General features: G+C 38.5%; 2 protein-coding genes and 3 pseudogenes across 5 annotated transcripts; 3 read left to right on the top strand and 2 right to left on the bottom strand.

Annotated features, from left to right (window-relative positions):
- Nucleotides 1–48,287: 48,287 nt before the first annotated feature.
- Nucleotides 48,288–91,206, bottom strand: LOC149235265 (ubiquitin-like domain-containing CTD phosphatase pseudogene; annotated as a pseudogene).
- A 40-nt stretch (nucleotides 91,207–91,246) lies between these two features.
- LOC149235264 (uncharacterized) lies at nucleotides 91,247–116,152 on the top strand. Its single transcript, XM_089368502.1, has 3 exons — nucleotides 91,247–91,273; nucleotides 115,143–115,409; nucleotides 115,687–116,152. The coding sequence occupies exons 1-3, from the start codon at nucleotides 91,247–91,249 to the stop codon at nucleotides 116,014–116,016; spliced, it is 624 nt and encodes a 207-aa protein (XP_089224628.1). The 3' UTR covers nucleotides 116,017–116,152.
- A 123-nt stretch (nucleotides 116,153–116,275) lies between these two features.
- On the bottom strand, nucleotides 116,276–119,416 carry LOC149235263 (uncharacterized; annotated as a pseudogene). The gene is made up of 2 exons (XR_016246157.1): nucleotides 117,796–119,416; nucleotides 116,276–117,189 (listed from the first exon to the last, which is right to left on the bottom strand). The product of XR_016246157.1 is annotated as an uncharacterized LOC149235263 (transcript).
- Nucleotides 119,417–119,568: 152 nt separating this feature from the next.
- Nucleotides 119,569–120,529, top strand: LOC149235262 (uncharacterized; annotated as a pseudogene).
- Nucleotides 120,530–122,648: 2,119 nt separating this feature from the next.
- Nucleotides 122,649–126,070, top strand: LOC149235261 (uncharacterized). Of its 3 annotated transcripts, none has more exons than XR_016246156.1 (2): nucleotides 122,649–124,051; nucleotides 126,056–126,070. XR_016246156.1 is itself a non-coding variant. In XM_089372057.1 (1 exon), exon 1 carries the CDS (start codon nucleotides 122,815–122,817, stop codon nucleotides 123,982–123,984), a length of 1,170 nt encoding a protein of 389 aa, XP_089228183.1. In that variant the 5' UTR covers nucleotides 122,649–122,814; the 3' UTR covers nucleotides 123,985–124,409. The 3 variants fall into 3 exon arrangements, 1 of the variants encoding a protein (XP_089228183.1); XR_016246155.1 differs by lacking the exon at nucleotides 126,056–126,070 and adding an exon at nucleotides 124,557–125,073; XM_089372057.1 differs by lacking the exon at nucleotides 126,056–126,070 and having other exon boundaries at nucleotides 122,649–124,409.
- Nucleotides 126,071–144,179: the final 18,109 nt, after the last annotated feature.

The following is a 144,179-nucleotide window of genomic DNA, read 5'->3' as shown; positions in this document are numbered from 1 at the left end:
TCCATCTATGGTGTTCATCAAACACCCTGAATGATGATTTGATAAGACTTCGCCTCTTCCAGAGGACATTGACAGGTCCAGCGGCTAAATGGTACATTGAATTGCGAAGAGCCTCTTTCGACAATTTCAGCTCCTTAGCCACAACTTTCTTAACCCATTTTCAATTACCGATAAGGTATGAAACGGGAACAGAACTCCTTACCAACTTCAAACAGACAACGGCCACTCACATATCTGATCATATACATGAGTGGCGACGTCGTCGTAGGATGGTGAAAACTTACGTTCCCGATCAGCTGTTAGCTGAATGGTTTATAAAGTCGTTACTTCCGGCTATAACGGAAGATGTGGCCAAGGGAGGAGTCATAACAGAGGAGCAAGTCATTGCTCGCGCTCAATATTTAGACTTAGTATATACTCAGTCTGGCATGCTCTACGACAAAATACCTGACGCCCCCAGACCTGAATTTTCAATTCCTCCCCCTCCTAAATCGAATACTGACTCTCACGCCAGTAATGGCGTCACTGGCAAACGCAAAATTTCTAGTCAAAATGCAAATGAGGAACTTCTTGCCTCAGAAGTAAATGCCATGTCGACCAACAAGGGCAAACAACTGAAGCAACCAGGGGGCAAGAAGAAAAAGAAAAGGAAAGGGAAACCCCCGACAGGGTGTCATATATGCGATGAGGATCATTGGACGAAAGATTGTCCACATATAGCTGAAGTTAAGAAACTCTTCAAGAGTTCAAAAACCCCAGCAGTATTGACTGATCCGTTTCCTAATCCAAGACAAAATCTGGTTGCTAATCAAAATGCTTCCCGATCCCAAGTGCTTATGTTGTCCACCTCGAAACAGCAAAATAATGCTTTGACAAGGAATAAAGATTACAGGAATCCAAAGCAGTTGAACAACAAGGCAAATAAACAACCTAGTAGTTCAACAACAACTTTGACCAAAGTTGTGCCACCCGTCGTTCCTAAACCAATGATAAAGTCGCCAAAGGGAGTAGTACACAAATCGACATTTAATCCTCGTGAAAGAATAACACAGGATTATAATATAATAGAGGACCTGGCCCAATCGTCGTCCGCTATGTCGACACTTGAGGTAGCGCAAAATTGCACCTCCCAAGAGCAAGCTTTATTATCAGCCATAGGTGGGATTGGCCCAATGGATTCCAATCTTCTGGCCTTTGATCATAAAGGATATGACCCTCAGATACCAGCTCAACTAGCTTTCCTTATTCAAGTGAAAGCCCTCAACAAAACTGTTCATCGAACAATTATTGATGAGGGGGCATCTACATGTCTTATGTCGATGAGTTGCTGGAAAAATTTAGGCTCACCACCCTTGTCGAAATCGTCAACGACATTAAAAGCATTTGATGGACGATCATACACTCCATACGGGATTCTAAGTAACTTGCAAGTTGAACTGGGGGGCAAAGCAGTAGAAGTTGATGTTGAAGTAATCGATGGAAACCTCGATTACAACATCCTACTGGGAAGGCCCTGGATATATGCCATGGCCGCAGTAGTGTCGACCTATTTCAGGAAGATTGCATTTCCCTTTCAAGGAAGAATTACAATCGTCGACCAACAAACATTTCTCCCCAACAGTTCACAAGTTACGGGAAGCAACCCAATGATCCATGAAAGCGATCATTCGCTTCAAAATATTGGAGTAGGTCTCCTAAAAGACCCTGCCTTAATGGGTACTTTTGCCCTACCACCTGCAAGTAATCTAGCAGAAGTGGCCACAGTGGAAACCTACAATATGAAATCTTCTATATCTAATGGATTCGGAAGATTCCTAAACATTTTATCAGCATGGATCATCGCCCTAATGGAAATACTGTAAATACAGTGGGCCCCGAGGACGGTTCTTATCTCGTGTCAACCTCGTTAAAAAATGAAACAAGGAGTCATGAGGATAGTTCTTTTACTGTGTCAACCTCATTAAAAAATGAAACAAATCCCCTTTTCAAAATTCAAAGGTAAACCTTCATTCCAACCACCAAGTTGAATGCAATGAAGCTTGGGGGGCACCCTCCTTTGACATGCGTTATTATGATGCTGGGGGCATGCAAAATAAACGAGCAGTTTTGGCAAAGTTCATGCTCGTTAAAAAATAAACGCAAAACCGAGCAGTTTTAACGCGGAATTCATGCTTGTTAAAAAAATAAACATAAGCATGTCAGCAAGCTTCCTCCAGAGTTCAAGCTCATCCAGAAAAAATGAACCGGTAAATAACCATTTGAGACCGTAAATTCATCAGCCATAAAAAGCCTTGGTCGTGTTTGCACCGTCACCTCCACTTTTCATTTGGCCGATCATTCACATCCCCTTGATTGTTTACCTATTTTGAGGAACAGTTGCGAAGAGTGATTTCACCTAGCCATCCTTGTGACACTGCCGTGATTGGAAAATTCCAACCTGTACCTGGAATCTGCTGCTATCCCTGTTTATCACTCGTTCCTCAAAATACGAGTCTTCTTTGAGCTCTTTTCACTGACTCGTGAAAAATGAAAAGTTTGCTGAGTTTTGGCCTTCCAGCTCGTTAAAGGGACCGGAAGAGCTATCCCTCCTCTAGATTTTAATCTTTTTGGACCTGAGGGATTATTGCACAAAAAGATCGAGCGCTTGCCTAGTTCAGCTCGATAAAGCTATCGAACATTCATCCCTTCTGTATTGTTTTATACTTTTTCGGACTTAAGGGATTAGATGACGAAAAAGGACCTTTGGAGTTAACTTTATGTACCCTTTTTAGACTCTCTAAAAATGAAAAGGACCGAGTTGTCTTTGTCGCTAGGCTCGTTAAAAATACTGAATAGCGACAAACTTGTCTTTAGACGAGAACGAGTTTCCCTATCGCTAGGCTCGTTAAAATATAGCGATGGGCTTGCCCGAAGGGCAGGTTATAGAACAAGCATATGTTATCCTCCTCAAGCTTGACAAAAATAAAGAGGTACTGGTCAGAAATGACTGGGGAAAAATTGGGAGAACCTCAAAGCTTAATGGTAGCAAGTCGCTCTTGAACATGACACTTTTGCCTCCGTAAAAACATCGGGTTGGGTTGTTTTCATTCACCGGTCCCTTCACCATGGTCTCGCCATACCATCCACATATGGGGTAATGCTACCGATCCATCACATCAGTGTCGTTATATGTTCAAGAGATGTCATTCAGAAAGTGTCAACCGGGTCCCATCCACTACCATACATCATCTTTCATCCTTCCATGACCGCCACCCTGAATCATATTTCACAGATCGTTTTCACCATCATCACTAGCTCCATTCCGTGTCACTGATGTGGGATTCATTAAGGCCCTCCTTTGACGGATCACTTCTTGTCGACATCAGCTCATTATCCAAGAGGTTGATCTAGGAACACCCCTGTTGTGGGGGAAAGTATCCAACTCGGAATGACCCTAACCCACTCTAAGGGTGACAGTTCCTTAGCAACAGCTGAAAGCAAAGCTATCTAAAGTTTCTTCTTTATGACATGCAAGAGATAAAAGGAAGAGATCCACTTACCGATGTCTTGCGCAAATGGTCGATCCAATCTCCTTTGATTGCCGCTTGCTCCCAGCTCCAAGTCTTTTCACGGGCCCAGCTACACGAGATCCTGCAAACAAGACAAAGAAAGGAGACTACAAGAAGCATGCATGCATAACTGATTCAAGGATTAGCATAAATCAAATACGCAAGTAAGACAATACATCATTGAAACACATGCGAATAGAAGAACCTCAAAAGCTTTATTAATATATGGAAGTAAGGTTCAGGCGGTGATACAACCATGAGAGGTCCAATCCAGCATCACCTTCCCGACGGAGAGAAATCTCTTCTTCACCTCCCTCAAGCAATCACCCAATGCTCACAACTGTAAACCAACAGCAATTCTTTGCACTAAATTCTGACCTCCAGATCCCATGGGATGAGATCCTTATATAGAGTTTTGGAGTGAAGATAAGTCAGCTTGATGTGTGACTTGTTGTCCTCTTCAACTCCAGTTGTTCTTCAGTTCTTCACTCAGAGTTTCTGTCTTCCACTTGGAGTTTTAGAAGCTCTTAACTCATCATTAGGCGAATCTTATCATCAAGTGTCTTTTTAGAAGCTTCCTGGGCACTGGCACTTTGAGAAAAAGATTCCTCCACATGTCCAAGTACGCCCAACGCAGGTAGCCTTTGTTCTACTTGCTATGCAACGCAGGTAGCCTTTGTTGTACCTGCTATGCAGCGCAGATGCCTAGTGGAGCAGCTGCAATGATCCAAAACTGACCTGTTTTTGAGTGTTTTTCAGTGGAGAACTGATTTGCAGTGCTGTGGTTTGCTGACCTTGTTCCTCTAAGGGTAAGAACAACTTGTTTAGGGACTTTGGATCCCTTAGATTATTGACATTTCATGCTCTATGTTGTAAGGCACAAAAATGTCTATAACAGTTGCCCCCTAAAGTATGAGGTCGTTTATCGGGTGAAATGCTTTATTAGGAGGATCTGAAGTTCATTCAATCGCCGGGAGGTGACCTGTAACAAAATACAATACAATACATTATCTTTTCATACTTTCTTTTCATGATCTAGCTGATGCGGGCATTTCCCATGATCAGCTTTATAAATACATTTGTCGTACATAAACAGACGATCGTCTAATAAGAGACGGATAATTCTCTGCTTTTAATTATCATCCTTTTAGTAGGATGCTCATCTGCTGCACATGTCTATGTTTTTATCTCCTGAATATATATCGCAGCCCGGATGGATGAGACTAGATCCGAGGTCTTCAAACTTGTCCGATCTTCACTCTAGTACAAGTCGATCCATGTGAGAATTTCTCGAAGTCGAACATGGAAAGACATCGCTTGATTACCAGTCAATAATGTAAACTGTTAACAAGCGCGAGAGGAATCACCGATAATGATGATGACCCTCAAGGTACTGCAGCACAATTCACGTGGCGTGAATATAGGATCTGACGTCGAACACCACGCAAAGTCTCCCGGTCGAAGGTCATTAATGTATACCTATCGCCGGAAGTGAGAAACTTGCCATTGAGGCATGCAAGCTTCAAAGTACTGAGGGGGTGTTCCTAGATCAACTTCTTGGATAATGAGCTGATGTCGACAAGAAGTGATCTGTCAAAGGAGGGCCTTAATGAATCCCACATCAGTGACACGGAACGGAGCTAGTGATGATGGTGAAAACGATCTGTGAAATATGATTCAGGGTGGCGGTCATGGAAGGATGAAAGATGATGTATGGTAGTGGATGGGACCCGGTTGACACTTTCTGAATGACATCTCTTGAACATATAACGACACTGATGTGATGGATCGGTAGCATTACCCCATGTATGGATGGTATGGTGAGACCATGGTGAAGGGACCGGTGAATGATAATAACCCAACCCGATATTTATGGAGGCAAAAGTGTCATGTTCAAGAGCGACTTGCTACCATTAAGCTTTGAGGTTCTTCCCAATTTTTCCCCAGTCATTTCTGACCAGTACCTCTTTATTTTTGTCAAGCTTGAGGAGGATAACATATGCTTGATCTATAACCTGCCCTTCGGGCAAGCCCATCGCTATGTTTTAACGAGCCTAGCGATAGGGAAACTCGTTCTTGTCTAAAGACAAGTTTGTCGCTATCTAATATTTTTAACGAGCCCAGCGACAACGACAACTCGGTCCTTTTCATTTTTAGAGAGTCTGAAAAGGGTACATAAAGTGGACTCCAGGGGTCCTTTTTCGTCATCTAATCCCTTAAGTCCGAAAAAGTATAAAATAATACAGAAGGGATGAATGTTCGATATCTTTATCGAGCCGAACTAGACAAGCGCTCGATCTTTTTGTGCAATAATCCCTCAGGTCCAAAAAGATTAAAATCTAGAGGAGGGATAGCTCTTCCGGTCCTTTTAACGAGCTGGAAGGCCAAAACTCGGCAAACTTTTCATATTTTACGAGTCATTTGAAAAGAGCTCAAAGAAGACTCGTGTTCTGAGGAACGAGTGATAAATAGGGATAGCAGCAGATTCCAGGTACAGGTTGGAATTTTCCAATCACGGCAGTGTTACAAGGATGGCTAAGTGGGATCACTCTTCGCAGCTGCTCCTCAAAACAGGTAAACAATCAAGTGGATGTGAATGATCGGCCAAATGAATAGTGGAGGTGATGGTGCACAAACACGACCAAGGCTTTTATGGCTGATGATTTTACGGTCTCAAATGGTTATTTACCGGTTCATTTTTTTTTTTTTTTAATGAGCTTGAACTCTGGGGGAAGCTTGCTCACATGCTTTCGTTTATTTTTTAACGAGCATGAATTTCCGCATTAAAACTGCTCGGATCTTGCGTTTATTTTTTAACGAGCATGAACTTTGCCAAAACTGCTCGTTTTTTACCAGTCATAAAGTAGGAAGGTCTCGTGTGAGATAGCTATTTTTTATGGAGCTTTATCTCACGAAGCTATGCTCCATATCCTCTCTTTGTGCAAGCTGGGTCCTGACTTATCTACGGGTTAGCGGGGTTAGTCCTACCTAAAACTAAAAAGCCGCCCGTGCTTGCATTCCAAGAGGTTTGCATGCCCCCAGGTGTAAGTCTAATTTCAAGGTTGCCCCTACTTTTCCGTCAAAACATTTGTTTTTAACGGGTGAGGCTTACCTCTTTCAGGTTATCCAAAGATTGTTCCGTTAACTTTTTAACAGGACTTTCCTTGGCGGCGTCTACCGAAGTAGACGAAGGTGAGTGGCGCTGCCTTAAACACATAACTTTGACAAAAGAATCTTTTTCCAGAACAACCCCACTTCCATCAACACCTTCTTCTTCACGGGGCCTTGGCACTTTGCCGGCTCTTCCTTTCGAAGAAGAAGAAGAAGGAGGGGACGGGGGTACGGACTAGTCATATTCTCCCGCGGAAATTCTACTTTACACCCAAGGTTTTTTCTGCCTCCAGAGCAGACCAGGATGCATGCCCCCTGGGCTCCTGCGTTCCTTTCCCGAATCACTCGCATTCATCAGGAAGAAGAACCGGGGGAAGAGACCTTTCTTGATCGAAAAGACCATTGAGGATAGGTATGTGACCATTTGTGATGCGTGATCCCAGAAATGAAAGTTGGTCTACGAGCTTGACCATTCTTCCTTCGTGTGGAAAACACATTATTCGAAAGAGTGAGGAGACTATTGCTTCCATGCAATATATGTAGTCTCGTCCAAGGAGTAGGTTATAATCCAAGGGTCCTTGGACGACCATCAAATTCATCTTGACGGCCTTCCCTTTCAAGGTAATAGGCACATTAGGTAGAATCCCTAATGGTCGACTAGTTCCTTTGTCAAAACCCGAGAGATGCCTTGTCTCGGGCAAAAGCGCCGGGCAACCCAGTGCTTTCCAAGCAATAGAGGACAGGATACTCACAGATGCCCCTTCATCAATGATAGTTCCAGCCATCACCATTTTGTATATTTGGACTATAATTCTAAATGGTATCCTGGCTGGTAACCGGGGTCTGCCTAGTTGGTTCCAATCAAAGGACACAACTAGGTTGCTTGGTGGTGGGACCGAATATACGGCCGGATATGATCCTGACGATGCTCCTTCCTGTGATAAAGGAGTGGGCGCTTTGCCCAGATGCTCATCAGAATCGGAGTTGACGAAAAGAATATGGACGGTGTCATCCTTATTCTCCTCGGCGGGGGTGTCAACTGAAGATGAATCCTCAGTGACTGTGGTGTTTGAAGATGAAACTTCTGAAGGGAGAACCGGGTCAACTGCTGTTTCGACCTTTGGACTTTCGTCCGGTCCAGATTCAGTAGGTTCACTTTCAGTGACTGACACTTCAGCTGGCCCTCTGAGAAAGACAGCTGTATTTTCGACCAACGAAGGACCTGGCGCGAGTTTTTGATATCCAGGAGGAAGTAGTACCGGTGCCACCGGTTGATTTTCCAAAACTCTCTTTGCCTCGTCTAAAAAGGGACAACGGTGAAGGGTGTGATCGCCTTCACACAGTTCGCAGGGGAATCTCATCCCTCTTCGTCGTCTGCGACCTTCACTTTCGTTGGTCGACGGTAAGCATTCAACCTGGTCGTCAGAGGTTGACGCTTCCGAATCGTGCAAACGAGGGGACCAGTCCCTTAGTATCCGAGGAATACTGGGACAATCACGGTGGAGGTGGTCTCCTCTACATATGACACATGGCAATTTGGGCCCGGTCCGTGCTGTGTGTGGGTTTTCGTTAGATGCCTTTTGCTTGCCCCTAGGCGCCTTTGGCTCCTTCTGCTTCTTTTCTTTCTTCTTCTTTTCCTTCTTCTTTTCCATGGGAGCTCCGCTTTTGGCGGCTTGACCTTTCGAAGAAGAAGGATCGAAGGAAGGCTCATAAGAAGTGGAAGGCTGGAGAGTAGCTCTAGACTGGTCTAACTGTTGACTCAACTGTTCAGGAACCGTGGTGGTCTGAACTACAGCGGTTGAGAATAGCCAAATTGGCAGGCCAATTGTCAATCCTGGAAGCGACAATGTGGCCATGTGGGGCGCACCAACTTCTCCCCAAGAGGAGAAAGGGCTAGGGGTCCTATGCTGTGGAATCCCTTGGTTGGTGTGTTCCATGTTCTCAACCTTAAGATCAACGTAGGAATAAGGGGTGATTATGTTCCGTTTAGAATGAATTTTATATGACGACGCTTTTTAAGACACAACTTGCTTTTTCACTTTTTAAGAGTCAAGAAAAAGCTAAAGATGACTCTAGTCTCCTTCGATGTATTAACGAGCCCGAAATGACAAATGCTTGGATGGACTTTTTCAGTTATAGAGTTTGAAAAAGGCCAAAAGAAACTACTCTGGAGTTCTAGGCAAGGGTGTGCCAAACCTTTCGCGAAACCACAGAATACGTTTTACGGTACGAGTGGTCGATCTTCGTGAATGCTGTGTTCACTGCATCGCGATCAGTAGGGCGGTCGACACGGCTTCCTATGGATAAAGGCTTTGTTCCTATAGGGGTCCCCCAATATACGCGACGGTACGCGGGGGCACAAGTCCGTATTAGTGCTATCGTCCCTCAGGAGGAATCACCCACCTTCGTAGAGATCAACAGTCACTATGTTTAACGACGCCGGTTCACGTCTCTACCTAGACCTCTACTGTGTTTCGTTATGTTTCAAAGCGTTGTTAGATAAATTCAGTTCTTTTTAGGTTGATCTTGCTTAGCAGTTTGCCTTTATGGATCACCACGTGATGTATGATACAACTCCTAAATGCAGTCTAAGAATGATAAGCAAGCTTTTTCAATTCTTTCAACTTATGAAAACCTTAACTACTGAAGGAAAAGAAAGACATCATCTTTTCAAACAGATCATAGAGCACACACTGATGCACTTTTCCTAAATCGACATGCAAACTGTCAACATGCACATGCACAATGCAAGTATTTCTTTTCTTCTTCCTTAATGTTGATGTATTACAAAAAGAAAGCTGTTGTATAATTTCGAATTCAATTTCAAGTGAAAGAAAACAAGTTTTTGTCCAATAATCAAAAGAACACCTTAAGATTCACTCGTTCCAACACAAGAAATACTGAAATTCAAACCATATAACGAAAGCAAATGCTCAAGTAGCTATGAACAGCAATAAACTAACTCTTAGAATCACAACGACACTTTCTCACAGGTCTAGATTCAAGAGGTCATAGCAAGACTAGTTCACTTTCGCTATGGGAAACTGTGAATGACAGCAAGAAATACAATAAGAACAATCACGGTTTCTTCATACAACTGAGGCGGAATGAAGGCAAAGAGAAGTGGTTTCAGCTGGGTATACAGGTTGACAACTGGCTACAAAAACAATACTGAAAACTGGGCAACAGACAGTGGAGAATCCAAGTTGCACAAGGCAAAACTGGATCAGCGCAGGTGCTGCACTGTGGATCTGAGATGCAGCGCAGGTAGCCCCTTCGGGACCTGCGTTGCAGTGTAGGTAGCCTTTGTGGCAGCTGCACTGATGAGACAAGTCACGTCTCTCTCAGATTCCGGGTCACAGTTTGCTAAAAAATGAGCGGTTTTTGGCCAAATCATAGGCTGTCAGTCAAGTATACACTAGAGGATGATTAAAGGAAGATGAACACTATCACAAAGAGCTAAAAAGAGTCCTTGTGGATCTGCTCTTCAAATCATAAACAGGCCCAGCACTGGGCTAGAGTAGCTTCCCTCTACTTTGCATTCGAAGGACTCGCATGCAGTTCGATTCGGTACTCTTTCGTTTAAGAAATGAATATCAAGAAACACAAGCTACCAACAAGACACGATCCCCAGTGGAGTCGCCAGTCTGTTGTGGGGGAAAGTATCCAACTCGGAATGACCCTAACCCACTCTAAGGGTGACAGTTCCTTAGCAACAGCTGAAAGCGAAGCTATCTAAAGTTTCTTCTTTATGACATGCAAGAGATAAAAGGAAGAGATCCACTTACCGATGTCTTGCGCAAATGGTCGATCCAATCTCCTTTGATTGCCGCTTGCTCCCAGCTCCAAGTCTTTTCACGGGCCCAGCTACACGAGATCCTGCAAACAAGACAAAGAAAGGAGACTACAAGAAGCATGCATGCATAACTGATTCAAGGATTAGCATAAATCAAATACGCAAGTAAGACAATACATCATTGAAACACATGCGAATAGAAGAACCTCAAAAGCTTTATTAATATATGGAAGTAAGGTTCAGGCGGTGATACAACCATGAGAGGTCCAATCCAGCATCACCCTCCCGACGGAGAGAAATCTCTTCTTCACCTCCCTCAAGCAATCACCCAATGCTCACAACTGTAAACCAACAGCAATTCTTTGCACTAAATTCCGGCCTCCAGATCCCATGGGATGAGATCCTTATATAGAGTTTTGGAGTGAAGATAAGTCAGCTTGATGTGTGACTTGTTGTCCTCTTCAACTCCAGTTGTTCTTCAGTTCTTCACTCGGAGTTTCTGTCTTCCACTTGGAGTTTTAGAAGCTCTTAACTCATCATTAGGCGAATCTTATCATCAAGTGTCTTTTTAGAAGCTTCCTGGGCACTGGCACTTTGAGAAAAAGATTCCTCCACATGTCCAAGTACGCCCGACGCAAGTAGCCTTTGTTCTACTTGCTATGCAACGCAGGTAGCCTTTGTTGTACCTGCTATGCAGCGCAGATGCCTAGTGGAGCAGCTGCAATGATCCAAAACTGACCTGTTTTTTAGTGTTTTTCAGTGGAGAACTTATTTGCAGTGCTGTGGTTTGCTGACCTTGTTCCTCTAAGGGTAAGAACAACTTGTTTAGGGACTTTGGATCCCTTAGATTATTGACATTTCATGCTCTATGCTGTAAGGCACAAAAATGTCTATAACAACCCCCTCAGTACTTTGAAGCTTGCATGCCTCAATGGCAAGTTTCTCACTTCCGGCGATAGGTATACATTAATGACCTTCGACCGGGAGACTTTGCGTGGTGTTCGACGTCAGATCCTACATTCACGCCACGTGAATTGTGCTGCAGTACCTTGAGGGTCATCATCATTATCGGTGATTCCTCTCGCGCTTGTTAACAGTTTATATTATTGACTGGTAATCAAGCGATGTCTTTCCATGTTCGACTTCAAGAAATCCTCACATGGATCGACTTGTACTAGAGTGAAGATCGGACAAGTTTGAAGACCCCGGATCTAGTTCCATCCATCCGGGCTGCGATATATATTCAGGAGATAAAAACATAGACATGTGCAGCAGATGATCCTCCTACTAAAAGGATGATAATTAAAAGCAGAAAATTATCAGTCTATTATCAGACGATCGTCTGTTTATGTACAGCAAATGTATTTATAAAGCTAAGCATGGGAAATGCCCGCATCAGCTAGATCATGAAAAGAAAGTATGAAAAGATAATGTATTGTATTGTATTTTGTTACATGTCACCTCCCGACGACTGAATGAACTTCGGATCCTCCTAATAAAGCATTTCACCCGATAAACGACCTCATACTTTAGGGGGCAACTGTTATAGACATTTTTGTGCCTTACAGCATGGAGCATGAAATGTCAATAATCTGAGGGATCCAAAGTCCCTAAACATGTTGTTCTTACCCTTAGAGGAACAAGGTCAGCAAACCACAGCACTGCAAATCAGTTCTCCACTGAAAAACACTCAAAAACAGGTCAATTTTGGATCAAAGCAGCTGCTCCACTAAGCATCTGCGCTGAATGTCAAAAGCTCTATGGTGTACCTGCACTGCATAGCAAGTGCAACAAAGGCTACCTGCGCTGGGCGTACTTTGACATGTGGAGGAATCTTTTCTCAATGTGCCAGTGCCCAGGAAGCTTCCAAAATGACACTTGGATCAGAAGATTCGCCTAATAATGAGTAAAGAGGTTCTAAAACTCCAAGTGGAAGGTAGAAACTCCGAGTGGACTCAAGGACTGAAGAACAACTGGAGATGAAGAGGACAACAAGTCACACATCAAGCTGACTTATCTTCACTCCAAAACTCTATATAAGGATCTCGTCCCATGGGATCTGAAGGCCGGAATTTTGTGCAAAGAATTGCTGTTGGTTTACAGTTGTGAGTATTGGGTGATTGCTTGAGGGAGGTGAAGAGGAGATTTCTTTCCGTCGGGAAGGTGATGCTGGATTGGACCTCTCACGGTTGTATCACCGCCTGAACCTTACTTCCTTATATTAATAAAGCATTTGAGGTTCTTCTATTCGCATGTGTTTCAATGATGTGTTGTCTTACTTGCGTATTTGATTTATGCTAATCCTTGAATCAATTATGAATGCATGCTTCTTGTAGTTTCCTTTTCTTGTCTTGTTCGCAGGATCTCGTGTAGCTGGGTCCGTGAGAAGACTTGGAGCTGGGAGCGAGCGGCAAATAGAGGAGATTGGATCGACCATTTGCGCAAGACATCGGTAAGTGGATCTCTTCCTTTCATCTCTTGCATGTCATAAAGAAGTAACTTTAGATAGCTTTGCTTCAGCTGTTGCTAAGGAACTATCACCCTTAGAGTGGGATAGGGTCATTCCGTGTTGGATGCTTTTCCCCACAACAGCAAGATCGATTGATGAATTTTTTATCGAAGATTGTTTTGCAGGATTCATTAAGCATTTGCAAATAATATTTATTTATCTTTATGAAATGCTATGATTCAAACATAAATTTAGGAAATTGTTTTCTTTTAGAAATTGGATTTATTATCATGATTGTGAAATTGGACTAACCATTTGAAACAAAAACACATCATGAACCTGTCAATTATGCAAATTTTTCATATGTACCTAGAGAAATTGATCACTTCTCTTTGAACACACTTACGTTTGTTGCAATGTTAGTGCCATGTTTATTTTTAGGTTCTAGGATAATCGAAGAATTGGAGGCCAATTTGCGCACGATTGGTTTTCTACGACCAATTTCAAGAAACATGAACCAATTGAATTCATTTCTATCATCCATAAATGCCATCATTTTTCCTCTCCAAACTCACAAGCAGTTCAAGCATTTTTGCTAAGCATCGTTGTCACCATTTTCCTTGCAAGTGTCACTTGTTTTCCACTTACATTTTCCATTCACATTTTCCATAATTTCCATTCATAGAGACATTCAACTCGCTTACATGCTAATTTGTCCTTTTGCTTTCTGTTCACTTGTTTACCCTCTTGTCATTTTCCTTTCCATTAAATAAATCTTACTTGATGCAAATTTTCATCTATAATCCTTCCAAAATCATCATTTCATACTCGCGTTAGATGATGGGGGATTCATAATGCCTCCCTTCTAACAAGTCTTGGCCTATCGACATCATCACATTATCTAGGTTCAGGGCTAGAGTCCTTATTAGTACCTTGAGGCTTGTATGCATTAATGACAAGTTCTCTCGCCGACAATCATGGGAATACATCAATGTCCCTTGATAATTGGATCTTGCAAGTGGCTCGACATCATCTCATCTATTCGCACTTTGCAAGATGTACTTAGGTACCTTGGTACTCATTGACATTAATGGTGAGTTTGCCTCGCATTGGTTAATGACATTCATCAATGGCTGGTAATCCAATGACTTCTCTTCATGCTTGACAACAACACATTTATTCGCATGACTAGAATTGTACCATCGGGTTTTGTAGCAGGTGAAGACTATATCATTTCAGCATTTTACAACAAATTTAGTAGCAAAAATAAAGAATCCACTTTCACCGCCTCATCCACCATTTATGTAACCAAGAAGCAGATGAAATTCTACCTTATATTCCATGATCCAACATTAGCTACAACTTCTCTACATATGCACAGTTTGTCCACTTCCTAGGTAAGTAAACGTATGTTCTTTTCTAGATTTTAATCATAGAATTCCTTAAATACTGAAATTATAATTTTTGGAAAATACTTCACCATATTTCCTTTTTCATTTTAAAAAAAAACCGTAAACACCTTTAGTTGGGGGGGAAGGGACATCCATTTATGATCAATCTTCATATCACTTCATTCCATTTCACTTCATTTCATCCTAACATACTTGTCCTAATCATTATGATTGCATTATGGTTCAAAAGTTATGTGATTTGAAATTAAAGACTAAATGATAAGCATATTATATGGTAATGCTTGCACTGGGAGCCTCTCAACTTGCCATCTCTCATACTTTTGGATTGGCCACCTACGATGTGTGAGATTTATTGTTTTTCATAGATTAATATTTATTTCTTTCATAGATTAAGATTTATTTCTTTCATATCATTTCCTGTGTGAGAGGTTAAGAGTGATTATTTTTATTTCTTTCATATCTTTTCCTGTGTGAGAGGTTAAGAGTGATTTCTTTCATATCTTTTCCTATGTGAGAGGTTAAGAGTGATTGTTTTTATTTGCTTTCCTATCTAGATGTTAAGAGCGATTTTTTTCTTTGTTTTCCTATCTAAAGGTTAAAAACGATTGTTTTTATTTACTTTCATATATTTTCCTTTGTGAGAGGTTAAGAATGATTGTTGTTACTTTCATTTCATGTCATGTGATTTTGATTATTCGTTTCATAGGATCCTGATTTGATAATGCACACATAATCCCTTAGAGTAGATTTCATTTCATGCAATTTCAATTCTTGCAAGTGTGGTAGATTAAGATTTCAATTCCTGCAAGTGTGAAAGATTAAGATTTCAATACTACGCGTTGTACTATAAATTCTTTTGATTTGATTGTTGAATTAGAATAGGTAAATTTGGTTTGTCGTTATTTGGTTTCGTAGTTAGATTGATCTAAATTGGAAGTTAATTTCTAGCATATATAGTGCACGCACACCTCGCAAGTTTTATGAAACCCCCAGGTTGAAAATTAAATGATACGTAATTAATTTGCCTCAACAATCCTCAGTGCACATCATTGCTTGCTTGTCCTTTATGCTCTCCGGCATTGATTTCCCCTAACTGTGGTGCTCCATTCCCTCACCCTTGAACTTTCAATGACTCATGGATCCCTGCCCTCAAATAGGATTTGATCAATCTATTTATCCCAAGCCATTAGCTCAGTTTCACTATCCGATAACAATTATATTCACTTGCTGCAAGAGCACATGCCTTTGTGGCTTGATGAACACTGAAATAATAATCTAAGTGGAAGTAGTGTGTAATTTGTAAAAAAAATTGCGTTGGAATTCCACGAACCAAAATGTTGTAAACCATGAATGTGATAATGGATATACATGGAATGCATAAGTCATAAGAATGAATGGTTCTTTCACCCATCACTTTAATGCCAAAGGTTTATACCTTCAATATACAATGATTTTATTTCAAGATGGCTTACAGTTTCTCTATTGTAGGACTCAGGAGCATTGCTCAGATCAAAATCATGTCTTCACCAATAACCAGCGGGCAAGAGCATGTAAGATATGGTTCGAATGGGTTTGAAATAAATTGCATTGGTCAATCCTAAAGTATTCGGTGTGAAAAATTCACTTCAACGCCTATGTCATTCCTCGTCATTCAAGGCTTGGGTTAAGAGGTTGATTAACAACTACATTAAGAAGTGCATTTTGTAGTAGTTAAGCACAATCTCAAAACTAAACACAGGTCACAAGCTGACTCCTAGCGAACACACAATTTAAGACATGAAACCAAGTTTGGTCTCCATAGGACATTGAATTATGATCGATCTTGGGTCACAAATCACATTCTAATCTCCATCTAGGAATATGACTCGCATTATAACTACAAAATGAAATTAACCTAAGGTCACATCAAGGCTGCTTTATGGAAATGTGACTCACTTTATCTTTCCAATTTCAGAATTTTAGAGAGACTCCACCCCATAAATATAATTACCTTAACCTTGTTCCCTCCTATCATGTGCATTTGGCAGCTAATGTTCTAAGAAACATGGGCAATGGGACTTGCTTCATCTGAGGCAGCATAGATCCATTAGTTCTTTCGTCTGCAGCTGTGTTCTTCCATCTGTGACTGGATTCTTCCATCTCTATTGCGGTTGGGTTCTTTCGTCTTTTCATGAGCATATCTGCGGCTCCAGATCTTCTTCTATGTGGTGCTCTTCATAAGCATTATTCTTTCGGCATTCTCCATAACGATCACCGATCTCAGATCTGTGAAAATAGATCTGTGAGCAAGTCCTCCTTTACGTGGGCATCTCCGGATAGAGTGGTTCATGAAGTGAAAGTCGGTGATTTATTTTTATCTGGAGCAGGATTTGATTCTCGGTACTAAAAGTAGGATTTTTCCTACTAGGGTTTCTTGCATATTAAATTACTTACTGAGACTCTACTGCTGGGTTCTAGATCTAATCTTCTGTGGCTAGATCTAGATCTAGATCTAATCTTCTGCCTTATTTCTTTGCTATCTTCTGCCTTATTTCTCTGCGGCTGGGTCTTGGCTTTCTACGGGAAAATATGGCTCCCAGCTTCACGAAAATAGTTGTTGGCTCAGTTCCATCCGCTTCTGGAGGGAAATCTCCTTCCCATATCATCAGTGAAGCCCCATATCCCACTGTCCAGGTGGTCTAGGCCTCACTCGATGAGGCTTTGAAGTTTTTCGAAAGTGCCCTAATCTCCTAGTTCAATGGTTTTTGGCCGCGGTTGACAGCTCTCCACAATTGGATCTCAGAGGTATGGAAGCCTGTCATTTCTGATGAAATTAATATCTACCCCTATGCTAGGGGTTTCTTTATAGTAGATTTTGAAAATCCTGAAAGTAGACAATGTATTCTAGATTCTAGCCCTTGGTTTTGGGAAAACTCGGGCCTATTCATGAAGCCATGGAACCCATCATTCGATCCCTCAATAGCATTCATAACCTCAACACCAGTTTGGGTGAGATTGCTAAGCCTACCCTTGCATCTCTAGAATCTCTCATCGCTAAAAGCCATTGGAAATGCAATTGGGAAATTTTACTGCAGGTGCCCAAAAATAGAGGAATATGCCAGAACCACCTATGCATGCATCTATGTGGAAATGGACTTCGACGCTAGATTCCCAGCTGAAATAAACCTAACAAGTAAAGAATATGTGTGGAACCAGAAACTCGATTATGAAAGTGTCCTCTTGAGATGTCGATCCTGCTTTGAGACAGGCCATCTAGCCAAAAATTTCCCAAAAGCCTCCCAGAAAAATTTTGCTAGAAAAAACCACCACAGATCTACATTGTGGGAAGGAGCACAAAAATAACACTACACTGTCATCAAAGAAGAATACTCTAGAGAAAACTCTGAATCACAAGAAAGAAACAACTCTCAAGACAACCAGGGAGAAATCCCCGCCAAGCAACAAAAAAGTGAACTCGACAATCCCTCAAGCATCAACAGTTATGAGGATTCGAATACCGTACAAAATAAATCTTCATTTAACAGCAACGCAGATCTCCTAAACCAAACTTCTTCTCCATCTGTCTTCAAGAGGACGAACACAATAGATCGCAAAGCTAAGACATCAATGTCCCAAGAACCAGAAGAGAAGAAGGAGATGCAAGATATAGGAAGTTGGAAGACCGTAGAGAAAAAAATAAAGCTACAACAACAATCTTCCCAAGAAAGATGAGGAACCAGACAATTAAAAACTAAGAAAATTATAGGTCCGATAAACCAATTTGGTCTCAGTGGACATTAACCACTATCATCATCATCAACAACAACAAAAGCAAAAGCAAAACAAACAACAATAGATATATATGTCAATCTAATGAAGGTATGCTTGTAATGGTGGCAATCTTATTTCCAATAATGCGACAAAGAATCCACTGTGTTATCAGTTCATAGGTTTACATGATCAGGATACCAAATGAAATGGAAAACCAAATAGTTTGTCATTGGGGAAATTGCTTCTTGGGCTTATCAAGTGTGCTCTTGGAGATCCTTTAGATATTTATTTGACACATTATACAAATGGTTTTAGTTCTTGACAAGTAGTGAAAAGATAATGGTTTTCCTCATTTGTTCTAGTGATTGTTCCAACTCTGTCGGTTTCAACTATGGTAACATATGCATTCTTCATTACAATGGATATGGTGGTAAAGGTTGATTGAGGATGCTAGTAAGCATCCACAAGAGGAAAAGTGATACATGAGGGGCCTTTACCTAAAACAATGCTTGGTATTTTCAACAACATTTTATCGTCACACCATCTTATAGTTGATAACCACTATCCAAAGTGTTCCCTAGCTTGATAGTTTTCAGCTAAACATGAATTGAGATGAACTTGGTGGAAGATGATGGTTAGAAGGGGAACTTTCTCATAATACTTTTGACTTAAACACGAGTAATTTAGCAAGTATGTTGATTCATGAGAAAAGGGTTTCAGCCTAAGATTATTAGATTGTTAGTATTACAAGCAGCAAGGTGCACCCTTTACAACTCATGTTTGATGGTCAAAGCCCTTATTTATCCACTATAAGATGCCTTTGGTACAAAAGGACAAGAGGAATTTAGAGGCATGACCAAGAACAAATAATGATGGTAGTGCTTTTGGGGTCTGTTGTGAACATTTTGAATCCTAAAGAGACCATGTAAAGGCCACATTTGTTGAAAATGCCGTGGCATAGAAAGGGACTATACAAGGGTCCAAATTGATACCTTGCTTTTGGTTAATTTTTCATGTTTCTAACATTATTCTTTGGATGATAATGTGTGTAGCCATAGTGATTTTCTTACAGGTATAAGAGAGGGAACAAGAATGTTGACCTACGTAAAGGTAGCTACAGTTTCTCACAGAATTTGTGAGACTAGGTTTTCGACAAGTCGGAAAACCAACTCCATACAAGTTTCTAGAACCATTTAACAATACCAAAGGCATAACAACAAAATTTGGTTGGATGACCACTTCCATGAAATTAGGTACAAAATCAACTGATGTATGTCATGCAATGAAAAAAATTGATTATCACAGAGTGGTGGCATATAACTTCCCAAAGTGTTGTGTCAACCATGTTGTGGGTATTAATGTCATTCCTAAAGATCAATCTACTTGGTGATGGGTATAGTAACATGAAAACGTACATTCAATACAACATCACAACTCTATTCATTGGCTCATGTAAGACTCCATAGTTATGCAACAACATTGGAAACAAGAACTTTTGGATTTTAAGCAATTATCTCTACTTCTTCATAATTTCCCTTCTCTCCTAGTGTAAACACTTCTTATCGTAATGTTGATAGCTCTACATAGATTAATTAAGCATGTAATAGTAAGCAGGACCAAGAGAATCATGAGAAATCTCATGAGTCATGAGGGTTATCCAAAGGTCACGATAGGTGAACAGTCCCCTCAGTTCTATAAATATGCCCTCATGCTTCATTTGTAAGGGGGGACTTTTTAGCACTTGAGCTAGGACTTGCATTAGATAGTTGATCTGTACTTGAAGAGCTAGAGGCACTCAAATGTTGACAGTTAGTAGGGGGAGTTGTTTTGGGGTTCGTGTTTTGCATTAGATAATGGCATGAGCATCCCATGTTCCATTGTTGGGATTTAATGGATTGCAGGACATGTACTTGTATTTTCAGTAGCATTAATAAGAAATTATTTGTTTTTAGTATGGATTCTCGTTCATCATTATGATGGTTATACTAGATTTATTGTATTTCCATCATGTTTGTATTTGTGCTTTCATGTGGGCATATGTTACTGATATCATTCTTAACTTATAGATTTCATGTCCACTTTGAATTTGTTCTTACTTATTCTACACCATGTTGATAACCTATTTTGAATTGCTTTGCAATTAACTTCTGGCATGTTCCCGGTCAAGTGTGTCTGAGACTGTTTTAGCTCACTAATCCTTCTCGTGGAATGCTTGTTGTTATTGTTGTTGTTGTTGTTACTTTCCTGTATCTCGTTTTGTGATTTTTTAATATTGAGTTGATCTCATACCTATTCTATGTGAATTTCATTATTTTCCTTGTCCTAACATCTCCTCATTTGGAAACTAAGAGTGAATCCAACATTATGGAAACCAGGCCTACATATCGGATGGGACTCCTATCCCAAATGGTGTGACGTCTAATTGGGACTTTACACTAGGGAAACCCCCTAGCTATTGGCAGTACATTCCACCCTGTCAACATTTTCATACGTTAGAATGATTTTATATGTGGTATTTACATTTAAACCTCTCATATGTAGATATTGCACCAGTGTGTCCAACAGTTCATGCAGCATGGGTGACAACACATGGGGCATATGACTGTGGAGCATCATCATCTCAGGGGAGACGAGAGACTAATGAGTTTTTGAACGACCAATACATGGATGCAAGTGTGAGTCTACCCTTCAAGTGGTGAGCCATTGTGAGGCAAGAAACGATAATTGGTCATGCTATCAAGTGTTGTGTGTGTGTTATATTCATTCTAACACTACCCTATATTAGGTGGGCAGACCTACCTATGGTTTTGTGCATGGTTTTCGCACATGATTTTGGGCATGATGGTTTTCTGTCCATGGAATTTTGTAGATCTGACCAAGGGAACTACGGTTATGTTATAATCCAGGGTTAATGGATTGGGGTTTTTTTGACGGTACTAGACCCACCAACATGTCAAGGGGATCTCCCTGGGAAGAAGTCCCAATTAGACCTCAGACCATTTGGTGTAGGAGTCCCAGCAGTGGGTCATAAGGTAATGCCTTGACCGCAGTGTTGCATAGAGGCAAGTAGAATAACTCTGTCAGCAGCAAGGGTGTGATTGATGCAGTGAGTCAAGGAAGGTGTATGAGAGGTTCCAACACTTCGAAAGGGGAAGGAGGTGAAGGTGAGTTCCAAGTTGAAAGGGATCAGTCCCAACTTGGCTAGGAACACACAACACAAAGGACATGCACAGCTTCTGACAGAGCAATCCACTTGGATGCAGCAGTCACATCATACAAGGTAAGATAACACATACAACACTCACGGATCAGTCCGAGACAAGTGTGATGATTGTTATCGCAAGGTTCAAGTGAAAGGTCTATCTGACGTCTAGCAGAGAAATCAACACAGACGGTGACAGCATTAACAACATATGCAACACATTAACAACAAGATTCATATAATTTCATGTGAATCAGTTCATACACAAGTACGTAAGTTAAACAACACACATCATTAAAGCAACCGGAGTAGTCCAAGTACAATAACAACATATGCATGAAAATGTGTTGGCTCTTATTATATAAAGAAGTGTAAGTCACAATCATATAATACATCCATGTAAACCTGCTAACCCCAATAGTGGAATGTTACAGCCACATCCGCCTACTCCTCCAAAGAGATCTACTAGCTTCGTGTAGTGGAGAAGCCAAGGCACATTACAATACTATCCAAGCCTTCTTCAAAATAGTCTTAGTAGAAGCTTGGCTTACCAAAAGCCCTTACAATGATTTATGAGGGACTATTTATAGAAAAGGGTTGGGTGACCCTTGACATTCCCCTTTGTGATAGTTCAAATACTCTCATGACTCTTCACTTACTCTATGACTGTTACATCCAACCATTGACACTTGAGTTACACTTGACATGACTCAATATTACAATGCACATGTACGCATGTGAGACAACATGGCTTGAGCAAGCCTTGCAAGACATCACTGACACCCAGTTCATTGTGATGAGACCAACTCTTTGACATGCTTGTGATGGTGAAGTTGGTGAGATGATGCCAAGCTTGGTCGTCCTTGATGGTGTGCATGCACCTCATGGTGAAACCTTGCTGAAGCGAACTCTTGCCTCTGTTACAACCGGTGCATTGGTTCGACCCCTTCATCCAACTCATCTTCTAACACGCGCATGGTCTTCTTGGGTATGATTGAACCGGAAACACATTGATTCATAGTGTCCATGCTGATCTTCAAGTGTGTGTTTGTGGTCATGCACATCAACTTGCCGAAGTACATGTTGAGCCCCAGTTGGACTTGCTTCATGTCTTCGCCTTGGTGAGTGTGTTGAATGGGTTGGACTGCATGTGATTGCTCAACGACATGCATGCTACTGAATCCCTTGCATGCGATAAACAACATTTCTCACTGTTTCTGCTTTGTATTAGCTGTTGGGATGAATACTTAACTTGTATGGGTGCAGTTTCATCCGTGAGTGCATGTTGCGCCCACTGTTGTTCCTGTTCCTGTTGCAACCCATTCGTCTATCTATGTAGCTTCATGTCCTTCCTGAGTTGCTGCTTCAGCACATGAAACTCCTTCTTTGTTCCACCTTCTTCCTTTGCACGATCTTCATGTCACGTTGTGGCTTCATAGCCTGAGTCTCCAAAGTTACTTTCATTATCAGTCGTTCTACTTGATCTTGCAACTTTGTTCCACCTTCATGTTGCTAACAACCTTCCTCTTTCATTTGTTGCATTTGATGTGTTTGGTATGCTACCTTTAGTTGTTGTTCATGATGTTGATCACTATGATGTTGTTGCTTGATGTCCTTGTCTATGAACAACTTGATGTCTTCATGGGTAGGCAAGTCCATGCAAGTGTGCTCTGAATGGTGTCTTCGTCTCTACTCTCCTAGAAACCATTGTACCTATACTACTGAGAGGCAGATGAACACCTGGTATACCTGAAGACATGGCAACACTCACGGCAAACAATATGTCAATCGAAAACCAAAATGAACATGAGAACTAACTTGCAACATACCTAGGTGCATGATCATGAAGGTTCTGCAATTTCGGCCAAGAGGTCGGGAGACTGACTTCCAAGGCTACATAAGGCGCAGTCTGGGCTGCTGGGAGACCGACTGACTGCTAGAATTGCACAATGCGCAATTCTAGCTGGGAAGGACTGCTGGCCTAGGGAAAAATTTGTGCAATTTATTAGGCCAAGCAGCAACTGTCCTCCATAAATGTGCAAAACAGTCTTGGAGGCCAGTGGTGGGCATGAATGTGCAAATTTGGAGAGGAGGGTGAGCCTTCCTTTCCCAGATTGTGCAATGCAGCCTTGGTGAAGGCAGAGCCTGAGCCAAGGTTGGCCCGACTCGCCGACGGTAATTGAAAGCAAGTAAGTCAGTGAATGCATGGAGACACTAAGTGATAGAAGAAGTGATTAACAGTGCATGCAAAACATGAATGAAAGATTTAGCAAACAGATCAACATGCATGTGGGTGAGGTAGTTCACCGATTAGGCGAACATCCATGCAAAACAGTGTCATGCATGCGACAACAGTGAGATAGCAACGAAAACTGAAACAAAGCTAGGACAAGTTAGTATACATGTAAATAATATCAAGCATTCAAATAAATCAAGCAAACAGTACTCCCACAAGAAAAAACACAAAAATTAATAGAAATGCAGCACAGGGCATGGGAAGCGGGCTTACCCCAAAACAGCTAAGTTGAATGTGTCAGCTGCTCCTAGATGTGATGTGGGATGTCAGAGCTACAAGGTTGCTGTGAGGAATGAGCTTTGTAGCGTCCAATCAATGAGTTTTGATAACATCGAGGTTGTGATGCACATGCCATGAATCTAGGGGAAGTGACACTTGGTGGGAGGTTTCGGAATAGCTCCTTGCATGTAACCTCCAACTACTAAACATAGATCCCTAAAGCAAGGGATTCCTTTGCATGTTACCTTGGGAGAAGAAACCCATGCATGCAAGTCTGTTTTGCTTAGTCCCGGAGGGAACCAGTCAACTCAGCTGCACATGCAAGAGACTACTCGACTGCTGGAGAAAAATGTGAATTTTTGGCTAAGAGTTGGGCTGGCTGCCCAGGAGATTTGTGCAATTTCTGAGCAAAGAAACTGACTGCTGCCCAGATTTGTGCAAATCCTAGGCTGAATAGCATGTTGCTGGGAAAACTTGTGCTAGGAGGGTTGGCTGGCAGGATTGCACAATCCTGGAGCCCAACAAGCTATCAGATAGGATTGCGCAATTCCTGGAGGGAAGGCTAGTTGCCCTCCAGAAATGTGCAGTTTTCAAGGGGAAATTTCTCAGCCTGCAACTGGACCAAGTTTGGGTGATCAGCCTGTGAGAGGAATGGATCAACTATGACCAATAGGCTACCTTTGTGCAAGAAATACACTGAAGCTTATGAACTTGACAAAGCAACGCAAGCTGTTATGAAGGTTGGAAGGGAGGCTCCAAAACGAGGCTAACGAAAAATCTTGGAGGGTGGTTGTAGCTGCTACAATAGGTTTATGGATGCTTCGACATGTATATTTATGTATTGTAACATTGAAAGGAATATAATGAAAAATCAATCTGGTAGTCCCGGTTTTTGGATCCATGGGAAAATATTTGTGTATATATGTTTTATGTTTTATGCTCTCGCCATTGTTTATTTTTTGTTTTAGAATTCACATGCAGGTAATTTCTGTACAAGGTTAAAACCTACATCAAGGACCTATGTGTTGGTGATGTTACGCCTTTGGTAGAAGACCCTTCAGTGGGGGGTGATGAGGAATAAGGTACAAGGGTGCCCCCAAGTTTTGTACTTATGATTGTAACATGTTATGTACATGCTAGATGTATTTAGAGTAGTGGACTCCAAACACTTGTATGGATGATTATGATGCATAATATGATTATGCGTGTTTTTAATATTCTTCATTTGTGAGGGATTAGTTATCTTCTGATAGAAGCATATGATAAATTCCAATCTAGAATGTTATGAGCAATGGTACATACATAGTTAATTTGTGCTCTAGGAACATGATTGAATGAAATGGATTGAAATGATCATGTGAAAAGTTTAACTTGCAGTTATTTTATAAAAAGGATTGGGTTACGCATATGATAAACACCTTTCAATTGCATGATGAGAAGTTGGGAACCAAGACAAACATGAAGGTGTAGGATGCAATTATTAAGGGAATCAACTGATGGACCTATCATAGCATCATATTCAACTCAATTGTTGGTGGCGTATCTGATGCAAATGCCACTGGAGTGGACTATGGAATGCAAAGGAGTAAATATGGCCCAAGTTGTTGAGGCTATATTCCTTGAGTAATAACTCACACCATGGGCATAAATGATATATGGTGTGGATGATGGATCCATATGAAAGGTGCAAAAACAAAACCAATGAGATGATGAAGAATGCAAGTCTACCTACAGAGTGTAAAAGGAAACAAAAATACTCATTCTAAGGAAACTCTTAAGGGTATAATTTCTTGAGGTAGAGTGAATTACAAGGGTTCAAGAGAATCTCTCCTTCAGGACCCTCAAGGATTAATCCCCTTTACCCAAATACCTTTTCACAATGTAAGGGCCTTACCATAAAGGTTCAAAGTTTCCATGTCATAGTATATTGTGGGATTGATCATAGATGAGGACTAGATCACCTTCATGGTAGACACAAGGGTGGACCTTGTGATCATATTGGCCTTTCATGTAGCTTCAATGGCTTTTAAAGCAACTCATTTTTATTCATTAGCATACTCCAACATAATGAGCCTTTGTTCTAAGGGAAAAGTGTTTGGGAGGAGTTATATCAAAGTGGAGGGAGGGAATTTGGCGCTCGATTGGTATCACTACTTCCTCTCCATGGATGAGATGGAAAGGAGTGAATTTGGTGGAAGTTTTAATAGAATTTATATAGGCTCATAACATAGGGAAGATCATTAAATGTCAATTAGTCTTGTGCTTATTCACCTTCCACTAAAGCACAGTCTTGAGGATCTTATTGACAACTTCAATTTTTCCATTCCCTTGTGGGTAATAAGATGATGAATATTGGTGCTCAAATCCTAATACTTAACCTAGCTACCACCAAAATTCATCTTCAAAGTGTTGCCCATGTTCGAAGACCAATTGTTTCAAAACCCCAAATTGAGTGATGACACGGTCAAGGAAGAAACGGGTCGCGGTTACCGTAGTTTTATTAAATGTGGGAATGGCTCCAACCCATTTGGTGAAGTAGTCAATAGCCACAATAATGTACTTATGGTCATTGGATGAGGTGGGTTTATACTCCATAAAGTCTATGGCCCATTTGCAGATTAGACTAGTGGAAATAACAAGGCATGAAAGGGAAAGTGGATCCCTTACATTAGGGGCCAATATTTGGTATTTGGGGTAGTGTTTGAATACCTCAATGCAATCACTAAGAAAGAAGACTAAAAGTAGTCAGTGTGCATAATTTTTTGAGTAGTGGTCATTCTAGAGAGGTGACCACCACAGGCACCACCATGTAAATCGTTAAGCACTTGCTCAGCTTTAGCATGAGTGATAGAATGACATGATATGATATCGACACCATGATGATAGAGGTCATCGCCGAGAAGAAGGTAGTGGGGGGCTTGGTGATGAATACACCATTAAAATCATGGGTTAGATGAGGCACAAAATAGGTACACAAATTTGTGAGGATGTTTCCATACTTTGGGTTAGTAGATGATATGGTGAACAGGTGTTGTCTCGAAGGCCATCATTCAAGGGTGGATATTACACATTGGTGGGAAATTAAGAAATGAAATTGGTAAGGGCCAAACCTTTCTTACTTTTGGGTATTAAAACTTCCAAGTCAAATTCTTGGAGGATAATGATTCAGTAGGCGTACTTCTTGTTGATGACCCATCGACTCAAGAAAGGAGGACATGGGGTTGGAATTAGTAATGAACCTGGTTGTGCACGTTAAGATATAATGATGTATTTATTGAACAGAGAATTCAAAAACCAAGGCCATTTTTTTCTCATGGGAATAGGACATTAGGGGCCCATTTAGATACTTTTTCACATAATATATTATGTGTTTAGTCTCGTTGCCATCTTCTTGGACTAGGACCTAAACTATCACATAGGTGGAAGTTGAGATGTACAAGATGAAGTCCTTTTCAAAGTGAGTTGGGCTAATCAAAGGAGTGGAGGTGAGGGCTCATTTAAGTGCATCGAAGGATTGTTCGACCTAGTCATCCAATACAAATGGAATATCAAAGTAAAGGAAACGAAGAAACCCATGAGTAGTGGTGGTGTAGTCAGGAACAAATCTATGCAAGAAGTTTTCTTTCCCTTGAAAGCTTTGCCACTGACATAGGTTATGAGGGGGAGGGATTTCAATAAGGGATTGAAATTTTAGAGGAATAATAATAATGTTGATTTTGGACATGAGGAAGCCTAAGATATATCATGTGGGAACACAGAAGACACGCTTAAGATGGTTAAGGCATATATTATACTTCTGAAATTGAAGGAAGATGGTACACAAATATTCTAAGTATTGTGACCATTGTTTTGAACGAGATGTGAGATCATCAAGGTAGGATAGAATAATGTGAGCCAAGTCATGGAAGCAGTATAACATAACACGCTAAAAAATGGCTCCATTGTCCTTTAAATCGAAACTCATCACTCTATATGCAGAGGTTCCCCAAGGACTAGAAAAAGAAATTTTATGTTGATTTGCAAAGTGGATACTAATATTGTTATATCATGAGAATCCATCCATAAAAGACATAACCGCATGACCCGCACACTCGTCGATGATTTAGTCAATAATGGGTGTGGGGAAATTATCTTTGGGACATTCTTTATTCAAATCTCAAAAGTCCATGCACACATAAATGATGCCTTATTTCTTCCAAACGGGAACTACGTTGGAGACCCACTGAGGTATAAGTGACGGGATAAATGAATCATGTTTTTCTAAGCTTATCGATTTCAACCTTGATGGCATCATGTCTAGCAAGGTGAATAGGCATCTACTTTTGGTGGATTGGGGTGGCATCCTACCAAGTGTCGATTTAGTGCTCAACAATGGCTAGATCAATTCTAGGCATATTACAATAGGATCAAACAAATATATCTCAAAATTGTATAACTCAGTGTAAGTGGAAATTTCTTCGAGTTTGTATTTTTCCCCTAGCAAGACATTTTCCTCAACTCGAAGTTTGTTAGACATATTCACCTTGATGGTAGGAAAATATTGGTCATATTCCCCTCTTCGAAAGCATCTATGGCATGGATGGGGTTCTTGAACCAATCTACTTGATAGTGAATAAAGTTTTTTGATTCCATTGCATATTGGTCAGATGGACTTGGTTATTATAGGAGAAAATAGGAACGATGATGCATATCATCCCACGAATAATTAGGTGTGGTCACTGACTCCATAATGTCTCCATCATAGTGGAAGAATGGAATGTGAGATGGTAAAGGACCACATGATGGAATAGTGAAGGGCTATTTAAATCATCATGATGAGAGACATGGTTTACATGCATGATGTCTAATGAAGTAGACTGGTAATGTTGAGACCAAAGCGACCTCAAAGATAGAAGGTATTTCCAAAGGTACATAGTCAAATGATCCTAAGGGGTTTAAAGGTGTCAATCCCATAGATGGTTGCAAGTAAAGGATATGTATGGTATTTTCTACCATCTCCACATCATGGGTACCAATCATGATCATGGATTAATTGGCTTCCTATCCCGACAAAGAAGAGGTGTTAGGGGCTATAAGTAGAGAGGTGGAAGTTCTACTATGAGTATCATCCATTTCATGAAGGATGATGAGTGTATCATGAAACTGCGAGAGATGAAGGTAGTGGCATGAATAATGTCTGTACATTTTGAAAAAATCACATCGTTAGTTTGTGCATAATGCTTTGTTATTCTTAATGACAAGGAGAGTGACTTGCACCTCGAGGACCATTAGATCTAGTTGAAGTTCATCCAAGGTAATGAAACCCTTTAAATAGGGGAGACTGTTACAGTTATTGGTGGTGTGGCATTGAATATCGTGCAAAGAAAATGGTGGTGTAGGTTCAGGTGCAGAAGATTGAGTGGTTGTGGTCGGAATTGTCTTATCAATTCCCCCCTTCTTCTTAGTTTTTCCCCCTTACTAGACGCTTACATAGTAAGAGTATACTCATGTTGAGGTTGTAGTGGAACTAAAGCAATAGAGGGGGTCTTTAGAACAAGCTGGATGGGTTTCAAAGCTAAATAGAGTTTAAGGTTGTTGGGAGGGGTATTGAAAAGAGGATCTAGGTACCAAACTGTAATCCCTAATGTGAGTTTAGGAAAATTCAACATAGCCATCACTGGGGTGCTAACTAATCCTGGCAGTAGGAATAAGATCTGGAATTGGCCGAATGGATAATGATCAATGGGAATACTCCCAAAAACATAAGTTTAATTTGCAGTAACCTATGGTTAAGGAGTTGGTTACTGGAAAGAGGGACCAGACCGTTGAGTAGCTTGATACCCAACCACCATGCATACATAAGAGGTGTTAGGTGTTGTCTGAATGGGCAGTGGGCCATAAGATACCCCAACCAAAGAGGAATATTTGTAGACTCCATGATTTTTCTCAATGAAATAAGGCAATGTATCATTTCCAACCATCGAGGAAATGACATTTTCGGGATGAACCTGAAGCTTTGGATCATAGTATGTTAACTGGTTGATAGTGACAATATTCTCATTATGGGGGAATTTCATGGTACAATAGAAAAATGAACAATTTCCTTCATGGTGTACATGAAGCTATGACCTAGCAGGAAATTATATTCTAAATTTGCATTAATAACTTCAACATCAATCAAGACTTGCTTGTTGGCTAACTCGATAGGGAAATTTTGGTACAAGCCTACTAGTTGCGAGGAATGATCATTATATGCTATAAGTGTGATCGTAGATGATTGGAGTTATGGGGATCTAAGTTGTCTCCAAACTGGAGCTGACATCAAGAATATAGATGCCCCTTCATCAATGATACACCATTGGATAATAGCATTCTTGATGGATATAGGGATCTGGAAATAAATGGATGGGGGAAGACAAGGAGAGTCTATTTTATCAAAATCATAGACAATCATTTGATTATTAGATGGATCCATAATGTACAAAGTGGAGAGTAGATCCTTGCATTGTAAAGGGCATCTCTAGAGGACTTCCAACATTAACATGACAATAAGAGACTACGCCAAGTCATCCACAATGTTATAATTATCGGTGACCTATGAAAGGGAAATGGTATCATTTCGATGTAATGGTCCCTTGGAAACCTTAGGAGGAACCTAAATTGTTGGTTGAGAGATCTATATAGTACCATTTATTGATGAAAAAGGCTTTATGTTCAATGTCAGTTATATCTTAGGGGAGGCTTGTATTGACATGACCGAGTGGAGATGTTGATGTTTTCATAATCTATCGTTATCATATGATATGTTTTATTCCCATGTTGATTGGGAGGTGGAGTAGGAGGACCATTCTAGTCATCATGAGTGTCCACATACCCTTGGTTAGGGAATGGGTTCTAAAGCATAGCTAGTTTCCCAGGGGGTTGAGCGGAGGTAGAAGGAGGTTGATTAACCCTTTTTAGTAGTCCCTTTATTTTCCCATAGCATGTGCACTTCAAGGAGGAGGGGACACTAATGAGTGTAATAACCATAATTACCACAACAGGCACAAGACATTTTCATTTGAATAGCCTTGTTTTTCTTGGGTTTATTTCCCTGTTACTAAGTCATGGTATTCAAGTTTTCACCCTAGTTGGAATTAGGATTTTGGCCTTGATTACCCTAATTTTTGGAATTTTTATTTCCCTTCCCCTTGTTCATTTTCTTTGGATTCGGGAGATTTTCTAGATTCTATTGGGCATACACCTAACCTTACTAAGGAGGTGCATAATAAAGCATGGGAGGTTGAGGTGTTGTGTTGAAGTGGATGGAGCACTCAGTTGTGGGTACACATATAATAAAGGTTCACCACTACATTCTGGTAGGTAGGGGTAGTACATTCTTTCCCAAGCATAGGCTAATGTGGATGGACATATGCATAAGATGTACTTGTGCCTCCTTGTGATGCAACATAAGAGGGATCTGGGGGAGAATGATTTTAAGAGGTATCCCCCCCTATGGTTACCTATATCCTGTCAAATATACGGAAGGTTGATGATATGCTACAAAATCAATCACACTTTCAACGACATGAATTCCACTCGTGTGGAATGATCACCTGGGCGAGACAGAGGAGCATCAGGAATGAAAATGTATAAATAGATCGATTTGGTAGAGGTCAAGTCATATTGCATGGCCTTCTAAATGGTCTCTTCCTTAGTTCGAGGGAATGTTGAAGAAACATCTTGAGTAATGGGAGGAAGGAGTGATTTCAAAAACCAATCCATAAGAAAGCTATCATTGAGTTCTAGAGCTTTGCATAAGTTTCACCATCTATGCCACTCCTAAATATGATCAGTGATGTGAGTGGTAATGGTTTAGCGATAGGTACTTATTTTCTCTATGTTGATATCATGGAAGAAAAGTAATTGAAATAAAGGGGGAAAGCATTCATGATGGTGGTGAACACCTAGTGAGTTCCATGGGACTGGTTAACATACCATTTAATCACATCCCCAATCAGTGTGTGTTGAAATAGATTAAGAGGTACTAAGTTTTTCCTTATGGAGTTATATGAACACCATATGTGGAAAGACCAAATATTTTTAGAAGGATCCTCTCCGAAATTCCCCTCAAACTTTGGGATATCCGAGGAATGTTTGATTGGAATCAAGGACCATGTTGAATCGAGGAGAGTTTCATTGATGAGCCAACTTAAATCTGGTAGGTTCAAGATAGCCATAAGGGAGAGAAAAATTGAGTAAAGTTGGTACCAACATGTGCTCCTATATTGGTTCTAGGATTAGGAGTTGCATTATTACCTATATTAGTGATGAGCCTCATCATTGGGTAATTATATGGGCCTTAATTCACCTCCTAGCTTAGTCAAACCAACTATTCTCACAACTTATTGCATAATTTTGATTATATTTTGTTTATGAGATGATTTAGAGTTGGATATTTTGCTTTCTGGTCTAATGTGCATTTAATGCAGGATTAGAGGGTAAAAACAAGGCATTTTTGTAAAGTTCTTGGTCAAAACTTGAATGGGACAAGGGAGAGGAATTATAGGAGGGAAATCCTCCTCATTTACTACCCCTCCATTCGAATATTCCTCCATCAGCTCGGAGTGCAACCAGCCAAATCATGAGGACTAGAAGGCAGTCGAGCAAGTGGAAGTCAAAGCACCAGTTTATCTCTAGTTTGGGAGCTGAGCCTCCCTAATTTTAAGGAATTCATTGGAGACTTTAGAAGTATAAGTAGAGAGGCCTAGGACCTCAGTAGGATTCGGAATTTTGATTGTAAAACTCTACTTTATTTTCAAGTTGCAAGACTTGTGACAATTGTTTATGTAATCCATTGTTTTGATAATAAGAATGAGTTTTGTTTTGAGCCAGCACTGAGTTAACTTAGAGGGCTAAAGCTCTTGGATTAGGGCCCAACCCTAGCAACTAAGGCTCCTCTTTATTGTACATGTATGCTAGCATAGATTCATAGTTTAATTGTTCGTTTTCTTAAGTAGCTGCATTTCCATTACAGCAGTGTAGAGTAGATTGGTTGTGTTTCAGATTTCTAGTTATCGCATGAGCTTTGGAGTTTGTTGTCTTGATTCAGTACTTGGTTCATTTCATCGTTATCGTCTTCAATCACTCTCTTTCTGTAATATATCTCACTCATATTATCATTTCCTTCAACACAAAATGCTTAAGCGAAAGGCAATAAATCATGTCTTAGTCAAATTATACCCGTATATCTCCTTACCGTCCGATCCACAATAAACCTGACCAATCATCGTCTAATTCATTTCAACGCTTGACTTTATGCGCTCCATATCTCCACCATCGATCTGTCTAGCTTGATCCAACGGCTATCGCTTCATCTCAATACTTTATGCGCTCCAAACCTCCACCGTCAATCTGTCTAGCTTGATCCAACGGCTATCATGTCATCTCAATACCTTATGTGCTCCAAACCTCCACCATCGATCCATCTAGCTTGATCCAATGGCGACTGTGTCGTCTCAATACTTTATGCGCTCCCAATCTCCACTATTGATCAAACCTGCATGATCTAACGACTATCGCGCAATCTCACGTGGATTCTTGCACGGCTGATATCCGCCCAAGAGCACGTGAGAAAAGTGGTTTTCCTGTGTTACGTGTCATTCGCTTAGGCTAATCGTGAAAAATTTAGAAATACAGCTTACAGCTTTGAGGGCGCACGAGAAATTGCTTACCGCCTACGGAAACTCGCGCAATCATTCCACATGTTTTTTTACCTTTCATCGCCACGTGACTTGATGTGATCCATCCATCTATTCACTTCATCTTCACGATTAGATCTTCGCCACTCATCTTCCAATTAGTCTTGTTCGTCCATCTCTTGACTTAACCTCCCGCTATAAGATCTTTGCCATTCATATTCCGATTAGTCTTGTTCGTCCATCTCTTGACTTAACCTCCCGCGATAAGATCTCTGCCATTCATTTTCTAATTAGTCCTATTAGTCCATCTCTTGACTTAACCTCCCGCGATAAGATCTCTGCCATTCATCTTCTGATTAGTCTTGTTCGTCCATCTCTTGACGTAATCTCTTGCGATAAGATCTGTGTCACTCATCTTCCATTTTTACTATTTTCTTATCGATCCAATGGTTCATATGCACTTTTGTTTCGTTACATCCTCCTTTCACTGATTTCGATCTTCGCTTGCTCTTCTGCTTGACTCCTTGCATGCTTGATTTTACCAAAACACCAAAAACGCAAAAACGGACTTAGTTTAGTTTCCTTGCTTACACATTAGTTTGGTTTGATTCTCTTTAATTTTGTAACTTAGATAGCATCATTAGGTTAGTGTTGATTTAGCAATTCTGCTTGGTTTAGTTGTTTAAATGGTTAATTAGGATATGGTGTGATTTAGCATTATATGTTGTTTTCTTCATTATTGTAGTATAGTAAGCTCTCTTAGAATAGATTTGCTCTTCTTCCATCAAAGAATCAAGCTTCCTCTGACTCTATAGAAGTCTAGCTTGGAACCCCTGGGGTCTCTTGCCAGATGAACAAGTGACAACAGGCAGGACCTTCACTTCTACTTGTGCATATAGCACTGTCACCTCCAAGTTTGTACAAACCGCGGGTTGATAAGTATAGTTGGTAGCCCAGAAGTTGCAGCATCCTTGCTGCAATACTGGCGCTCATCAATTAGCACCAACATTACCACTATTGTTGTCTCCCACAATGGGACCGACATTACCACTGAAGTTGACACCAACCATGGTAACTTGTTGGGGTTGGGTGGATTCAAAAGTAGAGGAATTGCTATAAGACTCAGATGAGTTAGAATATGAAGGTGGATTAGGGTGAGGGACCCTAGCTTGTCTAGTAGGTGTAAGAGGGTACCCTAAAGGAAACTAAGGATGAAAACCTCTTAGTCTCCATGGTTGGTGCTTAATGAGTGTTATGGTGTCAGGATAGGTATGAATATAAAAGGATAAAGGTACGAAAAATTAAATCAAATCAACAATAAATAATAAGAAAATTATGTGCAATGGTGCAATGTGGTTTTCTAACTAAGAGTTAATGCTAATCTAATTCAAGAAATATAATCTTATCAAAGAAAAAGACACTAACTTTGAAGATGGAATACACCTCAAATAAGTCCTAAGCTCCATTTTAAGATGACCTTCCAAATAACCAAGCTCCTAGATGACCAGTGCCACGAACAAGGTTGAGTGAAGGTATGAAGAGGTGTGGTTTCTTCCCACAACTACCACCTCTAGGGTGGTTTTACCTACAAAAATGGTCAATATGGTCACCTTCTTCAGGCGGGGGTGAGAGAATCTTAGCTTATGGGTGTCAACTTTGGGCCTAGATTCCTGACCAAGAGCTTGGAACCTCAAAAGGGAACCGCAAATATCTATAGTATAAGCCTTACTACCTTCACAAGTTTCTTCCATACACCTGTTTTTTCCATTGGATGGTGAAGGATTTTAAGCTCCCTATTATAAAATCAACTATATCTCAATGTATAGTGATCAATCGGTGTTATTTGGATGCCTATACAAATGATCCTAACCTAACTAATAGCTTATTTTTATGCCCAAGTGGTCTTAATTAATGTGTGTCAAGTTAGGGTTGATATTAGAGGCTTGGCTTGGGGTATTGAACCAAGCATTTTGTACTTAGTGGTGTGTAGGTGTGTGGAAGTGTATATGTGATACAAATTGAAAGTAAAATATTTTTCACTGAAATAATAAGTAACAAATTGCATATAAGAGTAAATAGATTGTTTCAATAAAACAAACACCACTAATTCACTAAAAACAATTTGCTACCCACTTGTTTGGAGGCTTTAGTGTAAAGAGAGAGAGGCTCAAAAGTGGGAAAAAGTGAGGTCTTAAATGGTGAAAAACAAATCAAGGATAAAAATGAAATATGATATGTCATCTTATAGCCAACCTTATGCAGAGGTTACAATAGTGAAACAAGGGTCTTAGGGCTACAAATAGGTCATAAACATATCTACCAAAGATGGATGTCTAAGAGAGATAAACAATGGGAGATCAATACTAGGAAACAATGGGCTTTCTTGAACTCAAGCTATAATAAGGAAAAGAGTTCTTAGATCTGTAATAACAATGGTGGCCAAAGGGTTTTCCAACCTATGACAATAAACTCCTAATTCAACCTCCAAACCCAATTTGGTGGAGAAGTACTAGAATCCCTCAAGGGTTTTCTTTCTTTCCCCTAGGGTTAAAAAGGTGAATAGATAATTTTTTATCGAGAAACCCAGAACCTCACAACCAAAAAAAAACCTGTAAATTTTGATTTTTTTCACCAATGCAGAAAAAGTACCTAGAAGTGTGTTGTCAAGTGCATATCTTAGGGAAGATAGTACATTACCCAAGGTTGTTACTAGAGCAAATGGTGTGTTGACGAACTCAAGTTTGGGCTTGAAACTTAACTTGACTTCCTAGGGTTTCTATTTTCGGGGTATGCTCAAATTTTTTTGTTTATTGCACTCCTAAGACTTGTGACCTTAAAAACAGAAATAGAGGTGAAGAACACTAATTACTTATAAAAAAAATCACCACAAATAGAATTTTTCTAAAATTAGAATAGGGCATAAATAACTTACAAAAAACCACTAGAAATTGGAGTGTTCAACTCCCCACTGGAATCACCATTTGTTAGAGGTCTTCCTGCACAAGGGTTACCAAAGAAAACCTTTCCTATGGTGGATAATAATCTAACAACAATTATGAGGGCTTGAAACCCTAAAAGTGGTAAGCATTAATCTGTTGTAATCAAATCTGCATAAAAAAATAAAGATAATGGAAAGTAGGTAGTAAACAATAGATCTAAAACAAATAATGACTACAAGACTTCCATACCCAAAGAAAAAAAAAATTGTTAAACACTATCACAAGATTAATGATTTGAGTCTTTTGCTATATGTGTTCTATGTAGTGTTATCGTTCGGAGTCATCGCATTCATGTTTGTTGGAATCGACGTTTCGAACCAACCTCTATAGTTCATCTTTAGGAATAGATCCAAGAGTGAATAAGTCAGAACTCAATAGGGTTAATAAATAAGGCTAGGGTTGGTTTGGGAATGAATACTAGTCGACAAGTTTAATTCAGTTTTGTTTATTTTTAATTTGTTGTTAATTATATAATTATTTTTATTTAATTTTTTGTTTTATTTATAATTCCTAATTAAATGTCTATTTATTTTTTTAAGATTAAAATTAGGATTAGAATTAGAATTTTTTAGTGATCATAAACTAATTAATATTTATGTGTATTATTAATTGATTTTTATAATTATATGATTATTTTAATTTTAAGTTATGTTTGAATGATTAAAAATAATAATTAATTAATAATTAATACCTAGTGACTAATAGTGATTAACACCCATAATCAATATTAATTAGTGATTATAAACTAATTAATAATTGTGTGTATTATTGTTTAATTTTTATTGATTATATGATTATTTTAATTTTAAGTTATGTTTGAATGATTAAAAATAACTAATAATTAATACCTAGTGACTAATAATGATTAACACCCAATTCATTATTATGTCTTAATAAATTAATTTATGTTATTAATTCCAAGAATGAATTTAATCTTGTTAAATTAAATTAAATAAAAACTTTTTTGTTCTTTTTTATGTTTTGTGAATGATGTTACAAAGGTTAAGTGTGTTGTAAATTTAATTATATTTATATGCACTTATTGATAATTACTTTATAAAGAACTAAATTTTTGAATTGAATATGATTAAATTAAAGTTGTTTGATTAAATTTTTTTTTTTTTTGCTGATTATGATTTTTATTTATTCTTGATGATTTGAGGAAGGGTTAAGAGGATATAGGGCTAGTGCAAATAAGAGGGCAATTAACATCTAGTATGTGGTGGTGAAGTCGGAGTCATTGTTGTATAATTGTGGCCACTGAAAAGCTTCATTTCCATAAGAGTTAAGAACTATGGTTAGTGCCACAACTCGAGGCTATCTAAGGAAGTATTCAACATGATTAGTGACACAATTTTTTTATTTGATGTTAAAATGGAATTGTGTAGGTTTGTGGACCATTTTTTGTGGTAGTCATTCTGTAAATTTCTTTATGTTTGACAAATTGATACCCTTCACATGAAGTTGGGTATCAAGGATTATGAGCGGCTTCTAGTACTCAAGTACCGTGACTGTCTACACAAATACATCTATGACAAGGTGGAATTCCTAAACATCTCTTTTCTTGGCCTCGCATATCAATACACTGTCAAGATCGAGCAGAAATTTAAACAGAAGAAGCGATACTTTGGATATATGAATCCAAAGCAACGAAAAGGCACCCCCAAACCACAGAACAAAGGACAAATCCAAGGTGGGGTGACCCAGTACAACCCATCGAAGCCGCAAGCAAAGAACAACATCACGAAGACAAAGAAGGACACAGGAAAGTGGTGTGAGCTCCACGAGATCCCCACTCACAACGCAAATGAATGTTGTGCCAAGCAATCACTGGTGGTCGAGTTGAAGGCTTCAGAGTCAGATGGATGTTCCAATTATGAGTCAGAACCTGACAAGGGGAATGAAAAGGGGAAATAGATTATCGATGCAAAGCCTAGTGCCACCATTCATTTCCACCACTAAAGTCCAGAAAATAAATCCTGAAGATCCATAGGAAGGGGAGAATCTCTTCCACTCACAGATGTGGGTGATGGGGTCTCCATTGAAGTTCACTATCAATAACGGGAGCCAAAAGAACCTCATCTTTGTAGAGGTCATTAAGCGATTATGCCTACCGACCACGCCACACCCACAACCATACACCATCGAGTGGCTCCACCAAGGATGAGATCTCTGCATCAATCAACAATGTCACTTGACCTATACCATCAAACCCTTCATGGATGAGGTACTATGTGATGTTGCTTCTCTTGAAGTTTGTGATGTATTATTAGGACAACCATAGTTTTGGAAGCATCATGTTGTGTATGAGTTTAGGTCTCGCACAATTATTACCACCTTGGGCAGTAAGTTATACAAGGTATCAAAGATATCCCTGCCTACTGCCATTTCTTTGATCTCTGTTAAGTAATGCAACAAGATCATCTCCTAGATTGGGAAATTTGTTTTATTTTTTATTTGCTCTCAAAATAAGGGGAAGAACATGGCCACATCTATGGCCCATGGGAAATGTTCCTCCACACAATAGAAACAGGTGGATAAGGTCGTGGAAGAATACAAGGACATCTTCTCCTCGCCCACAGGGGTACCTTCACATTGTCAGGTCAAGAATCTGATCGATCCGACTCCCAGAGCACCCCTACCCTATGGGTCAATATACCTCCAGTATTTGTTGGAAAACATGGAAATCAAATGATAGATCCCATAATTTCTATAGAAAGGGCACATTTGACCAAGTTCCTCACCTTGTAGGAGCCCAATTCTACTTGTGTAGAAAAAGGATAGGACCTGGATACTTTGCATTGACTATCGAGCACTAAATAAAATCATTATCAGGAACAGGTATCCCATCCCACGAATTGATGACCTTCTTGACCAACTCAAGGGGGCCAAATATTTCAGCAAGATTTATTTGAAGTATGGCTATCACCAGGTTCCAATAGAACCCATAGATGTATGGAAAATCACCATCAAATCCAAGGAGGGCCTCTTTGAGTCATTGTTCATGCCTTTTAAATTGAAAAATGCCCCTGCAACTTTTATGAGGTCGATGGATGACATCTTGTGGCCCTTACCAACTCGTTCATGGTTTTATATCTGGACGACATCCTCATCTTTAGTAAGAACTGGGAATAGCACTTGCAACACATTCTGCGGGTCCTTCAAACCCTTCTGCAGCACAAGCTATGTTCCAACTTGAAAAAATGAATTTTTGGCATGAACCAAGTCAAATATCTAGGTTACATCATTGATGAGAAATGTGTGCATGTGGATCCAGCTAAGATCTAATTCATCAGGATTATCTAACCCCAACCACTATAACAGAGCTTTGTAGCTTTTTGGGCCTTGTAAATTTTCATCAGAGGTTCATTTTGGGATTATTTCATATCACTTGGCCTTTGATTCAAGTTACCAAGGGTAGAGCAAAAGCAAAGATTTTTTGGTCCGAGTCCCAACAGAAGGCATTCATTGAGCTTAAGCACTGTCTTTGCTCTACTCCAATACTCACATTCCGAGACATGCAACAACCACTTGAAATTGAGACAGATGCCTCTGACTATGCTATTAGTGTAGTTCTCACCTAGCAAGGGCATCTGGTGGCCTATGACAGTGAGATACTTTCTGATACAGTTCTAAAATACCCTACCTACGATAAATATATGTATTCCATCATGCAAGCTTGTCAGCAATGAAAAAATTACATTCTAGGGAAGGATATGGTCATCCACATAGATCACCAACCTCTTCAATTTATCCATACACAAGGGAAGTTGCAGAATGAACGCCATCAGAAGTGGTCCACATATTTGAAACATTTCCATTTGAACATTAAATACAAGATGGACAACAACAATCATGTTTCTATTTGCCTCAGTTGGTCCCCGGTTGTAGCACTAGCCAATGTTCTTAACTCTTGTGGCCACGAGACCTCTAGATGGAATCAACTATATAAAAATGATCCAAAGTTTGTCACCACATACTAGATGCTAGAAGATGGAAAACAAGTTGCATACTTTCACCTCAAGAATGCATTATTATGCTACCTAGGCCACCTTTGTGTTCCTTCAAGTGAGTGTGCCATGCTAATTTGTGAGGCGCACTACAGTTGGGTCATAGGACACTTTGTGTAGAGAAGATAGTGGTAGTAATACAAAAGTATTTTTATTGGCCAAATCTCTGACAGGATGTTGGAAAATACATTAGATCCTACACTGCTTATGCATCACCAAGCCAACCATTAAGAATCAACTTGTATACTCATTTGCCTACTCCTAGCCAGCCCTGGGAATCCATCTCCATGGACTATATGTTTGTACTTCCTTCTACCAACCATGGCAATGATTGTGTATTTGTGGCTTTCGATAAAATTTCTAAGATGGCCATATTCGTTGCATGTAATAAGAGTATCACAACATAATCCACTGCCAAACTCTTCTTTGAACGAGTGTGGGTAAATTTTGGGATCCTATATACCATTATATTAAATTGGGGTAGAAGGTTTCTAAGCACATTCTAGTCAAGCCTCTGGTCATTATTGGACAAAAAGATCACCAAGTCGACTGCATTCCATCCCCAGAGTGATGGCCAGACAGAGGTTGTCAACACCATGATCATGCACATAATACGCTTGTACAACTCCAAGAATCTACGAACATGGGATGAGAGTCTTCCCTATGGGAAATGTAGTTATAACAGAGCTCTCCATAGCTCGATTGACTACAAACCATTTCAAGTGGGCATGAGATTTCAACTATTATGTCCCCTTGATGTTGCACTACCTTCTGCAACTACACATGAATAATTTTCCCATGTTAAGTCCAAAGTTGATAAATCCACCAAGTTTATTGAACATGTCTAACACATCTTCCATCACATTCACAACCTCTTGGATAAATCCAATTCCAAGAACAAACAACGACATGATCAGCGTTGAGTTCCTCATAAGTTTTAGGTGGGTGACAAAGTTTGGTTACATATGCAGAAAGAACACCTTCTTGGGGCCCGTCAAAAACTTCAACCACTCTGATATAGGCCTTACACCATCACCAAAGTTGTGGGAGATAACATTTTTGAACTTAGTATCACCTCGTTCCTTGGCTTGCACCCTGTATTCAATGTGGACCAACTTCGGCCATACTTTATGGCATTGTTGGAAACATCAGACATTATTGAGAATTGACACCAACAGAACCCAACCCATACTACATTGAAAAGGCCACAACTAATCGGATCATGGACACATAGACCAAGAACACTCATAAACAGAGGATCCAACTGTATTGAGTTGGCAAAGCTAGTCAACTCCTGCACTAGGGCAAATGGCTCACCAGGGACCAAGTTTAGTAGAAGTTTCCCCATCTCATGGAAGCACTCAATGCAATGGGGTCCATTGCTTCCTAAGGGGGGAGGACAGATCCAGGTGGATATTGGTGGCCACCTACCTATTCCACTTAGACTCCCAACATTGTTTCTTTCAGTTTCCTTAATTGTAGCACAATTTACTATTTTTCGTAGTTTTTTGGGTCCTAAACTTCCAGAGCCATTTTGAGGCCCTAAAAGACATTTTTTTGGAAATGTAGACCATAATAAGGGTTTGTAGTTGAAAATTTTATTCCTCAAATAGATATTTCTAATGAGGTATCGTACACGTCAAACAAATATCATATGCCAAAGTTACGACCCTAGGAAGTTGGTGTACCAACTAACCCCAATGGGGCCCACAAACTTTTAACGCTTCATCTCCTAGGGTTAGGTTTTTGGATGTTTAGGGTTTTCCCTTGTTTCTCAATAATATAAAGGCCTTTGAGCCTCATTGTAACATAGTTCAAAACACATGTATCTGTCACATCTCTTTTAAGAGTTAAGCTACCATCGCTCAAGTTAGTTTATTTCCATTTTGCATGTAAACAAATTTCAGTATTTGTTATTAATGAATTGAAATTTAGTTTTTGTTGTAGTTATATGTTTATATTTAAATTTATATTTCATTTTGTTCCTGCATAAATCTGGATCAATCCACATGCACCCCATGTTCATTCACAGTGTATCCCAAGTATTGAATTCTTTGCATGCCAAATGAGCATTTATCCATATTGGCCTGCAAATTATGTTGTCACAAGCTGCTTAAGGCCTATTGAATGTGGTGTAGATGTTACACCTAGGTTTTATTGAAGATGAGGATGTCATCCAAATGTACAACCGCAAAAGAGTTTATAAACAACCACAGAATATCATCCATCATCCTCATGAATGTTACTAGAGCATTAGTCAAGCCAAAGGGCATGACCAACCACTCAAAAAGGCCTTCTTTAGATTTGAATGTTGTCTTCCATACATCATTTTTTTCAATTGGAACTTGGTGGTAGCCTAAATTCAGATCAATCTTACTAAAGAACTTGACACCCTTAAGCCAGTCAAGAAGATCAACGATCTTAGAAATTGGGTATTTGTTCTTGACATTGATTTTGTTCAAGGCTCTATAATCAATACAAAGGTTGCATGTCCCATCCTTCTTCTACACCAGCACAATTGGACTGCTCCAAGGTGAGGAGCTTGGTCAAATGTGGCCCTTTTAAATGAGCTCGTGAATCTGATATTTTATTTCATCATTCTCTAAGAGATAACATCTACATATTAGGCCTTTACGTAAAGTAGCACTAGGAATCAAGTCAATGGATTGTTTGACCTGGCAATGTAGAGGCACCTTGACATGTGGAGCAAAGATGTTTCTATATATCTCTACAATCTTGTCCACTTGCCTCTATTGTGTAGAGAGGCCTCACTTAGAAGTTGTGGTGGTTATGGTTTCCTTCCTTTCACCTTCTAAACAAACCATAAAGAGAAAAAACTTTGCATCCTAAGAGATTATCATTTTGCACCATTTAGTTGAGATCAATTAAGTTGCAGTAGTTTGGACTACATATTGTATTCTATAGAAATAACCTCTAAGAGTAAAAATTGTTGGGATCTCACTTTGACTCATTTTTCAACACCCTATTTAACCTTTTTACCACTTATAACTTACACTCATAACTCTAGATACGCTTGGGGAGTGGGCATTAATACCAGTATTCAAGCTGAAGCACTAGCTCTCCTCCAGGGACTCAAGGTGCTCAAGACCTTGGGAATCAAAGATGCAGTTGTTTTTGGGGACTCTCAGACTATTATAAAGGCCATTGTGGACAACTCCTCTCCCTCAGATTTAAGACTATCTAGATTGCTGAGCAGAATTAACTCCCTGACATATTCCTTCCAGAATTTGGAATTTCTTCACATAAAGAGGGATAACAACAAAGAAGCAGATGCCGAAGCCAATAAAGCGGTTCTCCTTCCTCTCGGAAATTATATAAGAGACGGAGAAGAAGGCTGGGATCCCATCCCCTAGCTGTCCGATAAAAATGTTTTACTGTCTTCTATTAAAGCAGTTTGTTTGCATCTATAAATTAGGAAAGATAGAGAAATCTGCAAGAAATATAGAATGCAAAATTTGCAGGATCATTAGGAGGATAGTTATATGGTTCCTGGATGAGGCGAAATCTGAGCCCTTCCTTCCTTTTTGTAACCTGAATTGAGGCATTTCAGCCAAGAAGTAATATATCAGTCTAACCGTTCCTGTTAAAAAAAAAACTTACACTCATAACCATATATTGATTATTTCATTATACATTTTCGCGCCCTATAAACCGAACCCTTTGACACACAATTTGAGGTAAAAAGTTGTTTATTTTCATTAATTCCTATGTATCTAATAGATTAATTGAATTTTACTTTATTTTTTCTAATGATAAATTATTTAGTCGGGTTTTCATTTCAGCAGTTTAGTTCTGGTACCCGATCATGGTTGACACATTTGTGCCCTTTAGAATAAATTTTTCCACATGGTTTTGAAGGAAAAGGTATTAAAATAATCCTAGGCTAGTCAAATTGCACCTAGGTTGCACATGTGAAGCTCTAGCTCCAAATGAATGTTACATGTCAAAGCTTCTAAACATTCAACTTTGGGAACAATTCTCGAGGCAATGAAATTGGATCTAAAAATTCCATAACATAGGTTTTGTTCTCAATATGGAAAATTAGTTAATTCTCGAACCATTTTCCAAAATTCAATATCGTTTGAAATATATGCTTGGTTCTTTAACACCAATCTACGCAAAATGTATAATTTCACCCAAAATTAAAATTGGTGCCCAGATGTGAGGAAATTACAAAGTATGTGATCAACATAGCAAAGGAGGAACAAATATAAGGCATGATGAATTATGAAAATGATTTGTTGTATCTCATTTGTATTTTGGGGAACAAATCACCCTATCTTACTATGGATGATTCATTTTGCTAATTTTCATATATCTCATATTTAGAAAAATATGAGATTGGGGGATTGGCTTTGATCCACCCCAATGCTCTATTTGTACAAATATTCAGATTTAAAATAGAGTTGGAGATGTTAGTCATTCATTTTGTGATAGATTTGGGATCGGTAGTTGATAGGAGGTTCATTATGGACATAAGCTAGTGTGTGTTACCCTTATTGTAAAACATAATTGATTATTCATCAATGAAACCTGTATGTTCGTAATTTATAGTGCACATCATCTCAACCTAATTTGATTAGCCTTGGTAGCATCACTCAGTATGAGAAGGATCCCTCAATGTTGGGTGATTCCCTACCTCTTCATTTTTTTTATTTTATCTTAGGTTAATTAAATTATTTTCCATGCCTTTACCATAGTTTAGTTTAGATTAGTTTAATGATTTTCCTCTTTATCTTGATTAGTTCCATGGATTTACATTATGATCTAATGTTTTTCCTTAAAAATTGGTCTTTTATTTTGAGAAATTAACTAGTAGAACTACAATCATTTTCTTCTTCAAGTCCAACCTACTATTGAATGCATGAGCATTGTCTTATGAAGTGAAATATTGCATTCTAGGGTTGTGTCAGGGGATTGGAGACAAGGACTGGTCGATGGTATTTAGTTTCAGTTTGTGTTGATTCACATTAATTAATTCATGTTATTAACGTGTTATTTGATTGTTAATTTTCAACAGTGGTCATCGACATTAGATTAGATAGATTATAGCTTGATCCCGAATATATTTTGCTAGCATCTCCAATTATTACAATCTCAATTCAATGATAAAATGTTGGTAATATAATAAATATATTTTGACCAACATTTTTGGCGTCATTCTCCGGAAGGTGTTAAAAGGGATTAGAGCATTGGTAGTTTAGTTTTTACTCATTTTTTCCAACACTTGTGACTTGGGGGAGGAGAAAAGGTAAGATTCAAATACACTCTTGTATCTAAAAAGGGTTCTAGCCTGACGTATACACTTTAGTGGGTTTATCCAAAGCCTCATCATGTTGGTTTAGTGTGTTTATTTTTATGCAAGTTTGGTGTGCTTTAATTCTACAATTAGTTTTAATTCATTGTTTTTTAATCAATTTTAGGTGTTGTAAGAACACCCCATATACTAATCCATGTGTTGGACAGGAATTAGCAACCAACAAAGCAATGTACAAGAATGATCAAGAACCTATTGGAGAATTCCACTAGAGAACTTTTTCAAATCCTAGTAGCAACTGGTGTATATGCCTATCAGTAGGAGCAAACCTTGGAAGCAATCAAGAACATATCTATGTTTCCATAAGTGATAGAAGAGAAAAAGACCCATGAGCCATCTCTACAAGAAGATATAGTATCCTTCTCCAATCATCTTTGTTGATTTGAAGAGTAGACTAACTAGTTGCGAACCAAGTTCGATGGAGAGCACTCATCAGAACTTGAGATATAGGAGTTCTCAATGTACCTACCATCAGATCCCTCATGCACTCAAGAGAACAACTATCCAAGAGAAATAGATCTACATGGCATGGAAGAGGAAGACATACAGAGTGCACTGAATGAGAAAGGGATCCAAGGATATCTTGAATATATTGAATGTTGGTTCTAGATGACCATTAGATCAAAGTACCAATCTCTTCTCCAACAATTCTTGACACCACATCATTCGAAGCAACTAGTCTCTCATGCTCTATTATACCTTTAAGCATTCTTTCCAAACTCGAGTATGAGTATAACTGTTGTCTTGTTATGCACATGGCTTCACTAGAAGTACTCCTATACTTGAAGAAGAATGATATTTTTCAAGTAGAATAGGATAGTATAGTGAATAAATGAATAAAACAGTGAAATGAGTCTAGTTGTGAAAATCTGGAAACTGATGCAATTAGACATGAATCTTCCTTGAAAACTAGGTCTCCTAGTGGGAAAGATCCACAATAAACTCTATAAGCTCATATTGGGTCCATTGGTTCTTCGAAATATTTTTGGTTCTATGCTTGAGTTGGCCAATGTGGGATTCCTTAAGGACCACCTTCTAACAAATCTTGTCCCATCAACTTTAGCACATTTTTTAGGACTAAGATTACAGATATTTTGAGCGCCTTGGGGTTTGCATACATCAATTATAGACTTCCTCAATGACAATAAGGGAATACCTAAATGTTTCTTGATTTCCAAATCTTGTAGGTGACTCAACTTTAGCACATCCGTTCGTACTTGTCAGAATGCACTTTGACACGCATTGACATTAATGGTGATTTTTCTTGCACTAGTTAACGACATTCATTAATGTGGTAATCCAATGATTTCCTTTTATGTTTGACTTCAGCAAAATTCATTCACATAGATAGAATTGTGCTAGGTATCAGTTTATGGTTCATGATTTTGACATTAAATTGCAGCAATGTACCAAAAAATGGGGGATCAAATCTCCAACATTAGCTTACAATCCTCTAGTTTTAGTTTGGTTTCAACACTTTTTACTCCAAGTATGTGTATAGACTTAGTTTCAATTTAGGATAACAACAAAAAATGTCTATCAAAATTATTATTTATTCCATTAGCTCCAATCTTCTCTAGTTACATCCTAAGTTCCAAAGGTTTTTGCCTTTTATAGTTCAATTTTGATCCCTAACAAGCTCAAATTCAATAGTGATCTCAGTAAGTCCTAGGAACTCAATAATTTTGAGGTAAAATCAATTTTAGTTCTTTTAATTTATTAGCGATAAAGGAGAATTATTATGCAACTTCTCATATCCTTGTCAATTCACCTTCCTTCCTATCTATTTTTTCCACTATTACATTTTTTTTTGGACTTAGTCTCAGAGTATCCACAGTAGAAACCATATTACATTTTGTCTATTACTCTAATTATTTTCTATTCATCTTGCAACCCTAATCATTCTATTATTTTGTCCTAAGCCCCTTATCTTTAAAATTCCATAAAGAAGTTATGGGTAGAGAGTTGTAGGTATTTCAGGTTTGGATGGAATAACACTAATGACAATGACAATGATTTTAATAGTGCAAAAGGAAATGCCAAGGGATATAGTGGTCATGTTGTTCTCAGATTGACAAGTTTGGTTTGATCATAGTGGTAAAATAAATTTTGACATCTAGTGGATAAACCCTTTTTTCTGACTCTTGAATATTAAGTGATAAGGGACATCAAAATTGCAGGCAGTGGACAGAGTAAGTTTCCTTCTGAAGCTAATGTTAATAGGTTCAAAGCTCAAGAAAGAGAAAATATCCCCTTCTGTCAGCAATATATGCAATTAATGTAGCATCTTCAGTCTGATTACAGTGTTCTAGTCAGATTAGATTTGCAATGCTTGACAAATGTAGTGGCAATATGATACAATTTTGCTTCATATAATATGGTGGTTTTTACTTGTTGCTTTAATCATTTTTTATCACTATTCATAGATAGTGAGTTGCGACTGCATGTAAGTGTTGTCATATTTGATGTGTTTCACTTTGTTACCTCTTGATTTGTTATTAATGGTGAAACGTTTGTATTTTAAGAATCCTCGGTCTTTGCACTTGTTCGGTGTATCCCTCCTACTTCTTGTGATCGAGGTGGCTAAGATCATTCAATTCTGCTATTGCAAGAAAATATTGTGTAAGCCCGACAAGCTCTTAAACAACATTGTGATTCAAATGAGCTTTATGAAAAGGTCATACCACAAGCCCATTCTATGGTTTCTTGAAAAAATTCCTTCTAAGGTCATCAAACATAATTGTATTATTAAGAATGTGGTACTTGGGAAACAAGCCCCATATTAGCCCAAGTGGCTTGCAATCAAAGACACCATGCAAATAAGATTTCATAGTGATCATTGTTAGATGATCAAGAAGGGCCATAACATTGTAATTCAAATTATTGAGAACTCCAAGCTACTCCATATTCACCTCATCCCACTTCATTCTAGTTGCAAACCATATGATTATATCATATTTCTCATAAGAAACTGTCAAAATTTCATGGAGATATGGACAGATAAAATACACAGGATTTTCAGTTGTAGATTGATGGTCAAATAATGTGTATTCAATGTGCAACACAACTCAAAATCATCAATTATTTCCAGGGCATCCAATGGATCCACAATAATATAATCTTCCATAATATTGATCATAGTCATATTGAGGGAAGGTTTGAGGGATAGATCGAAGAGCAGAGTGGCACCATTTACTAATAACAAGGGTGCCTCTACCCACTTTGGCAGCACATGCAGACATAACTTCGTAACTATATTTTTAGACTTCTTGTGTATTTTGTATCCGAAGGCTTTTGGTCCTTTTATATTTATTAATGGAAGCCCTGATGTCTACATACCTGTAGATAGTACGCCTTCAAATGAACCAATATTCTTCCAAATAATGGTGACTATGGAACCATACCATTGTATTATCCTCTTCCTATGTTGATTGAGAATGGTTGGACAAAGTGTTTTGCCTGTATAAATGAAGATTAACTTTCAATCTTTTACCATGGGTAGTAAAACTTTTGGGAAAGGTGGCATTAGTAGTTATGTTTCATGTGCACCATTAGGCCTCTGTAAGCACTTTACCTATTGTAGAGATCAATGGAGGTGTTGTCACTCACTGCAAATCATGTTTTCAGTCCCCTAAAGTGAAGAAGAGTAGTAAAATTTACAGTCACCTTCCAAGCCATAGAATCACTCAAAGTTAAATCAACCCCCCCATTGCATAGCACTCGGAACAAGATTTCTAACAGTATATGGAACTCCTCAAATGGACCCCGGAATCAGAAGATATGACCTGTTAAAGATGAGGGTTTTGTCACCTTTGAAAGAAGGAAAGAATCGCAAATCGGAGGTCTGGGAACATATCGCAAATCGTAAGTCAACAGTTCAGGCATCGATCAGGCTTATCAATGGGGTGAATTGGAGATTGACAATCACAACAACATAGATATATCACAAATCACAAATTAAGGATCTGTGGCAATCGACGATCACGCTTAGAACATCATGGCTTATCGGCACGTCAGCAGGGTGACAACTCTAAAATATTGCGATATGAGGAGTTGTGAAATGTTAGTGTTGAAGCACTGGGAAGGCTAAAAATCGATATACAAAGGAAATCAGTGAAAAACCAAGGGCGGATGGGCCTTTTGTCTCTCTTATAGAGGGCCAAGTGGCGGAATACCATTGGTCCCAATAAGTCCATGGTGGCACTGATGTCAGCATGACGTGGAAGTACGTCGGACATGTGGCATGCAGATTCAACGTGTCGAGGGGTCATAAGGGGCCAAAATAGGGTGACACATGTCACCACTCATAAGGTTACACGTGGTAGAGGATGAAATCACATCAGAGATCGCAAATCGGTGTTCGCAGGTTGAGGCATGTTATTACATCAAGGTTAAAACCCCAATTGCGATTCACTGAGAAAGGGGCTCTTATAGGGTCTAGCCCATAGTCACATAAAAATCTAAAAGAACCAGGGGCTAAGCACGAAGGGTGATTTGAAATTGGAGATCGACGGTTATGGTGTGCATCAAAAAGGAATCGTCTACTATGAACCTTCGATTAGGGAGCTCTCATAAGGGGGCTGGCCCACGGTCAAATAAAGAGCCGAGGAACCGAGGGGTAAGTGTTGAAGGGCTATTGAAATCAGAGATCGCAAACATGTTGCAGCTTCAATATAGAAACCCCAACTGGAAACCTCTGATTTAGAGGGGCTCTAATACACGGGCTAGTCCGTAGTCACTTGAATAGCCAAAGGAACCGAGGGCTAAGCGTGGAACATGGTTGGTGATCGGCAATTGGCAAAACCTGATATCGCCTCACTCTAAGTTGAATCCCCGATTTTAAAATGCCAACTGGGGAGCTTTGATATAAAGGCTAAGCCCCAAGTCACAACCCCTAGTCATGTGAGAAGAAAGGAAGAAAGGGGGCTAAATCAAAGGGGGCTAAAGGAAATTAGGACCCGTTGTTCTCTAACGCCTCTTAGCATGAAAGTCTTGATAAGTATATGCCTCGATAGTATGGTACAAGGCTTTGAAGGCGGATGGGTCGACAACTGAGATATTGAATGAAGGCATGGTGCAATGGTAAATTAGTATGGGGACTCAAGAAGATTAATGGGTCACGAAGAGGCTCCACTCAGATACATAACAAAGGAATGCCAAGACAATCTCCACTTCTACTCTATGACAAGCAAACACAGTCGATTGCTACCAACTACAGAGAGTGGAGAAGTTGGGCAGTTCAAGCGAAAGTGACAGGAACCGACCAAACAACAAGAAATGCATCATGGTAGAGATGTGGCCTAATCAAGGGCCTCCACAAGAACAATAGAAGGACATCTTCCTCCATCATCTTTCCATTTTCCTTTTCTTTTCATTATTCTATAATTTCTGTCTATTTTCAAGAAAGGAATCAAATCATTGGAAATCATTTTGGGTAGCAGAGCTATTGCAGTCGAGGCAGCTAAAAAATCGGACAGTTGGCCCTTGGCTAAGATATTTTGTAAATGTTGATCCAAAGCCCCCCCCCCCTTCTTTATATAAATAGGGGGGAGAAACACTTAATATAGGTTCCATAATTCTACACCCACAATGGTCCAAATTCTTTGGTTCCATTTTGGTTCTAATCGCTTGTTCATGAGGAACTTGATTTGCAGATTTCTTAATGTAAATGGACTGGTGAATGGGACTCTTTTTTAATATTAATGAAACTCTTTGGTGATTCCAATCATGGCAATGTGTAGTATGTTTTCCCCTATGTAAATCCCATTTCATATATGTTTTTTCTTTCGTTGAAATTTTGTGATGAAGGCGCAGGTTTCGCCCTCATTCATGATTGTCTAGTTGTTACTAAGTAGTGACAATACTTGTTAGCTACAGATTTTATGTACCTATAATCTGCACAAATTTGCTTATGCTTTTGGTGATAAATGTACCCATGAGCTATATAGGATGAAACCTTAATTCACACTCCACTCTTTCCGCTCTTTCATCTCCTCTGTCTTCCATATTTCTGTCGGGACATCATTGCTTAGGATTCTGTATTGCAATCATCCCTATGCACCAAATCCCCTCCTCCCTTTCTTCCTCTTCACTTTACTACAGTGTCAATATTAAGCTACCTATTGTTGTGTTTCGACCACTAGAACCAGACATTTCTCTTTGAGGTTGGCTCGATTTACCCCCTGAACATTTGGATCCGTGTATTGGCTTGAGTCTACCTTGATGAAAGGCTATTGAACCAAGCCCCCCTTTTATTCTCTTTTTCAAACTTCGTGACAATTGGAGTGAAACTAATCTCTTAGATAATCTCAAATGCACTCCTATCTTTAAGAATTAGAATTTCTTCCCCTGGGTACAACAAATTTTTACATTCCCTTTGTTAGGTGAGCAAGGGAAGTGTGGGTTGAAGATATCTCACCTTGGCGACTCCACTATTTCAATCTTATGGAAAACATCCTGGTGACTCCACGATTTGAATTTCTACCTCATCTGATTTATGATTCATATGATTTAGAGGAGGATGAGGTGGTTACAAATTGTCAATGGGATCTACTTACAAACTAGTGGGGAGAAGGCTCCCAATAACAAATTTTTCAAGAAGAGTGTTATCGAGAAAACTAGTGTCCATTCCGAGTTGCTAGTCCCACTGAGACGGGTATCTATCTTAGAAACAAACAAACTAAAGTTACTTGTGTTTTCCTTTATGAGAGATAGATGAGAGAGAAGCAGAGAGTACCAACCTCAGTCTTTTGCTAGTCTCCTTGCTTGTTTCCTCTCTCCCTTGATAGAGCTTTCGCCACTCCTTCCTCACTTGTCCCGCTTCAAAGAACACCTGTAGAGTCAAAGTAGCAAAATGCCATCAACGCATAGAGGTCTATAACCATAAACAATGTAGGATCAGATGTACATTAACCATATAAATGCATATACAAATACAAGATTCAGAGATATACAAGCATAAGGAGGAAAACTCAAATAGCTTTATTGATCAAAGTAGTAGAAGAGAGGATTACAACCAAGCTGTCTGATCTAGTATCTTCATCCCAGAATGAAAGCCCTCTTCACCTCATACAAAGCAAGATCACCCAACAATGTCTTCAAATAGAAACCAATAGCACTTCCTTGCAAATTATAAAATTCCAGCCCTCGGATCTCTAGGATGAGGGATCCATATATAGATGTTTGTAGGAGAGTGAGTTAGCTTCTAGGATTTTTATTAGTGTCATTTCGCTGATAGTTCTTGGTTCCAATTAGAGATTTCATGATCTCTTACTCATCCCTAGGCAAATTCAGAGAGGCAAGTGTCATATGAGCAGTCTCTATAAGATTCTTTGAGTTTCCACCTAGTAAACTGCTTCTGCCATTTGTCTGCTCTCACTCATCGCACCCTACAGAAGGGCTTTTCAGTATGCATCGCACCCCCCGTGTGTAATAGGTGAGATGCATCACACCCTTAGCATGGAGCAGCCTATATGGTCCAGTTTTGACCAGTTATGAGCAGTTTTTCAGGGAGAACTTCTGGGAAATGATGTAATCAGCTGACCTTGTTCCTTTAGGGTATGAAACAACACTTTTAGGGGTTTAGAAGTCCTTGGTTTATGGACATATGTGATTGGGGTTGTAGTGCCCAAATATTTCTATAACAGTTGCCCCCTAAAGCGTGAGGTCATAAATCTTCTGATGTCGGGTGAAATGCTTTATAATGAGGATCCGAGGTTTTTCGAACTGGAAGGTGACCTTTAATAAAATACAATACAATACATTATCTTCATAATATTTTCATGATCTAGCTAAGGCGAGCATTCCCATGCTTAGCTTTATAAATTCATTTTCATGTACATAAGACGGACAATCTTCTGTGTGGCAGACTGATGATTCAGGTGGAGCCATCATCCCTTAGTTTGGGTGATTATCTGTGCAGCTGTGATGGACATTTGATGTCTTTATTTTCCTGAATATATCGCAGCCCGGATGGATGAAACTAGATCTAGGGTCTTCAAACTCGTTCAATCTTCACCCGAAGTATAAGTCGATCCATGTGAAAAGATGTTCTAATGTCGAACATGGAAAGACATTGCCTGATTACCAGCCAATGATGTAAGTTGTTAATAGGCGCGAGAGGAATCACTGATAATGATAATGACCCTCAAGGTACTGCAGTACAATTCACGTGGTGTGAATACATGAGTTGATGTCGAACACCATGCAAAATCTTTCAGTCGAAGGCCATTGATGTAAACCTGTCGCCGGAAGTGAGAAACTTGCCATTGAGGCATGCAAGCTTCAAAGTACTGAAGGGGTTGTTCCTAAGTCAACTTCTTGGATAATGAGCTGATCTCGACAAGAAGTGACCCATCGTAGGAGGGCCTTAATGAATCCCACATCTACAACACAAAACAGAGCAAATGATTTTGTGGAGGTGAAAACGATCTAATGATACAAGGTTCAGGGTGGCGGTCATGAAAAATGGAGAGTGAAGCTTTTGCAGTGGATGAGGATTTAGCTAGGTTGGTGAATTCTCTGAGCGACTTCTCTTGAACATATCAGCGACACTGAAATGGATTGGTAGCATTAACCCCAAAATGGATGGTACGACGGACCAATGGTGATATGACTGGTGAACGGAATAACCCAACCCGACTCAATCATGGTGATGGAGTGAAAGTGTCATGTTCAAGAGTGACTTGCTACCAATGAAGTTATTCAAGTTTTCTTCCCTTTTTCCCCAGTCATTGCTGACCAGTACCTCTTTATTTTTGTCAAGCTTGAGGAGGATAACATATGCTTGTTCTATAATTTTCCCTTTAGGAAAACCTGTCGCTATGTTTTAACAAGCCTAGCGACAGTGAAACTCACTCTTGTCTGCATGGACAAGTTTGTTGCTATTGTTTTAACGAGTTTAACAACAAATATAACTCAGTCCTTTTCAATTTTAGAGAGTCTAAAAAGAGACGTAAAGGCAACTCTAGCAGTCCTTTTTCATAATATAATCCCTTAAGTCCGAAAAAGTATAAAATAATACGAAAGGGATGACTTTTCAATAGTTTTAACGAGCCGAACAAGACAAGCACTCATTCTTTTTGTGTAATGATCCCTCAGGTCCAAAAAGATTAAAATCTAGAGGAGGGATGGCACTTCCAATCACTTTAATGAGCTGGAGAGGCCAATTGCTCAGCAATATTTTCATATTTTATTCAGATGAAAAGAGCTTAAAGGAGACTCGTTTTTTGAGGAACAAGTGATGTTTTTGGATAGCAACTGGTTTCAGGTAAGGGAACTTTTTCAATCACGGCAGTGTAAAGAAAGTGGCTAATAGAATCACTCGTCGCAGTTGTTCCTCAAAAGGGTAAACAATCAAATGGAGGCGTACGATCGGCTAAAAAAGAGTGGAGGTGATGGTAAGAACACGACCAAGGCTCAAATCTGATAATTATGCGATCGCAAAGGTTATTTACCGAAGGTGGGTTCATTTTTTAATGAGCTTAAACTCTGGGGGAACATTTTCTCATTGCTAGGTTTATTTTTTAACAAGCTTGAACTTTGCGTAAAACTACTCGTGGCTAGGTTTATTTTTTAACGAGCTTGAACTTTGCGTAAAACTACTCGTGGCTAGGTTTACTTTTTAACGAGCTTGAACTTCGCGTAAAACTGCTCGTGATAATAGTCAAAGATGTTGATTTCACCATTAACACTATTTTCTTTTGACGGTCATACTACTTGTTCAATTACTCCATCAAATTGATTAGAAATGTAAATACATGCTTGAAAAATGAGCCAAACACTAATATTTTACTTGAATTACATGAATAGTAACATAAAAGTAGTTTTTACTTCTCATTTTTACTGCTTCATTCAAATCTGGGATTTTTGGAGCTCTGGAGGTGTTTTACCTCTCAATTTTCATTAGCTGATTCCGGGAGATTCTGTGGACTATTTTCGGCACCGTCTGGACCAGGTAGGAGCTAACCCTGAGCTCTTCAATTGCATTCTTTCCTTTTCTGATTCTAAGCATGTTTTCCTGTTCTTCTGGGCCTCTGGGGTTTGAACAATTCGTTCTCTCCCCATCGCACCTAGTATACATCGAAAGGTGCGATGCATACTGAGTTGGCCATTGGCCAGTCAGGATGCATCCCACCTAGTACATAGCTGGGGTGCAATGGGCGCAAAAAGGAAAGTTTATGCACTGTTTTTTCATGGAAATTTTGCCTATTTTTGCCTGAATCACGATCTTAATTCTTCTCTTATTTCTTTTTCAAAGATTCATCGGATCAAGATGGTCATTACATGACATGAATGCGAGCATGAAGAAGAGGACATGGTTGCTTTACATGATCCGGGTACGGTGACTGCATTGCGGAACTGTGGCTTGCTCAAATTCTTTTGCATATCCAGCATGAGGGAACAAATCAATTTGTAGCAATATTTTCTCGATGCATAGGATCCTACCAACCAAGTGTTCCAGATTCGAGGTAAATCCATCCCTTTGACAGTTGAGGATATCTACTTCTTGACTGGTTTATCGAGGCGTGGTGCCCCTCTCTCATTATCAAGATCCGCCCGTGGGGGTGAATCCGTGAGGGATTATATTAGTTGATTCTGTAGAGATGGATCTCAGCCGAGAAGGGATGGAAAGATCAATATTCGAGATGTCACTGACCAATCCTTGAGGACTATTTTATTCACCTTTGTTAGATTGGCTAGTAGCGTGGCTCTCCATTTGGCTAACAGGTCCTATATGGAGTATGCTTTGGAATGCCTTGAACCAAAGGTATTCAACTGGTGTGATGCAGTACTTCCAATTGTAAAAGAACAGCTTACCAAGGTGAAGAATGGAAGATCCAAGAACTTTGGTTATGGTTCTATTCTAACCGCTTTCGCCTTGGAGAAGATCCCACTGATGCAACCACAGTACATTTCACTCGGAGTGCCAGCACCGACAGAACCACGAATGCAGAGATGGATTAATTTTATGGCCAGACATGCTGGTCAATCACAAATTTCATTCCCTGATGCCTTCTTTGAGTGGTTCAACCATCAGCAGATGGTCTTTGCCGAGTATCCGTATGTTGGGATGGTTTTACGGGGTGACTCGGATTTGATGCTGTCAGCTGGCGAGCAGTGGAGTGTTATAGGTAAAAGATCTGACCATATCTCTGTTTATCATCTTTATAATGTTCTTGTGTCTTTTAAATGTTATCAAGACTAATCAAACCCATATATTTGTGCAGATATTGAACCAGTGCGACCAGCAGTGCACCCGAGGGTAGCAGCTGTCGTTCCAGCAGGAGAGGCTGTAGGGAGGGCTATCCTTGGCGATCTGGACGTAGTAGAGACCCTTACAGTATTGCAGGATCAGATCAAGGGTCTCATCCTTCGTATTTAGGATGTGAGGACCGACGAGTTACCTCTGAGATTATAGCGCCATACTACTGACGTGCCGAGTCGATGGACTAGGCTCTTACATTTGATCACATAGGCAATGACTTGTTATCACCAGCACCATTAGTCTAGGATGCTTACCTGCATTTTTTGAGTTTTTGGGTCATGTGACCGATTTTGTCTTGGACACAGAACATTTTGGCAAACTATAAACAGTTATATATATTTTTGATTTTCAGAGCTTTATTTTGGTTAAGTTATATGATCCTGAAGCAAATGTTGATTAAAATGCTTTCTTTTATAAATGCTGCAAATGTCTATCTAACACATAGTTTGCTAATGAATCAGTTACTGTGTTTAAGTTTCTGGAAATGTGTTGATATTGAATAGAATCAATTTGCCTTTCCAAAATCCTAACCCTTATGAACATACGATAGATAGTTGGATTCCGAACAGAATAGATGCCAGTAAGCTGTAGGATGACAAGTTGTGAGTCTATCTTGACAATAAGTCAGCATATGCCACATGTGATGGCATCAGAGAGAATTTCTATCAACGCGCTATACTTAGCGATGTTGTTCGTTGACCGACCAATACATACTCCTCTAAAACTCACTAACTCGCCGCTCGGATCAAAAATGGCCCAGGCCACAGAAGATAGGTTCCGTGTACTACGACTAGCTCCGTCGGCATATCCAACAAATGATTCCAATAGTTTCAACATCTGCAACAAATGAAAAAGTGGATTACCTAACCAAAATGATCACTCTTAACGAAAACAAAAATGTAACAAAAGCATATAAAGAGGTTACTACATTTAATCAAGCATAGTAACGCTTAAGGTACAACCTGTTTCGGGGTTGTGCTAGTGGAATCCCATCGTAATCTACTAGCTCGTAGGCTCCTTTTGCTAACACTCGTTTAACAATGTAGGGACCCATCCATAAAGATTGGAACTTACCTACTCCCAATTTATCGGATCACTGATCGTAAAGCAAGACCAAGTCACCTTCTGAGAACACACGGGGTTTGACATTTTTGTCAAATTGTGCCTTAACTCATTTCTTATGAGCTTCGTTAGCCAAGGTGATGTCACAACAGGTTTCATCCAATTGGATTAGTTCCAAGAAACGAGCCTCTTCCTCTGAAGTTCCGGGGAGAAGGTCGACTGCGAGCTTGAGAGATGAAATCTCACAGTGAATTGGTAACACAGCTTCCAGGCCATACACCAGCTGAAAGGATGTAAACCCGATCGCATTCCTTACCGAGGTTCTGTATGCCCACAAGGCTAAGTACAGAATTAGGTGCCAACTCCGTTTGTGGACTCCAATCATCCTTTGCAGCATGCGCTTTAAGACTTTTTTGATGGCCTCAACTTGTCCGTTAGCTTGCGGATAATACAGAGTAGAATTTTCATGGGACAATCCTAATTTGGCAGCCAATTTGACCATCATGTGATTGTGGAGATGTGATCCATGATCTATGACTATAGCTTGTGGAACACTGAACCTAGAGACTACATGATTGAAAAAGAAAAGAGCAGCTGTTTTGCCATTGTTATTTAATGTAGGCATCGCCTCGGCCCATTTCGTAAAATAGTCAACTGCGACTATGATATACCCATGCCCCCCGGCCGAGGTGGGGTTACATGTCATGAAATCTATGCCCCATTTGGCGAATGGCCCAACAGCAACTACTGGATGTAGAGGTGCGAGTGGTATTCTGGTTTTGCGGTCAAAGATTTGACAAGCATGGCAACTTCTGACTACAGTTATGCAATCTTTGAACATTTTTGGCCAGAAGTAACCTGCTCGTAAAATCTTTTGTGCCATAGCGTAACTAGATTGATGTCCCCCACACGTGCCTAAATGACAATCATTCAAGACTTTTTCGGCCTCCTCATGGGTGAGGCAACTTCGTATAACTGTATCGATACCGCGACGGTAAAGCGTATCACTGACGATCATGTAGTCTTTTGCTTGGTATCGAGTACGTCGTTGTTCAGAGTGAGAGGTATTAGGCTTGTATGTTTGGGTTTGGATATAGATGATTATATCTCTGTACCACGGATCACTTGATGAAATTAGAAACAAAGATTCATCCACGATTGTTGCTTTGGATGTTGAATCGTTGGATGACGATGGGAAGTCGCATAATAACTCCGCGAAAACTAGAGATTTATTTGATTTGAATTTTACGAATTCCAGATCAAAATCTTGCAAAATAGCTATCCATTTCGAATATTTTCCCCCAAGTAACTGACGCGATAGAATGTAAGTCATAGGGTTGCAATCTGACAAAATGGTAGTTTTGCGAAAGAGGATATAGTGTCGAAATCTCTGTACTGCTTGAACAGCTACAAGAGCCAGCTTTTCAACATAGGAGTATTTTCTTTCTGTGTCATTTAAGTTTCGGCTTAAATAATAGATAGGATGTTCAATTCCATTTTCTTCTTGAACTAAAACCATTGCGATGGTTGTATTTATTGCAGCTAGATACAGGTTAAAGTCTTTTTGATAATTAGGAGCGTACATTAATGATGCTTTTATTAGGGATTCCTTTAGAGCATCAAAGGAAGCTTGCACAACCTGATCCCAGTTGAAGGGTACTTCTTTTTTCAAAAAGACGCATATAACCTCTAGCAAGTTCGGTGTAATTTGGAATGAACCTCCTCAGACAGTTTGCTTTCCCTTAGAGTTTCTGAATCTGAAGCAAATTTGAAGGTGGAGGCATATCGATGATTGCCTGAACCTTACATGGGTCGAGTCGAATTTCGTCCTTAGAAACCACGAATCCAAGTAAATGACCGAACTGACACAAAACACACATTTGTATGGATTGAGTCTTATTTTGTAGTGTCGGCAACATAGAAATATAGCTCTCAAATGCAGATGATCAGCCCGCTTTCGCGAATGAGCTGGAAGATCATCGAGATATGGTTGAATGATGTTCTTAATGTCATGGAAGGCATAATTCATAGCCCTCTAAAACGTTGCCCCTGCGTTCTTTAAAACGAAAGGTAATTTGCGGTACACAAATGTGCCCCACGGACATATAAATGCAGTCTTCGACTAGTCCTGTGGGCAGATATTTATTTGATTATACCTAGAAAATCCATCCATAAATGAAAAGATTTCGCATTCGGCGCATTCATCAATTATCTGGTCGATGAAGGGTGTAGGGTACTTGTCCTTTGGACAAGCTTGATTTATGTCCCTGTAATCAACACACACTCTAATCGTTCCTTGATTTTTTATCACAGGAATGATATTTGATACCCAATCAGTTAGAGGAACCGGGTAAATGAAACCAGCATGTAAAAGTTTTTCAACTTCTGCCTTGATGGCAGCGGCTTTCTTTGGGTGCACCTGCCGAAGTCGTTGTCGTACCGGTTTGACATCTGGATACATCTTGATTTCGTGTTCAACTATGCTCAAGTCAATGCCTGGAATTTCTTCATATGACCATGCAAATACATCTCTGAATTCGCAAAAGAGAGCGCAATATATTTCCAGTTCTAAAGAAGAACAAGATTTGCCGACATGAATATTCTCTACAACATTTGGTTTGATCGATATATTTATGCCGATAGTTCTTCAATATTGGACAGATTTTGCTTGGAATCCACCGTATTTACAGTATTTGATAGAAAATAAAAAACTGAAGGATGATCAAGGTCGCTGGAATAATATTTGTTGTAATCCGGAAGGTGGGAAAGATGGTGGTAACTTCCCATGGTGCCTCTCCTATCATCATTGACCAAATAATTCCTTCGTCTGTAGAATGTACATGTGACCAGGGATCTGAAGAGGTGCCATATTCCTTTGACCTATCTATCCAAACACTCAATGAGCGTTGATTTGGGTTTGCCGCCCAGGCCGATAAAATTGATTGCTACAAAATCTCTATTGGGCTTGGAGGCAATACCTATTGATGATCCATGCTAACAAAATGTTTGAAAATATTCTGAATGGAAGATATCATATTGCAGGTTTCTACAGTTGCCACTTCCGCCAGATTACTTGGAGGCGGTAGGGCAAAAGTACCCATCAAGGAAGGGTCTTTCAGTAGTCCTACTCCAACATTTTGAAGGGAATGAGAGCTTCCATGGATCATTGGAATGCTCCCTGTAACTTATGAACTATTGGGGAGAAAGGTTTGTTGATCAACGATTGTAATTCCTCCTTGAAAATAAAATGCAATCTTTCTAAAGTAAGTTGATACAACAGCAGCCATAGCATAAATCCAGGGCCTTCCTAGTAGGATATTATAATCGAGGTTTCCATTGATAACTTCGACGTCAATTTCTATTGTTTTTCCCCCCAGTTCAACTTGCAAGTTACTTAAAATCCCGTACGGGGTGTATGTTCGTCCATCGAATGCTTTTAATGTCATTGATGATCTTGACAAGGGTGGTGATTCTAAAGTTTTCCAGCAACTCATTAACATAATGCAGGTAGATTCCCCCTCATCAATAATTGTTCGATGAACAGTTTTGTTGAGGACTTTCACTTGGATGAGGAAAGCAAGTTGTGCTGGTAACTGAGGTTCATGTGCTTTATGATTAAAGGCCACGAGATTGGGATCCTCTGGGTCAATCCCACCTATTGCTGATAATAGAGCCTGCTTTTGGGAGGGGCAATTTTGCAGTACCTCAAGTGTCGACATAGCGGACGGCGTTTCGGCCAGATCCTGTACTATATTATAATTTTGTGCTACTCGAGCATGAGGACTAAATGTCGATTTGTGTACTACTCCCTTTGGTGGCTTTATTGTTAGCTCAGGAATGATGGGTGGCACAACTTCAGTTGAAGTTGTTGTCGAACTACTAGGTTGATCTGCAGCCTTGTTGTTTGACAGCTGTGGATTCCCGTAATATTTATTCCTTGTCGATATCAAAGCATCATTTTGTTGCTTCGAAATGGACAACATAAGCACTTGGGAAGGGGAAGAATTATTGCTAGCAACCAGATTGGTTTCTGGGTTTGGAAACAGATCAGTCATTGCCACTGAGGTTTTTGAACTTTTAAAGAGCTTCTTAATCTCAGCTTTATATGGACAATCTCTCGTCCAATGGTCCTCATCGCATATGAGACATGGCCGATTAGGTTTCTTTTGCCTAGAAGGGTTTGTAGAAGATTTTTCAAGAGACGAATCATCCTGTTTCTTCTTGCCTCCTGGTTGCTTCGGTTCTTTGCCTTTGTCAGTTGACACGGCATTAACCTCCGAGGCAAGAAGTTCTTCATTTGCATTTTGACCAGAAACCATACAGGCTTTCTTAGATGTAGCCTTTGTAGTTTTCGTGGTGGTTGTGCCTATCCCGCCATCGCCGGCATGAGAGTCTTTGTTTGACTTAGGAGGAGGAGGAATAGAAAACTCTGGTCTAGGAGCATCAGGGATTTTGTCGTAGAGCATGCCAGACTGAGTATAAATCAAGTCTAGATATTGCGCACGAGCAATGACTTGCTCTTCAGTGACAACCCCCCCCTTAGCCACATATTATGTAATAGAAGGTAATAATGACTTAATAAACCATTCAGCTAGCAGCTGATCAGGAACATATGTTTTTACGATTCGACGACGATGCCGCCACTCATGAATATGATCAGATATGTGAGTGGCTGTCATCTACTTGAAATTGGTAAGAAGCTCCATTCATGTTTCGTACCTTATGGGTAACTGAAAATGGGTTAAAAAGGTTGTGGCAAGGGCGTTGAAGTTATCTAATGAAGCTATAGGCAATTCGATGTACAATTTTGCTGCCGGACCAGTTAACATTCACTTAAAAAGGTGAAGCCTAATCGAATCATCATTAAGAGTGTTGGACGAACACCACAGATGAAAGGTCATCACATGATTCGACGCATCTTCACTCGGATTCCCATTGAACATAGGAATATCTGACGAAAGTTTATGAGGAATCGTCGGCCACCAAGGGGCGTAAGCAATTGGATAATTTGTTAGCCGATTCATATCTGGTAATTCTAAAGTTGCAACGAAAGGCAACTATTGATTCAGGTTTGGTGAAGCATACCCAGGATAAGATGGGACCGCCTGAGCAGTGGGTCTTTGCATACCATCATAATGTATTTGATCCTGATAACTCTGATAAGGTTGGTGGGCATAACCATAATGATATGATTGATGGTGACCATTTTGAATATACGCCTGCCCATTACTCGCAAAGCTTTGTTGCTCAGGTCCTCGGTAAGCTTGCTAGAATTGCGATTATTGATATTGCACCAACCATGTTTGTGAAGCCATTTGTTGTTGTACAATACTGGATGTTTGACCAAGATGAGGGGTGATAGTACCCGTTTGACCCTGAGTCGCTTCAGTTAAGGAGCCACTAATCGGCGATTATGGTTGTGTCATGGAGACAAGAGGTTGTTGTATTACGACCTGAGAGACTTGAGGTTGACATACAACAGGCAGCATTTGTACTTGCGACACCATCACAATAGCCAGTGTAGTGGGAATATTCGACACAGGTAGATTTGGTTGCATTGAATATACAACTCTTGGTTGTTGAGGCAGTATTGGCAGCCAACCACTGGATGTAATTCCAGCTTGACCTGAATTTTGTTGTGAACTCTCATATGGTTGTTCTCTTGAAGGGAACAATGAAAAGGAATACTGCCCCCCATATGGCGGCAATCCAGTGTTCAAAAGGAAAATTGGTCTTTGTAGACTGGACTACCCAAATTGATACTCTTGTGAAGGATCAATTTGCTCAGACTCAACATAAGAAATTCCAGATATTATTCCATATGAACAAACAGGAATAGACCATACTGTCAAAATAGTCCCTGGGCCGACTTCATCTAGCGATTGAGAGCTAGTCGGGACAGATGGTATACCAGCGAACATTATTGGAGTAGTGGCAGGAGGTTCTGCTACTACTGTATCAGATGACACAATCCTAGATGTCGATGGTTGTTTAGACATATTGAGTATATCCAAAAGACTTCCTAGTAATTCTACAGGAACTTGCAATGATGGGTGATTAACTTCTAAATTAGAAGCATATAGGTGGATCCCAGTCCCAAAATGTAATGGGGTACTGGATGGAAGATCCTCCACAATCTCTTCTATCACAATCAGTCCAGGTGGAAGAGGTAGACCGTCAGGTCCGTAAAATATTTCTAGTACCAAAGAAGGTGCACACTCTACAGGGATAGATGTTGGAGGGGTGACACCTTCCGAATCAGTCCTAGATGGAGCTGGTTCAGGAATAGATGTGTTTACCATTACACTAGGATTAGTTCTAGTGTCCTCTTGTAACTGTGGAACTTCTTCTGTAGAGGCAGGGATACCAGAAATAGTTGGAGTAACTGGAGTCTCTAAGGATGTTGAAACACAAGTTTCAAACAAACCAGGGGACTTTGACCCAGTTAAACGAGATCGCTTGGCCCGGAATGGTTTCGTTTCTAGAGTCAAAGACGATTGACTCGTTAGTCTCCGCGAACGACGAGGTTTTGATTGACTTTCTTCCACGATTGTAGATTACTTGATCAACTCAAAATAAAAAGGGGAAAATGTTATTCCGAATTAAATGAATTTTATGACGCTTTGACACAACTTGCTTTTTCAATTTTTAAGAGTCAAGAAAAAGCTAAAGATGACTCTAGTCGCCTTTGATTTTTAATGAGCCTGAAGTGACAAGTGCTCAGATGGGCCTTTTCTTTTAAGGAGTCTGAAAAGGAACGAAAGTGACTACTCTAGAAATATAGACAGGGGGATTACCAAACCAATCGCAAAACTACAGAATACTTTTTACAGTATGGCAGTCAATCTTCCCGAATGCTATGTTCAGTGCATTGCGATCGATAGGGCGGCAGACACGGCTTCCTAAGGATAAAGGATGTAGCCTATTGTGGTCTCCCAATATATACTCAACAGTACGTGGGAGCAAAAGTCTGTACTGGCACTTGTCGTATCAAAGAGGAGGAATCACCCAACCTACGATGAAGACGATAGTTTCCAAGCTTTACGACGCCGGAATACATCTCTAGCCTAGACTTCTAGACGTTGTGCGTTAGGTTCCAAAGCGTTTTTATGTTCATTGAGGTTTATTTTACAGTTGATCTTTCTTAAGAATTTTTCCTTTAAGGTTCACCATGTGATGTAGATATACAATTCCTAAATATGCAATCTAAGATGATAAACAGTCGTTTACTTTCTTTTTGAAATGAAAATCCTATCTACTAAGGAAAGAGAATGAAATTCTTTCAACATAGAGCAGAGAGCATACACTAGATGCACTTTTCCTAAATCAATTTCAGCGTGCAGTCTAAATGCAAATGCACATGCATGTATTATTTTTCAATTTCCTTAATGTGAGAATGACAAAAAGAAAACTAAGTACAAATCTGAATTATTTTCTTTCAAAGCGACAGTACTAACAAGTTTCTCTTCAAAAAAATGAAAGGAAGACTAAGACGACACTTTGCGATTTCGAATTTAAAATTGATTTCGACACTTGAAATACTATTAATTCAAATCAAATACAATGGAAAAAGTGTAATCGACTATCTGAAAGAGGAATGCTTTATGACACTCTTTTTCTTGACTGAAAACAACACTTGCGACACTTTCAAATCAAAATACGACAATTCGATTAAGCTACTATTTACAAAGGAGAACTGTAAATGATGAAAAATACATAAAAAAACATTCACAATTCCTTCTGATGGAGGCTAAAATAATGCAAAGGAAGATGGTTTCAATAGTGATGTACTGATCATAGACATCAAAACTACTGAATAAAGCTAAAGACAATGAAGAAAAAACCAAAATCTGGAGGCAGAAACAGTTTTAGTCAATCATCGCACTTGTAACACAGGGAAACAGGGATGCATCTCACCTGCAACACAAAGGAGATGTGATGCATCCAGATTGCCAAGAAGAGATAGTGAGATGGTCCAGGGATGAGACTGAGCTTGGTTTTCACTCACAATTTGTAGCTAAGTTCAGGGATTTAGGCTGAGTAATGATTGTTAGTAAAGACAAAGAATAGGGGATGATATAATGAGGTTATTTGAGCTACCACCAGGGCACTTAGGATGTTTGCAAGCTAGATGTTCAGTTCATAAACCAACCCAGAGATTGACTGAAGCAACGTTGATCTACTTTGCAATTGCATAGCAAAAGCAGTTCGAAGGTTGGTTGGCTTAACTTCAGGCTCCGTCTGTGGTTTATAAAGCAAACAACAGTAACAAAACAAACAAACTATTCGCTCCCCAGTGGAGTCGCCATTTTGTTATCGGGAAAACTAGTGTCCATTCAGAGCTGCTAGTCCCACTAAGACAAGTAGCTATCTTAGAAACAAACAAACTAAAGTTACTCTTGTTTTCTTTTATGAGAGATAGATGAGAGAGGAGCAGAGAGTACCAACCTCAGTCTTTCGCTAGTCTCCTTGCTTGTTTCCTCTCTCCCTTGATAGAGCTTTTGCCACTCCTTTCTCACTTGTCCTGCTACAAAGAACACCTGTAGACTCAAAGCAGCAAAATACCATCAAAGCATAGAGATCTATAACCATAAACGATGTAGGATCAGATGTACATTAACCATATAAATTCATATACAAATACAAGATTCAGAGATATACAAGCATATGGAGGAAAACTCAAATAGCTTTATTGATAAAAGTAGTAGAAGAGAGGATTACAACCAAGTTGTATGATCTAGCATCATCCTCCCAGCATGAAAGCCCTCTTCACCTCATACAAAGCAAGATCACCCAACAATGTCTTCAAAGAGAAACCAATAGCACTTCCTTGAAAATTACAAAATTCCAGCCCTCGGATCTCTAGAATGAGGGATCCATATATAGATGTTCATAGGAGAGTGAGTCAGCTTCTGGGATTTTGATTAGTGTCATTTCACTGATAGTTCTTGGTTCCACTTGGAGATTTCATGATCTCTTACTCATCCCTGGGCGAATTCAGAGAGGCAAGTGTCATATGAGCAATTTCTAGAAGATTCTTTAAGTTTCCACCTAGAAAACTGCTTCTGCCATTTGTCTGCTCTCACTCATCACACCCTACAAAAGGGCTTTTCAACATGCATTGCACCCCCCATGTGTAATAGGTGAGATGCATCACACTCTTAGCATGGAGCAGCTTGTATGGTCCAGTTTTGACCAGTTCTGAGCAGTTTTTCAAGGAGAACTTCTGGGAAATGATGTAATCAGCTGACCTTGTTCCTTTAGGGTATGAAACAACACTTTTAGGGGTTTAGAAGCCCTTGGTTTATGGACATATGTGATTGGGGTTGCATTGCCCAAATATGTCTATAACAAAGAGCCCAAAGTTAAAGGACCAAGCAGAGTCTATGACTGTCGGTTGTAGAAAGATTCCTGCCAAGAATTCTCAATAGATTCTCCAATCTATGACTTACAATTTAGACAATGAAGAATCTATTGCAGATTTACAAGAGGGTTGGCCCATTGACAAATGGGTAGCAAATGATCAACAACAATATTTTCTAGAAAAATCTAAAGCTGAGGAGTTGAACAATATTTGTCGCTGCCCTGACCAAGAAGATATTGGTCTGTAGAATTTTCATGAAAATAAGGCAGCTGCAAATTTTTCTTGTTAGCCTTATGACCCTGAAGCTAACTACATGACGACATTCTTAAGTCAGCAACAAAGGTTGTTTCTAGAGTATGTATCAGATTTTTTGTTTGAAGATTTTTCATAGTGCATGCTTGTTTTGATCTTTAAATTTCAGTAGCATGGAGGCATAGGGTCTGGTACTCTAATGTTGGCATGGCTCCATTGTAGCATTGAACTCACTTAGGTGAATTGAGCCCTATACATAGGTAAAAGTTTTATATAAATAATCTCACTAGCTGAGCATTTACTTTCCAATTGGTGGGATATATTTTTCTGCATTTCAGTTTGATGAGGAAAGGACTCCTTGCAAGCAAAGTTTCATGGAGATTTTATGGTTCTACAAGTTCATTATATTTTTAACTACATGCACAATGGTGAAGGCTACTATTCCTGCAGGTTCTCAACACCTTTCCAGCAAGGAACTATCCCCAATTGGAGCCAATGTTGTCACTCACTGAAAATTGTATTTTCAGTCACCCAAAGTGCAAAAGAGCAGTAAAGTTTGCAATCATCCTCCAAGCCATAGAATCACTCAAGGCTAAATCGGCCCCCCTCCATTACATATTTCTTAGACCAAGCTTTCTACTGGTATATGGAACTCCTCAAATGGACCACGGAATTAGAAGATAATGCTTGTTAAAGATGAGGGCTTTGTCACCTTTGAAAGAAGGAAAGAATTGAAAATCGGAGATCCCCGAACATATCGCAAATCACAAATCGGTGGATCAGGCAGTGATCAGGCTTATCGGTGGGGTGAATCGGAGATTGGAAATCGCAATAGCACAGATATATCGCAAATCGCAAATTGGGGGTCCATGGTAATCGACGATCTCACTCAGAAAATCTTGGCTTATCAGCGCACCAGCAGGGTGACAACTCTAAAATATTGTGATATTGCAAGCTGCGATATGGAAGTGTTGAAGCACCGGGAAGGCTGAAAAGAAATTTACAAAGGAAATAAGCAAAAAACCAAGGGCAGATGGGCCTTTTCTCTCTCCTCTAGAGGGACACGTGGCGAAATACCATTGGTCCCGATAAATCCATGGTGGCGCTGACATCAGCATGACATGGCAGTATGATGGACATGTGGCATGTAGATTCAACATGTCGAGGGGTCATAAGGGGCCAAAACAGGGTGACACATGTCACCACTCACAAGGTGACACATGGCAAAGGATGACGTCACATCGGAGATCGCAAATTGGCATTTGCAGGTTGAGGCATGTTATTACATCAAGGTTAAAACCCTAATTGTGATCCACTGAGAAAGGGGCTCTGATAGGGGCTGGCCCACAGTCACATAAAAAGCTAAAAGAACCAGGGGCTAAGCATGGAGGGTGATCGGCAATCGGCAGTTGTGGTGTGCATTAAAAAGGAAACGTTGATTGTGAATCTCTGATTGGGGAGCTCTGATAAGGGGGCTAGCCCATGGTCACATAAAGAGTCGAGGAACCAAGGGGTAAGAATTGAAGGGATGTCGCAGTCGGAGATTGCAAACATGTTGCAGCTCCAAAATAGAAACCCTGACTGGAAGCCTCCAATGTAGAGGGGCTCCGATATAGGGGCTAGCCCGCAGTCACATGAATAGCTAAAGGAACTGAGGACTAAGCGCAGAAGGTGGACGGTGATCAGAAATCACTGAAACCTAATGTCGCCTCACTCTAAGTTGAACCCGCGATTTGAAAACACCGACTAGGGAGCTTCGATATAAAGGCTGAGCCCCAGGTCACAGCCCTTGGTCATATGAGAAGAAAGGAAGAAAGGGAGCTAAACCAAAGGGGGCCAACGGAAATCGGGACTCGTTGTTCTGTAATGCCTCTCAGTGTGAAAAACCCGATACAATGATGCTCCGATATTATGGTACAAGGATTTGAAGGCAGATGGGTGAGCAACTGAGACATTGAATGAAGGCATGGTGTAGTGGTAAATCAGTATGGGGACTCATAAATATTAATGGCTCAAGGACTTCCAGGACAATCTCCACTTCTACTCTGTGACAAGCAAACACATTCGATCGCTACCAATTATAGAGAGTAGAGAAGTCAGGTAGTTAAGGCGAAAGCGACAGGAACCAGTCGAACAATAGGAAAGGCATCACGACAAAGACATAGCCTGATCAAGGGCCTTCACAGGAACATCAAAGGACATCTTCCTCCATCATATTTCTATTTTCCTTTTCTTTTCATTATTTTGTAATTTCTATTTATTTTCAAGAAAGGAATCAAATCCTTGGAAATCATTTTGGGTAGCAAAGCTATCGCAGGCTGAGGCAGCTAGTCAATCAGACAGCTAGCCCTTGGCTGAGATATTTTGTAAATGTTGATTCAAAGCCCCCCCTTCTCTATATAAATAGGGGGGAGAAACACTTAATACAAGTTCCAGAATTCTGCACCCGTAGTGGTCCAAATTCTTTGGTTCCATTTTGGTTCTAATCGATTGTTCATGAGGGACTTGAGTTGTATATTGTTGAATGTAAATAGATTGGTGAATGAGACTCCTTTTTAACATTAAAGAAACTCTTTGGTGATTCCAATCATGGAAATGCACAATATTTTTCCCCTATGTAAATCCCATTTCATATATGTTTTTCCTTTCGCTGAAATAGTGTGATGAAGTAGCAGGTTTTACCCTCAGTCATGATTGTATAGTTGTTACTAAGTAGTGAAAATACATGTGTTAGCTACAGATTTACTTATGTACTTGTAATGTGCACATATTTACTTATGATTTTGGTGCGAAATGTACCCATGACCTATATAGGATGAAACCTTAATTCACGCTCCACTCTTTCCGCTCTTTCATCTTCTCTCTCTTCCATTATTCTGCCAGGACATCATTGCTTAGGATTTTGTATTGCAATCATCCCTATGCACCGAATCCCCTCCTCCTTTTATTCCTCTTCACTTTACTACAATGTCAATATTAAGCTACATGTTGTTGTGTGTCGGCCACTGGAACCGGACATTTCTCTTTGAGGTTGGCCTGATTTACCCCTTGAACATTTGGATCCATGTATTGGCTTGAGTCTACCTTGATGAAGGGCTATTAAACCAAACCCCCCTTTTATTCTCTTTTTCTAACTTCATGACAATTGGAGGACAACTAATCCCTCAAATAATATCAAATGCACTCCTCTCTTTAAGATGTCTTAGGCACTAGTCTACAATTAACCCAGAGGTTGTCTCTAAGAAGCTTTCTATGTCTTCCGCAGCACTTGTGCTACAGGTGCCAGAAAAAGAAACAACAAGAGGCACCAAGGTTGCAAGTGAAAAGAAGAAACCCACTTTTTGCACAAGGTATCAATGAATTTCATAATGAGATAGAGTTGCTTTCCAAGCTTCGCCATAGAAATTTGGTGTCTCTAATTGGTTGTTGCAAAGATAATTGTGAGGAGTTTTCACTAAAGTTTGTTTTTATGTCCATAATAATCCCTATTTGAGTGTAATATTCGAACATGGTGGAAAATGGAGGTTGTTAGTGTTATGAACGCTACAAGAAAGAAAACATATTATACAATTGTTCTCTAAAATTGGTGGTTTCAATTTGAAACTATCTGCGATTGGTAACTCTAGAGAGATTATTCACCTATAATTTCACCCATAATTAAAACTAGTGCCCATATTTGAGCAAAATACAAAATCAGTGGCTAGCACAACAAAGGAGGAATGAATCTCAACCACGATGAATTATGGAAATGATTTGTTGTATCTAATTTGTATTTTGGGGAGAAAATCACCCAATCTTTCTTTGGACAATTCATTTTGATAATTTGTATCTATCTCGTAAGTAGACAAATATGGGATTGAGTTTGATCCACCCTAATGCTCTCTTTGTACAAATATTCATATCAAGAACAAAGTTGGGGATGTTAGTCATTCATTTTGTGATAGGCTTGGGATAGGTAGTTGATAGGAGGTTCATTGTAGCAGCAAACTAGTGTGTTTCCCTTCTTATAAAACAAAGCTTATTGTTTGTCAATGAATGTTGCTTGTTCATAAGTTTTGGTGCATCATCTCAACCTAATTTGATTAGTCTTGACAACATCACTCAGAATGAGAAGGATCCCTCAATGTTAGGTGATGCCTTGCCTATTTATTTTGGTATTTTAGCTTAGGTTAATCATATTGTTTTTCATGCCTTTACCTTAGTTTAATTTAGACTAATTAATGAGTTTCCTATTTATCTTTATTGGCTTCATTCCCTTACATTATGTTATAATATATTGCCTTTATTTTCGGTCTTTGATTTTGGGAAGCTAACCACCTAAACTAGAATCTTTCGATTCTTCAAGTCCAATCTACCATTGAATGCATGAACACTATCTTATCAAGTGAAAGATTTCACTCTGAGGTTATGTCAGGGGATTTGAGACAAGGATTGGTTTTCGATCTTTAGTTTCAATTTGTGTTGATTCACATTCATTCTTTCCTTTTATGAACATGTTATTTAATAATTTTCAGTAGTAGTTGCCAACATTATATTAGATAGATTAGAGCTTTGAGCCTACATATATTTTTCTAGCATCTCCAAGTATTACGATCTTGGTTTGATAATAAAATGTTGGTAATGTAATACATGTATTTTGACCAACAACAATGACACTATGGGGACAATAACCATAAAAAACACGATGTTTCCAAATATAAGAATGTCTTAAAAGAACATCACAAACTTCAAGTGGGGAACATCATAAAGTACCTCATATTTGAAGGGCTTTAGGCCACAGAATAGGTGTTATTGTTGGTCGACATAAATGTTTTTTCCATGGATCAACCAACCAATGGTGTATGGTTGGGGATGTAGAACTATTGGTAGTTTGAATCTCTTGATGACCTCAGTTGATATCAAGTTCTTTTTGCTCCCATTATCAATGATGAAATGGAGTGGGGTCACCTTCACCCACATTTATAAATGGAAGAGGCACCCCCCCTCTTTAAGCTCTATTAACTCTTTCTTCTAGTTGGATATTTTTTGGTCACTATGGTAGCACTAGATTCTACATCAATGATTAGCTTTCCTTTATCATATTCTAAATCAAAATCAAATCCAAATTCCACTTCCTTTTCATTAAGTTCAGCCAAAAACAATTGTTTTGGGCAACGTTCATCAATGTTGTGCTAGGGGCTTTTATGGAACTTACACCAATTTCTAGTGTCCTTTTTTAACTTCCTATTACCATTCTTCACTTGCGACTTGGGGTGGTTTTCTTGAGGTTGGATCTAATTTATTTGTCCATTTATATGTGGGTTAGGGCCACCTTTTCTAGGCTTCTATTGTGGTATATTTGCAGACCCGAACTACCGTTTATTCTATTGCTTCAATTTCTACTCAATTTTGATAGCATATCGATAAGTGGCTCCCAATGAAGAGATGTCTAGGAAATCCTTCTTTCTTTGGATGTACCTATGTAGGACACTGTAATACTTTAGGACTAGGTTCCACTTAGAGTCTCTAATACCTATCTTTGAGCGCAAGGTATGGAAATTATTGGTGTACTCCGACACCATTTGGTCTGTCTCCCATCACAAATTTGTCCATCTCCTCTATTGGTCATCATAGTTCCCTACATGAGATTCCTCCTTAAGGGAATCAACAAAAGTGGCCCAAGTTAGTCGTAAATTAAACGTTGTAGACTCATCTTCATTTTTTCTCTCCCAATAACTTTCCCACCAATCTTTGACATGAGGGATGAATTTTAGTAGCATGAAGGTGGTATTATCATTGTCAACTTATTTTAGACAAAGTAATAGCCCTCTAATGGATTTAACCATTTTTCCAAATCATCTACATCCATTTTTCCTTCGAGTAAGGGAATATCAAATTTAACTTGTACTTTAAATGGTTTTGAACTTCCAAAAAAATTTCTTGTTGAAGATGTCTCAATCATCGTTGGAATTCGTCAAAGGATCTAAGGGAAATTGTCCATCAACTCATTCCTTTGTTGCACGAGTAATTCCTCGATAAAAAAAATGATGGGATCTCTGACTCCATCATCTCTCCTTTCTTCTTCCATGGGAGGTTGTTTCGGTTTTTGAGAGTGATTGTTCCCAAGCGAAATTAGTTTGAGACCCAACTTTCCATATCTTGACCTCATTGAGGACATGCACTGAGAAACAACAAGGAGAATATTACTTTGATTCCACTAATCCGAGTTGTACGAGGAATGAAATGAAATATATGAAAGTAAATGGAACACACACATAGATATACAACATAGATTACAATAATATGGTGAAAAACCAACTTCTATTAATAAATGAAATAACAAAATATTGCAGAACACAAACTAGCTAGAATGGTGGTAGATATATATTAATAGAGAGAGATCGTAGCTGTGTGCATTCACAAAATTTGTTATAGGAGGCCAAAAGAATGTAATTTTAACATATATAAAGTACCCTAAAGGTCCACAAACCTAACTCTAGAAGATGAAATGCCAAAAGGTTTGTGGGCCTCAAGGTGGTTAATTGGTACATCAACTTACGAGGGGCACAACTTTTGCATACAATATCCATATTGAGTGCACGATAGTTCATTGGAAAGAAATATAGGAGGACTAAAAATTTGGATTAGGTCTAGGGAAATCCATGGAAACCCATAACCCCACAAAGTGCCAAAAAACATTCTTTAGGGCCTCAAAATAACCTTGGAAGTTTAGGACACAAAATCATAGAAAATTTGCTAAGAAGACAAGAATTGTTGATACAACAGAAGATATGGGTGGCCACTATTAGCCACCTCGATCATGTATCCGTTGTCTCCCATAGATTTCATATTTTGAAAGATCTAAAAAAAAAGGTTATAACGAAAATGTCATGATGGCTTGTTTGAAGCATATTTTAGGAGCATTCATGAATCCTAACTTTCTCAGAGAATATCTCTAAGATATCTCTTCTCTAACTCCTCTGAATTTCCAAATTTTGAAACATCTTAGAAAAAGTTATAGCCAAAATGTCAAGCTAACTTGTTCAAAGTTGATTTTAGGAGCGTTCGAGAAGCCTAACTTCCTCAAATTATATCTATGAAATCATAGTGCACCATAGTTTGAAATTTCTACTATAGGTACGTGAATATATTTTCCCTATCTCCTCCAAGTTTCATGGTCTAACACAAACCAAAAGAAAAGTTATAGTAACAATTCCAAGTTGACTTATTTGAAGCAGATTTGAAGAGCATTAAGGAACCCTAAATTCCTCATATCATATCTTCAAAATTATAAAGAGCCAAAGTATGAAATTTCTGCCATGGGTGTAGGAATATATCCCTCTATATCTCCAAGTTTCATTGTCTAAAACATCCTATAATAAAAGTTATAACAAAAATTCCAAGATGGCTCATTCACTCCGCAAATCACATTTTTCTCCATCTTTGAGACCCCAAGAGTATTCCCTAGCTTTTGTTGCACACCTCAAATCTCTTCTTACTTGGGTGAGATAAAAATTCATTCATTTATCCTTTGTTTATAGTGTTTTTGTGTTCACTTATGGGGTTTACTTGTAAAATTATATGGGTCAACCTGTACTCTCTCGCTCGATTGGCCTGAATGAATCTTTCATATCTCCTCATTCCTATGGAGTTAGAACGAGTATCATATACCATTGAAAAGGTATTGGAATGATCTATATAACCATATATCTTATGCTCTCATTTAAGCTAGGTATTTAGAGTAAAAATGCAATCAAAGACGGGGTATCCAAAACAAGCATTAAGAAAAAAAATAGGTATCCAAATAATGTTCACAACATGTAGAAATTCCTTGTAGATTCAAACTACAAATTGTAATATGCTAAAACAATTGACTTGAATCTACTATACTCATCAGCAGAAACAATAAATGATCGATGAAATCATGAAGCATATAAGAGAAAGAATTCAGTAACACACAACACAATGACATTCTGGGAAAAGCCACAACTAAAAACCCTTGTTATCTATGTATTGCATTAGTTAGAAAATATGAGAAGATTACAATGCTTTTCTCAACCCCGAGAAACCTCTACACTATCTCTATCTATCTCACTGCTTCCTAGGCAACCCTTGGATGAATACAATATGCTCTGCCCAACCTTGATCTCAACCTACACAAGTATTTTCTATCCTCTGCTTGACTGACTACCTTTGGCCAATACTCAGCCAAATTTCCTAGCCTTCCAAGCTCCTACTTCCTTGCCCTCACAAGATCCATGCACAAACTTGTGCTTCCTATTGCTTGGTCTCACAACTCGTGCTCACCAAAACAATGATTAAACTTGTGCCTTCATTCCTCCTTTTAAAGGCAATTCGAATGGTTAAAATTAGTGAGTTTTCTAATTGATGAATGGTTTATTTTAGGGCTTATTATGATTGCATGCACCATATGTTTAATTTAGATGATTTTACAGCTGATAGTACATTGTCCCTAAACTCCAATCTCAACTAGATCTTTCTCTGATCTGACATGCATGAGTTAATTATGAGTGAATCTTCAATTTACTGGTTGATCACTGTAGAGAGCACCACACTGCACTTCATGCAACACCCCACTATTTGATAGGTTACACCCCACTACTGGACCTCCCACTAATTCCTCCATCAATTGGAACTAGTTTAGCTAACTTTAACTCACTTATATTGAATTAAATAATTACAACTAAAAAAAAACTCAACTAGTGCTCCTAATTGTATGAGACACTTTACATGACTCTAGTTAGACCCTCAACTCGAATTAATTGAGATAACTAAGTCAAATTAGGTTAGTTAACTGTTACAATTTGTCATGAGATGTGGAGTTACAATTTTATTCCCAATTTAATTCAAGGACAAATTAAATTAGGATTTTTTTCTTGATGTTATTTTTCACATTTCTTGTTGCTATTTTCAACACAACAATCTTCATCTTGCAATCCTTATCTTGGAGATGTATAGTCTCCCCCTATCTTTGACATAAATAACAACAATATTTCCAACAATCTCTCCTTTGTCATTCATGGCAACCCTTAGTTGAACAATATTGTAGTACTCCTTAACCTTTAGTTGGGCATCCATCTTCATCGCCCACTATCTTTGACAATAATGACAACACAAAATTTAACAATATCCCCCTTTTTCATTTATGGAAATGCCATAAATTTGAGCATTGTTGCTAAATAATTCCCCCTCTCTATACTTTCTCCCCCTTTAACAATAATGGCAAAGGGCTACTCTCCCTTTCTGCAACTTCTCCCTTTTTCTGAAAGCTCTCTCCTTTTAACATCAATGGTGAATGGATACTCCTCCTAAGCTTACTCTTTGATTTGATATGGATATCAAATTAATTTTCTCCTTTAACTTCATCAAGGACATATACATTACTTGTGGTCCTATTTTCTTTTTCCATTAATATTCATGAACCTACTTTATTTATTTTACATCCTTCAAAATGAAATGTGATGTCATATCTGTGATCACATGTTTTACTCTTACAATATTGTTTTTTAGACCTTCAATATATATGACATTACAAATTTTAGTCTTTCCATGATCAAGACAATTATGCCCTTTCTAGCTATCCTTGCTAATGAATTATCTCCAAAGGTAGAATTGCCTTTGTTTTCTTCCTTTGCTTCTTTTGAAAATGCATGATCTCTTTTCATGTGTTTTGAACATCCACTAAATATTTCCAAATTTCAAAACCAAGAGACATTAGAAAAGTTCTCATCCTTACCCTCCAGAAGACATACTTTGTTCCATTGAATAATGTAGTTTTGCTTGTGAAAAAGCCTTCATGATTGGCCATGATCCCTTTGATATCTTCTTCCTAGTGGTTGAACTGCTTCCAAAGGAACCTACTCTAATATTGATTGTTGGATTCACATTTATATTGAGTGGTGGGTGGAGAGGGTGGAGGTAAGTGAATCAATATAAGACAATTTCTTACTTATGCAAATATTCATGAATCATAATCACACAATCTCACATGTGGAACAAAAAATATAAATGAAAACTTCTTTAGAACATATATTTGTAAGAGCCAACCAACTAATACAAACTTTGTAGGCACCAACCCATTGATACACACTTTGTAGGAACCAACCTACTAATACAAACTTTGTAGGCACCAAACTACTATTAAAAACTTTGTGGGCACCAGCCTATGTGAGACGTCAATTGCCCTTGCTACAATATTTGTAGGAACCAGCCTACAAGAGACACAAATACACTTGTTGCAATATTTGTAGGCACCATCCTACATGAGACATCAATACTCCATGTTGTAATCTTTGTAGGCACCAACTTATAGGAGATAACAGTTCCCCCTACTGCAATATTTGTAGGTACCAACCTACAATAGACACCAATCCCCTCTACTACAAGATTTGTAGGCATGGACCTATAGGAGACAACAATATTATTTGTTTCAATATATATAGGCACCAAACTATTTCAAAGAGTCTACCTACACTTCTACCTTCACCAAGTATTCTTGTTGCTTCTATTTTCACCGGGTTTGTTTCTCCCTAAACTTGATGTTTTTGGCCTCTTCCAAAAAAAATTATAAAAAGTGCCATTTATCCAATTGCAACTATTATGAAATTTTTACCCAAGGCACTTCTATATGTATCCTCAAATCTCTGAAATTTTCACAGTATGAAAGTCCCAAAAAATAAGTTATTGCAAAAAAGCTACATTGACTTGTTTGAAGCTTATTTTGGGACTTTTCAATAGCTTGAACTTCCATAGGGCATATATCTGAAATTATAGAAAACAAAAGTCTAAAATTTCTACCATAGGTATCTAGAGATGTCTCCTCTATCTCCTCCAAATATCACCATTTGAAACATCTCAAAAAAAAAAACAAAGTTATAGTGAAAATTTCAAGCTAATTTGTTTGAAGCAAATTTCAAGAGCATTCACAAACCCTAAATTTTCTAGAGCATATGTTTGAATTATCGTTAATTAGAGTTTAAAATTTATATCACATGTACATGAAGATATCCTCTCCATCTCCTCCAATTTTGATGATCCGAAACATCCTAGAAGAAAAATTGTCACAAAAATGCCAAGTTGACTTCTTTGAAGTAGATTTCCAGAGCATTTAGGAACCCTAAATTCCTCTATTCATATCTCTGAAAGTACAATGAACCAAAGTTTCAAATTTCTACTGTATGTGTATGAATATTTCTACCTATCTCCTCAAAGTTTCATGGACTGAAATATCCTAGAAGAAAAGTTAAAGCAAAAATGCCAAGATGCCAAATTCACTCTACAAATCACATATTTTCTCCACCTTTAAGATCCCAAGAGTATTCACCAGCTTCTGTTTCACACCTCATATCTCTCTTATTATTTGGATGATATAAAACCACACTCATCTATCCTTTATTTAAAGTGGTTATATGTTCACTTATGGGGTTGACTTGTAAAATTGGCTAGGTTGAACTATACTTTCTCGCTTGACCGACCTAACAAAATATTTCATATCTCCTCATTCCTATGGAGTTATAAGGAGTTCCATATACCATTGGAAAGGTATCAAAATAAGATATTCAACCATATGTCTTATGCTTCCGGTTGAGCACGGTATTTCAAGTATTTGTTTGGTCAAAGATAGGGTATCAAACTAGGCATAAAGAAAAAATGAGGTATCCAAACAATATTTCCAACCATCTTCATCTTACGGCCTTTATTTTGGAAATTTATAGTCTCCCCCTGTCTTTGACATCAATGAAACAAATATTTTAAAAAATATCCCCCTTTGTCATTGATGGAAAATCTTAGTCAATTCTAAAACAATATTGTAGTACTCACTAACCTTTAATTGGGAATCTGTCTTTGTCTCCCCTTACCTTTTACATCAATGAAAACATAATATTCAGCAATCTCCCCATTTTTCATTGATGGAAAGCCCATACATTTGAGCTTTATTGTTGAAGAACTCCCCCTACCTACAATTCCTCCCTCTTTGACATCAATGGCAAAGGGTTACTCCCCCTATATATAACTTCTCCCTTTGTTTGAAACATCTACCCCTTTAACATCAATGGCAAAGGGCTACTCCCTTTGAGCTTACTATTTTTTTATTGATAATTTGAGATGGATATCACATCAATTTTTACCATTAACTTCATCAAGGACATATATGTTACTTGAGGTTCACATTACTTTTTCCACCAATTTTCTTGAACATGATTTCCTTATTTCACATTCTTTAGAATGAAATGTGAGATAGTATCCTTGATCACACATTTGAATTACAAATAGAATAATTTGTTTTAAACCTTAAACATATAGGATGTTATGAGTTATAGGTTTTCCATGATCAAGACTAACTATGCACTTTCTAAATATCCTTGCTGATCCATTATCTCCACAGGTAACAATGCCTCCTTTTTCTTCTTTTAGAGTAATAAATTTACTCTAATCTCTTGTCATGTGCTTTAAACATCCACCAAATATTTCCAAATTTCAAAGGCAAGAGACATTAGATAATTCCCTCATCCTTATGTTGGCATTGCTACAACACCCTCCAAATTTTGGCCCATATTATAACTTTGGAGCCTATTTAACCTTGTGAGTTGTCATTTCTTGTAATAAAAGAAATTCCATGCTTGTCCTCTAAGTTCCCTAGTCCCTTTGTGAAGACAACCTAAGTGTCGTCTTTTGGTAAGGGAAGTGTCTCACATTGTGAAAGGAAGTTATAACACATCCTGAAGAGGCAAATTTGGTACTAACGGGTCATATATATCATAGATACATGTACTAGACTCATTCCCAAAGTTTTATGCACTATTTTGTTGGTGTTGTCACTTGCATCGTAAAGTGTATCTTAAGTGTTGCACTTGGAGGTAAGTATCATTATTTTGTCGTATAAATGGGTTCATGCTAATTTTGGGTGTTAAGTGTACATTGTTGTGTCGTCAATCATTATGAGTATGTGATCATGTTCAAGTCTTGTAATGGTTTTACCCTTACCTCACTAATCCCATAGTCAAATTCCGAAGAATTCCTTACCCAATAAACCCTGCTTCACTTTGCCTCCCTAAACTGTGCAATGCACGGTTGCAAGCCTCAGTTAGTATCCCTTGCTTCCTAGAAATGCACAATGTGTAATCACTGCCTCCAAGGACTGCACATTATGCATTCATAGTACTGAGAGTTGCCTCCTGTCTCTCAGAATTGTGCAATCTGTCTCTTGGTCAATCTCTCACCGTGCACTGTGCAATTTCAGTTAGCATTTAGTCTCGTTGTCTCTTTGAACTATGAAACTATGGAATCCATGGCCCGGTATCTCTCTTGAACTACACATTGTGCATTCACAATGGGAAATCTTGCTTCACTGTGTTACTATCTCCCTCACATGCGCATTATTGGCCTCCAACCAATGTTCATTGTACAATCATAGTCATCAACCCCTCACTTCTACCTCCTGGAACTGCGCACTACGCAATCCCTGAGCATTCTCCTCTGTCCAACACTCAGTTTTGGGTTGATCTATAAATTACATGAAGAATACACTAGGAGATTTTCATATTGATTTCGTCTTATCATGAGTGAATTTCATATGTAGATACCATATCTTGACATGACAGGATGATGCTCAAGAAGGATGACAAGGAGACCATGTAAGAAGACACTTATGAAATTGTAAAGAAAAGATGATCATCGAACAAGAAGATGAAGGGACACTAGATCACGACAGAATATGGAAGATCAAGATCACATAGGAGACTCCATATATTCAAGCCTTTTGGAGGAGGAAGATGAAGAACATGCAACATCTACCATGAAGATATAAATATAACAACAAGAAGAGAAGCTTGACATTGACACATCATCATAAATTCCATGTCATCAATGCCAAGTCATGTCTTGTCTAAGTGTCATCTCAAGAGTCATATGAGTCATCATGTTGCCACATCATTTGTGGATGTAATTATGTAATTTTCAAGAAAATGAGAAATGTAAATTGTGTGGAAGTCCAAAGGTCACCCAAAGAATGTGAAAATTCATGTATAAGTCTAAAGGTCTCTTAGGAGTTTGAAAAGTCATATGGAAGCTCAAGAGTCACAAACGAGGAAGAGTCACCCCATTTGTTATGTATACACCCTCATAGCTCAAGCAAAGGATTTTTCACCTTGGATTCTCAAGCTAGGCATATGAGAGAAGAATAGGCTTTTGAGAAGCAAGTAGTGGCTTAAAGTTCCACTATTGGAACAAGTGTTGTATCGTTGTAATGGTGTATCTTGGAACTTTCACTTCATAATTTGAAGCTCTTGGAGCTAGCACACTTTGCATGCATGTGTCGTAAATGATTATGAGATTATTATTTCATTGTTTATGGTGTATGCTTATGTTAATTCATACTAATGAAAATGAATTATTTTGTTGGCTTTAGTATGCTTCTTTGAAATGTGTGTCTTATTGTTGAGAATAGCAACAATAAATGCTAAAAATAACATTCAAAATATTCCAATTTTAATTTTTCCTTGAATTAAAATTTGAATTTAGTCTCACCAGCTACTTGAAAAATAATTAATTAATTCATCTTGGATTAATTAGTTGGAGAAATTCAAGCTAGAAGTCTTTGTGAAGTCATGCAACATGTATCCCTTAAATTAAGGAGATAAGGATGAGTTGTATTTGAGTTGTAATTAGTTAGCTCAGTTAACTGAGTTATGTCCAATTAAATTAGTTCCAAATAGTTTGAGGAACTAATTGTGAGTTCAGTCAGTTAATGCATGCATGCATGCAACTAGTGTACTCCATATAACTGAAGATTCTCTCATAAATAACTCATGCATGTCTATTCTGAGAAAGACCCAGTTGAGATTAAAGATAGGGACATTGTACTATCAGTTGCATGAGTTTTCCTATAATGGAAACTCATCCATGCAGAAGGAATAAGGTTCCTTGAGGATTGCGTAGTTTTACAGGGTGTGAGATCAGTGTTACACTTGGTAGCAGTAGGATCACCCAAGAGAAAATGCGCAAGGAAATAGGAGGCTTGGAGGGCTGAGGAGAAGGTTTGTGAGAAGCCTTGTTAGCCTGTGAGCATCCAGGAGGATTGTACTGAGAGCTGGCTAGTTGTGAGAGCTAAAGCTTTGTGTAATCTTGATGTATTTCCACCTTGTATGATAATATAGATAGTGGGGTTTTTAGCTGAGGCTTTCCCCTGAGTATTCTTCTGTGTTTCATGTACATTGATTCTGCTTCTGGTTGTATGTGTTCTACATGATCTTTCTCAAATCTATTAAGCTTCCGCAAGTTTGAAAGTAGAAGTAGATTATTGTATTTTTCTTTGGTATATTGCATTATCGAGTTAATCTACAGTTAGATTTTCTACATAGAACTCAGAGGTAGATTTGTAGAGAATTTGCAGGAAATTCTGCATGGTATCGTAGCTGTGAACAGTATACGGAGAAGAGAATTTGAAGTTTGAAGTTTGGGATTGCAGGTGCAAATTGAATTCATATCATACTTTAAAAATAAAAATAAAAAAATATTGAGATGGGACATTATGTGACTAATTGCCCATCGAAGAAGTCCAAGAAGGGATCCTCAGAAGGATCGGAAGTTGAGGCATTAGCCTCTCAGTTCGAAATGGACTTCACCCTCATCGCATGCATGGTGTCATCAATGATGGGATGTGGTTGGTATCTTGACAGTGGAGCCTCATTCCACATGACTGGTGATAAAAGTTTATTCAGTGCCTTGGAGGAGAAAGACCTCAAGATGTGCATAGAGATGGGTGACGATGAAAGGTATAGTGTTTCAGGAGTGGGCACAGTTGCTTTTCAGAGGGAGCATGGACCTCCTATCACCTTGACTGATGTGAAATATGTGCCTAGACTGAAGAAGAACTTGGTATCGGTCGCAACGTTGGAAGACCGTGGCTATGATGTGTTTTTAGTAAGGGAAAGGTTTTCCTTAGACACATCACCACGAGATAGGTGAAACAGATCGGTTCACGAGTTAAGAACCTATATGCTCTTGAGGTTCAAGATGCATACAAAGCCTTGAGGAGCAAGGAAAATGTTAGAGACTTGGTGGTTGAGAGAGAGATTAAATTACCTCTCAACATGCAGTACTAGAAGAAGTCTCAAGCAATTGTGGAGGAGCCACAATTGGAGAAGTGGGCAGAGGGATCACATGCAGCCATACCTCCAGGTGTGAGGTGGGGCAATGTGAAGTGATAGTCCCAAGAAGGCTGAAATTGGGCAGGGTCCATTGAGAGGTTTTATCTCATGGATCGTACCTTGCTACGGGAGCCCAAAGTACATAGTAGCAGGAGGAATCAGTGGGATTGATGCAGTCAGAGATCAAAGTGACAGAGGTTAGAGCAGTTAGATACTGAAGAGCGCAGAGAAGGACTAACAATAGTGTAGAAAGGGTAAGTCAGCAGAAGCATAGAGTTTTCAGTTGACAAAGGCAATAGCAGTCACAGACTTTGATGACAGAGGCATCATTCTGATTTAGGTTGGATATTTCTTTTGTTTTTTGTTTTGTTTCTGGAGTTGTTGGAGCAACAACACTACAAAGAAGTGTTGCATGCAGAACAATCCAAAGGTTCAGGATTAGGATCGAGTTGAATTCCTTTCTTATTGAGAGGGAGTGTTGAGAATAGCAACAAGAAATGATAAAAATAACATTCAGAATATTCTAATTTTAATTTGTCCTTGAATTAAAATTGTGAATTAAAACACGAATTTACTCTCACCAGCTGCTTGAAAAATAATTAATTAATTCATCTTGGATTAATTAGTTGGAGAAATTCAAGCTAGAAGTCTTTGTGAAGTCATGCAATAGTTATCCCTTAAATTAGGGAGATTATCCCTTAATTAAGGAGATAAGGATGAGTTGTATTTGAGTTGTAATTAGTTAGCTTAGTTAACTGAATTATGTCTAGTTAAATTAGTTCCAAACAGTTTGAGAAACTAATTGTGAGTTCAATCAGTTAATGCATACATGCATGCAACTAGTGTACTCCCAATAACTGAAGATTCTCTCATAAATAACTCATACATGTCTATTCTGAGAAAGACCCAGTTGAGATTAAAGACAGGGATATTGTATTATCAGTTGCATGAGTTTTCCTATAAAGGAAACTCATCCATGCAGAAGTAATAAGGTTCCTTGAGGATTGAGCAATTTTACAGGGTGTGAGATCAGTGTGAGTGATTAGCGTTACACTTGGTAACCGTAGGGTCACCTAGGAGAAACTGTGCAAGGAAATAGGAGGCTTGGAGGGTTGAGGAGAAGGTTTGTGAGAAACCTTGTTAGCCTGTGAGCATCCAGGAGGATTGTACTGAGAGTTGGCTAGCTGTGAGAGCTAAAGCTTTGTGTAATCTTGATGTATTTCCACCTTGTATGATAATACAGATAGTGGGGTTGTTAGCTGAAGCTTTCCCCTGAGTATTCTTCTGTGTTTCATGTGCATTGATTCTACTTCTGGTTATATGTGTTCTGCTTGATCTTGCTCAAATCTATTAAGCTTTGCAAGTTTGAAAGTAGAAGTATATTATTCTATTTTGCTTTGGTATATTGCATTATCGAGTTAATCTACAGTCAGATTTTCTACATAGATCTCAGAGGTATATTTGTAGAGAATTTGTAGGAAATTCTACACTTATGCTTTCATGAACATAGTTTCTTAGTGAACTATTTCGCAAGATAAAAACATAGTTTCTTGGTGAACTATTTCGCAAGATTGCTAATGATTCTTTCAAATTTAAGTGTGTGTCTTTGCTAGGATAGTACTATTACTTTTCTTTCAAAGACTCACTTTCTTTTCTGTTTCGTGAAAGAACCATCATACACTTTACAATTGAATACATCACAAGGCTAACATACTTGTTTATCTTGAAAGTGCATGCATTTCTCTTGTGTCGTTTATTGCAGCCAAGGAAAATCTTTAAGATAATGGAAACCATCCATACTTTTTGGTTGGGGCTCCTACTCCAAATTGTGTGAGATCTAATTGGGATTTCATACCGGAGAGACCCCCTTATTGTTGGTGGCATCCAACACTGTCAACACCTTATCATCCAAAAGGCATAATTTTCTTCATCGAATAGTGGAACTTTGCTTGTGAAAGAACCTTCATGATTGGCCATGGTCCCTTTGAGATATTCCTTCTAGTGGTTGGACTGGTTTCAAAGGAACCTACTCTAGTACAAATTGTTGTATTCAAGCTTATATTGAGACGTGAGGGCAGGGGTGATGAATCAATATAAGAAAATTTAACCAAACAATCTCACATATGGAACACAATATATAAATGAAAACTTCTTTATAACATATCACTATAAGCATTGACCTATTGATACAAACTTTGTAGGCACAAACATGTTGTTACAAAATTTGTAGGCACCAACCCCCCTTGTTACAAGATTTGTAGGCGCCAACCTATAGGAGACACTAATCCCCCCTATTGCAAGATTTGTAGGCACCAACCTATAGGAGACACCAATTCCCCCCTGTTGCAAGATTTGTAAGCACCAACCTATAGGAGACACCAATCCCCTTTGTTGTAAGATTTATAGGCACCAACCTGTAAGAGAGACCAATCCCCTCTACTACAATATTTGTAGGCACCAACCTATAGGAGACACCAATCCCCTCTTCTACAATATATTCATAGGAAACGACCCACTTCAATGAGTTTGGTTACTAATTCTACCTTCACCAAGTCTATTTGTTGCTTCTACATACTCTAGGTATGCTTGCTGCTTCTACCTTCACCAAGTCTATTTCTCACAAAACGTGTTGGTTTTTGCCTCTTCCCAAGGAAAAACTTATACAACATGCCAAACATCCAATTTTACAAATCCGATTCTAAAATCAGTTATGTCTGTCTCCTTGAATCTCTAAAACTTTTACAATCTAAAAAGCCTCGGAAAATAAGTTATTGCAAAATTCCAAATTGACTTGTTTGAAGTTGATTTCAGGACTATTTAATAATCATAACTTCCATAGGGAATATCTCTAAATTACAGCGAAATAGAGTCTAAAATTTATACCATGGGTACCTAGAGATCTCTCCTTTGTCCCCTCTAGATTTCATTATCTGAAACATCTTAGAAATAAATTATAATGAAAATGCCAACCTGTCATATTTCAAGAATATTCAAGAGTATTCATGAACCATAACTTCCTTAAAGAATATCTCCAAATTATAGTGAACAAAGTTCTAAAATATCTACCAAATGTTCTTGAAGATCTCTCTTCTGTCTCCTCTAGATTTCATAGTCTGAAACATTTTAGAGAAAAAGGTTATACTGAAAATGTCAAGCTGAATTGTTTGAAGCATATTTCAGAAGCATTCATGAACCCTAACTTCTTATAGCATATCTCCAAAATTCTAGTGAACAAATAAATTTTTTCCATAGGTACTTAGAGATATATCCTCTGTGTCCTCTTGATTTCCCAAGATCTTGTTCACTCCACAATTCACATTTTTGCTCCACCTTTAAGACCTCAAGAGAATTCCTCGACATTTGTTGCACACCTCATATCCGTTCTTGCTTAGATGATATAAAAATGCATTCATCTATCCTTTATTTATAATATTTATGTGTTTACTTATAAGGCTTATTTGTAAAAATTGTTAGGGACAACCTGTACTTTATGGCTAGGTTGACTTGTAATTTTTGTTGGGTCAACCTATACCTTCTTTCTGGACCAATTTGATAGAAAATTTCATATCTCCTCATTCCTATTGAGTTAAAGGGAGTGTCATATACCATTGGAAAGGTCTTGGAAAAAGTTATTCAATATAACTTATGCTCTCATTTGAGCTAGTTATTTAAAGTAAAAATGTCGTAAAAAATAAGGTATCCAAATTGGGAATCAAGAACAATTGGATATCCAAATAACATTTTCAACCATCTTCATCTTGTAATATTTATCTTGGACATATATATTCTCCATATAGTCTCCCCCTATCTTTAACATCAATGGCAATAATATTTCCAACAATATTCCCCTTTGTCATTGATGACAAACCTTAGTTAATTCTACAACAATAGTGTAGTACTCCCTAACCTTTAGTTGGGCATCCCCCTTGGTCTCCCTAAGATAGATGACAAATAATATAATGATATAATCTAGATCAATTACATAGGTTGGGAATGGGTTCCATTGTTGAATGTGACTGTATGTGCCAACACAACATGAGCATGAGGGAGGTCAAAATACTTATGCATGGTATTGTTGTGATTACCTAGGATAATATTTTAAAAAATGTCCCATATTAACATGATTGATCTCATTGCTCTATATTCCTATTTTCTATGACCTCATAATCACTGTTTTTACAAGCATGGTTGACTTATTTGATGTCACTCTACCACACTTTTTTTCCCAAATCCCATGAATCTTCTTGCCAACACAAGATGCTTACTCAATAAGTGCTCCACTAGCTACTCAATGGTGAGCTCCTTCATGTCTTATTAGATGTTCCCTTCCCCCAATCACTTTATCATTATCATTTGCTCATGAACGCAGTATGCCAGTTTTATTCTAGGGTAGTAAAACATGGTAGTATTCTCATAAAAAATTATTGTGTCAAGGTTGCTATTAGTAAGAGAGAAATTGACTCATGAAATATAAATTGACTGTAGATGGAATTTTTCTCCCAAGGACATGTGATCTTGATGAAGGATCCTTCCTATTTTTGACTGCATCTTTGATTGACGAGAAGAGCAAAGGGGTTTTGAGACATAAGGGAATATTGAACAAGTTGCATATGCTTCTCATTCAGTGCTCAATATGCCAACTCCATGAAAAATTGAGTAGGTCAAACCTTAGTCACAATAGAGTTTTCCATAACAAACCAATGGTTTTTCTTAATGATTCATGTGTTAGTTGTATCACAAGCATTATTTTCTTCCTCAAGTGGATATGATTTTTTGATTTTTGGAAACAAGGATGATAACATAGTGCAACATCTTCAACTTGTACCCTTTAATCGATATCATAATATTAAGTAAGCCCTGAATTGTTAATGGTGACATATGGACATTTAGGAAATAATAGATGAATGGTGATGATAGTTTGGATTGTTGTGTAACACCCCTTCTCATAATGAAAAACACCCATCAACATAAAAATTATATATAATAACTAAGGAGTATAGAGTGTTGAGTGTAGTGGTTTGTCACATTCATCACAATGAAAATTTATTTCAAAAATAGATGTAAGATGAGCACAAAACTCATGTAAGCTTGTTGGAATAAATATGCTCACATGTATTTAATGTCATTTTGTAGAAATCATCACTATTAACTTACAAGGGAAATGCTTGTAGCAAAGCTTCATAACCAATTTGGTAAATGAATCAACTTAAAAAATAATGCAATGGTTGTACAATAAGTCCATTTACATTATAAACACATTTCCTCAAGAAACTAAGACACAACCTGATACTTATCTAATAATATAATAATACATTGGTGAATGCATTCTTGATATTTTTTCCCTTGGAAACATAATTGTAATGTTATTTACCAAAAACAATATTATATTTTGTGGATGCATTAAAGCATTGTTAGTTTCCTCAAAAGGAAATCATATTACAAAAATTGTTTCTATCTTCATTTAATCTTCCAACACTATTTCTCTCTCCAACTTGGTATGGTGGAGATGTTATAATGTAATGTAATGTCCTATAAACATTTTGACTCAGTGAAAATAAAATAAAATAAAATAATTACATTATTATTATTATTATTTTGTGATGGGTAGTTAAGGTAAACTTAACTTGGGTTACCAATACTTTTTGAGCTCTAGGTTTATGAGAACCCATGGTATTCATGTGAAATATAGCCTATTTAAAGGGGTAATTAATTTAGCTTAGATCCATCTTAATTTTGAATATACCAAGCACCGAGAGGGATCAAATATCTTGGGATGAAAACCTCTTTTAGAGTGAAAAGAGATTTGGTCCCTCTTGATGCTTGACAAATCCAAAGTTAAAATGGATCTAGGCTAGTCATACAATTGAACAACTCCCAAAAAATCACATCTCTTTTGAAGAGATACAACATAAAATATGCGTTTAATAAGAATCATAAAATTTTTAGTCTATCACTTACATATTAATTACATCAAATAAAAAGTAGTAAATAAATACATCATGATAACCAAGGCACATGAATCATTGAAGAACCCTAAAAAAATAGGGTGATGGTGATATCCAAAGGGATGCCCCTCCAAAATAGCTTAAATATGCCAACTTCAAAGAACCAATTATAACCCATTATTGGACATTCCATTCGCATCAACATTCTTTTTCTATATAAAAAATATGCAATTAAAAGAAAATTTAAAATATTGAACCTCCTCATAGATGGGCTTCAAATAAACATTAAAGTCACTTCCCCCCACATTCACTTAATTACCACAAGAGAATCAACTAGCTTTAATGTCAACAACTCTACATAGTTGTTTGTTTCTGCCTAAGCCATTTTGACATATTTTTTTTCTCGGAAAAGACTAATTCTATTAACTGAAAAACGAAATAATGTTACAAGGGGGTTGATGCTTTGGGAAAGAACTTCCGAGAGCATTCAACACATCAAAACTGTCCCGGGTAAGGGAGAACCAGTTACAGTAAGCTAGGAACCAGACATAGGAACCATAATTTAACAGAAAGACCATGAGGAAGAGACCTGAAAAGAGAAAGACCATGAGGAAGACGCTGTCCAAAACCACAAAAGAGTTTTATAAAACCGCCCACCAGGAAGAAGAACGAAACCACCAGGCTGTAGAAGCAAAACTAGAGCTGCATCCAAACATGAACTTGATCATTCGTGCCATCAGCAAAAAACCGGGAGGGGCTGAAAGGTCCCAGGTGGCCTCATATCACCGCGTCCTCATTCAGAGGCTCTTCCACCACCGGGCATGCATTGCCATACCACATTTCATCATTTCCTGCCATGTTAACCTCATTACTGCCACCAGGATGAACTGACGAGGGATGTGTATCACTGGAATTGCCTTCCCTGCCTATCGAGACACAGGCTCCCTGAGAGCAGCCGCCTGGTGGCTGATTGTCGCTGGGAGCACCACCCTTATCATGCAGCTTACCCTTCCCTTTCTCCTGGCTGCCATCATCCGAAATCTGCTCATTGCTTTGGTTGCCCGCCTCTCTGAGACCACCCTGAGAAGGCTCAGACGTCAAGCGCACCATAGTTTGAGGCGGAGCCTCTTCTTCAAAGAAGATAATAGTGATATTGGCTGAAATAACAGGCCTGTTAAGATTGCTCTGAAACTTGAAGTGGGTGGTCTGAAAAGCATTGTGCGGAGTTGGCCTGCGGGGAGGGCTGAGAGGAGGCGAATTCACCGGAGAGGAGGGCTGAGTAGCCGGAGGCGGGGTAATATCCTCAGGACGAATAGACTGCGAACGCCCATGGCCACCACGACTTCCCCCATAGCGACTTTTCATTCGGTGGCGAACCATGATGAGTCGATGGAGGGGAAGCACAACAATACCGGAAGCAATGGCGAGGAAACAATACAGCACACCAGTAAACCACTTCAAGCTAAGAGAACAGGCCTAAAAGTGAAAGAAGGGTAGCACAATTCTAACGACGAGAGCCACCGAAAGCTTACCTCTGTTAGCAGAAACAGTCCTGCCACAGAGACGCTCAGCCATAAAAGGTCTGATACAGGAAGGCGGAATGCAAACAGTGGGAAGGAGAGCCAAGATCGCCATGGTAATATCAGCAAGAACCTCGCCTTGGACGGAGTGAGCAGTTAATGCAAAATGCAGGCCAGATCTCCCTCACTTAAGGTTAATCTGCTTGAGCCAGATACTCTTGTGGATAACTGCGCTGGTCTGCAGCTGGCAGTACCACGCTCTTCCGCCTGTCATTAAAAACTTCGGCTGTCATTTAATACACCCGCATCTGGGTGAAGCCATTTTGACATTACAAACATGATAAAATTTAAATATAAGATCCCTCTTGCACCACAAACAGGTGTATCCCCTTGGAAAACACCATCAAAATAAGCAAGTTCCTTTCGACAACAATTTTCCTTAAAAACTTCTCGTTTGAAGGTTGTTTGAATGTTCGGAGAATTGCCAAACTTTGAGGGGAAATTTGAATAGGAAGAATAAACTTGTTTTCAAAGACACTACTATTAGGACCAACCATACCCACTAAACTATTAATATAGGAAGATGTTTATATTCCTTAACCAAAATGTTGTTATCCTAAGCATGTAAACTTTATTCAATAAAATTTCCTCTTCCTTGGACCTCAAAACCCTAAATATCCTCTACCTCTTTCCAACTTGGATTGAATAACAACAAAATAGTATAAGTGTTGAATATTTTATTCTTTTTCTTGCATAATGGGAACCTACTTAGCTATTCCAACTTCTCTTTTTCAATACTTCTTGGGTGAGGACCTTATTTTGAAGGGAAAGCTACAAACAATTTGATATTTTTAAAGGAAAGTTCATGTTCCATATTGATTTTGCACCATTGAATTGTCTCACCCTTACCCATCCTTTCACATAATACCTTATATCCACCTTAGGAGTGTATATATGTCTAGGTGGATTCTTTGACCAAATCAAATCTCATCAAAATCTCAAATTCTAACATCGTTGGAATTTAGGTTAGTGATGCATGCTTCCCACATCACTTCATCTTCATCTCCCACCCTAATCTCCTGAACACATTTCCATTCCTAACTCTGAGTCTTGTAGCTACTTGACTTAGACAAAACAATCCGTGTTCATGAAGCACATTAATAAGATTTTATGAGAGAACTTGCACAGGTTTCCACAATCCACCTAATGGTCTTCACTTAACCTAATTCTAATCCCATTTTATACCTTTTAAACAAACTATGTATCAATCAAAAGAAAAGTAAGCATAGTTGCCTTCCAAATTTTAAATCATTATGGCAATTCTTTGATGGATTCTTGATCCATTTCTTAACAAAATCAGGAGTTATTTTTTGCACAATTCCCAAACACCAAATATGCTTACTAGTATTTAGCCTCCAAACTTTCTTTGTGATGAAATATTTTACAAATGAATGGATGTTTTTAAGATGACATCCACCTAATACTTTAGCAACATCAAAGACATTCAAAAAATAGAGACAAATTCTAAAATGAAGTTGATTAAGACCAACCTACTTGTTGTGGACAACGATCTATTACTTCATACTAACAATGTACTCTCTATTTTGGCTATTAGCCAATCTCAATCTTTTACTCATAAGTATTTGGTTAAAAAAAACCCAAATACTTCTAACCATATTACAAATTAGTGTGTTGGTAATGAAACAGTTGGGTAAAAAATATGACACAAATCAAGATGTAAGGCTCAAAACCCTTTGTATGCATTACTATACTAGAAAGTTCATAACCTAGACATACATCTATTTCGATTTTTCTTCATTCAACCTTAGATGCTAGGAGAGATGGTTTTAGTGGAGCATAATAGGCTCCTCTCACACGTGCCATAGATTTGTGATATACTCATCTTATACATCTTTCTCTTGGACCACCTCTTCATTTTTTAAGTCAACGATCTAGGCTTTAGATCATACCTCTATTATGTTTTTACTTTTTGTCCCTTGTTTTCTTTAGACATCATTATACCTAAAACTCCCATTGACCTAATTCCATGGCCATTTGTCAAACATTAATACATTTATCTTATCTTATCTTATCTAAATTATTTTATTATTATTATTAATTTTCTAATATTAATTTTTTCATTAAAAATTTCAAATTTCAAATTTTAATTTAATAACATCATATTAAGTTAAACATGCCATATCGTGGGTGAGTTGTAAATTACATCTTAATTTTTTAAAATTAAATAATAAACCACTTTCATTTTATTTTATTGAAAAATTCAAACAATAAAATCTTTTAATTAATTTATCTAAAAAAAATTATTTAATAAACCAACACAAAAGATAAGGATCGGATCATGGGCCCCAAGGGTTTGTCCCTATCATTTTGGTCTTTTGATAAGATTATGAGATAACTTGTATAGGTTTCCAAAAACCACCTAATGGTCTTCAACTAACCTAACTCTAATCACATTTCCTACCTTTTAAACAAACCATGTATCAATCAAAAGAAAAGTAAGCATAATCGCCTTGCAAATTTTGAATCGTTATGGCAATTCTTTGATGGACTCTTGATCCATTTCTTAAGAAAACCAGGAGTTATTGTTTGCACAATTCCCAAACACCAAAAACCCTTACTAATATTTATCCTCCAAACTTTCTTTGTGATGAAAGATTTTACAAATGGATGGATGTTTTTAAGATGCCATCCACCTAATACTTTTGTTGAGAATAGTAACAAGAAATGCTAAAGATAACATTCCTATAGATAGCATTTCAAGATACATTCCAATTTTAATTAGTCCCTAAATTAAAACTATGAATTAAAATTCGAATTTGAGGTCAACAGCTATCTGTAAAATAATTAATTAATTCATCTTGAGTTAATTAGTTAGACAAAATCAAACATGAAGTCTATGTGAAGACATGCAACAATTATCCCTTTGATTGAGGAAGTTACCCCTTAATTAAGGAGATAAGGATGAGTTGTAATTTGAGTGGTAATTAGTTAGCTCAGTTAACTGAGTTAAGTCCAGCTAGATTAGTTCCAACAGTTTGTGGAACTGATTGTGAGTTCAGTTAGTCAATGCATGCATGCATGCAACTAGTGTACTTCAGATAATTGAATATTCTCTCATAAATAACTCATGCATGTCAGTTCAGACAGAAACCCAGTTGAGATCAAAGGATGGGACAATGTACTGTCAGTTGCAGGAATATTCCCATGAGTATATCTCTTGCATGCAGAAGGAATTCGTTCCTTGAGGATTGCGTAGTTATTTTTGAGGTTGGTGAGCAGTGTGTGAGGTAATTACACACAGGCGGTAGCTTGAGGACCTAGGAGAAACTGCGCAAGGAAATAGGAGGCTTGGAGGACTGAAGGAAGGCATATGTGTTGTCTATTCTGTCTATGAGCAATAGTGAGGGATTGTACTAAGAGCTAGATAGCTTGAGAGCTAAATCTTTGTGTAATCCTGAGATATTTTCACTTGTATGATAATATAGATAGCGGGGTTTTTTAGCTGAGGCTTTCCCCAGAGTATTCTTTTGTGTTTCATGTGTGATTGATTTCTTCTTCATATGTTATATGTGTTCTATTTGATCTTGCTCAAAATCGATTAAGCTTCCACAAGTTTGTCTGTAGAAGTAGATCAAGTATATTTCTTTAGTATATTACATTATCATGTGATCTATAGTGAGATTTTCTACATGGTATCGGAGCTGAAGTGATCAAAGCAGAGAACAATATACAAAGAAGGGAGAAGTTTGAAGTTTGAAGTTCTTGATTATAGAAATCGAATTCTTATCACATCTCAAATTTCACCAATGGCGTTCAATGGTTTGAGACACGAGTATGTCCTAGATGGCAGCTTGAATTATATAGCCTGGAAGGATCGCATGGAAGCGGTATTAGAGGAAAATGGTTTGAAGGACTTCATTGATCAAGAAGTCCCCAAGCCAACAGCAGCAAATGCCCAAGAATTGGTGAAATGGAAGAAATGTGTGGCTAGAGCGAGGAGGATTCTTCTTGAGGGAGTTCGAGACCATATTGTCTCAAGTCTCCATGGGAAGGAGACACCGTTTCAATGTGGAAGACATTGAAGGATCTATATTAGAATAGCAGCGATCAGAGGAAGCTGGCGCTGAAAGACAAGCTTAGGAAAATCAAGTGTGAAAAGGGCGACACGATCTCTACATATATGAACAAGCTCACCACTTGCAAGGATGAGCTTGGAAGTGTAGGAATCACGACAGCCGATGATGACATGGTGAGTCTTGCTCTCCTCGATCTTCCTAAGAGCTGGCATAGCTACCAAGACTCAGTAAATGGAAGAGAGAAACTTCCAGATTGGGAACGACTGTGGTCGGATCTGATGCAGGAGGAGATCAGGAGAAGCACCAGAGATGGTTCTTCATCAAAGCATGATGATGAAGAAAATATAGCCTTAGCGAGTAAGGCGAGGAAAGGGAAAGGGAAGGCTTCCCATTCCAAATCGATTTCTTCCCATGGTGGGAAGAAGATTGACAAATCTAAAGTGTGATGCTTTAATTGTCATGAGGTGGGCCATTATGCAACAAATTGTCCACAGAAGAAATCCAAGAAGGGATCCTCAAAAGGATTAGATGGTGAGGCACTGACCTCATAGTTCAAATTGGATTTTGTTATTTTTAAGTATGTTCTATGCTAGAGCAATTTATTTAAATTTTCACAGTTAGCAATCACATCAGCATTAAGATAAATTGCAGATAGAACATAAATATAAATCGGAGAAGAAAAGCTAAGACAAGAGGACACAAGATGTGGCGCTAGCTAGGGACAAACCCTACAACGTGGGGAAACCCTTGATCAATTCTTCTTTTATTTTCTTCAAAGTTCAGTAGAGAAAGAGAGAGAGAGAGAGATAATACATTTACAACAGAAGTCAACACTTTGACTTATCTAGATCTAGCATAGATCATTTCGTATAACGATGAGATCAGTTGAAGACATTCTGCTTCAACTGATTCTCCAAGGTGACTCCTTCACCTATCATCATGCTGCATTTGGTTCTCATGTTGTACCATTGCATACTGCACCATGCTGCACTAATCATGATTATCATCATGCTGCCCATGTCCATGATCTTATCCATCATCATGCTACCCTTCATGTCCATGATCTCATTCATCATCATCATGCCCTTCATGTCCATGATCATCATTCATCATCATGCTACCCTTCATGTCCATGATCATCATTCAACTTCATGCTGCCCATACTAATGTGCATCATCATCATGTTGTTGCCTTAACAGATGGCATTCTATCACTGTTGTTCATTGTGATAGGGCTGCTACAGGTATGCCATTCTATCACTGTAGATTATGCTTAGAGTGTAATAGAAACAGTCATCACTTAAATACTCTCCAACATGATCACATCAATGCTGAGACTGAGATAGAAACTACACGATTACTATGATCTCTATTATACCCAGACAATGAGGATAGTAAGGGCACAAAAAACACTTCTGTATATGCCAAGATTAATAGCACGGACTTCATGCTAATGTTGTAACCTTATCTGCAGTCCTTTCTTCTTCATCCATCTGTGATCTACAAAGTATGAGATCTGAGATTCATCTAGACTGCACCTACAGGTGTGCTGAGAATGGAACCTACTCCAGACCTTAGTTAATGATGTGTCCTCATCGAATTAGATCATGTACCTGAGATCTGGCCATGACTGCACCTAATGCCCAACTGAGGTGCAGTCAAGCCCTAATGTGAATCTTCTTCTAATTGCAGATATGAGAAGTCTATCTCTCCTTGACTGCGTATACCTATAACCAATGCTCAATTGAAATTTCAGAGATAAGTGCGAGGATATGATCTGTAGCTTCTTGCTCCTTGACTGCGGCTCCTTTCTCCTTGACTGCGGCTTCACCTTTTTGCTAGTTCAGTCCTCTTCTTGATTGCGGCTATTACTTCTGGACAACGTAGTGTATAAGGCTTCTGTACAGTGTGTTAGGGCCTGTTCATAAGGCTTCTTGACAACGTGTTAGGGCATGTTCATAAGGCTTCTTGACAGTGTGTATTAGGGCCAGTTCATAAGGCTTCTTGACAGCGTGTATTAAGCCTTTCCTTAACCACGTTGACAGTGTATATGAGCTCCCTTGACTGCAGCTAGGGCATGGCTTGACTGCGGCCAGAATACTCCATAGACAGCATATAGGTGTCTCTGTTTGCTGCATAGATCGACCTGCAGCTAGGGCATCACCATTAGGCCAACATATTATTCTTGGTGTCTCACTCCTTCTCCAAAAACCCAAGACGTGGAGAGGAGGAGATCACCTCAAGAATGTGTTGCAAATGACATCAAAACTCTTCTATTTATACCAAAAACGTATAGGTTGAATGGACATGACGTTTGGGCTTCTTGAGCCTACATAAGTTGTTGGTCGGCTTGATAATAATTCCATAATCAAAATAAATTCATATCTCCATAAATACTTATCAGAATTGGATGATCTTTAGATTAATCCTACACCTCCTGACAAGAGGGATCCAATAAAAATATCAGCTGCCATAAATAAGTTGACCCACATGGAGTTTGGCCCTAGTTGCCAATTTTAACACTCCCTCTCAACTAGGGAGAACTCCATCCGCTGATCCATATGTCCAACTGTACTATCTCTGCCATCAGTGCCCTGCACAACCTTGCTCAGCTCTACTCAACTCTACCCAGCTCTGCTAGCTCTGCTCTGCTCTGCTCAACTTAGCTCTGTTGAACTATGAAGAAGAAGAATTGATCGAGAATGTCTCATACCATTCTCCACTGACCCGAAGTCAATCTCAGAGTGCGTACCACTGGTCCTAGACCAGTCTCAGCCGACCCAAAGTTAGCGTCATAGTGGGTACCACTCCTACTACTGGTCCCAAACCAGTATCATCAGTCTCAGAGAGTGTACCACTAGTCCCAAACTAGTCTCAACCAACCCAAAGTCAGTGTCATAACATGCACCACTCTCACTGGTCCCAGACCATTCTTCCACTGACCCTAAGTCAGTCTCAGAGTATGTACCACTAGTCCCATAGCAGTCTCAACCAACCTGAAGTCAACGTCATAGTAGGTAAAACACCTACCACTGGTCCCATACCAGTATCATTGATCCCAGATCAATGAAGGTCATCCTAGCATAGGGAGTACGGTAGATACAGCGATGCATCCATCGGTACTACTATGGTCCCTATCCTCATTTCCCTGCTCATTGATCAGATGAGAGGTACTTCCCATGAGTCCCAGACTGCATGGGTAGGATGCCTCGACAGGAGAACTAATCATCCTGCTACACACGAGAGCGAATCATCCTATCCCACAAGAAATCTAATCATCTTGTTCCACAAGAGAGCGAATCATCTTGTCCATAGGAGAGTGAATCATCCTGTTCCAAAATAGAACGAATCATCTTATCCACAGGAGAGCGAATCATCCTGTCCACAGGAGAGCGAATCATCCTGTCCCACAAGAGAGCGAATCATCTTGTTCCACAAGAGAGCGAATCATCTTGTCCACAGGAGAGCGAATCATCCTGTCCCACAAGAGAGCAAAATCATCTTGTCCACAGTGTGCACCACCAGGGGAGGGTGAGTCACCCTGTGGTCGTATGTTGCTCTAGTAAGAACTGCAAGCCCCTAGAGCTCCCAGATCTCAATGTATGCAACATGCAGGACCCTTTTACAAGGGTCTTTCGACGACTCCAAGTCGTTTGGGATAATCACAAATTTGATCTTTCCCCGGGGCTCTGACAAAGTGTAGCGACCTGTACATCATCTCAGTGCGATGGAGCCTCCTTTCTCATTGACTTACCATATCCCAGATAAGGCAGTATCTGATGTATATCTACTGTAGCAATCATTGAATATGGGATTCCTCAATAATCGAATCCCACCTCGGGTTGTCATAGAGAATCACAGTGGTATTCATCATGTGTACAACCAGGGAACTTCATACAAGGTCATACTCGTAGTTATGTATCTGGTCTTGGCGATACTTATAACAACCAACTTCTGCTTCCTGCTCATCCATGATATCGAAGCAGAATCCAAAGAGATCCAGCACTGAAAAGTGCTCTAGTGATCCTCCACACTGCCTGCCCAGTCAACATTCAAACAATCATGCAGTTTTCATATTTCCAGCAATGTATCTCAATCCATGAGATATTGTGCCCCGAAGATATTCTTGGCATCAATCCAGTGAGGCTCAACCAAATATGAGCTCACCATGCTAATTGCAAAACATATGTTCAGAATCCAACTCCCTCTTACTTCTGCAAATGAGAGGGTTTGCACCTGTCAGACATAGGTTGTCCTTATGAGGTGCCAGTGTGAGAGGTCTATCATCCATAACCTTTGGGTAATGGTTTGGATCAGTTTCACTCCTAGTGAATCTCAACTTCATCAAATAGCTATCAATCCTCTCATACTACACCCGAGGAGTTTTGTTTCAAGCCATAGAGGGCTTTCATCCACCTGTATATATGAGATTCCCATTCATGAATCTCAAACTCCAAAAGTTGTTCCAAACCTGTGGACCTGCTACATGAGGGGAATGGTCCCCTTGTAAGATTTTCCTTCGTTACATCTCAAACATGTACCTTCATGCTCTTTTTTTTTTTTTTTGAATTCAGGCATCCCGGTCACCATCTGACTCATAGACCTCCAGTGCTGAGTCAATGAACATGGTCCCCAGTGGACTTGATACAATCCTGAACTCTAAACATATTTGAAAAATCTATTTTCAAACACGTACCTTTCCATCGATGAGTGCCACGCTGAAACCTTAAACTTCCATTTCCAAGATGGACACCAGGTTCTTCTTGCGATCAAGTACATAAAAGAGATTTTGTGTTTCCTTGCTTTCTTTGAAGAGACGACTGTGTCCTTGATGACCTGCTTCTCTACCATTAGACACTCCTTCGCATAAGGGTCGAACTTATTGTAACCAAGGCATCTGCCTTTCCTTCCATCCTTAGATCCGAACTTCCCAATGAAGTGATCTTTAGGTAGGCCATCAGAAATTTCCACTGCGCCAGTCTGATAATATTCTCTACTTCGACTTCACCATGGGTGAATTATGAGGAACCCATTGATCCTTTTGTCTTGTCCCAACTATCTTCAGTGATTGCTCTTTCACTCTTGCTTGGGCATTTTCTTCACCTCATCTATGATACCATGCTAATTTTAGGTATGTTCTATGCTAGAGCAATTTATTTAAATTTTCACAGTTAGCAATCACATCAGCATTAAGATAAACTGCAGATAGAACATAAATATAAATCGCAGAAGACAAGCCAAGACAAGAGGACACAAGATGTGGCGCTAGCCAGGGACAAACCCCACAATGTGGGGAAACCCTTGATCAATTCTTCTTTTATGTTCTTCAAAGTTCAACAGAGAAAGAGAGAGAGAGAGATAGTACATTTACAACAGAAGTCAACACTTTGACTTATCTAGATCTAGCATAGATCATTTCGTATAACGATGAGATCAGTTGAAGACATTCTACTTCAACTGATTCTCCAAGGTGACTGCTTCACCTATCATCGTGCTGCATCTGGTTCTCATGTTGTACCACTACATACTGCACCATGTTGCACTAATCATGATTATCATCATGTTGCCCATGTGCATGATCTTATCCATCATCATGCTGCCCTTCATGTCCATGATCTCATTCATCATCATGTTGCCCTTCATGTCCATGATCATCATTCATCATCATGCTTCCCTTCATGTCCATGATCATCATTCAACTTCATGCTGCCCATACTAATGTGCATCATCATCATGTTGTTGCCTTAACAGATGGCATTCTATCACTGTTGTTCATTGTGATAGGGCTGCTACAGGTATGCCATTCTATCACTGTAGATTATGCTTAGAGCGTAGTAGACACAGTCATCACTTAAATACTCTCCAACATGATCACATCAATGCTGAGATTGAGATAACAACTACACGATTACTATGATCTCCATTAGACCTAGACAGTGAAGATAGTAAGCGCACAAAAAACACTTATGTATATATCGAGATTAATAGCACAGACTTCGTGCTAATGTTGTAACCTTATTCGTAGTCCTTTCTCCTTCATCCATCCGTGATCTACAAAGTATGAGATCTGAGATTCATCTAGACTGCACCTACAGGTATGCTGAGAATGGAACCTACTCCAGACCTTAGTTAATGCTGCGTCCTCATCGAATTAGATCATGTACCTGAGATCTGGCCATGACTGCACCTAATGCCCAACCGAGGTGCAGTCAAGCCCTAATGTGAATCTTCTTCTGTTTGCAAATATGAGAAGTCCGTCTCTCCTTGACTGCGTATACCTGTAACCAATGCTCACTTGAAATTTCAGAGAGAAGTGCGAGGATCTGATCTGTAGCTTCTTGCTCCTTGACTGCGGCTCCTTTCTCCTTGACTGCGGCTTCACCTTTTTGCAAGTTCAGTCCTCTTCTTGGCTACGGTTATTACTTTTGGACAACGTAGTGTATAAGGCTTTTGTACAGTGTGTTGGGGCCTGTTCATAAGGCTTCTTGACAGCGTGTTAGGGCTTGTTCATAAGGCTTCTTGATAGTGTGTATTAGGGCCAGTTCATAAGGCTTCTTGACAGCGTGTATTAAGCCTTTCCTTAACCACGTTGACAATGTATATGAGCTCCCTTGACTGCAGCTAGGGCATGGCTTGACTACGGCCAGAATACTCCTTAGACAGTGTATAGGTGTCTCTGTTTGCTGCATAGATCGACCTGCGGCTAGGGCATCACCATTAGGCTAGTATATTATTCTTGGTGTCTCAATCCTTCTCCAAAAACCCAAGACGTGGAGAGGAGGAGATCACCTCAAGAATGTGTTGCAAATGACATCAAGACTCTTCTATTTATACCAAAAACGTATAGGTTGAATCGACATGATGTTTGGGCTTATTGAGCCTACATAAGTTGCTGGTCGGCTTGATAATAATTCCATAATCAGAATAAATTCATATCTCCATAAATACTTATAGGAATCGGATGATCTTTAGATCAATATTACACCTCTTGACGAGAGGGATCCAATAAAAATATCAGCTGCCATAAATAGGCTGACCCACATGGAGTTTGGCCCTATTTTCCAATTTTAACAGATTTTACCCTCATCGCATGCATGGTTTCATCGATGGTGGGTTGTGTTTGGTACCTGGACAGTGGAGCCTCATTCCACATGACCGACAACAAGAGTTTATTTAGTACCTTGGAGGAGAAGGACCTAGAGATGCACATAGAGATGGGCGATGATGGAAAGTACTGTGTTTCAGGTGAAGGCACGGTTGTGTTTCAGAGGGAGCATGGAGCTCCTCTCACCTTGACTGATGTAAAGTATGTGCCTGGACTGAAGAAGAACCTAGTATCCGTCGCAATGTTGGAAGACAAAGGCTATGATGTAGTCTTCAGTAAAGGAAAGGCATTCTTGAGACACATCGCCACGGGACAGACCAAGGGGATTGGGATTCAAGTGAAGAATCTCTACAAGCTGGAGGTTGATGATTGTGCTGCATTGAATTCTAAAGCAGAGTTGGTGCAAAGCCAAGATATTGGTGAGCTATGGCATAGAAGAATGTGCCACTTCCACCATGGGGCCTTGAAGATCATGCAACAGATTTCTACTGGACTTCCCAAGGGTAAACTTGAGCAAGTGGATACATGCAAAGGTTGTACCTTGGATAAGTATGCAAAATCTTCCTTTCAGGATCGAGATAGTCGAGCTAAAGCAATCTTGGAGCAAGTTCATACAAATGTGTGTGGACCATTCTCGACAACGTCCACCGCTAAACAAAGGTACTATGTTATTTTCGTTGATGATTTTTCTTATAGATGCTGGATCTATTTCATGCAGAAGAAGGATCAAACCTTCTCAAGGTTTTGTGAGTTCAAAGCCTTGGTTGAGAAAGAATTAGGAAAGAATATCAGGGCCTTGAGAAGCGACAATGGTGGAGAGCACGTCTCTCAAGAGTTTAAGGACTTCTGTATAGCAGAAGGAATTAAACGGGAGTTGACGGCACCCCATAACCCACAACAGAATGGGGTGGCCGAAAGGAAGAACAGAACGATTGTGGGACCAGCTCAGGAAATGCTACATGACTAAGGCCTACCACTTCATTTGTGGGCTGAGGCATGCAATACAATGGTATACTTGTAAAATAGAAGCCTGCATCGCATATTGGGGATGAAGACACCAGAGGAGGCTTTCTCCGGGAAGAGACCAGATGTGAGTCACTTCGATAATTTTGGCTCATCAGTATTTTTCCATGTGACCAAAGATGCCCGGAAAAAACTTGAGCCAACAACTGAGTTGGGGATACTTGTGGGGTACACTGATACACCCCACAACTATCGGGTGTTCTTGCCTACCAGTCAGAGGACAATGGTATGCAGAGATCTAAAGTTCGACGAGCAGAAGGCCATGTGAGTATCCCTTGAGAGGGAGCTCAAGTTGCATGCAGAGGAGGAACTTTTGGTTCCTAAGGAGGAGGAGCCTCAGACTGATGCGGAGCAACTCCATGTAGAGGATCCAGAAGTGGAGACATCCACTCATGCAGAGTCTTCCAAAGATGGGCGAAAACACTCAAGGGAAGCTCACAGATTGTTGATGGATGCGAGAGAGAAAGTGGGAGCCATCTTCTCAGTGCACACAGAGGAGATCACCTAAGCGGTACACTGGTTACGTGGCCCTTGTTGGGGAATGTATAGAGACCGAACCATCTTTCTTCGAGGAAGCAGTGCAGCAGCCAGTTTGGGTTGATGCTATGGTGGAGGAGTATGACTCCATAGTTCGGAACAATGTTTGGGATGTTGTTCCAAGATCAGAGAACAAGTTAGTGGTGAGTTCCCGTTGGCTTTACAAGGTAAAGCAAGCAGCTGATGGTAGTGCGGAGAAACATAAGGCAAGGTTTGTTGCCCATGGTTTCTCACAAGTCGAGGGGATTGACTATGATAAGACTTTTGCTCCTGTAGCAAGGTACTCATCTATTAGATCGACGTTGGCACTATTAGCACATATGGGTTGGAAGATCCATCAGATGGATGTGAAGACTGCATTCCTCAATGGAAAGATTGAGGAAGAGGTGTACATAGAGCAACTGGAAGGATTTGAGACCTTCGATCGTGAGTCGCATGTGTGCCGACTCAAGAGAGCTTTGTACGGGCTGAAGAAAGCACCTTGTGCTTGGTACACCAGGATCGACAACTACTTCAATGAGTTGGGCTTCATAAAGAGTGAAGCAGATGTGAACTTATACCACATCATGGTAGAAGGTAAGCCATTGATCATTGTTCTTTATGTTGATGATCTAATATTAACAGGTGATGATCAGTTGATCAAGTCTTGCAAGGTCCGAGTTCGAGATGAAAGACATGGGTCTCATGCACTACTTTCTAGGCATGGAAGTGTGGCAGAAGGATGGGGAAGTGTTTGTGTTTCAAGGCAATTATGCCAATGAGATACTCAGGAAATTCCACATGGAGAAGTGCAAGCCCATGTAGACTCCTCTAGCAGGTAACTAGAGGAAGGAGGATGCTACTTTAGGTGAGGTAGTAGCTCCTACTGTGTATTGGCAACTTGTGGGTTCATTGATGTATTTAGTGAACACATGGCCAGATTTGTGCTTTGTGGTGAACCAGCTGAGTCAAGCAATGGTTCAGCCTACCAAGTTGTTTTGGAAGGCAGCTAAGCATGTGCTAAGATACCTCAGAGGCACATCTCAGTATGGATTATGGTACAGACGGACAGAGGGAGTGAAGCTTCAGGGCTTCACAGATGCAGATTGGGTAGGGAGTCCATCAGATCAGAAGAGCACTTCAGGAGGAATTTTCAACCTTGGTTCAACTGTAGTTTCTTGGTACAGCAAGAAACAGAGGTCAGTTGCACTTAGCTCAGCAGAGGCTGAATACATGGCTGCAAGCCAGGTAGCATGTGAGGCCATTTGGATGCAGAAAATTCTAGTTGGGTTGTTTGATCAGAGGATGGATCCAACTGTGATCTATTACGATAATCATAGTTGTATCAAACTCTCTGAGAATCCAGTATTTCATGACAGGTCCAAGCACATCAATATCTGGTATCATCATCTTTGAGACTGTGTGGTGAAGAGGATCATGTTGTTGCAGTATGTTTCGACCGAGGAGCAGGATGTAGATATTTTGACTAAGGCATTGTCAAAATGCAAATTCGAGTTCCACAGAGACAGGATCGGGGTGACAAATTTCTTGTTGAGAGGGAGTGTTGAAAATAGCAACAAGAAATGCTAAAAATAGCATTCTTATAGATAGTATTTCAGGATACATTCTAATTTTAATTAATCCCTAAATTAAAATTGTGAAATAAAATTCAAATTTGAGCTCAGCAGTTGTTTGTAAAATAATTAATTAATTCATCTTGAGTTAATTAGTTAGACAAAATCAAACATGAAGTCTATGTGAAGACATGCAACAATTATCCCTTTGATTGAGGAAGTTATCCCTTAAGTAAGGAGACCAGGATGAGTTGTACTTTGAGTTATAATTAGTTAGCTCACTTAACTGAGTTAAGTCCAATTAGATTAGTTCCAACAGTTTGTGGAACCGATTGTGAGTTCAGTTAGTCAATGCATGCATGCATGCAACTAGTGTACTTCAGATAACTGAATATTCTCTCATAAATAACTCATGCATGTCAGTTTAGACAGAGACCCAGTTGAGATCAAAGGATGGGACAATGTACTATCAGTTGCAGGAATATTCCCATGAGGATATCTCTTGCATGCAGAAGGAATTCTTTCCTTGAGGATTGTGCAGTTATTTCTGAGGTTGGTGAGCAGTGTGTGAGGTAATTACACATAGGTGGTAGCTTGAGGACCCAGGAGAAACTGCGCAAGGAAATAGGAGGCTTGGAGGATTGAAGGAAGGCATATGTGTTGTCTATTTTGTCTATGAGCAACAGTGAGGGATTGTACTAAGAGCTGGATAGCTTGAGAGTTAAATCTTTGTGTAATCCTGAGATATTTTCACTTGTATGATAATACAGATAGCGGGGTTTTTTAGCTGAGGCTTTCCCCAGAGTATTCTTCTGTGTTTCATGTGCGATTGATTTCTTCTTCATCTATTATATGTGTTCTATTTGATCTTGCTCAAAATCGATTAAGCTTCCGCAAGTTTGTTTGTAGAAGTAGATCAAGTATTTTGCTTTAGTATATTGCATTATCAGGTGATCTACAGTGAAAATTTCTACAACTTTATCAACATCAAGGACATTCAATAAATAGGAATAAAATCTAAAAAAAGTTGACTAAGACCAACCTACTTGTTCTGGAAAATGATATATTACTTCAAACTAACAATGTACTCTCTATTTTGGCTATTAGCCAATCTCAAACTTTTATTCACAAGTTGCTTTGGTTTAAAAAAAAGCCAAATACTTCAATCCATCTTACAAATTAGTGTGTTGGAAAATTGGGTAAAAAATATAACTCAAATAGAGATGCAAGGTTCAAAACCCTTTGTATGCATTACTATAATAGAAAGTTCATAACTCATGATTTCTCAAGTCCAAGCCCAAACTTCTTACTACTAAAAAACTTTATTTTCTTAGATTTTTATTTTTTCTAAAGGTGGAAAAACCTATCATAACTCAATTGTCAACACTAGTGAGGCCATCCTTGACTACTATTTAGGACTACGATTTAACACATTGTCATTATTCAAGAAAAACCACACCATCTAAAATAACTTGTTAGTTGTTTGTAAGAGGGCATACTTTCACCCTTGTCAAATGCCTCTAGTCTTGGGCCATTAACCTATTTCCTTACATTTGAGGAAGACGATCTCTTAGCCAATCAAACATTATTTTAGGCCTTTCTCTAGGACCAAAAAGGTTGTTTCAACCCTTGATAGTATCCCAAGGTACCAAGTATGCCATGTACTCCATCATTGCTAAGGCTAGGCAAAGCTTGTATGATATCAAGTATCCAACTCAAATTGGCTCCATATATAAAACTAAGATACTAAACCCACTTGTAGTTTTACATTATATCCAGGATAATTACTACATTAAAATTCATATAAAAGAGATAAAAATAGTTTTACTCTAGACATGACAACACTTATTCCAACTTCTCTTTTGATTCTTTTCCCAGACATACATCTATTTCAATGTTTCTTCATTCAATCTTAGATACTAGGAGAGATGGTTTTAGTGGAGCAGAATAGGCACCTCTTACTCATGCAATAGATTTTTGACACACTCATCTTATACATCTTTCTCTTGGACCACCTCTTCGTTTTTTATGTCAACGATCTAGGCTTTAGGTCATACCTCTATTATGTTTTTACATTTTGTCCCTTGTTTTCTTTAGACATCTTTATACCTAAAACTCCCATTGACCTAATTCTATGGACATTTGTCAAACATTAATACATTTATCCTATCTTATCTTATCTAAATTATTTATTATTATTATTATTACTTCTAATATTATTTTTTTCATTAAAAATTTCAAATTTCAAATTTTAATTTAATAACATCATATTAAGTTAAACATGCCATATTGTGGGTGAGTTGTAAATTACACCTTAATTTTTAAAAATTAAATAATAAGCCACTTTCAATTTATTTATTTGAAAAATTTAAACAATAGCATCTTTTAATTAATTTATGTAAAAAATTTATTTAATAAACCGACACAAAGATAGGGATCAGATCATGGGCCTTATTCATGGGCCCCAAGGGTTTGTCCCTATCATTTTGATCTTTCGATAAGATTATGAGATAACTTGTATAGGTTTCCACAATCCACCTAACTATCTTCACCTAACCTAACTCTAATCCCATTTCCTACCTTTTAAACAAACCATGTATCAATCAAAAGAAAAGTAAGCATAGCCGCCTTCCAAATTTTAAGTCATTATGACAATTCTTTGATGGATTCTTGATCCATTTCTTAACAAAACTAGAAATTATTTTTTGCACAATTCTCAAACACCAAAAACCCTTACTAGTATTTAGCCTCCAAACTTTCTTTGTGATGACATATTTTACAAATGAATGGATGTTTTTAAGATGCCATCCACCTAATAGTTTAGCAACATCAAGGACATCCAATAAATAGGGATAAATTCTAAAATAAAGTTGATTAAGACCAACCTACTTGTTGTGGACAACGATCTATTACTTCATACTAACAATGTACTCTTTATTTTGGCTATTAGCCAATGTCAATATTTTACTCATAAGCATTTGGTTTAAAAAAACCTAAATACTTCAAACCATCTTACAAATTAGTGTGTTGGAAATGAAACAATTGGGTAAAAAATACGACTCAAATAGAGATGCAAGGTTCAAAACCCTTTGTATGCATTAATATACTAGAAAGTTCATAACCCATGATTTCTCAAGTCCAAGTCCAAGCCCAAACTTCTTACTACTTAAAAATTCTATTTTCTTAGATTTTTATTCTTTCCAAAGGTGGCAAAACCTATCATAAATCAATTGCCAACACTAGTGAGGACAACCATCCTTGGCTACTATTTAGGACTGTGAGTTAACACATTGTCGTTATTCAAGAAAAACCACACCATCTAAAATAACTTGCTAGTAGTTCGTAAGAGGGCATACATTCATCCTTGTCAGATGCCTCTAGTCTTGGGCCATTAACATATTTCTTTACATTCGAGGAAGATAAACTCTTAGCCAATCAAGCATTATTTTAGGCCTTTCTTTAGGACCAAAAAGGTTGTTTCAACCCTTGATAGTATCCCAAGATACTCAATATGTCGTGTGCTCCATCATCACTAATGATAGGCAGAGCTCATATGATATCAAGTATCCAACTCAACTTAGATCCATATATAAAACTAGGATACTAAACCTACTTGTAGTTTTACATTATATCTAGGATAATTACCACATTAAAATTTATATAAAAGAGATAAAGATAGTTTTACTCTAGACACGATTACACTTATTCCACCTTCTCTTTTGATTCTTTTCCTAGATGTACATCTATTTTGATGTTTCTTCATTCAACCTTAGATGTAAGGAGAGATGGTTTTGGTGGAGCAAAATAGGCTCCTCTCACTCATGCAATATATTTGTGACACACTCATCTTATACATTTTTCTCTTGGACCACCTCTTCATTTTTTAAGTCAATGATCTAGGCTTTAAATCATACCTCTATTATGTTTTACTTTTTGTCCCTTGTTTTCTTTAGACATCATTATACCTAAAACCCTCATTGACCTAATTCCATGGCCATTTCTCAAACATTAATACATTTGTCCTATCTTATCTTAGCTAAATTATTATTATTATTTTTTTTTCTAAAAAATTTCAAATTTCAAATTTCAATTTAATAACACTATATTAAGCTAAACATGCCATATTGTGGGTGAGTTGTAAATTACACCTTCAATTTTTAAAATTAAATAATAAACCACTTTCAATTTATTTATTTGAAGAATTTAAACAATAAAATCTTTTAATTAATTAATTTAATTTTTTTATTTAATATATATAAATAGTAAAGTATTTTTCAAATTTCAAGGCTATTGGATTGGGAAGATGGTCCTAGTCGAGTTCCCATAGTAGTTAGGGTTTCTCTAACCCTCTCCCTCTATGCCTAATTCTAGTCGCTACTGCTTCGATGCATGTTGACACCCATGTCTCCTCCCATTAGAATATGCATGGGGATATTTATGTTATCAACTTGTTCTTAGAAGCCACAAATTAGTCTGCCATTACCTTGCTCGATTAGATATGAGGATTTGCCTCAGACAATATTGTAGGTGTTGTTTGCGGTCTTTCTTCGTCGATCCTTGAATGTAGATTCAAAGGTTTACTCCGATGTTTTTGTTAATTCTCAATGGGCATCCATTCTTTTGGGGCATAATCCCACCTTTGAAAATAACATATGTGCCAAAAGGTCGAATGCAATCCCCAAGTTGGACTTATGACCCTTTGTCGCACATCAAAATATTGATATATTGAAGGAGATAGGATTAACAGGTAAATTTACAGGGCTTTGGTCCAGTCCTAACATTGTTTTTGAATGGTTTGTCGAGATTTGGAGTGATCATCAACTCGCTAGAATGTTTTATTGTGGTAAAGGTTTTTTTTACTTTTATTTTTGAAAACACAAAAGATAGGGATTAGATCATGGGCCTTATTCATGGGCCTCAAGGGTTTGTCACTATCATTTTGGTCTTTTGATTTCAATCTACACATGGAAATATCTTCACTCCCTGTCTGGCTTAGACTTCTATTTCTCCCCATTTTTTTTGGGGTAATTATCCCTTCACAACAATAAGAAACAAGCCGAGTCATTACATAACCCATGTAGAACCTAAAGACAACATTCTCACCTGTGCTATAGTATGTGTGGAAATAGATTTTGATAAGGGATTGACTAAGGCAACCTAGTTTGATCTAGAAGGATAAAACCATGTTCAATATCTTGATTACGAGTAGGTCCCTTTTAAATGTAAATCTTTCCATGTGTATGGGCACTTTGCCAAAAAGTTATCCAATCCAAAGGTTCCTCGTCTCTTTCAAAGTTGAATCCAATTCCCTAGAATGATGATGAACAAGGTTCAAGAAAGAGAAAAAAACAAGTCTCAAAGGAGTCTTAATTTGCCTTCTAGCTTCAACCTCCCTCCAAGCTAGATTTTCTCTCTAATAATAGATTTGGAGCTCTGCAATCTTAGGATGAAGTTGAAGGTGTTCATGATCCCAAATCATCTTTAGTTCCTTTCTAATCAAAGAATCTAGATTCTCCAAAAGTGAATGTAATTCCCATTCGAGGTCCTCTAAAAACTTCTCAAAGCAAGGCCTGGCTTAAGGAAAAGAAGTTCCACTTGCAAAAAAGAAGAAAGAGAAGGTTGGCGATAATGCATCTAAAATTAAGGTGATAAAGCCCCCCTTCTCTTCATCCTTTTCAGGGGTTTTAAAGAAAAACTCATTTCCATCCCTCCTTTGACCAGAGGCAGGAAACTCTGCCAAGAAAGAAATCCGAACTCCCAACAATCTCTAAACTACTTTGATTTTTTGGGGGGTACATTTTCACCAATTCTTGATTATATTATGTTTGGGTATCAATGTGTGTAAGCATTCTGTAAGAAACTACTCTTATAAGCAGGAAATAATAATTTTATGTTTTAGAAGGTCTAGAGTTGGATCCCTCCCTTTTTTCCTTTTGATGGGGAAGGATTGTTTTTTGTTTTGTCAACCATCTTCGCTCTAAATTTCTGAAGCAAATTTCCTTTGTAACTTTCTTCCATGCATTTGTCGTAGTATTTTCTAATGTATATATTTCCTAATTCTTGTTAAAAAAGAAGAAGTATTTTTTAAATTATTTACATAACAATGACAACTTAAATGTACCTAATGGAATAATGGAATAAAGTATATATATCTCCTTTTATATATCAATTTAGTATTTGAATGTGTTGTGATCTTAAAATTATATTATTAGTAATATAATTTAGATGGTTTAAATAAAAAGATACAACTTAAATGGGCCTAATTACGCGGTAAGGCGTTCCCTCTTAGAAAGACATCCCTAAAATGTGACGTGTGCGATTTTGAGCCATTGATTCTGTGTGTTAGATGATTGGGGTGTTTTCTGCCGTTGATTTAATCTGTTTTTTCATAGAATGATTTAATCTGTTTTTTTCCACCAGGTGGAAGACAGAGAGGGAGGATCTGGCAATGGGCCTCCTGGCGATGAGACTCGCAGTGACTGAACCGAAACTCTTCGCAGTGACTGAACCGAAACGTGTCTTTGCAGTGATGAAACGTGTCTTTCTTCTTGGTTTCGTGTCTTTCTTCCTGCCTGAGGGCCGCGTAGCCAGCGCAGCCTTGTGCTGTTATATCACTATTTCTACTGTCTGCTTCACGCATGGGATTTCTGCTCTTCTGGTTGCAAAATTCTTAGCGGTGTAGGTTGCAAAATTCTTAGCGGTGTAGGGCATAGGGCGACTCTGTAGGATTTGAACTTGTGACGTTTGCTTGGCAGCTGCCACATGCTGATTAATAGGCTGAGCCTCTGTTACCAAAAAACTTAGTCAGGAGACCCGTTTCTTGTTCCATTCCTGTTCCCGTTCATGTTCCAGTTTGCATCTTAACAGTACATAGAACATTACTAATCAATTTTATCGGCGGGGTTACATTTTTTATTCTCCCAAATCATCTAGCCCCAATTCGTGTTCCGTTCCTTTTCGGGTTTCTTGATTGTCATAGCTTAGGACTGAACTCACTTTGTTTAATGATTGAATCCCATTTTTGTCTCCAAAGAGACTCCGTGTCTATTGGCTAAATCTACTTTGTCTCATGTCCGAGCCCGACTTCATAGGAATAATTAGTTTCTCTTTTTAAGGTTAATATAGAGAAATATCTGATATTTGTTATTCAATTTGGGTAAATTTTCATTGACGATGCATCTGGATGAAATGTATATTATATTTTTTTATCTTTGGCTTGGTATGTTATATTTTTATATCTTGAAACTGCCTCCGTGGAGTTGTTTTTCTGCAGGAAAGAGGAGACATGCCAAGGTGTCTCTAGGGAAGATTTAGATGTACTGTATTTTTCAGGTTACATCCATGTTTGATAAGAGCTATCTATCTATCCATGTCTTGTATTAGCTTGTGCTGTTGTGGGTATTAAAACTGTCATAGAGGCTTCAAAATCCTTACTGGTGTTAGCACTAGGCATACATCCAGCAATGGATGCAATTTATGGTATCCTGGGACCTTCACCAGATGATTACCTTATACTATTCAACGGAAGAGAAAATCCTGATCAAAGTCACATGAACCAGACTTGGCAAAAACTTGGCAAATCCAATGTGGAGAGTCAACTTGGTGACATGGCAAAAATTGTCTTATTAAAAATGTCAGGAAACACACACTAAAAAATATGAGGAATATAAGCCTAGCAGAACTTAAACTTATTTACCAAAATTGAGCCTGACCGACTCTGACCAGGACTTTTGGCAAAGGTTTGACTCTGCTCACTAGCTTAGAGAGTGGAATCAACTCGCTAGTACTCGCACAGTTATAAAGAGTCCTGTTTCTAATGTTGTGATAATTGTTCATACAATTCTGATCAATTCTAATTTCTGATTGCTGCTGAAGAAACTTGAATCTGATGCAAATAAGATGCTATTCTACAGTTCAGTGTTGCGGAAGTCACAGATTAGTTGATGGGTTATGTCTGAAATGATTTAGTAGCACAGATTGTGATTCAGGCATTTTTTTCCCATTTTTTCAAAAATTCAGCAGCTGCTGCAGAAAAGTAACTTAGAAGGCGGATTTTCTCATTTTCATTGCACAGCGACTTTTTGCTGAGCTTTTACCCAGTTAATGATTTCAAACCCTTGTTGTTTTTTTGCTGAGTCCAAGTAGTGCAACACTATAACAGATATCTGAAACATACATAATTGCTTCTTCCTTAACAGTGTTCCTTTTCCCTAAGGCGTGGAACCATAGGAAGGTTTGGCTCCTATTAGGTGATAGGGTCCTAAATTGTGGGTGTTAGGGTTTCCAGACCTGCTGGGTTTGACCCACCCATGGGGGTGAAAGTCGGGTTGCCTGCTGAAACACATGAATTCAAATTGATGGTGAGTCAAACTTGATGTCAACAAGTTTAACTTGCTATGAATAACTCGACCTATGAGTACTTAGTGGGTTGTTCATGGGTCAACAATTTTTGACCTGTGGACCTGTCAGAAAACTCACCACCTTCTTTTATATATCTGAGAGAGTGAGTTTCTTTGCTTCATTTTCTTCTCTGTTTTTCCCTGATTTCTGCTCATCTCTCCTCAAGTTTTAGCTTACCTGATTTGAACTCACTTTTTTGCCTCTGCCAAGTTTTTTGTGCGCTGAGCCTGGTAACTGCAGTGTTTGGTCCCATCTAGGCATTTGTGTGATCTAGTGCACATCCTCCTTAGCACTCATCAGTTACAATTCAGGTGCCAGGAAGCATGAGAACCAGCAATTTTAGGCTTAATTTTTTTTACATGATTTATTAGAAATTAGGAAGGTAGGATCAGCGTGTTAACCAGCAGAGATAAGAGGCTTTTGAGTTCACTCCTCTTAGTTAATATAAGTTTTTGATGTGTCAGGTGTCGGGCCATCTCATTTGGCTGTGCCTCCGAGCTCTCTTTTTCTCAACATGATGTGATGCGAGATTTAGCCTTCTATCTGGCCAACCAGGATAGTACCATTCATTGTAAGAGGCTTTTTATGCCTAGCAAGGAGGATAATATTCCCACAAAATGGCTAACACTCAAAGATTAGGCATCTAAGGCTCAATTTGTTTCAATTCATACAGATCACTACTGAAACTTGTTTTCTTTAACTGCCTACACATTGAATCATTTTTTGATCAATCTACTTATGTTCCAAATTTATTAAGATGTTAGATAAACATTTTTTATCAGCATAGCATACTGACTTTTACATTTCTGGGAACTGTAGGTCCAATGGAAGAGCAAAATTGGTGTCAAATAAACTTTCCTGAGGTGGAAGTATTGACTTTGTTTTTCGCTGCCACTCGTTACTGTCTTCCAACATTTTTACATACCATGTCAAAACTGAAGGTTGCTATAATATACAATTACAGTTCTAAGCGTTCAACACTTCATGGACTGCCGAGTTTCCCTGCGTTTCCTCAAATAAAGTCTGTACTACGTCAGAGGTTGATTGTGTCTCCTCTTTATGAGTATTGTAGATCCTGAGAGAGCTTGGAAAAGTTGTCTGTATGCCTATGTGAGGGTTTGGGGAATATGACTTTATTGGATAAGGGACATGACTTTCCAAAGTCTCCAAAATTTCAAGAAATTAACTTTGACCACTCCAGTGATTTGGAGGAACTGCCTGGAAACATATGCAATTTAACTTACCTCCAGAAGTTATCTGTCACTAATTGTCATCTTATCCAAAAGTTACCTGATGACTTTGGGAGGTTAAGGTCACTTAGTGTGCTGAGATTGTCTGCATATGCCCAAGTTTGTCAATGCTTCCTCCTTCCATTTGTGCACTTCAGCAACTCGAATTTCTTGATATTTCATTATGCAGGTCTTCCCATGGATTGGATAAGGGACATGACTTTCCAAAGTCTCCAAAGTTTCAAGAAATTAACTTTGACCACTGCAGTGATTTGGAGGAACTACCTGGAAACATCTGTAATTTAACTTACCTCCAGAAGTTATCTGTCACTAATTGTCATCTTATCCAAAAGTTACCCGATGACTTTGGGAGGCTAAGGTCACTTAGGGTTCTGAGATTGTCTGCATATGCCCAAGTTTGTCAATGCTTCCTCCTTCCATCTGTGCACTTCAGCAACTTGAATTTCTTGATATTTCATTATGCAGGTCTTTGAAGGACCTTCCCATGGAATTTGATCAGCTATCAAACTTAAAGATTTTGGATATGAGGGAGTGCTCTGGACTGAAGAAGCTGCCTAAAGCATTAGCCAAACTAAGATCTCTCAGATGTGTAATCTGTGATGAGAGCACTGAACGACAGTGGCTGGCTATCAAGCCCTCTACCATGCCTAATCTCATAGTTGAGGTCATCGAAGAACGTTTTAATTTGGATTGGCTTGATGATTGAAAAAGTTCATGATGCCTCATCTTGGCTGCTTCAACGCCTTTAATTCAGTAACTTATGCTGGTGAATTCCCTAAATTTGAACAGAACAGAGGATTGCTTCTAAGATTGTATTTGATGTACAGGGATTATGTTCTTAGAATTTAAGGTTGTTGTGGTAGCCGAGGATGTTCCATGTTTTCTCAACTAACTTGTTTGTACATTACTGTATATATTCATACATTTTGAGCGCTTGAAGTCTTTTGAGAATAAATTGGTAGTTACTACTGTTACTATTCTGCTGCCAAACTGGAGATGGCAGGGCCTTGCCGGCAATTAACTTTTAGAAAATTCCAAACTCGCTGAAACCTAGCAACAAAACCATGCTTTTCATGTATAATAAAATGGTATTCTAGTCTCAACAACTGTCAGAAAATACTGCTCTCCCTGAAAACTGTCATAATGCTCTGAATTGTTAGTTTCCATATGATACAGGGGATTCTTGCAAGCATCCTGTAACTTTCACAGAAGTACCTGTTGAAAAGTTGAGGCAGTATCAGAATTAGAAATCCAAACCTATAAAAATGTTATTAACAAATCTATTTAACCATGCATTTTGATCCCCCAACAGGCACATGTTGCAAGATTCCATTTTGAGGCTTCCTTGACATGGGTTTTCCATCACAGATTGATAACTACAGGCATCACCCCCTGATCCACTTTTGATAATGTCAGCAGGAGGAATGAAGAAATCCATTGAAAGGCCAGGCACATTGAAAACCACGTCGTCAATTGTCCATGTTTCTTCCATTCTTGTTCTGGTATAGCTCATTGAACACTCTCCAAATTTAAAAAGAGTGACAACTAATCGACCTGAATAAGCAATCATCACACCATCTACTGCTCTATAATTGTTGATAGTTGTTTCTATGGTGGTTTCCCACTAAACAACATCTATTCCAGTGGCTTGAATCCGTGTAAGATGGGAATCTTCCAAATATACAAGGAGGCCAGTTTTTTGACTGAAATATCCAAAAAGTACATGTCTGATAATTTCTGCAGGTCCATCACTCCTTTCGTGCAGAGTTGAAGGATCAGCAGCAAGCTTTAAAATGAAGCATTGTTCATCTCCAATTTTCTTTTCTCCCAAGCAACGAGCATTTGCAAACATGATTGCTGTTGTTCTAGGATCTAAACCCTGAGAATAGAAAGGTCAACAAGAATAAAAACGTGCATCATCACCAAAACAAGTTAATGTAAGCTGCATAGTTGCCATGCTCCTAAGCTCAGTCCCCTGAATTGTGATTTGCATTCAAAAAAAAATTGCCATTGCAAACATACATTTTTTTTTTTTTTCAGACGAAAAAAATCAGCATGGTATTATATTGAGCAAATATAATGGGCGTTACATATGAACCAAATGTATAGCAGAAACATACATACATGCAGTTTTGTTCTAATATTTTTCAAGTTTAATAAAAACAACTAAATATTAACATTTGCTTTTGATACTCATAAAAAATTCAACATAGACTGATTAAATTCGAAAAACCCAACGTAAAAGAAAAATTTACATGGTTGATTAAATTAGACATTCAGTTTACCACTGCTTGAAATTAGATAAAATTAGAGTTTTTCATAAATAATTCACCTTATGCAGTGATTGATGTCCTAGGATCTAAACCACAGGGGAAAAGAAATTAACCAAGCATAAGAACATGCATCATTATAAACACATTAATATGAGATATTATTAGACTAACCACCAATAAATTGTTTTCGCAACAATCTCCATAAAACTAACTTTAGGAGGACCTTTGGCAGCATGTGAACCAAGCCAGTGTGTGTGCCGCCAGACAATCTTCCTGTTGCTTCCAGCATGCACTTTGCTCCCACCCAAAACTAACTCCACTGACCACGTATCAGGCATCATTTGCCACAATACAAAGCATCCAGTTTCGCTAGCCTTTAGTGAATAATTTCGACAAGCTTTCGTAGCCATTTCAGCTTCTGAGGATACCATTTTGACTCTACCCACTATGTATGAGCTCTTTATCGAATTCTGAAACTTGAGGCAGCCAGTGGCAGCCATGTAATGTTGCACAATGTACTGTGCTGAGGATGTTTCCTAACCAAATCAAGAAAAAAATATCAATAACCATGCATCCCTGTCTGTGACCATCACAGTTCTCAATAATTCATCCCTTTGCAAATTACTTAAAGGTTAAGAACAGTGTACCCAAATCTACTAACAGACAAAAAAAATTGCATGCAAACATATACCTTGCAACATTGAAAGGGCTTTTGCACTCTTACTCGGGTTTTTATGTACACCATTAATTCAGTAACTTATGCTGGTGAATTGTCTAAATTTGAATAGAACAGAGGATTGCTTCTAAGATTGTATTTGATGTACAAGTATTATGTTCTTAGAATTTAGGGTTGTGGTAGCTGTTCCATGTTTTCTCAATTAACTTGTTTGTACATTACTGTATATATTCATACATTTTGAGCGCATGAAGTCTTTTGAGAATGAATTGGTAGTTACTGGTTTGAACTTCAATATTTTGGTGTCTTATAATAACAAACAAGTACTTAGTCTTAACAAATCAGTAACTTGTTGGCGAACTATGCTTTATTTGAAAAAGCTGATGATTTAATCTTATGAATGCAAAGGGTCCTGGCCACTGTTCTCTGTGATTGAATTTCTAATAATGCTACAGATTACTTATATAAAACATATTATTACATGCTACAGATCACTTATATAAAACATATTAATAGATCAGAGGTGATAAAATCCCTTAGAAAAAGCTGAAGTCCTCTCCATCAGATCTCTGTTAAATAAATCAATAACCAAATAAAGACTACTGTGTTGCCTTAGCCGTAACTGCTTCAAGTGGTCCAAGATCTGCAAATTCCATTTGGGTATGCTTTTTCTTCTCTAAGTTGTGTTAACCATGTAACTAAGTTTTCTTTTGAGGGGTATCTGTACTTAATTTATTGTGCTTGTGGCATCCTTTGATAGAGCATGAACTTTGCAGAAAATTTGAGGCAAAAACATATGAGAAAAATTAACTATACCAGCAATTTTAGGCTTAATTTTTTTTACATGATTTATTAGAAATTAGGAAGGTAGGATCAGCGTGTTAACCAGCAGAGATAAGAGGCTTTCGATTTCACTCCTCTTAGTTAATACAAGTTTTTGATGTGTCAGGTGTCGGGCCATCTCATTTGGCTGTGCCTCCGAGCTCTCTTTTTCTCAACATGATGTGATGCGAGATTTAGCCTTCTATCTGGCCAACCAGGATAGTACCATTCATTGTAAGAGGCTTTTTATGCCTAGCAAGGAGGATAATATTCCCACAAAATGGCTAACACTCAAAGATCAGGCATCTAAGGCTCAATTTGTTTCAATTCATACAGGTCACTACTGAAACTTGTTTTCTTTAGCTGCCTACACATTGAATCATTTTTTGATCAATCTACTTATGTTCCAAATTTATTAAGATGTTAGATAAACATTTTTTATCAGCATAGCATACTGACTTTTACATTTCTGGGAACTGTAGGTCCAATGGAAGAGAAAAATTGGTGTCAAATAAACTTTCCTGAGGTGGAAGTATTGACTTTGTTTTCCGCTGCTAGTCATTACCGTCTTCCAACATTTTTACATACCATGCCAAAACTGAAGGTTGCTATAATATACAATTACAGTTCTAAGCGTTCAACACTTCATGGACTGCTGAGCTTCCCTGCATTTCCTCAAATAATGTCTGTACTACTTGGGAGGTTGATTGTGTCTCCTCTTTATGAGTATTGTAGATCCTGAGAGAGCTTGGAAAAGTTGTCTGTATGCCTATGTGAGGGTTTGGGGAATATGACTTTATTGGATAAGGGATATAACTTTCCAAAGTCTCCAAAATTTCAAGAAATTAACTTTGACCACTGCAGTGATTTGGAGGAACTGCCTGGAAACATATGCAATTTAACTTACCTCCAGAAGTTATCTGTCACTAATTGTCATCTTATCCAAAAGTTACCCGATGACTTTGGGAGGTTAAGGTCACTTAGGGTGCTGAGATTGTTTGCATATGCCCAAGTTTGTCAATGCTTCCTCCTTCCGTTTGTGCACTTCAGCAACTCGAATTTCTTGATATTTCATTATGCAGGTCTTTGAAGGACCTTCCCATGGAATTTGATCAGCTATCAAACTTAAAGATTCTGGATATGAGGGAGTGCTCTGGACTGAAGAAGCTGCCTAAAGCATTAGCCAAACTAAGATCTCTCAGATGTGTAATCTGTGATGAGAGCACTGAACGACAGTGGCTGGCTATCAAAGCCTCTACCATGCCTAATCTCATAGTTGAGGTCATCGAAGAACATTTTAATTTGGATTGGCTTGATGATTGAAAAAGTTCATGATGCCTCATCTTGGCCGCTTCAATGCCTTTAATTCAGTAACTTATGCTGGTGAATTGCCTAAATTTGAACAGAACAGAGGATTGCTTCTAAGATTGTATTTGATGTATAGGTATTATGTTCTTACAATTTAGGGTTGTGGTAGCCGAGGATGTTCCATGTTTTCTCTATTAACTTGTTTGTACATTACTGTATATATTCATACATTTTGAGCACATGAAGTCTTTTGAGAATAAATTGGTAGTTACTGGTTTGAACTTCAATATTTTGGTGTCTTATAATAACAAACAAGTACTTAGTCTTAACAAATCAGTAACTTGTTGCCGAACTATGCTTTATTTGAAAAAGCTGATGATCTAATCTTATGAATGCAAAGGGTCATGGCCACTGTTAACTGTGATTGAATTTCTAATAATGCTACAGATTACTTATATAAAACATATTATTACATGCTACAGATCACTTATATAAAACATATTAATAGATCAGAGGTGATAAAATCCCTTAGAAAAAGCTGAAGTCCTCTCCATCGGATCTTTGTTAAATAAATCAATAACCAAATAAAAGACTACTCTATTGCCTCAGTCATAACTGCTTCAAGTGGTCCAAGATCTGCAAATTCCATTTGGGTATGCTTTTTCTTCTCTAAGTTGTGTTAACCATGTAACTAAGTTTTCTTTTGAGGGTTCATGGTTCTATCAAACTCACAAACAACTCCATGTGGTTTCCATCAGATCTCTGTTAAAGAAATCAATAACCAAATAAAGACTACTCTATTGTTCCAGCCATAACTGCTTCAAGTGGTCCAAGATCTGCAAATTCCATTTAGCTATGCTTTTTCTTCTCTAAGTTGTATTAAGCATGTAACTAAGTTTGCTTTTGAGGGTTCATGGTTCTATCAAACTCAAGAACAACTCCGTGTGGGTTGCCTTGTGTCTGTTATTGGTGCCCCCCTTTTGTTGCGAGGAGCGCAGCAGGTGGGGTGGCAGCGCCCCTTTGGGGTATCGACCCCCTGTATGGGATCTAGGGTAGCGGCTCAGGAAATTTTTTTGGACCCCATATTAGGTGGGCGGACCTACCTATGGTTTAGTGCATCAGGGTTTACGATTTTAGTCATTGAGGTCTCAATGACCTGGGGAAAAGTGTGTGAATGGTGAAAGATCATTGAATTTCTGTCAATTTATTAGGGCAGAGTAATGCAGATTAAAATCGAAAAATCTCTGCTTTTCTTTTGTCTTCTTTAGTGTGTTAATATTTAGGCATTATAACAATTGTTGTAGTTTAGGCATTATAACAATTAGTGTGTTAATATTTAGGCATTATAACATTATGACCGAGCAATGCACACTTGTTACTATAATAATGAACTGCATGCCTATAAGATTACATGAATGAATGCAACAGTTGTTGTGACTCAATATATTAGTGAAAACTCAAACAATATGGCCAAGCAATGAACACTTCTTACTATAATAATGAACTGCATGCCTATAAGATTACATGAATGAATGCAACAACTATTGTGAATCAATCAATTTCTGTAAAAACCCATCTCGCATATAGATTGAAGTCTAGAGAATAGATCTAAGTTTGTAAGAATCTATCAATCTCAAGCTTTTAATCACTCATGTACAATATAAACATGGGAAGAAAAGATAGAGACTTACCATATGACAAGATAGAAATGAACTGTTGCAAAATAAAGTCAAATAAAGTCCTCTGATTTGGTTATTGGTGATGAAATTTGTATTGGTCTCTCTTTTGTATTCTCCATAAAAACCTTCCAAACCAGCCTTGAGAAGATGGTTTCCATCATCCATGTTTCTCATGACACCACACATGGAAGAGATCTAACATTTTCTAAAAAAAAGTCTTCCATACACTACTTGAAGAATTCAAAGGCCATTCTATTTTCCACCTATTTTTCTATACGAAAATCACTTTGCACTTGAAAAAGGAAATTCCATCAATGAATATTTAATACATTCACCATCAACTGTAAACAACATAGGAGACAATACATTTCAATATTCCTCCACACTCTATGCCTTACGGCGTTTCCTTTGCAACATTAAGTGCAAATGCTAGTAGTTTGATATTTTTAATTTCTCTCCGTAGACAGAGAAAATTGATCCATATTTTGACAAACCAAATTAATTTAAATAAAGGAAGTTTAATAAAATTTATATAAAACTACAATCTATTTATTTATACTTCTCACTTAGATTCGTTATTATCGCTTACAGGATCCTGTGATGGAAGTTGTGCGAGCTAATTTAAAAGGGTTTTTCAGAGTGTGCACGGTATATCAGCCCTACTGTGGACATAGAATTACGCTCACTGGTAGCCGTGAAGGATTGTGAAGTAACCACTGTGAAGTCGGGTTTAAGAAGGAATATCAATGAAGGAGGCAGACATAATTCGATGCCAGATACAGGAATGGTACCCGCGTTTCCACAGGGTTTCCATCAAAACCATTCTCCATCCTTTGCCGGAGCCGTTCGTGGAGTTTCTGCTGGACGACGGTGGCTTATTCCTCCCTAAAACCTCCTCTAGCGATGGTGAAGATGCCTTGCCAACCAGAATTCGAATCACATGCCCGGATCTCCAGGCAGAAGATTACCATCACTGGGAGGAAGAGGACGAAGACGATGAAGCTTCGGCTCAGCCATCGTTTCCAGAATTGGAGAAGGAGGTGAAGAAATCCATTAAAACCCTAGGAGGGTTCGTGTTTCCCAAGCTGAATTGGAGCGCCCCCAAAGACACCGCCTGGATTGCCACCAATGGTACGCTCAAATGCTCTTCTTTTAGTGAAATCGTTCTTCTTTTGAGGGCATCCGATAGCTTAGTTAACGATCTTTGCCATGCCTTTGATTCGTGCGAGGATAAAACCGCCGATAGGCCTGCTAGATTTTATCTGGCATTGCGTAAATGGTATGACTTGAGGCCGGAAATGGAGTTTCGCGGGTTTGTTCGAAGGGGTTTGCTGGTGGGGGTTTCACAGAGAGAAGTTACCGGGTTTTATCCAAGCTTATTAGAGGAGCGGGAGGAGTTAGAATCCTCCATTTTTGGGTTTTTTAAAGATCACATAAGCGAGGAATTTGAATTAAATGATTATACATTCGATTGCTATGTTACCAGAGACGGCAGAGTGAAGTTGATTGATTTCAGTCCTTGGAGGGCATTTACTCTTCCTCTTCTCTTCTCCTGGGAGGAGTTGGAGAAGAACTATGACGAGGCTCTTGAAAAGATTAAGGAAATGAAATCGAAACCATGTAATGGGGCATGCTTATGTGACGCCTTGACAGAGAATTTGGGTAACTTGGGTTTTGATTTCGATACGGAGGCGAAGAATTGGACGCAGTTGAACTTAAAGTTAAGAGAAGAGGGCCATGTGTTGGATTTCAGGATCGTGGGCAGCGAGGGACGAGTACAACCAAGTCTTACAGCTTCTAGTGGAGTTCCTTATGACTACATTGACACAGCCCCTGGAAGTGCCTGGGACGAGTTTTTAAGGAGAGCTGATGAAGAAGTCAGGAAACAGGCCAATGGTCCTGCTGCAGGAGCGTGAAATGGGTTCATACACGTAGCTGATCCTATGCAAGATCCCGGATGATTTGGGTTGTAATCATTATCAAGTAAAGTAGATTCTAATCTCAAGGATCTATGTAATAGAAGCTCATTTTTTTCTGTGTCATGATGCTCTACAATGATTTTGAAGTCTATTAGGGGATAGGTGTTCCTTGGAAAATATCCCACCTACAGTGGAAATCAAAACCAAACAATAAAATAATTCGAGGAAATTTGGATTATTACATGTTTGCTCTCCTTACATCATTGGGAGGATTGTTGGAACGGGGTTGTTATGCATCAAAGGTCCAAATTAACAAAGCTGTTTACTAAAGGCAATATACTTGATGAGTCAAATTTGTAGGCTTTGCTTGCTATTTGCACTGCCATGTTTGGTGACTATTAATGACATGGTTTATTTATATATACTTGTTTTAATTTGATTTTTCTGATAGTAGTATATAAAAAGAGTATTTAACTACATACTTTTGTTTGCATGCCTGTTAACACCATATTTTTTTGCAAGCAAAATCCAATGTTGACCTTAACGCTTTGACCCCTGTACCTGCACAGACAAACAGAACACAAGTTGAGATCAGATTTTGCAGAACTTGCTCTGGGAAGAGTACCTTCATGAAGACTTTTTGGGCACTCCTCTCAAGGAAGATCCTTACCTTCTATACATTCTCATTCGAGAAATATTCCGATTGGATACCCACTGATTGTAGCCAAGGTCTGCATGAAAGCATAGTTTTTCTTGAGGTGTAAGTATAGTTTCTGTAGCAAAGTGCAAGTTGCTTATCTAGTTTGCTTTTGTGTTGATTTGGGCATCTTCTTATTTCCACCTCTATAGCATTATAAATGTTATCTGACATGCGAGGGGAATAGCCATCGCCCTCTGAGTGACAGCACGTGGAGAGAGAGAGCATGGAGAGGGCACTCCATGGCTATTCCCCTCGCATGCCAGATAGCATTTATAATGCTATAGAGGTGGAAATAGGAAAAACCGACACACCCATGCCGAACCAACCACATCACATCGCCATTAATTTCTGCCATTAATTTCTAAATGTCTTCATCTGAAGGTTTATTTGAAGATTTAGATGTCTTCATCTGAATCACACGGAGGATTCTAGATATAAATTTGTATTTTCTCACTTTTATATAAATGTTTTTTCACTTTTATATAAATTAAGATTCAGATATAAATTTGTATTTTCTCACCTGAGCAATGCAAGCAAGGCCAATTTTCTCACCTGAGCAATGCAAGCAAGGCCAAAGATTAAGCAAGGCCAATTTTCTCACCTGAGCAATGCAAGCAAGTTAAAGATTATGTGGAATCTGTGGAATGTGAAGTGTGATTTCATTTTCTATTAGTAATATATTTATATATTTGTATTTTCTGTTTGTGGAATGCCTTTCTCACCTGAGCAATGCAAGCAAGGCCAAGGCTTATGTGGAATGCTTTATTTATATATTTGTATTTTCTGTTTGTGGAATGCCTTTCTCACCTGAGCAATGCAAGCAAGGCCAAGGCTTATGTGGAATGCTTTGGAATGTAAAGTCACTTTTATATAAATATTTTCTCACCTTTATATAAATTAGGATTCAGATATAAATTTGTATTTTCTCACCTGAGCAATGCAAGCGAGGCTAAAGCTTATATGGAATCTGTGGAATGTAAAGTGTGATTTCATTTTTTATTAGTAATATATTTGTATACTTGTATTTTCTGTTTGTGGAATGCTTTTCTCACCTGAGCAATGCAAGCAAGGCCAAGGCTTATGTGGAATCCTTTGGAATGTAAAATGTGATTTCATTCTCCATAAATAATATATATTTGTATTTTCTGGCCATATGAGGAATCTGTGGAATGTAAAGTGTGATTTCATTCTGATGGGTAATATATATTTGTATTTTCTGGCCATAGGTGGAATCTGTGGAATGTAAAGCGTGATTTCATTCTCTATAAATAATATATTTGTATTTTCTGTCTGCCTGATGCAATTGTGCTGTCTCTGTTAATCTTTTGCTGCTCTATACTCTAACAACTGGTATTAATGCTTTGGTAGATTGGGATACTGATTCTATCCTGTCTTATACGCTCTGCCAAGAAACAAAAGGTGTAGCGGTAGCCGTTCCTTAACGGCCTTTGCTCAGAAGCCTCCTGTCACTGAAATCGCCGGTTGTGCTTTAATCTGCTGAGAACGTCCGTGTCCTGTGCCTCTGTGAATCTGTTGCACAAGGATGCACAAGGAAAAGACACTTGTTGTAAGAAAACAAGACATGGACGTGGCTGCAGCACAACACCAATATCGTGGCTGCCTCAGCGAGTGCCAACGTTGAATTATGCGAATTATGCTTTGTCTGAGTCTTTCAGTTGAATATTTAATTTGTGGAAAAGTGTTGAAGTGAATTTATAAAAGGCCAAGTCGTTAGCCTATATTTTGTTATGGGAAACATATATATTTATATATGTTTTATAAGTTGGTGAAGTTTGCTTTTATTAATTAAAATAAAAAAAAGGTAAGTGTTTTTATTAAAGGACAGAGGTTTTCTTTTTATTGGCTTTTTATTGGCTTAAGGAGTTATATAGTTAAAGCTTCTCACTTGAAGTGGTGTTTTTGATTTTTTTGGAGCGTGAATTTCATTGAGAATGGAGACAACATTTAAAGATATGGAGAAGTTGAGCGGGACTAATTTTTAAATTTTCATCTAAATCACATGCAAGATTCTAGATCCTCCTTTACCCTCTGTAAATTTCTATTTTCTCAGCGTGAGTAATGCAAGCAAGGCCAAGGCCTCTGTGGAATGTAAAATGTGATTTCATTCTCCATTAGTAATATGTTTGTATTTTCTTTCTTTGTTTGATGCAATTGTGTTGTCTGTGTTAATCTGTTGCTGCTCTATACTCTATCAATTGGTATCGGAGTTCTCGACAAAAACGGGAATCAATTTTTTTCCTGTGAAGTGAAGAACGTCAGTAGCAATAGTTTCATTGAATGCAAGTTCCTTGGGTGGAGATCTTATGGATGCAGCGATTTCTAGGAGAGATAGGAATAAAGCAGGACAAGTATGTACTATATTGTGATAGTAAAAGTGCCATTCACTTACGAAAAACCTAACTTTTCACTAAAAAACCAAGCACATTGAATTAAGGTACCATTGGATCCAACATGTATTGGGGGAAGAACAATTATCGTTGGAAAAGATCCATACAGATAGGAACCCTGCTGATATGCTCACTAAGATTCTACCAAGAAACAAACATGAGGTTTGATAAGACTCGGTGTGACTTAATTCATGGTTCTTCATTTGACTTCAAGTGGGAGAATGTTAAGTGTGAAGCCAAACCCACGCACACTGTGCTAATGTTGGCGCCGAATCCCTGACACTACGCAATCTTCAGCCATCGTCGCCCTACCTGCGCCGAACCTACCACACCGCCATTAATTTCTAGATCTTCATTTGAATCACATGTATCATTCTAGATCCTCTTTCACCCTCCATAAATTTGTATTTTGTATTTTCCCAGCCTGAGCAATGCAAGCAAGGCCAAGGCCTCTGTGGAATGTAAAGTGTGATTTCATTCTCCATTAATAATATATTTGTATTTTCTCTGTCTGTCTGATGCAATTGTGCTGCCTCTGTTAATCTTTTGCTGCTCTATACTCTAACAACTGGTATTAGAGCTTTGGCAGATTCCGACACTGATTCTAACCTCTTATACGCTCTACCCCACGTATTACATCTTCTGAGATGAAGACAACCATTGTTCGGCCATCTGAATCGAGTATTGAAGTGAGTCTGAGCAGACCATTTACAGTCTGATATTTGGTGCTGTGCGTGAAACAAAGACTGAATCTCCGCCAAGAAACTGAAGGTGTAGCTGTAGCTGTTCCTTAACGACCTTTGCTCAGAAGCCTCCTGTCACTGAAATCGCCGGTTGTGCTTTAATCTGCTGAGAACGTCTGGGTCCTGTGCCTCTGTGAATCTGTTGCACAAGGAAAAGACAGTTGTTGTAAAAAACAAGACACGGACGTGGCTGCCACACAACACCAATATCGTGGCTGCCTCAGCCAGTGCCAAAACGTGGAATTATGCGAATTATGATTTGTCGTGAGTCTTTGAGTTGAATATTTAATTTGTGGAAAAGTGTTGAAGTGAATTTATAAAAGTCCAAGTCGTTAGCCTATATTTTGTTATGGAAAATATATTTATATATGTTTCATAATCAGGTGAAGTTTGTTTTTATTAACTAAAATAAAAAAGGGGAAGGTGTTTTTATTAATAGAGATAGATTTTTTTTTGGCCTTTCAACTAAAAGTCAATAATGTGCTATAGTTAAAGCCTCTCTTCTCACAAGCGGTGTTTTTGATTTTTTTGGAGCGTGAATTTTATTGAGAATGGAGACAGCAGCTACAGATATGGAGAAGTTGAGCAAGGCTAATTTTTCCTTATGGAAATCACAAATGGAGGATATACTGATTTTGAAGGATCAATATTCGCTGATTGAGGGCACAACAAAGAAACCCTCATCAACGACGAATGAAGAATGGAATAAGCTAGATAGAAAGGTGATTGCAACAATCCGCCAGTGTCTAGCAAGTATCTAGAAAAGAATGTGTATTTCAATGTGTCTGGAAAAAAGACGACAAAAGGATCATGGAAGACGCTGCATGATCGATATGAGAAATACACGACATCAAACAAAGTGTTCTTAATGAAGAAGCTTTATAATCTCAAGATGAAGGAGGGTGCTTCAGTTGTTGAGCACTTGAATGAATTTAATATTATTACTAATCAACTTACCTTTGTTAAAATCATTCTAGATGATGAAATTAGAGCCATTTTGTTAATGTGTTCTATGCCAGACAACTGGGAAAATTTAATTGCAACTATGAGCACTTTAGCAACTGCAGGGACCCTAAAGTTTGATGATGTCAGCAACAGTTTAATGAATGAGGAGTTGCGATGCAAGTCAATTACGGAAAACCAGGGAGGAGAAGCTCTAGCTCTAGCTGATCGTGGTAGGAGAATTGATCGAGGCTGACATGGGCGATCAAGATCGAGGTTCCGATACCAATTGATGGAATTGGGAAGACTCTCCAAAAGAGCTTATCGATTACATTCAACATTAGTTTATTCATACATAATCTCAGTCGGAGATTCAATAGTGAATATGCCGATTGTCATTTATATTTCAACAACTCTTTCCGACCCCTGTCGTCTTCTTAATTATGCTGCCGACTAACACTGAATTCACCGTCACATGAACATGCATAGACGACGTCGAGATTAATATTCTAACAATGAACCCCACAATAAATAGAAATTTGCATTAAAAGGTGTAGTTGCGCATCTGTACATAGAGCAGGGATGTATTTCAGAATTTCAAATCATGAACTATGTAAAGAAAAGGAAAGAACCCCAGTTTTATGATGTTCAAGTAAGGAGGGAGCGCTCTGTGCCAAGGGATAACTGATTTAACCAAGTTTGGCATTTATGGCATGCTCTAGATCTGCTACTAGAGACAAAACTGAATTATAAGGTAAATTTTTATTGTTGAGAAAGAGGCCTACCAATGCTTTATCCAAGAAAAGGGTGCATTGGGTTTTTGGTACCAGATGGAAATAGCCTTCTTCTAGGCAAAGAAATCAGATTGAGATCCAACCTATCCAACAACTTAAATAGAAACCCTCTTAACAAATTTCACAGTATGAAATCCATGTGTTATTAATGAAAGTTTGTCATGAAACACTTCTTCGATGTATGCAAAAGCTACAACAAAGTAAACATTTCAGATGAAAAGTTTGGGTCATGATAAAATTTTTAGCTAAACGTTTTACGGGATGGAATAATTATTTAGAATTTTTATTTATTTATTTATTTTAAAATGATTTGTCTTATTGATAGATAGTAAAAATAAATCATTTTATTCTAGAGGAATTATGTCCCATCATATTTAATAGAAAATAAAAAATAGGATTTCCAGAAATTTGAATTTTTTTTTTGAATTATAGGAAAAATATGAATTTTAACTTTTTCTCAAAATTGCAAAGTTGCAACAACAAAACAAAATAATAGAGTCAACATGCTAGTGCTATAATCCCTAGCAAGGTAGAAACTATCTAGAAAATATAGCAGTACACAATTAATGAAAAAATCTCTGTATGAGTTACAAAAAAAACACACTTGATAACCAGCGACCATTTCTAACAAGCCATCACATTTAATAGAAAATAAAAAATAGGATTTCGAGAAATTTAAAAAATATTTTTGAATTATAGGAAAAATATTTATGAATTTTAATTTTTCTCAAAATTGCAAAGTTACAACAACACAACAAAATAATAGAGTCAACATGCTAGTGCTATAATCCCGGGCAAGGTAGAAACTATATAGAAAATATAGCAGTACACAATTAATGAAAAATTCTCTGTATGAGTTACAAAAAAAAAGCACCCCTGATAACTAGCCACCATTTCTAACAAGTCATCACATGAATAAGGGGGTTGTGCAATTAGTCGCATGGAACCCCAACGGATAGGTTCCTATGGGAAAGTGCAGGCTGTGTAGTTTCTTCTAGAAACTAGATCCACCTCTTTACAAGATCAAATAATATATGCACTGTTGTAGCTTTTTCTATCACCTGTTGCACAATGGCTTCAAAAGATATAGAAGCCTCATAGAGAGAACCTATGGGTTGATAGGAGACCAGTGCCTAGGGCATCATAAAAAGAGGAGTGCTTTTGAAGACTATTTGAGGGATTTCTGCTGCACTCCATATGTCATGTAGTTGGAAAAGAGATAATTCAGGGGCAAAGAGATAATTTAGGGGCTTGGTTCAATAATCCTTCATCAAAGTAAACTTAAGCAAACATATAGCTATAAATACTCAGGGGGTAAATTTGGATAATCTCAAAGAGAAATGTCTTGGTTTTGGTGGCCGACGCACAACAATAGGAAGCTTAATATTGGCGTTGTAGTAAAAACTAAGAGGAGGAAAGAAAGGAGGGAATTCGATGTAGAGGGTAGGATACGACACAAAATCCTACGAAACAAGTTTTAGTAGAAGTATGGAAGAATGAGGAGGTGAAAATGCAGAAAGAGTGGAGCCCGAATTAAGGTCTCAAACTCTATGCCTCATGAATACATTTGTCACCAAATAACATTAAGTAAATCTATGTTTACATACATGTACTGTAGGCTATTAAATAACACAAGTAAATGTGTAGTTAACACAATTACTGTTACTACTTAGCAGCATAGATACATCCATAAATGAGAGTGAAACCGACAACTTCATTACACAATTTCATAAGAGGAAAGAAATACATGAAGTGATATATTGAGGGGAAAAGATACTGCACATTGCTCTGATAAGAATTAACAAAACAATTTCATTAACCTTCAAGATGGAGTCCAAATCACTAGTCTGTTACATTTATCAATTGTATTAGCTCAAGCCCTCATGAACAAGCAAATTGAACCGATTTGGAACCACATAATTATGGCCTCATGGGTCCAGAACTCCGGAAACCTCTTTAAGTGTTTTACCTCTATCTATAAGGAGAGGGGAAGATTTGAAAAACAATTACAAAAATATCTTAGCTGAGTTCCAGTTGTCTGATCAACTAGTTGTCTCGGCATGCAAAGATTTGCTGCCCAAATCATTCCAAAGGATTTGATTACTTCTTTAAAATGCAAGAAATTACAAAATAAAAGACAAAAGGAAAACTGAATGATAGCTGAGGAAAATATCTCCCTGTCGTTCCTATGATGGCCTCTGATCACGCCACGTCTCTGCCACTATGATTGGGCCGGTTTGCCTGTCGTTTTCCACCTTAACTACTTGAACTTTCCACTTTCTAGAACCGAGAGCGATCAACTGTGGTGGCCTTGGTGGTGTCGTGGAATCACAGCTGCTGACTCATCCATCAGATAACTCCCTTCATTTCACTATCAAAGTTCTATATGGCTGTAATATAGCCATAATGTTATATCGAAGTTTTGCCTCATCGGGACTTTCCCTTAAAGACATTACAAAACAATGAGTTCCGATATCCTTTGGCCCTTTTTGTTTAGCCCCTTTCTACATTTCTTCCTCATAGGACTGAGCGCTGTGACCTGGTGCTTAGCTTTAAGGTGCTAGTGCATTTTGTTCGTGCCAGGGGCCATTTTCCCTTTGTAAAGTGCTTTGCGCCCCTGGTCCTTTAAGTTCTTCTAGACCATGTGCTAGCCCTAATATTAGAGTCCCTCTCATCGACCATTTCCAATCAGGGAAATAACTTTGGAGTTGTGATATTTTAAATTCTTCGATATGCGACCTCTGAAATGATGTCATCATTCCACATGGCACTTCATGAGTGGTGACACGTGTCACCTTGATTTGCCCCCTTAGGCCCCTAAAAAAGTCAAAACTACCTACCCCCTATCTTGTCGTACTTCCATGTCATGCGGATGTCAGATGCCATTGTAGCTTTATCGGAACCAATCATATACTGCCACATGTCTTTATCGGAGCCAATCATATGTTTCCATGTGTCGCTTATCGGAATCAAGTAGATGCCGTCCCCTGTCCTGCTAGAGGAGAGAGAAAAGGCCCTGTTCGCCTTTGGTTTTGTGATGAAATCCTTTGTAAATCTTTATTTGAATCCCCCGACGGTTTTTACATTATTGACACATTACCCATGTCACATCTCTTAAAAGGTTGTCACCTTCAAAAGTTCCGATCGATGATTTCTGATCTTCCGATGTTGTGATATTTTGATGCGTCGATCTCCTATGAGCTCCAATATGTGATGTGTGATTTCCGACACGTGGTCGCTGATATGTTGGATGCTCTGGTGGGCAATCATCGATCTCTGATGTCGCTGGACCTCCGATATGCGATCATTGATATTTCTTCCCGACCTCTAATATTGTGACCTCCAATATTATGATGTGCCTTCACAAGGCTTCAATCCTTGAAATTTCAGAGAACTTTCCAATGAAGAGGGTTCGGTTAGGCTTTGAGTCCTTTTGAAGCTTGGAAAATGACCACAAACTTCTCTACTCATTTACTCTTTGGAAAACTGAAAACTCATTTTGTAGTAAGTGACAACATGCACCACCCTTTCTCATTGAATAAACTACACTTACGTGAAAGTGAAAGTGTTTAGTGGAGCCAACCAGGAGAGCACACTACCCACTTTAATTATATCATATAATATGTATTATAGTGGGTTCATGAGGGCTACCCATTCTCCATGCCATAGGACACATCATTAACCTTCGAGGGCATTTATTTTATTTCCCCTTCACATAATATGAACAATCTAAAAAAATATCTAGAAGTAATTAATTAGGAAAGAATGATCAACCAATCAAACTTTGTTTATAATTTTAATAATAAAATATAAGCCATAAGTTGGAAACTATTGAAGCTAAATGAGATTGATTTGACATTGCATGGGCACTGCATCATGTATGCGATAACAAGGTGTTTGAAAATCATAAAGTATTAGTGTAGCTTGCTATCTAAGAGAAAGGACGAGGTGTTAAAGCTAAACCCATTTTCCACATGCATTAATATATATATTTAATATTGTTAGGTATATGGTCATGTGCTACGACATATTGTAATGAACCAACCTTGTTATCATGTTGTGTGTGGTATTAACGCTATTGATCCCAACCACTCGGTCTACACTAGATGGGTGATTCAAAAGTTTTAACCTTCTCTTCAAAACATTAGCTAATTTCATTTCCTTCAATATTCCAATCATATAGACATTGTTTGGCTAGATGTTGGAAAAATAGTTATAGAGATTTTGTTGAGATTGTATGGAACTATTAATTATTCTTAAAAGATGAAACGGTTATATTTTCAGTCAAAATATATGACTTTCCCACATAGATGAGAAGAACATAGAGAGTATGCAAGCATAATGATAATATTTGATTGATGAACTTCGTCAACTCTTATAGGACAATGGGATATCCAGGTATAACTTATTATTTTTCTTCAAGACCTTGATGGAAGCATAGTCAGTTTTTATCGCACATTAGCCAAATGGTTGATTGCACCATAGAGACGAAATATAAAGGTGGTTCAATGATAATCCTTGCACAAAGAATAAACGCTAGATGAGAATAAAAGAGAATGAGACAGAGATATGCTAGTGTCCGTAAAGAAGAAAATCCCACCCCATCTCCATGAGTGACAAACTCGGATGAGAGAGAGATATGCTAGTGCCAATATAGAAGAAAATCCCTCCTCGTCTCCATGAGTGACCAACTCCTTATAATTCTGAATGAGGTTGAAGTATCCATGAAAAACTCCTTTAACCATGAACATTGATGATGTGGCCATGCACATAGCCCAAGTGAAGATGTTTTAAACTCAACTAATGATCAACTAAATAGAACAAGGAATGTACTCATTCAAGTTAAGATATTCTATGTCTAATTGGAGACAAATGAATGTGAAGTGTCCTTTCTCTAGTTAACTAACAAGGCACCCTAGTTAACTTATGCATGCATCTAGTTAACTCAAACTAATTACCTCGTTAAATCCCCCACACATGCATGCGATCTAGTTAAATCTCAAGAAGGCACCAACTCACTCCTAAATCAATCCATGCATTCTAGTGGTATTTAATCAACTCAAGCAAGCACTCTAGTTAACTCCAAGACACTTTCAGTGTTATCCATGTGCACTAATTCAAATGCATGTGTGTTGATGTTTCCACTTGTCACCCTTAGGAATTGACATGTCACATTGAATGCATGCCATGTATAATTCTTAGAACTTACCGCATGTCATCACTTGGAATTACCACATTCATCCAGGGCATAAAAACTATTCTCAAAAATGAAATTGTGCAAAATCTCCTGGAACTAACACCAAATTATAGATCTCATTGTTCTGATTCCAACGACACTTGGAATCTACACTGCTCTTATTGTTGGTCACTTTGGTGTAGGCAAAACAATTGCTCAAATACAAAGTTATTATTATTGGCCTCACATGAATGAAACTGTATCAAGATATGTAAAAGGATGTTCTATGTGTGCTACTAGCAAGCTAAGCAATAGAAAATTGGGTTTTTACACTCCACTTCCTATCCCTTCTCATCCTTGGGAAAGTATTTCTATGGATTTTGTTGGGGGACTACCAATGTTTAGGAAAGGTCATGATTATTTATATGTTGTAGTGGATTGTTTCAGCAAAATGTGTGTGTTGATGCCATGTAAGAAACATGTTAAATATGAAAAGACCACAAAGGTGTTCTTCCAAAATTTATGGGTTCATTTTGGGTTACCTACTTCGATTATTTTTGTTCAAGATTCTCGATTTATCAGGAAGTTTTGGTCAAGTTTATGGGAATTCGTGGACACAAATTTAAATAAGCTCACAACATTTCATCCACAAACCGACGACCAGACAAAATAGTGAACAAAATAGTAGTGCATTTCCTTCAAAGATATTGTAGTAAGTATCTTAAAATTTGGGATGAGCATTTGCATTACATTCAACATGCCTACAATCGTGACAAGTATTCATCTACACAAGTATCTCCATTTGAAGCTTGTTTAGGTTATTTTCCAAAGTCTCCTTTGGATTTCATCTTTGGTAAAGATATTTTAGTAGATGGACATAATGATGTGGAAAATGCCAAACATTTCATTAAACAAATAAGCTAGTGCATCAAAGGGTACACGAACAGTTGGAGAAAATCCAAGCCAACTACAAATAAAGACATGATAAGTGTAGTATACCTAGGGGGGATAATATGGGGTACAGAGGGAGGTACCTAGGAGAATAATGTGATAATGGGATGTGCCATAGTAATAAATAAGGTGGTTAACCCGTATCATGTAAGGGACTACAAGTAGTTAGCAATAATGTAATAAGCCCATGGTATTAGATAGATGGTATTGAGGGAACCATGGTAATAACCCATGGTATTGTATAGCTGAGGCTTATATAGAGGCTAGAGACTCCCCATTGAGAGATGTCAAGGATTATTGTATGAACATGCATATGGCTTGTGGATTGCTCTCCTTCCTTGAGTGAATGTATGGTGTTGCCCTATCTTAAGGGTTTGATTAATAAAGTGAAACATTTCTATATTCAGATCTTGTTATTTCTTGGGTTTATTTCTATTATCATATATTTTTGGGTTAGATCTATATGTCTGCAACACAACTGATTTTTAAATTAGCTATATCTTCCTCATCTGAACTTCGATTCGACCGATTTTTTTTTTCAAATTAGGTATTTTTTCACAAAAAAACCAAATCTACAATTATATTATGCTGATTTTGCACTAGAACATACAGATATGACTGCAAACTTGCCGCCCTGAAAAATGTCTACAACACAACTGTTTTTTAAATTAGCAATATCTCCCTCATCCAGACTCCGATTTGGCTTATTTTTTTCCAATTGGGTATTTTTTCACCAAAAACTCAAATCTGCAATTAGATTCTATAGATTTTACACCAGAACATACATATATGATCTGTATGTTCCGGGGCATTATTTGCAGAATCTAATTGTAGATATGAGTTCTTTGCAAAAAAATACCTAATTTGAAAAAAACAATCGGCCAAATCGGAGTCCGGATGAGGGAGATATTGCTGATTTAAAAATCAGCTTTGTTGCAGACATTTTTCAGGGCGACGAGTTTGCAGATCAGATCTGTACGTTTTGGGGAAACATTTGTAGAATCTAATTGTAGACCTTGGTTATTTGCGAAAAAAACCCAATTTCAAAAAAAAAATTAGTCGAATCGGAGTCCAGATGAGAGAGATATCGTTGATTTAAAAATTAGCTGTGTTGCAGACATTTTTCGGGGGGGGGGGGCGAGTTTGCAGATCAGATCTATAAGTTCTGGTGAAAAATCAACAGAATCTAATTGCAGATCTGGGTTTTTTGTGAAAAAATACCCAATTTGAAAAAAATCGGTCGAATCGGAGTCTAGATGAGGAAGATATCGATGATTTAAAAATCAGCTGTGTTGTAGACATTTTTCAAGTCGGCGAGTTTGCAGATCATATCTGTACGTGCTAGGTCAACATTTGCAGAATCTAATTGTAGATATGGGTTCTTTGCAAAAAATGCCCAATTAAAAAAAAAAACAGTCGAATCGAAGTTCAGATGAGGGAGATCTCGCTGATTTAAAATCAACTCTTTTTTTTCAGAAATTTTTGTGACAGCGGGATAGTTGCAGTGTGAATAAGAAATTCCAGTGCCTAGATTGGGATTTCTATCACATGGGAAGAAGCAGAATGGTTGTTCCATTTCAAAAAATAGGTCATAATAGGGATTCTGAGCAATATTGACTAAATTGTGGCCATTTCAAATTTTCGCCAAGTAAGCAATTTGTTTTACAAACCCTCTTCATGGCTTATAACAGTAAGTTTTTTAAAGGAAAATATGATTGGTCTTCTATTGAAAATTTTATAGCATATCATAAGTTGGACCGTCCAGGGTGTTGGAAGGACAAAATAGGGTCTTATTTGAAAAATGAGGCCTATATATGGTGGCAATCACTTGACAGTGAGTTTCTGAAGTTATGTAGTGCTGATGAAATAGAAGAACTACTTTTGGACGAATGGTCTCATACTAGAAAGGAGGAAACCACAAAACCTAGCAAAGATTTTATTTTTACAGGAAAGAAGGAAACCAAGAAACCTAAAGGGTTATTTTCTGCTGGTATCTCCTTATTACAGGTTCATGGATTGATTCAGAAGGAGAAGATCATTGTGTCTATAAATCCTAGCAGCAAGCATAATTTTATCAATGTTAATTTGGCAAAAAAATTGCAAGTTCTAGCAAAACACATTGAAAACACACAGGTTGATAATGAGGATGTTCAAGTTTATAAAGATTTGAAGCTTTCTATGGATAAGTATGTGTTGCATTGTGATTTTTATACTTCAGATATGGATAACATGGATGTTGTTTTGGGATATCCTTGGATGGAATCTTTGGGTACTGTCAATATTAATGTGCAGAAGAAATTCATGAAGCTTTGGTATGAAAGGAAGAAAATTACATTGGAGGATATTTCCATTAAGACCCAAGCAGAGACTATGGAGGTAGAAGCACAAAGCTATAATGAAACTTACACATTAGATGATGAGCCTTTGATGGTCGACAATCAAACACAAACATCAAACCAGGTACCAGAAAAATAGGTAGTGTCCAAGGAGGCTGAAGCAAAAAATGTTACAGGTACTGATACATCAGATGAGGAATCCACGATTGAAGTCATATTGGAAGATAAACAACAACAGCAGGCACCACAATATGTACCAGACACCAATCAGGCTTCATTAGGTGGTGAAATAAAGAAAGATACACCATTGGTTAAAACTTCAACATATCACCACCCACATCACCCCGCAAGAAAACAACCAACAAGATGGCAACGAATCAGTAACAAGGACAATAACCCCCGCATGACAGATAGAGAGGGGTGACGATCCACCCATAACACAGCGACACAGAAGAGCCATCAGGGTCAACTTCCATCTTAAGCGAGTGAGACACCAGCGATATCGAGGGTTCACCTTTCTCTGGGATGGCTAGATGCACATGCATGGTACTAGTGGACTACTCTTTTGAGTAGATCTTATTATTTGTGTTCTTCTTATGTTTCAAGGACGAAACACGTTTAAGGGGGGTGAAATGTAGTATACCTAGGGGGATAATATGGGGTACAGAGAGAGGTACCCAAGAGAATAATGTAATAATGGGATGGGCCATAGTAATAAATAAGGTGGTTAACCCATATCATGTAAGGGACCACAAGTAGTTAGCAATAATGTAATAAGCCCATGGTATTAGATAGATGGTATTGAGGGAACCATGGTAATGACCCATGGTATTGTATGTATGAGGCCTATATAGAGGCTAGAGACTCTCCATTGAGAGATGTCAAGGATTATTGTATGAATAGGCATATGACTTGTGGAGTGTTCTCCTTCCTTAAGGAGTGAATGTATGGTGTTGCCCTACCTTAAAGGTTTGATTAAAAAAGTGAAGCATTTCTATATTCAGATCTTGTTATTTCTTGGATTTATTTATATTATCATATATTTTTGGGTTAGATCTATAACAATAAGCATCGGGTTGATCATGATTTCCAAGAGGGAGATCAAGTTTGGTTGTACATCAACAAGGAAAGACAACAAGGTGAAGGTAAAAGGCTCAAGCCAATCATAAATGGTCCTTTCAAAATCTTGGAGAAGATTGGTAACAATGCTTTCCGATTAGATTTTCCACCTTACATGCAAATTTATTTTGTTGTGAATGTAGAAAATTTAAGACTGTATGAGCTTCCTATGATTTTTTAATCAAGAAGAGAATGTTTAGATGTCATATATAGAATATTTTTCTCCTAAATATTTAAATGAATTATAAGAATACTAAATTCTTAATAGAAGAATAAGGACTTCACATTGAGGCAATGTGGAGTATCTTTGAGAGGGGATCAAAGGTACCAATCCAAGAAAAGGATCAAGAAATTGAGAAAGCTATACCCTCACTTACTCGCTGAGTAAAAACATACTTTTGGTGGTCCAAAAGCTTCTAGTAGGGAGGAATGATCCAGAGGATAAAAACTATGCTAAAATATTGAAGTGTTCAAAATCTCCCGAAACTGGTGCCAAATCGTATATATCATCGTTCTGATTCCAACAACACTTGAATCGCCGTTCTGATTCCATCAACATTTGAATCGCCGTTCTGATTCCAACAACACTTAAATCACCTCAATCCAACACCGTATGAGGAAGTTATCACGTTTTGACGTTTTTGAAAAACAACTAAATAATTAACTTGTAGGGTTGACTGGGCAATGTACGGATGCCACGTGGTAGTCCATATGATGATGTCATGCTGATGTCATCTACTAACCATGCAGTACAGGAGCCAATCATAAGTTGACACTTGGACCAGTCGTATGAGGACACTTGGCACATCATTATTGGTTGAAGGATTTAAGGGATGTGCCAGTCATGGAGTGACACATCGCCCAATACTGGGGTGCCACGTGGAACTCTGTATGAGGCCAAAAATTTTCTATATTGAATGGTCGACTCCGCAGAATTTGACCATGCGGCCTCCAACATACCAATTGACCGCCTAACCATTAGGCCATGGGTGGTGTTCATTATACATATGTGGTGATGTTATATTTATTATTGTTGGGTTTGACGGTTAGGGGGAGGGTCGGGCAAGCAGGGATGCTCGACAGAACCAACGGATGGTTTATTGATGCAATGTAACCACTAAGGGGGGCGCAGGATAAGGTGAGAAGGTTAAGTGCGTGCGACCATCAGCGAGATATGTGGAGGGGCAGGGCGCCATGCGCCCTAGGTTCAAGTCCTATCAACCAATGCATGACCAAGAGTGGGGAAAGGGAGGTGCCTGGTCTATGGAACACACCCCTCAATCATATGTAACACCTCGTGACTGATGAGGAGCAGAGAAATGATCGGAGGGGCTTCAAACCATAACAAAAATTTAATTTGTTATTTAAGAAAATGCCAAACCTGTCAAACGCAATAGATTGAACCCGAGATCTCCGGGTTTCATCCACCTTACCAATGTGCCAAAAAAATAGATTTTTGCCAATTTTGTAGAGCGAGCGAGTTTTGTAGAGTTTTTTGAAGGTAGATTGAAGGAGGCCTATCTTGGCCATTTTTTATCCTTTTTGAGCCCAAGAAGAGCCTACAAAAGCATTTTTGGGCATTATAGATGCAATGGAAGTTTTATTTTTGCAAGATGAGACTTGTATGTTGATGTATTTGAATATTTGAGCATATAATAAAAAGGGCCACCATTGGAAGCTCGACTTAAAGACGTAGTCCAAGAGGGGTGAACTCTGTCATCAATTTGTTGTATGTTGATGCTGCTTATTATCCATTTTGACTATTAAAAATCTGCAAAATTTACTTTAGTTTGTGTGCTTTTGCAATCATGATCCATTTCCTAAAAGACATAAAATAAATTACAAAATAATTCATGACACCTTCATTTTAAATTTAAGATCACACATCTAACCCTACTATAAATAAACATGCAAAAAATAGAAATCCCCCTAAAAATTAGGACACTGAATGCTTACCTTTTTTTTTGGGATCCTTATGCTCTTGAATTTTGTGGAGCATCTATTCATTAATTTCATTAAATTTATGTCAATTAATTAAATACATGTGAATTTCCATGTGGCCATGCATCGACAATGGTTTTTTTGATTTGAATCCTTGGTATGAATTCAAACCCAATATGAAGGGAAGGTTAGGGTGGAGGTTCCTTGGATCTATCTATGAGGTAATTTTTTCTAGTATTCTCTATCACTTATCAAACTCTAGTTGATAAATTTGGTGGTTGGTAACACTGTGCCTTTTGTTTGACACCGTTGTCATTGTCTTCTACTAGTGACCCTCTACTTGAAATTGGTGCCACTATCTTCTACTAGAAACCTTTTTCTTGAAACCACTACCATTGCCTTATGGTTGCTACCATCTTGCCATTTCATCACACCACCTATCTGCTAAAAACAAAGCTTTATATAAAACCTTCAACGATCAATTTCCCTCTACATAAAACTTAGAAACAACTGCAAAACAATCTAAAACTAATGCTAGAAATTTCCTTGGCGATGAGATGAGGAAGAGGAAGAGGATCTTTGCTATGAATTGTAAAGTGGTAAAACTTCCATGAATATTGAACAAATCAAGCATAGTTATCACCTATTTTTATACTTTGATTTACAATTGCTAATTATCACATTGAAAAATCAAACCTGAATTGATTATTACCTATTTATATATTTTGATTTACATTTATTGATTATCATGTTTGAAATCATAGTTGCAATTACAACTTTTGAAAAATTATGTTTCAATTTAGAAGTTAGAATTGTATGTTCAAATTTGTATTGTCTATTTCATGGGGTAGAATATGTAGGTTTTAACCTCGTACAGAAATTACCTGCATACGAATTCTAAAACACAGAAAATAAACAATGTGAGAGCATAACACATAAAACACATATACACAGAGATTTTCTCCTGGATCCCAAAACCGGGACTACCAGCTTGATTTTTCATTATATTCCTTTCAATGTTACAATACATATATATATACATGCCGAAGCATCCAATACCATGGACCGAAAACCATCATGTCCAAAACCATGGACCGAAAACCATAGGTAGGTTCGCCCAACCTAATATAGGGTCCAATTTTTTTTTTCCTGGGGCGCTGCCCCGGACCCTGTAGAGGGGGGCTGCTCGCCCCCCCTCAAACCCCCTGGATAGGGGGGGCTGCCGCCCCCCTGTGACCCGCCCGCTGCGCAATCAGCGCAACGAAGGGGGGCTCTGCCCCCCCTCTAACCCCCCGGTTCAATACGTAGGATAGTCGTGGAAAGAATATAACACAACCCAACGTTCTCCCACTTGTTGTTTTCTTTCCACAGGGGGCCACATGAGAGTTTAGTCATTTTTCCAGCCCTGAAATGCCCATTGTTTCTACACCAAGAGAACTTCTTAGAGCTCACAAATTTTGTCAATGCATCTGTGGTATTCTTCAAAGTGTCCACCTTTACCAACAACACCTTTTTGTCTTCTATCATATCCCTCACAAAGTGATACTAAACATCAATGTGCTTTGTCTTTGAATGATAAGCAGGGTTCTTTGCCAATAAAATTGCACTTTGGCTGTCAAAATCTATCCTTATATCTCCCTGTCCTAACCCCATACTTGAATACAATCTCTGCAGCCAAACGACTTCCTTGCTTCCATGAGTCGCTGCCATGTATTCTGCCTCTGTAGTTGATAGTGCCACTACAAATTGTTTCTTACTCATACAACTGACTGCACCTCCAAACAGGTTAAACACATACCCACTTGTAGATCTTCTCTGATCCAAATCTCCAGCCCAGTCTGCATCAACAAAGCCACGGATATCCAAAACTCTGTCCAATCCTAGTCTTCCTTGGTAGCACAAACCATAATCACTAGTGCCATGCAAATACTTGAAAACCCGCTTCACTGCTGTCCAATGCTCCTTCCCTGGTTTTGAAATAAACCTACTCAATACTCCAACTACATGTGCAATGTCTGGTCTAGTACAGACCATTGCATACATCAGGCTACCAATTTCACTTGCATATGGAACACGGGACATATCCTCTTCCTCTTCTTGTGTCTTGGGACACTGTTCAGCAGATAACTTTACACCTACAGGAATAGGAACCTTCACTAGTTTACTATCTTGCATATTAAACCTCTGTAGTATTGTCTCGACATACTTCCTCTGGTTTAACCAGAGCTTCCTCTTTTCGCGATCTCTTTTAACTTCCATGCCCAAAATATAGTTTGCAGCACCAAGATCTTTCATGTTGAATTTGGACCTGACAATTGGGTCTTCAAATCCTGGATAATTTCTTTGTCATTTCCAACTAGCAACATATCATCTACATACAAGACCAGATAAATAACACGGTCACCAATTAATTTAAAATACACACAGTGATCTGCTTTGCTTCTGGTGAAGCCAAGTCCCCGTATAAATGTATCAAATTTCTAATACCACATCCTTGGTGACTGTTTTAACCCATACAGAGACTTCTTTAACTTGCATACTAGTTCTTTCTTACCCTTCACCATAAAGCCTTTAGGTTGCTTCATGTAGATCTCCTCTTCCAAATCCCCGTGAAGAAATTCTGTCTTTACATCCATCTATTCTACCTCAAAATCAAAAGCAAAAACAACATATAAAAGTAACCTAATAGAAGTTACCTTGGCATCAGGAGAAAAAATATCACCAAAATCAATTCCTGGCACTTGGGAATAACCTTTTGCTACCAACCGAGCTTTGTATTTCTCCACCTTTCCTTTTGAATTTGTATTCTTCTTGAACACCCATTTGCTGCCAATGGGTTTCCTTCCAGCCGACAACTCCACCAGATCCCAGGCCTTATTTTTGTGCAAAGATGCCATTTCATCAACCATGGCCTCTTTCCAGAGTTTTCCATCCTCTGAATCTATTGCTTCCGTCACAGTTCTGGGATCATCATTAGTTATAGATAAAGAAAAATTTGAACAGAAAGCAGATGGACTATACCTTTCTGGCTGCTTTCTTTCTCGAACTGATCTTCTTACACTCGGAGTTTGTGGCTCTTCAT

This window comes from Pinus tabuliformis, chromosome 8 (genome assembly GCF_031772625.1).
Source record: "Pinus tabuliformis cultivar Carrire ecotype Pingquan chromosome 8, CPIR1, whole genome shotgun sequence".
Lineage (NCBI taxonomy): Eukaryota > Viridiplantae > Streptophyta > Pinopsida > Pinales > Pinaceae > Pinus > Pinus tabuliformis.
This window is presented reverse-complemented; position numbering and strand designations above follow the sequence as displayed.

Excerpts from the sequence above, each read along its gene's own strand:
- LOC149235264 (XM_089368502.1), top strand. The coding sequence starts at position 91,247 with ATGGCGAGGAAACAATACAGCACACCA. Across the intron at positions 91,274-115,142 it reads GGAAACAATACAGCACACCA|AGCTTGGAAAAGTTGTCTGT; the intron begins GTAAACCACTTC and ends AGATCCTGAGAG. Across the intron at positions 115,410-115,686 it reads GATTGTCTGCATATGCCCAA|ATTGTCTGCATATGCCCAAG; the intron begins GTTTGTCAATGC and ends TAGGGTTCTGAG.
- LOC149235261 (XM_089372057.1), top strand. The coding sequence starts at position 122,815 with ATGAAGGAGGCAGACATAATTCGATGCCAGATACAGGAATGGTACCCG.